The sequence below is a fragment of the Budorcas taxicolor genome, chromosome 18 (genome assembly GCF_023091745.1).
Source record: "Budorcas taxicolor isolate Tak-1 chromosome 18, Takin1.1, whole genome shotgun sequence".
Classification (NCBI taxonomy): domain Eukaryota; kingdom Metazoa; phylum Chordata; class Mammalia; order Artiodactyla; family Bovidae; genus Budorcas; species Budorcas taxicolor.
In genome coordinates, this window is record NC_068927.1 from 3,992,754 (window position 1) to 4,125,167 (window position 132,414).

The 132,414-nt window shown below is 44.2% G+C and overlaps 1 protein-coding gene across 3 annotated transcripts; it reads right to left on the reverse strand.

Annotated features, from left to right (window-relative positions):
- Window positions 1–39,451: 39,451 nt before the first annotated feature.
- WDR59 (WD repeat domain 59) lies at window positions 39,452–121,643 on the reverse strand. Of its 3 annotated transcripts, XM_052655806.1 has the most exons (27): window positions 121,512–121,643; window positions 106,993–107,042; window positions 101,483–101,618; window positions 98,353–98,438; window positions 97,098–97,178; window positions 94,874–94,911; window positions 90,349–90,437; window positions 85,527–85,643; window positions 82,328–82,405; window positions 79,772–79,928; window positions 76,164–76,243; window positions 75,113–75,245; window positions 74,855–74,979; window positions 72,807–72,971; window positions 69,970–70,065; window positions 69,658–69,814; window positions 68,928–68,997; window positions 63,563–63,716; window positions 59,980–60,036; window positions 54,584–54,717; window positions 53,256–53,337; window positions 50,004–50,116; window positions 48,332–48,482; window positions 48,164–48,236; window positions 46,840–46,966; window positions 46,314–46,456; window positions 39,452–40,210 (listed from the first exon to the last, which is right to left on the reverse strand). In XM_052655806.1, the coding sequence occupies exons 1-27, from the start codon at window positions 121,563–121,565 to the stop codon at window positions 39,975–39,977; spliced, it is 2,982 nt and encodes a 993-aa protein (XP_052511766.1). In that variant the 5' UTR covers window positions 121,566–121,643; the 3' UTR covers window positions 39,452–39,974. The 3 variants fall into 3 exon arrangements, with proteins under 3 accessions (XP_052511766.1, XP_052511768.1, XP_052511769.1); XM_052655808.1 differs by lacking the exons at window positions 98,353–98,438; window positions 101,483–101,618; window positions 106,993–107,042; window positions 121,512–121,643 and having other exon boundaries at window positions 85,527–85,699; window positions 97,098–97,165; XM_052655809.1 differs by lacking the exons at window positions 94,874–94,911; window positions 97,098–97,178; window positions 98,353–98,438; window positions 106,993–107,042; window positions 121,512–121,643 and having other exon boundaries at window positions 85,527–85,699; window positions 101,483–101,544.
- Window positions 121,644–132,414: the final 10,771 nt, after the last annotated feature.

The following is a 132,414-nucleotide window of genomic DNA, read 5'->3' on the forward strand; positions in this document are numbered from 1 at the left end:
ACACCCTCCTCCCGGCCTTGGCCGGCCACTATTGCTTTATCTGGAGGTGTCTGGAAAGGTCAGCACCAGCCCCAGAGGCCCTCCGTGGCCAATGGCTGCTCAGCTCTGTGGGAGTGTAGCCGCCTGGCTCCCTTGCCTCTGGGTGTGTGTGGGAGGGCACCTCTGTGACACATTGCACAGTCTAAAGTTCCCCTGGGCCCAGGCTGAGATGACACTCCATCAGAGCCTGTGTCTCTCCTTGGCTCACCCCCTGCCCAAGCCTCCATCCCTCATCACCTTATGAATTTCTTCTGAGACCTTTCTCTGCGTAAATCTCCTGCACAACAATCACCCTTTCAAATCCTGCTTCTGGAAAGCTCACCCAATAATACTGTCCTGCCCCATACCGGTCTTAGAGACAGATATGTAAGAAATAAGTTCCACGGTCAAATAAGTGGGAGTAAATGCAAATTCTATTCCCTTTCTAAAGGACTAAAATGCATATTAAAGGTTCAGAGAGATCTTGCAATAAAGAAACCTGCTTAATTCTGTTAGTACTTACTGTCGCACATCCAAGCCAGTCAGATTAAGACTAAGTAGATTGGGAGTGAGAAAGGGATATTAGGAAGAATCATTTGATCAAGAATATTCTAAGACTAAGTCTATTCTGAGGCTGGCTTTGGGGTTTGGGTTCAGTTCAGTTGGAGATTAGAGAGAGGATTTGTTCTGTGTAACCATGGGGAAGCTCCCAGAACAGTAGTCACCCAAGCCCAAGCTTAGACACAATGATAAGACTAGGGCCAGCTCGAAGCCCAGGGCCTGGGTGTAGAAGCGTCACCCCTCTTGCCCAGCTGGCCTGACTGCTGACTCCGAGCCATGACTCCTGTCCCTCGCTCTATACAAGGGCCGCATGGGATGACCACCTCCCCTCCTTTCACTGCCAACTGGGAAGAGTACTGTTTGACGAAGGAAAACGTCTGGCTTTTTATCTTAACTGAAGACGTTCCAAAGCCAAATTCTGTCTGGAGATTGGTTTGCCAAAGTTCTTCTTTTCTCTTCTCCAAGAGGGTGTGAGGGAAATTATTCTCTATCAACAACATGGGTTGGCAGGTCCACAGTGATGGGGAAAACACGAGATCAACATGAGCCCAGCAGAACTGGAAGATCAGATGATCACGAAAGGCGCAGGGGCGGCCAGACAGAACCGACTGTCCCTGTTCCTGCCTCAGGCAACACTGGGATGTGCTGGAGCCAGTGTGTGATCCTAAGCCATCACAGTCCTCTTTCAAGGCCCTTCGTGTCCTTTCCACTCTGGGCGCTTCCATCTGATTGGAGGAAGTGCGTTGCCTGGAGAATGTAGGGTCCAGCTGGAGGAGTGGTGATCCCAAGTGCCGAAGGCCCTCCTTCCAAGGGGCTCAAGGCTTCCCAGAGCGTCTGAGTGAGGTAGCTGGCTTTTCCGCCCAGCCTCGAAGGCTACCATGAAAACTTCTAACCACTGAACCTCCAAATTGCTAATAAAAAGTCAACACACATTGAAAAGAGGAATCTGAAATGCCTGATTATCTGAGTATATAATTCCACTTAAGATGATAAAATCACAGATGAAACCTGCTTGAACAAGCCAGTTTAAACTTAACCAATAGTTGAAATGTCTCCAGATATTAAAAAGCCACAGAAACCAGTGGCTTGGATATAGGTCTGGAAAGAAATAAAATAGGGATTTCCATGGTGGTTCATTGTCTAAGACTCCACTTTCCAATGCAGGGGACTTGGGTTTGATCCCTGGTTGGGGAACTAAGATCCCATATGCCTGCTGAGCCCACACACTCTGGAGCCTGCGTGTCACAACTAGAGAGCACATGCACTGCAACAAAGACCCAGCGTAGCCAAAATTTAAAAAAAAGAAATAGAAATAAACTCGATCAGAATACCAGCCTGTGGTGACGGGTGTACTAGCACAGTGAGCTTGAGTAGAACCAGAGCCTGAGTTTTGTAGACACTCAGTGATTAATTGCCTACAGTAGCCCTTGCAAAAGCCTAAGACCAGGAAGTTGGGCGTACGGGCGGAAATATCTGTGGTGTGCTCATGGAAGGCTGTGTGCTTCTGAGTGGACTTGTGGTACAGACACAAGGCTCCACACTTGAGGGGACTCAGGTGTGACCAGAGTGCCACAGGTAAGACCTGATGCAACCGAATAAATAAAGCCACGTGAGTGCAAAGGGACATCCAGTGTGGACCCCGAGTCTGTGCGGGTGTCTGACGAAAACGGTGATGTGGACAAGGAAGGCTCCAAGAGGACTTGTGCCGTGCCTACAGGGGTGTGTGTGCTCAGGACAGCAGGGGGCACGAAAGCAGAGAGCCGTCTGTCCCCAGGACCTCCCTGGGGGTCTAAGCGCTGACTCTGCACTTCCACTGCAGGGGCATGGGGGTTCGATCTTTGGCTGGAAAACCAAGATCCCACATGCCTAGAGGCACAAAGAAAGCCGTTTGTTCCCAAGACGATATGCGGTGTGGACAGAGATGTGCCAACACGCGTCCCTGTGTGATACGGGCATAAAAGATGGTGTGTCCCTGAGGAGACTTTCTGTGTGGACAGGAAGCCACGTGTACCTCGGAGACTTGTGATGCGGACACAGAGGCTGTGTGTGTCTGAGGAAACTTGCAGTGAGACAGAAGAAGGCTGTGTGTATGAGAGTACAGTGCCACAGACACAGCAGGACACAGAAGGTGGTGTGCACCCAGCTGGAGCTGTAGTGTATGCACAGGGCACTCTGAGTACCTGAGGAGACCTCTGGTGTGCTCACAGAAAGCTGTTCGCATCCATGAGACTTTAGTTTTGGGCAAAGGAGCCTGGCATACTGCATTCCATAGGGCTACAAAGAGTCAGACCCAACTGAGCAGCTGACTTGTGTACCTCAGAACAGCACGAACACAGCAAGCTGTCTGTACCCAAAACAACTTCTGTGTTGGACAAGAAGGCTGTGTGTGTACAGGAGGCAAGGAGGCAGAGTTTCTAAGCATCTGAGGTGACTTGTGGCGTCAACACAGAAGGTTCTGGATACCTGAGACTGTGATATCCATGCTGTGTAACACAGTAAGCTGTGTGAGCCCCAGGGGACTTGTATGCCATGCAAGGCTGTGTGTGCCCAAAGGAACAAGTGGTGAGGAGGCCAAAGCCGTGAGGGGGCTTATGGTGCTGACGGAGAAGGCTGTGTATGCCCAAGGAGTCTAGTGGTACGGATACAGGTCTAATAAAAATAATACAGATAATAACAAATGTTGGTGAGAAGGTGAAGAACCATTATCTGCTGGCAGGAAAGTAAACCAGTGTAGCCACTTTGGAAAACAGGCTGACAGTTCTTCACAATGTTAAACATGAAGTCACCAGATGACTCACATACTCAGGGAAAATGAAAACATATGTCCACAGAAAAACATCCACCTAAAGGAAATCAGTCCTGAATGCTCAGTGGAAGGACTGATGCTGAAGCTGAAGCTCCAATACTTTGGCCACCTGATGAGAAGAACTGACTCATTCGAAAAGACCCTGATGCTGGGAAAGATTAAAGGCAGGAGAAGGTGAAGACAGAGGATGAGATGGTTGGATGGCCTCACCAACGCAATGGACATGAGTTTGAGCAAGCTCCGGGAGTTGGTGATGGACAGGGAAGCCTGGCGTGGTGCAGTCCATGGGGTCGCAAAGAGTAGGACACGACTGAGTGACTAAACTGAACTGAAATATTCACAGAAGCATCACCCATAATAACCCAAAAGCAGAAACAACCCAAATGTCCATCAGCTAATGAATGGATGAATGAAATGTGGTGTATCCATATTTGAAACATTATTCAGCCATAAAAAGAAATGGGATTCTGATATGTCCTACAACACAGATAAACCTTGAAAATGTCATGTTAAGTGAAAGAGGCCAATCACAAAAGACTACATGGAGCCTATTATACCGAGTGAAGTAAGTCAGAAAGAGAAACACCAATACAGTATACCAATGCATATACATGGAATTTAGAAAGACAGCAACGACAACCCTATATGCAAGACAGCAGAAGAGACACAGATGTAAAGAACAGACTTTTGGACTCTGTGGGAGAAGGCGAGGGTGGGGCGATTTGAGATAATAGCACTGAAACATGCATATTACCATATGTAAAACAGATGACCGGGGCAAGTTAGATGCATGAAGCAGGGCACTCAAAGCCAGCGCTCTGGGACAACCCAGAGGGATGGGGTGGGGAGGGAGGCGGGAAGAGGGTTCAGGACGGGGGAAACACAGTTATACCCCTGGCTGATTCATGTCGATGTATGGCAAAACCCACAGCCGTGAAGTAATTAGCCTCCAAGTAAAATTAATTTAGGAAAAAAAAAAACCCCACGACTACATGAAATATATATGAAATGCTCATAATGGGTTAGTCTATAAAGACAGAAGGGCTTCCCTAATTCCTCAGCTGGTAAAGAGGCCGCTGCCACGGGGGAGACCTGGGTTTAATCCCTGGGTTGGGAAGATCCCCTGGAGAAGGGAAAGGCTACCCATCCCAGTATTCTAGCCTGGAGAATTCCATGGACTATACAGTCCATGGGGTCGCAAAGAGTTGGACATGACTGAGCGACTTTCACCTACCTACTTAACTTCTAAAGACAGAGAGTAAACTGGTTGTTACCAGAAGCGGGGGAAACTGGTGGGTATCTGGAGTCTATTTGTTTCCAAGGGCTGCCATGATAATTACTACAAACCTGAAGGCTCAAAACAACAGAAATGTACTCTCTTCTGGCTCAGGAGGCCAGAAGTCCAAAACCAAGTGTCGGCAAGTTCTGTCCCCTGTGGGGACTCTGCGGGAAAATCCTTCCACGCTGCCCTCCCGGCTTCTGGCCGCTGCTGGGGGTGCACGGGTGCTCCGGCTTGCGGGGCTCTGTGCCTCAGCTCTGCCCCCAGCTTCACACTGCTGCCTCTCTGCGTCTCTGCGTGATCCTTTTCTCTCTCTTATAAAGACTCATCACTGGCTTTAAAATCCCTAATCCAGAATGATCGTATCTCACAATCCTTACTTTAACGACATCCACAAAGACCCTCATTCCAAATAAAGTCACTTTTTGAGATTCTAAATGGACATATCTTTGTGGCCACAATTCAACCCACACCTGGGGTGCTGGCAATGGGGTACAGGGTTCCTTTGGGAAAAAAAAAACTAAATGTATGGATGTGACAGTTGGACCATAAAGAAAGTTGAGTGCTGAAGAATTCACCACAGATTTGAACTGTGGTGTTGGAGAAGACTCTTGAGAGTCCCTTGGACTGCAAGGAGATCCAACCAGTTAGTCCGAAAAGAAATCAGTTCGGAATAAGGACTGATGCTCAAACTGAAGCTCCAATACTTTGGCCCCTGATGTGAAGAACTGACTCATTGGAAAAGACCCTGATGCTGGGAAAGACTAAAGGCAGGAGAGAAGGGGACGACAGAGGATGAGATAGTTGGATGGCATCACTGACTCAATGGACAGGGACACCTGGCATGCTGCGGTCCATGAGGTCACAAAGAGACACAACTGAGCAACTGGACTAAAACACTGAATTCTAAAACTGATTGTGGCGATGGCTGCAAGACTTTAGGAATACATTGTAAGCCACTGTATACTTTAAATGGGTGAACTGTGTGGTGTGTCACTTCTATCTCAGTGAAGTGATTATTTTGAAACAAGAGTCACAGGAAATGCCCAGGTGGTTGGGCTCTGCGCTTTCACTGCCAAGGGCCCGGGTTCACACAGTCGTTGCAGAACAACCGAAAAAAGCGTCAGAGTATGTTAATGCGCCTGCTATTACTCAACTATAAGAAATAAATATGTTTCTTCATAGATCCATGAATGATTCAAACGAAGCACTGCCTTACTCCACACATCCCTAGCACAGTAAGGCTCCTGAAAAATAGAGCTGAAGATCCTACTCAAAAAGGGTTTTTGAAAGAGAAAATTGGTTGGTTAGCAATGTCATTTCAAAATCCCCTGGAACTCAAAGATTATCACAGTAGCAGCTGAGTATGATTTCCCAAACCAAACTGAGTATTAAATCAGTGTAAATTTGTACTGTACTTTTAGAAATCATTGTTTAGATGTCCTTGAAAGGAGAAAACTTTTCCAGCAATGTTTATCTGCGACTCACTACATGACATAAATACTACGCACATGAGGCCAGATACTGAGATTAAAGTTCAGATATCAGAATATCCCTTACCTTGACTCAGCCCTTTTCTGGAAAGCCAGGACTCGTCTGGCTGTTGGGTTTTCATAGAGCAGAGGTGTAGGATACTGTCTTCCATGCTTCAAGAATGGAAACAAAAGTTCTGAAGACAGGAGAGCCCACAAAGAGTCTGCACCCTTGAAACTCTTGTTGATGTCTGAAGAGACTGAGGACCACCTCGGACGCCACTCCTCCTTGAGAGCCTCCCTGACACCTTGGGCACAGCTCTCCTTCCTGTGTCCTCCAGTGATACTTGATACATTCCTCCCTGCATGGCCTGCTTCAGGATAAATCATCAATGAATTGGTTAAGTATAAACCTAATAAAGTATGTTTCACAGAAAATTATGTGCTGCTGCTGCTGCTGCTAAGTCGCTTCAGTTGTGTCTGACTCTGTGCGACCCCATAGACGGCAGCCCGCCAGGCTCCCCTGTCCCTGGGATTCTCCAGGCAAGAATACTGGAGCGGGTTGCCATTTCCTTCTCCAATGCATGAAAGTGAAAAGGAAAATTATGTGGAGGCCACCAAAGAAAACTTAAATTGTATAGCAGTCATACTGAAAAGATAAGGAGAAACAGGTGACATTAATTTCAATAATATATTTTATTTAACCTAATATGCTTATGAACTGTGGTGTTGGAGAAGACTCTTGAGAGTCCCTTGGACAACAAGGAGATCAAAGAGTCCATCCTAAAGGAAATCAGTTCTGAATGTTCATTGGAAGGACTGTTCCTGAAGCTCCAATACTTTGGCCACCTGATGCAAAGAGCTGACTCGTTAGAAAAGGCCCTGACGCTGGGAAAGATTGAGGGCAGGAGAAGGGGACGACAGAGGATGAGATGGCTGGATGGCATCACTGACACAATGGACGTGAGTATGAGCGAGCTCTGGGAGATGGTGAAGGACAGGGAAGCCTGGTGTGCTGCAGTCGGTCCATGGGGTCGCAAAGAGTCGGACACGACTGAGTGACTGTGTAACAACAACAATATATCCCAAATATTATCAAGACAATATGCCATCGCCATAGAAAACTTTAATGAGGTTTTCTGTTTGTTTTTTTGGCTTGGCCATTCGCTATGCAGGATCTTAGTTCCCTGACCAGCGGTTGAACCTGCACCTCCCGCAGGGAAACTGCTGAGTTTTTAACCACTTGACTGCCAGGGAATTCCCCCAAACAGCTATTTAACACAAACAAAGGCTGTAAGAAAGGTCTGTTTGAGGAAGAGCTCACCGGACGCAGGAGTTTGGGAAAGAGAACTGTGCAGTGTGAGAAGATAAAGCCAGAGATGTGGGTGGGATCCTAATAGTCACGCAAAGTCCAGGAAGTCATGGCAAGGAGTCTGGAGTATGCTCAAAGGGCAGAAGTACAGCGGATTCTGTGACTCTGTCTCTCCCTTTGACCTTCTTTGTCTCCCTCAAATAGATGAAGTGAGTAGCACGCAGAGTCCTGAGGGGGCCTCTTGTCTCTCGGGGACCCCTAACTGACACAGTATAAACAGAGTGTAGAACCAAACTAAGACAATCCAGCTAGGTTTGGGTCAACAAATAATTAATCAAGGAAAGAACAACTTCTTTGAATGCATAAGTTCAGTTCAGTCACTCAGTCGTGTCTGACTCTTTTTGACCCCATGAACCACAGCATACCAGGCTTCCCTGTCCATCACCAACTCCTGGAGCCCACCCAAACCCATGTCCATTGAGTCGGTGATGCCATCCAACCATCTCATCCTCTGTTGTCCCCTTCTCTTCCTGCCCTCAATCTTTCCCAGCATCAGAGTCCTTTCAAATGACTCAGCTCTTCACATCATGTGACCAAAGTATTGGAGTTTCATAAGAGTAATATACAATCAACTGTTTTGATGTGTTGCTATAAAGGTGAACGTTTATATAAAATTTCAACAATTTTCCTGCACTCTAGCTTACAGGGCTCATTTATCCAATTGCATTTCATGTGAAGCCTAATGTCTACTTGGATGCCTTCTGGAGTATTATGGTGCTGATTAATGAGACTTAATTTTATAAAATACCTCTTGATGACAGCTTGAACCAAATCCTTTCCAGTGCTTTCCTAATGTCTCTTGGTGACTTGTGAAAGGTGAAGAAGCCACACTAATCCTTGCTCTTAATCAAAGTTGCAGGAAACTGGGACAAGATAATTTCCTGTAACCAGGTCACCATGTGAGCTGAGTAACTAGTGGCCTGGAGGGGCTCAGGGCTGCTGTGTCTGAAAAGCTGCTGGGTCTGAAAAGCAGCTGTTGAGGAGACTTACAGTGGAATTCACAGGGACCTTCAGAGGAGACTGCAGATCTAAGCAGAGGGATTTTCTTTCCTAATGATACTTTTAAGAATTTTTAAAAGATTGTTTCAATTAAAATTTTTTTTAGTTTTCTTGAAAAAATTCAGAATGACAGTTAAAAAAATTTTTTTAAATTTAATTTTCAAGAATGACAGTTATCTCATGTCTTATCTTTGTCAGAGTTTCCACTTTACAGCATGTACATCTGGCAAGTTACAAAAAGAATTTAAATGGAAAACTATTCCTTCCCACCTCCCTTTCTGTGATTCTTATCCTCATTCTTATCCTACTTCCCACTTTTACTCCATCCTTCTTAAGATATGTTGACAGCTTATGGGATTTCATTTATTCACTCAACAAACAGTTAGTAAAGCACCATCCTTATTCTTTGGTTATACAAAGCTGTCTGTGTTAGTCGTGATTCTTGGTTACAGGCAGCAGAAACCAACTCAACACACAGGAAAAGAATATTCTGGAAGAAACAGATGGGAGGGAGGAAACCTAGGTATGGGAAATGGACAGGAAATAAGGCAGTGGTGGAGGGCCAGCAAGCAGGAAGACACAACCATTTTCACCAGAAACCACTGTTCAGGTGCCACCACCACTGAAGACCACTGTCACCGTGAACAAGGCCTAACCATCTCACCCTATTTGTGTTGTTAGTTCAAGATTCTGCGTTCCAGGTGGGAGAAGTGATTGGCCAAGCCAGGTCCCGTGTCCACGCTCTAGTGTCTGGAGAAAAGGAAAGAGTGTTTCTGGTCCTTTTACGCTTTCACAGGGGAGGTAAACTCCACAAAGGCAGCACGAGGGAGAGCTCAAAAATAAGAAGGAATACGGCAGCCGAAAGCAACTACACGCTTCAGCACAGAAGGCACTGACTTTGTCCTTAAGAAGCCCTTAGTCTTGAAGGAAAGACACACAACAAACAGATGAAACCCAACACAGAATAATACACACAGAGACATGATCAAGAAAAAGTACAGTGCCAAGGCTCGGAGCACAAACTGCAGACAGGTGGTTACATCTTGCTTCTGCGGGGTGTAAGCTGCATGACCTTGAAAAGGTGTTTAACCTCCTGTTGCCTCGTCACTTGCAAAGAAAAGTTAATATTAGTAATCGCTTCAGAGGACTGCTATTAAATAAAGCATGCAAAGCAATCAGCATAGTGCCTGGTACACAGCAACACTTCAGTACATGTTAGCAATGATTATTACTATAAAGGACAACTGGGACTCTATTAGACTTGGCAAAAAGTCCATTATTCACTCATATAAAATGCCAAACTATGGGCTCTATCCATTCCAGAAAATGGATTCATTTTAATTTTGTCGTTGGGAGCATACAGGTAACTCTGCCTAAAACAGGGACATAAATTGTAATCATATCTTTTCATCTTTTCCCCAGTTCCTCATTTAATATACAGAAAAATGGGTTGGGTAGGGTGAAGACAACTCATAATATTTGCATCAGATTCTTGAAAGGTTTAGTAACTTCAGAAACAAAGTTGGGGCCTCCACACTAGAAGGAAGGTATGCGAAAAGAGCTTTTAAGAATGATTATGTTGAGGGAGGAACTGGAACTGCATACATACACCTGAATATGGAACCAGAGGAACCAGAGATCAAACTGCCAACATCTGTTAGGTCATCGAAAAAGCAAGAAAATACCAGAAAAACGCCTACTTCTGCTATACCGATTATGCCAAAGCCTTTGACTATGTAGATCACAACAAACTGTGGAAAATTCTTTAAAAGACAGGAATACCAGAACACCTTACCTGCCTCCTGAGAAATCTGTATGCAGGTCAAGAAGCAAGAGTTAGAAAGACATGGAACAACAGACTGGTTCCAAATTGGGCAAGGAGTGCGTCAGGGCAAGGAGTACGTATTGTCACCCTGCTTAATTAACTTACATGCAGAGTACATCATGAGAACTGCAGGGCTGGATGAAGCACAAGCTGAAATTAAGATTGCCAGGAGAAATATCAATAACCTCAGATAAGCAGATGACACCACCCTTATGGCAGAAAGTGAAGAGGAACTGAAGAGCCTCTTGATGAAAGTGAAAGAGGAGAGTGAAAAAGCTGGCTTAAAATTCAACATTCAAAAAACTATGATCCTGGCATCCAATCCCATCATTTCATGGCAAACAGATGGGGAAACAATGGAAACAGTGACAGACTTTTATTTTCTTGGGCTCCAAAATCACTGTAGATGGTAACTGCAGCCATGAAATTAAAAGATACTTGCTCCTTGGAAGAAAAGCTATGACCAACTTAGACAGCATATTAAAAAGCACAGACATTCCTTTGCCAACAAAGGTCCATCCAGTCAAAGCTATGGTTTTTCCAGTAGTCATGTATGGATGTGAGAGTTGGACTATAAAGAAAGGTGAGCATCGAAGAATTGATGCCTTTAAACTGTGGTGTTGGAGAAAACTCTTGAGAGTCCCTTGGACTGCAAGGAGATCCAACCAGTCCATCCTAAAGGAAATCAGTCCTGAATATTCATTGGAAGGAATGATGCTGAAGCTGAAACTACAATTCTTTGGCCACCTGAGGCAAAGAACTGACTCACTGGAAAAAGACTCAGATGCTGGGAAAGATTGAAAGCAGGAGAAGGGGATGACAGAGGATGAGATGGTTGGATGGCATCATCGACTTGGTGGATACGAATCTGAGCAAGCTCCAGGAGTTGGTGATGGACACGGAAGCCTGGAGTGCTGCAGTCCATGGTGTCGCAAAGAGTTGGACACGACTGAGTGACTGAACTGAACTGACCTGAATATGGATGTCCAAAGAGGCTGGCTGAAGTTTCAAAAATATTACCACCTTTCCCCGGCTCTCCACCCATTGTCCTGCCATTAACTAATATTCTGGCATTGTTTAAGTAATGAGTGTTTCTCCTGATGGTTCTGCAGCCTTGTCATTTGATCTCTGCCAAGTCAGAGAAATTTTGCACCTCTTGGTTGCATTCTCCAAAGCAGTGCTGTCCACTAGAACTTTCTGTGAGGATGGAAATATTCTCTATCTAACATGTGGCCTCTAATCAGTGAGCATTTGAATGATGGCTAGTATGACTGAGATACCAAATTTTTAATTTTGATTATTTTTAAAGCGATATAGACGATGTGGCTAACAGCTACCACACGGCATGCGTCAACTTGACTGGGCTAAGAGACGCCTGGAGAACTGGTAGAGTATGATTTCTGGGTGTGTCTTTGTAAGAAGGTTTCTGGACGAGATCAGCAGTTGAATCAGCACACTGAGTATAAAAGATCATCCATACCAACATGCTGCTGCTGCTGCACCTAAGTCGCTTCAGTCGTGTCCGACTCTGTGCGACCCCATAGACGACAGGCTCCTCTGTCCCTGGGATTCTCCAGGCAAGAACACTGGAGTGAGTTGCCATTTCCTTCACCGACATGAGTGACTAGCAAACAGAACAAAACAAGCACAGCAAGGGTGAGTGAAAGCACTGCCTTTAGGGTTTTAGAGCAAGACCCTGACATCCTCCACTTCTAACTACCCTTCGTTAGAGAAAGAGCTCTTGGCTGCTACTGGGACTTCGGGCAGCCTGAACGCTTGACTGTGGGTCACCAAGTTACCACATGATTGAGTATGGAGGTTATTAATATCTGACCCCCCATGAAACAATGACGGGTGTGCATAGCAACACTCCCATCATCAAATGGAAGTGATACATAAATCACCTGGCCTAAACAGATCCTGAAGGCACAAGTACGTAGGTTACATGGCAAAGTGGCCCAAATGCCTGTGGTCCCCATCGCTGCTACACTGGCTTGTCTCTCCCAGCCTGCGCTGCATCGTTTCATGGGGAGTCCCCTATTATCAACTGGCAGAGAAAGTATAGACTCAGACCTGGCTTATAGATGGTCCTGTAGATATGTCCACCACCTACAAGTGGACAGTTGCAACACTATAGCCCCTCTCTGGGACACCCCTGAAAGATGATGGTGAAGGCCAATCCTCCCAGGGGTCAGAACTTCCTGCAATGTACCTGGCTGTACATTCAGCTTGGAAGGACAAATGGCCATATTGCAATCCGATACCAATTCATGGACTGTAGCCAGTGGCTGGGCTGGATGGTCAAGGACCTAGAAGGAACATGATTGGAAAACTGGGGACAAAGAAATTTAGGGAAAGAGGTATATAGATAGGCCTCTCTGAATGGGCAAAAAGTGTGAAAATATTTGCGTCTCACATGAATTCTCACCAAAGAATGAACTCAGCCGAGGGGAATTTTAATAATCAAGTGAACGGGTTGACTTTTCTGTGGATACCAGTCAGTCTCTTTACCCTGCTACTCCTGCCATCACTCAGTAGACTCACAAGCGAAGTGGCCACGGTGGTAGGGACAGAGGCTTGTGCACAGGCTTGGAAACATGGGCTTCCATTCACTGAGAGTGACCTGGCTACGGCCACTAACTGTCCAGTCTGCCGGAAGCAGAGACTATACTGAGCCCTTGAGATGGAACCATTCTCTGGGGTGCTCAGTCATCTGCTTGGTGGCAGGCTGACCACACTGGATTGTTTCCATCATGGAAGAGGCAGCATTGTGTATTTATCCCAATACAGGGAGACCTCAGAGATACTGTGGGTTTGGTTCCAAACCTCTGCAGCAAGGTGAATATCACAAAAAAGTGAGTCACATGAATTTTTTGGTTTTCCAGTGCAAATGAAAGTATGTCCACACTATATTACAGTCTTTTAAGTGTGTAACAGGGCCATGCTTTTTAAAAAATATGCATTAAATGCCTTAATTTTAAAATTAAATGCCTTAATTTTAAAATACTTTATTGCTAAAAAATGCTATGCATCATCTGACAACATAGGGTTGCTGCAATCTTCAATTTGTAAGACACCAGTATCTGCAAATCACAACCGAGTGAAGTGCAATAAGACGAGGTGTGCTTGTAGGTCCTCTAGATACGGATTTGCCTTTCCTGAAGCCACTGCTTCTGTCCATGGACTTACAGGATGTTTCCTCCATCACCACAGTACTCTACATGTGCTTCTGATCAAGAACCTCACTTTACAGTAAAAGAAGTCCAGCACTGGGCCCATGCTCATGGAATTTATTAGTCTTATCATGTCTCCACCATCTTGACGCAACTGACAGAACGGTGGCATGGCCTTTTGAAGAGTCAGTCACAACACATATCAGGTAGCAATACATTGCAGGACTGGGGCAAGGTTCTCCAGGAGGCTATGTGACCTTGCTAAAGCACTTACTACATGCCTGGGATTGTGCCAGACCTGAGATGTGGAGGCAGAAAAAAGCAGACCTTTTCCTGGGGGAGCTTATGGTCTAGGGAGAGAGGCAACTGCAAAATGGGTGGGGCTACAGTGGGAGGGAACGAAGCGCAGGGAGAGAGGGCTGGAAGGCAGCGATCCTGGGGAGCCCAGTACACACATCCATCAGGGTCTTTCTTCTTTTGACTTCAGAAAGCCAATTTCCCCCCCAGAAACTCTTCATTTAAGAACTAAGAAAACTGTCTCCAGGGTTCAGTTTCATTCCTTCATTCTTAGGGTCACCACACATAACCTTACATATTCTTTTAGAACAGAAACGGAAAAGTGCAAGTGTTAGTCGCTCAGTTGTGTCCAACTCTTTGTGACCCTGTGGACTATAGCCCGCCAGGCTTCTCTGTCCATGGAATTCTTTAGGCGAGAAAACTGGAGTTGGCTGCTATTTCCATCTCTAGGGGACCTTCACAACTCAGGGATCAAACCTGGGTCTCCCGCATTGCAGGCAAATTCTTTACTGTCTGAGCCACCAGGGAAGCCCAAAAAAATCTTTGTTAGGTTACTCTTGAAAAATACATTTGGCCACCTCTGCCCAATTCATCCATGCTTCCCACTGAAGGTGGTTAAATATACAAACTTCCGAAAGTTTATACTTTTTAAGGTGGTAAGAGGAGCAACCCCACGTCCAAGGAGCGGTGGCTGCACGGGCACAGGAGGGCCGAGAGGAGCTACTCTACGTTCAAGGTCAGGAGGGGTGGCTGTGAGGAGATACCCCTCATTCAAAGTAAGGAGCAGTGGCTGCGCTTTGCTGGAGCAGCCCTGAAGAGATGCCCGACGTCCAAGGTAAGAGAAACCCAAGTAAGATGGTAGGTGTTGCGAAAGGTATCAGAGGGCAGACACATAAACCATAATCACAGAAAACTAGTCAATCAGATCACACAGACCACAGCCTTGTCTAACTCAGTGAAACTAAGCCATGCCGTGTGGGGCAACCCAAGATGGATGGGTCATGGTGGAAAGCTCTGACAGAATGTGGTCCACTGGAGAAGGGAATGGCAAACCACTTCAGTATTCTTGCCTTGAGAACCCCATGATCACTATGAAAAGGCAAAATGATAGGATACCGAAAGAGGAACTCACCAGGTCGATAGATGCCCAATTTGCTACTGGAGATCACTGGAGAAATAACTCCAGAAAGAAGGAAGGGATGGAGCCAAAGCAAAAACAATATCCAGCTGTGGATGTGACTGGTGATAGGAGCAAGGTCCGATGCTGTAAAGAGCAATATCGCATAGGAACCTGGAATGTTAGGTCCATGAATCAAGGCAAATTGGAAGTAGTCAAACAGGAGATGGCAAGAATGAACGTTGACATTCAAGGAATCAGCGAACTAAGATGGACTGGAATGGGTGAATTTAACTCAGATGACCATATCTACTACTGTGGGCAGGAATCCCTTAGAAGAAATGGAGTAGCCATCATGGTCAACAAGAGTCCGAAATGCAGTACTTGGATGCAATCTCAAAAACGACAGAATGATCTCTGTTCACTTTCAAGGCAAACCATTCAGTATCATGGTGATCCAAGTCTATGCCCCAACCAGTAACACTGAAGAAGCTGAAGTTGAATGGTTCTATGAAGACCTACAAAACCTTTTAGAACTAACACCCAAATAAGATGTCCTTTTCATTACAGGGGACTGGAATGCAAGAGTAGGAAGTCAAGAAACACCTGGGGTAACAGGCAAATTTGGCCTTGGAATACGGAATGAAGCAGGGCAAAGACTCATAGAGTTTTGCCAAGAGAATGCACTGGTCATAGCAAACACCCTCTTCCAACAACGCAAGAGAAGACTCTACACATGGACATTACCAGATGGTCCACACCAAAATCAGACTGATTATATTCTTTGCAGCCAAAGATGAAGAAGCTCTGTACAGTCAGCAAAAATAAGACCAGGAGCTTGTTTTTGGCTCAGATCATGAACTCCTTATCATCAAATTCAGACTTAAATTGAAGAAAGTAGGGAAAACCGCTAGACCATTCAGGTATGACCTAAATCAAACTCCTTAATGGCACCCCACTCCAGTACTCTTGCCTGGAAAATCCCATGAACGGAGGAGCCTGGTAGGCTGCAGTCCATGGGGTCGCTAAAAGTCGGACACAACGGAGCGATTTCACTTTCACTTTTCACTTTCATGCATTGGAGAAGGAAATGGCAACCCACTGCAGTGTTCTTGCCTGGAGAATCCCAGGGACGGGGGAGCCTGGTGGGCTGCTGTCTATGGGGTCGCACAGAGTCGGACACGACTGAAGTGATTTAGCAGTAGCAGTATGATTATACAGTAGAAGTGAGAAACAGATTTAAGGGACTAGATCTGATAGACAGAGTGCCTGATGAACTATGGAATGAGGTTCGTGACATTGTACAGGAGACAGGGATCAAGACCATCCCCATGCAAAAGAAATGCAAAAAAGCAAAATGGCTCTCTGAGGAGGCCTTACAAATAGCTGTGAAAAGAAGAGAAGGGAAAAGCAAAGGAGAAAAGGAAAGATATAAGCATCTGAATGCAGAGTTCCAGAGAATAGCAGAGAGAGATGAGAAAGCCTTCCTCAGCGATCAATGCAAAGAAATAGAGGAAAACAACAGAATGGGAAAGACTAGAGATCTCTTCAAGAAAACTAGAGACACCAAGGGAACATTTCATGCGAAGATGGGCTCGATAAAGGACAGAAATGGTATGGACCTACCAGAAGCAGAAGATATTAAGAAGAGATGGCAAGAATACACAGAACTGTACAAAAAGATTGCATGACCCAGATAATCATGATAGTGTGATCACTCACCTAGAGCCAGACATCCTGGAGTGTGAAGTCAAGTGGGCCTTAGAAAGCATCACTACGAACAAAGCTAGTGGAGGTGATGGAATTCCAGTTGAGCTATTTCAAATCCTGAAAGATGATGCTGTGAAAGTGCTGCACTCAATATGCCAGCAAATTTGGAAAACTCAGCAGTGGCCACAGGACTGGAAAAGGTCAGTTTTCATTCCAATCCCAAAGAAATGCAACGCCAAAGAATGCTCAAACTACCGCACAATTGCACTCATCTCACACGCTAGTAAAGTAATGCTCAAAATTCTCCAGCCAGGTTTGAGCAATACGTGACCCGTGAACTCCCTGATGTTCAAGCTGGTTTTAGAAAAGGCAGAGGAAACAGAGATCAGATTGCCAACATCCGCTGGATCATCGAAAAAATAAGAGAGTTCCAGAAAAACATCTATTTCTGCTTTATTGACTATGCCAAAGCCTTTGACTGTGCGGATCACAAGAAACTGTGGAAAATTCTGAAAGAGATGGGAATACCAGACCAACTGACCTGCCTCTTGAGAAACCTATATGCAGGTCAGGAAGCAACAGTTAAAATTGGACATGGAACAACAGACTGGTTCCAAATAGGAAAAGGAGTATGTCAAGGCTGTATATTGTCACCCTGCTTATTTAACTTAAATGCAGAGTACATCATGAGAAACGCTGGGCTGGAAGAAGCACAAGCTGGAATCAAGATTGCTGGGAGAAATATCAATCGCCTCAGATATGCAGATGACACCACCCTTATGGCAGAAAGTGAAGAGGAACGAAAAAGCTTCTTGATGAAAGTGAAAGAGGAGAATGAAAAAGTTGGCAGCTCAACATTCAGAAAACGAAGATCATGGCATCTGGTCCCATCACTTCATGGGAAATAGATGGGGAAACAGTGGAAACAGTGTCAGACTTTATTTTTTGGGGCTCCAAAATCACTGCAGATGGTGATTGCAGCCATGAAATTAAAAGACGCTTACTCTTTGGAAGAAAAGTTATGACCAACCTAGATAGCATATTCGAAAGCTGAGACATTACTTTGCCAACAAAGGTCCATCTAGTCAAGGCTATGGTTTTTCCAGTGGTCACGTATGGATGTGAGAGTTGGACTGTGAAGAAGGCTGAGCACCGAAGAATTGATGCTTTTGAACTGTGGTGTTGGAGAAGACTCTTGAGAGTCCCTTGGACTGCAAGGAGATCCAACCAGTCCATTCTGAAGGAGATCAGCCCTGGGTATTCTTTGGAAGGACTGATGCTAAAGCTGAAACTCCAGTACTTTGGCCACCTCATGCGAAGAGTTGACTCATTGGAAAAGACTCTGATGCTGGGAGGGAATGGGGGCAGGAAGAGAAGGGGAGACAGAGGATGAGACGGCTGGATGGCATCACTGACTCGATGGACATGAGTTTGGGTGAACTCTGGGAGTTGGTGATGGACAAGGAGGCCTGGCGTGCTGCGATTCACGGGGTCGCAAAGAGTCGGACACAACTGAGCGACTGAACTGCACTGAAGGTGGTCAAAAGGTACAAACTTCTAGTTACAAGATAAATAGGTCCTGAGAATAAAAGGGACAGTACGGTGACTATAGTTAACAATACTGCATTGTGTATTGAAAGTTGCTAAAAAAGTAGATCTGAAAGTTCTCATCACAAGAAAAAAATGTAACTATGTGAGATGATGGATGTTCGTTAAACTTATTACAGTAATCATTTCACAGTTTAGACATATATCAAATCATTATGCTGTATACTCAAAACCAAAATAACATTATATATGCTAGTGGTAAAGAACTCAACTGTCAGTGCAGGAGACAAGAGATGTGGGTTTGATCCCTGGTTGGGGAAGGATTCCCTGGAGGAGGGTATGGCAACCCACTCTAAGATTCCTGCCTGGAGAGGCCCATGAACAGAAGAGCCTGGTAGGCAACAGTCCATAGGGTCACAAAAGTCAGACATGATTGAAGCGACTTAGAATGCCGGCATGTCAATTAGACCTCAATTTTAGAATTTGAAAAAAAAAAAGAAAAATAGATCATTAATATTTACCCTTCCTTCCATTGAGCAAGATTGTATGTCACTTACAAAATCTGGTGGCAAAGTCATGCAGTGAGTATAAAGCAACCAAATATTTACCCTTTAAAATAAATTAGAGAAAAGCAAAGATACAATTAAAGACAAATTTCCTACTAATGAAATGTTTACCTTATTAATAATAACCTTGTTAATTATCTATTTCATATTATAGGAATTACACTAATAATAATATTAACAATGTTGTTAATCATCAACAATAAACACTCAATAAATGCATCCACTTAGAACCTGGATACTGAACCCAAACATTGATCAGCCTTGTCTTGTTTTCTGAGATCTTGACAATTTGTGTAATTTAAAAGAAGGCAGCCTTTAGAAGAAGACAGCCTTTTCCTACAAAGACTCTTTTCTGAATTTATTTTTTTTGAAAAGCATTTCTAGTTAGAACTATCAGAATCCACCAGAACTGACCCATATTACGCCGCACAAGAGTGTTTTGCTTGCTCACGGAGAGGCGATAGTCCAGCATTTGTCCTTAATTGCATTCAAAGATTATAATTTCATTTACTTTATGGCTTCTCATAGCTGTTGTTGTCATTCAGTTGCTAAGTCATATCTGACACTTTACAGTTCTATGGACGGCAGCACACCAGGCTCCACTGTCCTTCACTCTCCCGGAGTTTGCCCAAATTCATGTCCATTGAGTCAGGGAAGCTACCTAACCATCTCATCCTCTGCCACTCCCTTCTCCTTCTGCCCTCAATCTTCCCCAGCACCAGGGTCTTTTCCAATGAGTTGCTCTTCACATCAGGTGGCCCAAAGTATTGGAGCTTCAGCATGAGTCCTTCCAATGAATATTCAGGGTTGATTTCCTTTAGGATTGACTGGTTTGATCACCTTGCTGTCCAGGGGACTGTCAAGAGTCTTCTTCAGCACCACAATTTGAAAGCATCAATTCTTCAGCACTTAGCCTTCTTTATGGTTCAACTCTCACATCCGACTCATACATGATTACAGGAAAAACCATAGCTTTGACAATATGGGCTGCTGTTAGCAAAGTGATACGTCTGCTTTTTAATATGCTGTCTGGGTTTGTCATAGCTTTCCTTCCAATGAACAAGCATCTTTTAATTCCATCGTAGCACTCACCATCTGCAGTGATTTTGGAGCCCAAGAAAATAAAATCTGTCACTGCTTCCAGTTTTTCCACTTCTGTTTGCCATGAAGTGATGGGACCAGATGCCATGATCTTCGTTTTCTGAATGTTGAGTTTTAAGCCAGCTTTTTCCCTCTCCTCTTTTACCCTTATCAAAAGTTCTCATAGTCGATTTATTTAAACCTTCTTACATTTAGATAAAGAAGTGACTTTAAAAGTACTGGAACATTTGAAAGAGTTATACAGACTTAGAGAAAGAATCATGAAGATTTATTCCACCCAAGAAAGTAAACCTTGAGTAACTACCATCATTTTTCTAAGACATCAAGAGTCACTTTCACCGTATCAGTACCAACTGCTTAGCTGCACAACCAGTGATCCTGGCTAAAGCTCTAACTTTTGAAAACTTTTCCTTGTTTCAGCGTCCTTGGTCATTAATTCCTCCTTTTAAGAGCTGGTCAGGCTATAGTCAAACAGGGTCATTCACCTTCTGTGGCGTTTGGGGCTCTTATGCCCTCTTGGCCTTGCTTCAGTGACCTTATCCTTTATTTTCTGGGTCAGGGGAAAAGCTTGCAACCGTGCTTTTAATTTTACTTATTTTTAAAAACATTTATCTTAACATAATACAAATTTATTATCATGTAAATCTGGAGGTCAGAAGTCCAAGAATGGGTCTTTGTGGCTAAAAATCAGTATTTTGGCAGAGCTCTATTTATTCTGCAGACTCTAGGGGGGCATCTGTTTCCTTGCCTTTTTCAGCTTCTAGCGGCTGCCTGCCTTTCTTGGCTTGTAGTCCCTTCCTCCATCTGGAAAGCATATCATTCCAACATCTGATTGCAGCTTCACACCTCTTCTCTGTGCTGACCCTATTGCCTCTCTAAGGATTCCTGTGTTTACCTTGGGCTCAACTGGTTAATCCAGAATAATCTATCCAAGATCCTTGATTTAATAACATCTGCAAAGTCTCTTTTATCATGTACCATAGACTGAATGTCTGTGTCCCTTCCCCAAATTCATAGGTTGAAATCCCCAATGGGATGGTATTAGGTGATGGGAGTTAAGAAGGTGATTAGGTGATAAGGAGGGAAGATTAGGATGTGTATATCTTGGGCGGAGGGTGGGGGCATAATTCAGCCTAACGGTAAGATATTATACTGTACGTTGCCTATAATAATGCTTTACAAATGAATGTGTTGTTTTTGAGTCACTAAGTTTGCAACTATAGGTTGTTAGGTTGGACTCGTTGCAACCCCATGGATGGTAGCCCTCTGTCCATGGGATTTCCCAACCAAGGATACTGGAGTGGGTTGCCATTTCCTTCTCCAGGGGATCTTTCCAACCCAGGAATTAAACCCATGTCTCCTGAATTGGCAGGCAGATTCTTTACCACTGAACTGCCAGGGAAGCCCTTAAAAATAAGTAGAAAATGGAATTTTAGTTCTGGTCTTGATTTTATTAGGTGAGAATTTGTTGCCCAATATGGCATTCAAGTAGCCAGAGCTAACCAACCATGGGAACCTCTGAAGGTTTTCAAAATCCCTCCAGGGTTGAGATGTGTAACCATCACTTGATAGAGCTGGAGACACTGGTTGCTTATGACCTCTCTGCCCTATGAACTAGCCAAGGTATGGCTGGTTTCATACTTTGGGATATTTCCGACTATACTCTCAAGATTACACAGCACCCCTCATGACAAAGTCTTGAAAAAAAGAACAGAGTCCAGAGGAAGAGGATGCTTTTACAGCCATAAAGATTTAAACACCCTTTTAAAGTCACCCTATGAAAATAATAAGTGCCCCAAGCTGAAATGCCTTAATGTAGACTCAGTCTCCCACTCTGCCCTTTATTTATTTATTTGTTTATTTTGGCTGTGCGGCTTGTGAGATCTTAGGTCCCTCACTGGAGATCAAACTGAGGCCCCGGCAGTCCTACCCCTGGACGGCCAGGGAATTCCCTTTCATTCTGCTTTCAAATAAGTATATTGAATTTTTAAAGCTAGTTAATATAGAATTAGGTAAGTATATAAAATTATTTTACACTTAGGATTCTCCAGAACAGACTACTGTTTCAAATGCAATAGAAACTGCAAATGTTTCTACAAAACAAGGACAAATCAGCAACAGAAATGAGGTAGGTGAGCTGAGAGACAGTAGTAATCTCCATCTTTAGATTGGAAATCTGTTGCTTAATAGTGAGGGGAATAATACAGGTTACTTTAAACAATATCTTTACCTGAATGTCTCAAAGCCACCCAATATCCAAGGTCAGTGGATGTCCGCATTTTATATATGTGAGTGAACAATGCCTAAAAAGAGATTTTCTGTGTTCCAGGTATGCAGATGTCACAATCAATTTGTTGTACCACCACTCTTTGTAAATGAGCTCATGTGTTTTCAGTGATCTTTTACCCACAGACATGAAGAAATGGAAGAATAAAAGGTGAGCTAGGGGGCTAGAGAGAGTCTGAGACAATTAAGATGAACAGCCAACAACGGCATCCAGGTCACAGAGTGCCTACGCCTGACCTAGTAATGGTGGAAAAGAAGTCCTGAATTACAGTCCTGTCCTCGCAGCTGAAAACTTGAAACAAGTTTCACAGGAAACAAGATGTTTCACAAGCAACATCTGCTTAATTCCTCAGTGGTGGGGACATTCCTGATGGTCCAGTGACTAACACTCCCGCTCCCAACGCAGGGGACCCAGGTTTGACCCCTTTCGGGAAACTAGATCCCATATGCGGCAAGTAAGAGTTCACGTGCTACAACTCAAGAACCCACCAGTTGCAATGAGGATCAAAGATCCCCAGTGCTCCAACTAAGACTCGGCACAGCCCAATAAATGAATTAATCAGTTAAAAAAAATTCCCAGCGGTTATTTCTTTACCTGAAAAATATCAGTAAGAATGAGATAGATACTTGACCTCGGGACACTTTTCACATTTCATCTGGAGTTATAAGGTTGACCCGTTAACAAACAAACCATGAAATGGGTGCTGATGAGTGGATATAGAAGCAAAGAAGTGCAGAATCCAATGAGTTCTTAATAGGCAGCAGGAAAGTTGGCTACAGCTCACATGGGGAGGATGAAAAGTGTTGCCAAATTCCATCTACCTACATCAGAAAGTAAAGATTCGTGAGGATGAAATTTGATAGATGACCAAGAATGTATGATGTTCTGGATTAACAAATTTATAATTAGCTGCAATTGGAAGATGTGGACTTGAGAGCCAGACACAGGCCTGGGCTTGGCCATTTAGGGTTTGGTGGATCCAAGTTCCCACCCTTGGAAGTTCTGGCTGCCTTTCCTGGCCGGTTGCTGTGGCAGGAAACTGGCAATGCTTACTCAGATCCCCTTAAGTGGTAAGTGAGTCTCCATGTCTAGAAAGCCATAAGTAATAAACATATAGATGGTGAGAAAGAGTTTTAATACAAAGTGTGTCAAATCAAGTGTGAAAAGCTGTATAACTTTGTGCTTCTTTTTAGAAGCTTTATTCAGTTTTCAGTGCTTTCAACCATTTCAGATAAACTGATATACTAGACAATTTAAAATCTAATTTTAATTGTGATCCTTAGGAAGATTTAACTAATTTAAGTGTGCTATCAACATTCAAATGCTGAAGAGTTCTGATTTTCTAAAGGTATATGTTTGATTTTTAACATCTAGAAATGCTTTAAAACTGTTAGCTTAGTGAATATTTTGATTTACTGGATTTGTAACTTATCTAAATCTTTAGCAAGATTTTATTGTTAGATTTGTAAGGGTCTCTCATAGATGCTTGCAAAATTCTGCCTGAAGGAAAAAGCTTAACTTTCCTACATAAACTGTACCGCAGAGTAAGTTCTTTACAGAATAATGCCAGCTTATCAATGCAGAAGGAATGATAGCCCTGGAATAAATATTCTGCAAGCCCTAATAAATTATTCTGGGCAATGATCATTAGTTGCCAAAAGTCATCAGGTGAAAAGCTGAGGGGCTATCTTAACAAGGGATGCATCCAACTGCCTATGGTGAGAAATAGTTTTAATATAAACGGTAACATAAATATGAACCCCTGTGTCATTTCTCATGCCACAAAAAAGAGAAACAACCAGATCTTCTGTGTCTCCTGATAGAAGTACCCAACACTAAATTGAATGTATTCTTGCCAAAAACCCAAGCACAAATGTGGTAACTCTAGATTATGATTGTCAAACTCAGCAAAAAAAAAACACAAGATGATAAAATATTGCACAAGTGAGCACTTTCACACTAAAAAATATTGTTTAGTTAAGGGTAAAGCGTCTACCTGAAATGCAGGAGACCGGGGATCAATCCCTGGGTCAGGAAGATCCCCTGGAGAAGGAAATGGCAACGCCCTCCAGTATTCTTGCCTGGAGAATCCCATGGATGGAAGAGCCTGGTAAGCTACAGTCCACAGGGTTGCAAAGAGTCGGACACGACTGAGCGACTTCACTTTCCTGTATTTTATCTGGAAACTCTACTCTAAATCTAACTACCAGAATGAATAGAATGAATACAATCAGCAAAATCTAGAATGTAGAAAACTCTCTAGGACATATTTCCTTCTACAGATAATTTGCAAAGAGACAATACTTCATTTGATGATTGGAAGAAAAAACAATTTGCTCTCCCACAGAAAAATCGCAAGGATGAAAAAGGGAGGAAACCTGCAGATACTATCAGATTAACAGAGGCTTAAGAGACAAGGCAATAAGTGTTTGCATCCTGATTTGAATAAACATATGTGACAAAATTTAGGAAATTTGAAAAGTAACTGAATATTTAGGAATCAGTGTTAAAAGTGTTAAGTACTATGGCTAGCTTACACATGAGAATTTTTATCTTTTAAAGATACATACTGAAGTGTTATTGATGAAACAATATGATGTCTGAAATTGGTATCAAAACAATCCTGTGGCAAGGTGGGAGGGGTAGGCTGTCAAGAATAGAGATAAAAACGGGACCGGTGGGCGTTGACAATTGTGAAAGCTGGTGAGGAGTATGTGAGAGTTCATTATGCTATCCTACCTTTGTGAATATTTGAAAAATTTTAGAATGTTTCAAAAGGGAGGGATTTAAGGAAAACTGAGGCATGAACATGTAACAACTAGAAGATTAATTATGATCCAATAAAATATAAATTTGCATGCCTTCACAATAACATGTTGCAGTGTAGGTTCATTTTTTTAAATAAATGCGTCACTCTGGCGGGGGACGCTGGTAATGAAGGAAACTATGTACGTGTGGTGAAGGAGGTATGTGAGAACTTTCTGTACGTCCCACTCAACTATGCTGTGAGCTGGAGACTAATAAGAGTCTCTTTTTAAAAAAGTGAGGCTCCCTTTGATTATCGCCGCCAGTCTTGGTCTCCCTGCTGTTTCAAGGTAACCATAGTTTTTGGCTTGACGTATGTCCTTCCAGAAAGTTCTCTATACATTTATAGATATATACATGTAACACAGAAAATGCATAGCATCATAATGTGTTTTTGTTTGTCTTGTGTTCCTTTCTTGCTGTCATCTGATTATTATATGACCCTTGATTAAAGGTTAAGGGATCATTACGGAAAACATTTTGCTCTGTGGCCCTTTTATATACCATTAGTTAAAAAAAAAAACAAAAAAACAACTCTTGAGAATAAGAAAAGCTACCAACTTTCTAAGGATTTGATTGAGTAGATAAAAACTTGGTTACTTTGAAAGTGGCATTAGGAACTTCCTTGCAAGTCCAGTGGTTAAGATTCCACACTCCCAATGCAGGGGACACAGGTTCAGCCTCTTGTCAGGGAACTAAGATTCCACATGCTGCATGGTGTACCCAAGAAAAGGATGCGGGCAGGGGGTGGGGGTGGCGGGGCAGGGGGCAGGCATCAGTCTGACAAAATTTATTATAATTGTGAATAAGACAGAGGAAAACAGTTCCTTACAGCCAAAGGTTGGTCTGACTCGACTGAGGTCTTGTTGTTCTCTTGGTGAACACAGACAACGTCACATTAACACTGGACAGGGCCACTCTGTGACCGCGTAGAGCAAGACGGAAACAAAATCACCCAGAAATCGTGTCTGAACACAGATAAAACCTGAACACCATTCAAGCCCCCAAATACCAATCATGACCCTCTCCCAGCCAATATGAGTGGCGGCTGCTTCTTTACCAAGTATCGCCTCACTCTGGCCTCTCCTCCCTCTCATTGAGTTTTATTAATGTATCAAATCATAGAATTACCCTTTTGCTTTTGACAGGAACAAAACATCCAACCAAGAGCTAACCTCCACTTCCATGAACTCACATCAAACTCACCTAACACAAGTGCAAATCCTGTAAGAGGGTCCTTGGAGCAGCCTCTCACCAAGACACCCCAGGACCCAGGGTGAGAAGTCTCCCTCTCTGCAACAGAAAATAATCCCAACGTGTTCACCTACAAGTGTGGTTTTGATGATCTTCAGCTGAACGGTACAGATAGGGGTTTTCTTTAAAACTTTAAAACCAGATATAAGACAAATAAGCTGTTGCTGTTTAGCACTAAGTCATGTCTGACTCTTTGGGACCCCAAGCGATCCCCATAGCCCGCCAGGCTCCTCTGTCCATGGGGTTTCCCAGGCAGAAATACTGAAGTAGGTCGCCATGCTCTTCTCTATAGGATCTTCCCAACCCAAGGACTGAACCTGAGTCCCCTGCACTGGCAGGTGGATTCTTTACCACTGAGCCATCAGAGAAGCCCCAAGACAAATAAATACCAGGAATGTAATGTACAACATGAAAAAGAGTAGGGCCCAGCTGAGCAACTGAACTAAACTGAAGGTTATATATGTAAGTTAGGAGAGTAAATCCTGAGTTCTCATTACAAGAAAAAATATTTTTTCCTATTATTTGATTTTGTATCTAAATGAGATGATACTCAACTTACTGTGATGATAATTTCATGATGTACGTAAGTCAAATCATAAGGCTGGTCACCTTAAACATAGAGTGCTGTAGGTCAATTATATCTTAATGTAAAACTAGAAAAAAAAAAAAAACAACAACCTTTAAAAACAATGGATCCTGGGACTTCCCTGGTGGTCCAGTGGCTAAGACTCCACACTTCCAATGCAGGGGCATGGGTTCAGTCCCTGGTCGGGGACCGAATCCTACATGCCACAACTAAAGAACCTGTATGCTGCAACTAAGGTCTGAAAGAAAGAGTCGCTCCATTGTGTCCCACTCTGCAATCCCATGGGTTGTAACCCACCAGGCTCCTCTGTCCGTGGGATTCTCCAGGCAAGAATAGTGGAGTAGGTTGCCATTCCCTACTCCAGAGAATCTTCCCAACCCACGGTTTGAACCCAAGTCTCCTGCATTGCAGGCAGATTCTTTACCGTCTGAGCCACCAAGGAAGTCCAACTAAGGTGGTGCAGCCAAATAAATAGAAATAAATATTTTTTAAAAAAGAATCACAACTTAAAGACATTCCGTTATTTTTTAAAAATAAAAGCAACAGATCCTGCCCCCAAATACATACTCGTAGGTCAACTCTCATTAATGACTGCTTCCCACAGTGAGTGGATTTAGTGGTTGCCCCTCCAATCTCCACTTCCCCTTGCTTTTGGTAACCACTACTAATCGCTCTTTTAGGTAAATGCCCCCACTCAGCTTAGGTGGTGCAGCAGTAAAGAATCTGCCTGCCGATGTAGGAGACTCAAGAATGTAGGTTTGATCCCTGGGTTGGGAAAATCCCCTGGAGGAGGAAATGGCAACCCACTGCAGTATTCTTGCCTAGAGGGTCCCATGGACAGAGGAGCCTGGCGGGCTACAGTCCACGGGGTCGCAAAGAGTCAGGCACGAGTGAGCAAGCACGCACGCCCCAGCTTACCTGCTCAACCCCTACCCCCATCTTCCCTCGGGGCCAGGGAGCCTGCGGGGCTGCTGCCGCCAAGCACCTCCCCAAGGCTGGAGGCCCGAGTCCTCACTGCACCCCACAGCCCGAAGGCAGAGGGTCTGGGGTGGGAAATGGAATTGTAGTCCACAATTTTAAATGTGTGTATGTGCTTTTTTTGGTTTGTTTTTACAAAATTAAAATACTGCCATAAATATAAGCTCTTGATCATGTCTTTTATACTTAATATATTATCATTATTGGCTCCAAATTGCTCCAAACTTCTTGAATTCAGATTTCAGCTAGCCTGCTTGAGATCAAATCTCTCTTTCCTCTTAATCTTTATGATTGTCTTTCAAGACTATTTGGGAAGAAGAGTGAAGTTTTCTTCAGCAGCATGATCATTTTAAGAACTGTAATGTACGTGATGCCAAAACTCTCTAGGGAAGGACTTTCAAAATCTGAATTTAGTTGTCACTACCTATTAACAGCACTTCCCTGGTGGCTCAGAGGTTAAAGCGTCTGCCTCCAATGCGGGAGACCTAGGTTCAATCCCTGGGTTGGGAAGATCCCCTGGAGAAGGAAATGGCAACCCACTCGAGTATTCTTGCCTGGAGAATCCCATGGACGGAGGAGCCTGGTGGGCTACAGTCCACGGGGTCACAGAGTCGGACACAACCTATTAACAAAGTTATTAACCTTTAAGTTAATTACTTCAGGCCAATTACTGAGAACAAACTTGATATTGCATCTGAAACATGAAACACACCCATAGAATTTACCTAGTAATAAATCTGTTCAATAGAACGCATGCAATGTACACACCTATTCTTTGGGTGTGTACCTTTCTGAGCCGTGTAAACATTTTCCCCCAGATATGGCGATTTTGTTTAAAACAAAATTGAGGAACTAGAATTGTTTGCTCCCGGCTGTCTCCAATACACAAAATTCTTCTCAGTCAAGCATGGAGATGCCAACAAAAACTTCTCTTTTTATATTTAAAAAAGTTGCTTGTTTTGTTTTTGACAGGGAAGCTTTATAATATTTAACTTGTTTTCTGGTACATTAAAAAGTCAAAGTAACATACAAAAATCAAATAGTCCAAAAAACTAAAAAGTAAAATATTTTCCATTCCAAGCCACTCCTGGCCTATTCTCCAGAGAACATTCTTTCTAATAGTGTATCCTTCCAGATGGGAGGAAAGGACAGTTAAGTGACTTTGGGATGGACATATACACACTGCTATATTTAAAATGGATAGCCAATAAGGACGTACTGCATAGAACATGGAACTCTGTCCAATTATGTGGCAGCTTGCATGGGAGGGGAGTTTGGGAGAGAGTCCTGCTGCTGCTGCTAAGTTGCTTCAGTTCAGTTCAGTTCAGTTCAGTCGCTCAGTCGTGTCTGACTCTTTGCGACCCCATGAATCACAGCATGCCTGGCCTCCTTGCCCATCACCAACTCCCAGAGTTCACTCAGATTCACGTCCATCGAGTCAGTGATGCCATCCAGCCATCTCATCCTCTGTCGTCCCCTTCTCCTCCTGCCCCCAATCCCTGCAGCATCAGAGTCTTTTCCAATGAGTCAACTCTTCGCATGAGGTGGCCAAAGTACTGGAGCTTCAGCTTTAGCATCATTCCTTCCAAAGAACACCCAGGGCTGATCTTTAGAATGGACTGGTTGGATCTCCTTGCAGTCCAAGGGAAGGGACTCTCAAGAGTCTTCTCCAACACCACAGTTCAAAAGCATCAATTCTGCGGCACTCAGTTTTCTTCACAGTCCAACTCTCACATCCATACATGACCACAGAAAAAACCATAGCCTTGACTAGACGGACCTTTGTTGGCAAGGGAATATCTCTGCTTTTCAATATGCTATCTAGGTTGGTCATAACTTTCCTCCCAAGGAGTAAGCATCTTTTAATTTCATGGCTGCAAACACCATCTGCAGTGATTTTGGAGCCCCAAAAAATAAAGTCTGACACTATTTCCCCATCTATCTCCCATGAAGTGATGGGACCAGATGCCATGATCTTCGTTTTCTGAATGTTGAGCTTTAAGCCAACTTTCTCACTCTCCTCTTTCACTTTCATCAGGAAGCTTTTTAGTTCCTCTTCACTTTCTGCCATAAGGGTGGTGTCATCTGCATATCTGAGGTGATTGATGTTTCTCCCGGCAATCTTGATTCCAGCCTGTGTTTCATCCAGCCCAGCGTTTCTCATGATGTACTCTGCATTTAAGTTAAATAAGCAGGGTGACAATATACAGCCTTGACATACTCCTTTTCCTATTTGGAACCAGTCTGTTGTTCCATGTCCAGTGCTAACTGTTGCTTCCTGACCTGCATACAGATTTCTCAAGAGGCAGGTCAGTTGGTCTGGTATTCCCATCTCTTTCAGAATTTTCCACAGTTTCTTATGATCCACACATTCAAAGGCTTTGGCATATTCAATAAAGCAGAAATAGATGTTTTTCTGGAATTCTCTTGTTTTTTCCATGATCCAGCAGATGTTGGCAATTTGATCTCTGGTTCCTCTGCCTTTTCTAAAACCAGCTTGAACATCAGGAAGTTCACGGTTCACGTATTGCTGAAACCTGGCTGGAGAATTTTGAGCATGACTTTACTAGCGTGTGAGATGAGTGCAATTGTGTGGTAGTTTGAGCATTCTTTGGCGTTGCATTTCTTTGGGATTGGAATGAAAACTGACCTTTTCCAGTCCTGTGGCCACTGCTGAGTTTTCCAAATTTGCTGGCATATTGAGTGCAGCACTTTCACAGCATCATCTTTCAGGATTTGAAACAGCTCAACTGGAATTCCATCACCTCCACTAGCTTTGTTCATAGTGATGCTTCCTAAGGCCCACTTGACTTCACACTCCAGGATGTCTGGCTCTAGGTGAGTGATAACCATCGTGATTATCTGGGTCGTGAAGATCTTTTTTGTACAGTTCTTCTGTGTATTCTTGCCACCTCTTCTTAATATCTTCTGTTTCTGTTAGGTCCATTGTTTTTGTCCTTTATTGAGCCCATCTTTGCATGAAATGTTCGCTTGGGAGCTCTAATTTTCTTGAAGAGATCTCTTTCCCATTCTATTGTTTTCTTCTATTTCTTTGCACTGATCACTGAGGAAGGTTTTCTTATCTCTCCCTGCTATTCTTTGGAACTCTGCATTTAGATGCTTATATCTTTCTGCAGGAGCGGAGGCTGCAGGAGTGGCTGAGAGGAGCTACCGCACATCCAAGGTCAGGAGCAGTGGCTGCGCTTTGCTGGAGCAGCCGTGAAGAGATACCCCACATCCTAGGTAAGAGAAACCCAAGTAAGACGGTAGGTCCTGAGAGAGGGCATCAGAGGGCAGACAGACTGAAACCACAATCACAGACAACTAGCCAATCTGATCACACGGACCACACCCTTGTCTAACTCAGTGAAACTAAGCCATGTTGTGTGGGGCCACCTAAGACAGGTGGGTCATGGTGGAGAGGTCTGACAGAATGTGGTCCACTGGAGAAGGGAATGGCAAACCAATTCAGTATTCTTGCCTTGAGAACCCCATGAACAGTATGAAAAGGCAAAAAGATAGGACACAGAAAGATGAACTCCCCAGGTCGGTAGGTGCCCAATATGCTACTAGAGATCAGTGGAGAAATAACTCCAGAAAGAAAGAAGGGATGGAGCCAAAGTGAAAACAACACCCAGCTGTGGATGTGACTGGTGATAGAAGCAAGGTCTGATGCTGTAAAAAGCAATATTGCATAGGAACCTGGAATGTTAGGCCCATGAATCAAGGCAAATTGGAAGTGGTCAAACAGGGGATGGCAAGAGTGAACGTCAACATTCTAGGAATCCCCGAACTAAGATGGACTGGAATGGGTGAATTTAACTCAGATGACCATTATATCTACTACTGTGGGCAGGAATCCCTCAGAAGAAATGGAGTAGCCATCATAGTCAACAAAAGAGTCTGAAATGCAGTACTTGGATGCAATCTCAAAAACAACAGAATGATCTCTGTTCATTTCCAAGGCAAACCATTCAATATCACAGTAATCCAAGTCTATGCCCCAACCAGTAACACTGAAGAAGCTGAAGTTGAACGGTTCTATGAAGACCTACAAGACCTTTTAGAACTGACACCCAAAAAAGATGTCCTTTTCATCATAGGGGACTGGAATGCAAAAGAAGGAAATCAAGAAACACCTGGAGTAACAGGCAAATTTGGCCTTGGAATGCAGAATGAAGCAGGGCAAAGGCTAATAGAGTTTTGCCAAGAAAATGCGCTGGTCACAGCAAACACCCTCTTGCAACAACACGAGAGAAGACTCTACACATGGACATCACCAGCTGGTCAACACCGAAATCAGATTGATTATATTCTTTGCTGCCAAAGATGGAGAAGCTCTATCCAGTCAGCAGAAACAAGACCGGGAGCTGACTGTGGCTCAGATCATGAACTCCTTATTGCCAAATTCAGACTTAAACTGAAGAAAGTAGGGAAAATCACTAGACCATTCAGCTATGACCTAAATCAATTTCCTTATGACTATACAGTGGAAGTAAGAAATAGATATAAGGGCCTAGTTCTAATAGACAGAGTGCCTGATGAACTATGGACAGAGGATCGTGACATTGTACAGGAGACAGGGATCAAGACCATCCCCAAGAAAAAGAGATGCAAAAAAGCAAAATGGCTGTCTGAGGAGGCTTTACAAGTAGCTGTGAAAAGAAGAGAACCAAAAGGCAAAGGAGAAAAGGCAAGATATACCCATTTTTCCAGTGGTGGCATAACATTACACCGTATGAACACATCACAATTTAATCAGTCCCCTACTGATGAGTATTTAGGTTGTCTAATTCCTTTCCACTATAATAAATAATGTGAAAATAAATATTCTCATACAAGCATTTTCGTGCATTTGTGTAACTCTATCTGTGGAATAAATTTCTAAAAATGACATTGAGTCTAAGGGTTGGAGAGTGAACAGTTTGAAAGCTACTGACAAGTTGTTTTCTAATAAGGTTGCACCAATTACCACTCCCATTCATGTTATATAATGCTGCATGCTCTCTCACATGCTAGCCAACATTGGTTTTTTTTCCAACTTTTTTATCTTTGCCAGTCTGATAGGTGGAAAAATATTGTGTGTGTGTGTGTGTGTATGCCAGTCCACCATGAGTGCGTGGTTCTGCCATTTCTGAACACAGTGACTCAATTAAATAAAATCAAGGTAGTAATAGGGATGGATGCTATTTCAAAAATTTATCCTTATTTCTAAGAGTGATTAACTGGCTTTGCAGCCTACCCTGGAAAGATTAATTATTAATATATACTGAGACAATATATTAAACAGTGCTTGGGAGTTCCTTCCGGACTACTCTTTTATTTTTCAATGTGTTTATTTTTTATTTTACTTTTTGGCCATGCCACATAGCTTGCAGGATATTAGTTCCCCAACCAGGGATTGAACCCGCCCCCTCAGCAAGCAGTCCTAACTACTGGGCCACTTATCTTCTGATGACTCTTTGATCTTAAAATGTCAAACTAAGAATTGAGGGAACTATCAAGGTTACTTAAGAAATTAATTCAGTTACTTAGCAATGGCAGCACATGTCATTTGAAATCACGATAATGATGACAATGTGGATTGTATGTGCACGTAAAACAGGCAGTCTTAAGAAGAGGCTGGTAGAAAACGGAGTACGGCCCATCTTCCAACTGTGTCTTACGTCTTATGAATAGTTTTGGAGGAAAGTTATTACTCCTGCTGAGAGAAATTTAAAGTTCCTTACTGAAATCATTTAAATAACTTTTATTTTAGATCATAATAATTTTTTTTTTCTTTTTTGTGGCTGCAAAGCACGTGGGATCTTACTTCCCTGACTAGGGATTGAACCCATATCTCCCGCACTGGAACTGTGGAGTCTTAACCAGTGGATGACCAGGCAAGTCCCTAAATAATCTCTCTATTGTAGAAGAGACTTAAGAGAAAAATTGCAGAGTCACCACGGGTGGCTCCCATACAGCCCAGGTTCCCTGCTTGTTAGCGCCACACAGTAACATGGTACTTTGTCACTTACGTATTGATTGACACATTAACTGAAACTCATACTTCACTCAGATCGTCATAGTTTTTCCCAAATGTCCTTTTTTCTGTTTCAGGCTCATACCCAGAATCCCAAGTTACAGTTATATTTAGTCATCATACCTCCCCGGGCTTCTCTGGGCTGTGACAGGTTTTCAGTTTCCCTGTTTTTGATGACCTTGACAATTTTGAGGAGTCCAGGCCAGGTATTTCATAGGATGTTCCTGAGCTGGCATCTGTCTGATGTTTTTCTCATAAATGAGACCGGGGTTGTGGATTAGGGAGAGGACGGCCATACAGGTAAAATTCCTCACATTATCATGTCACACTGTCAACATGACTCGGCACTGTCACTGCTGACCTTGATCATCTGAGTGAAAATACATTTATTAACTTTCTGTCTTGGCATAAACAAGGCTACAGAATATAACGAATTGAGTCCTGAGGGTTTCAAAGTGAAGTGTGGCGGGGAGGCTGATTATCAGGGAGCCAGGGGTTCCCTGGTGGCTCAGACAGTAATGAATCCGCCTGCAACGTGAGAGACCTGGGTTCGGTCCCTGGGTTGGAAGATCCCCTGGAGGAGGGAATGGCTACGCACCCCAGTATTCTAGCCTGTAGAATCCCCTGGGACAGAGAAGCCCGGTGGGCTACAGTCCACAGGGTTCCCAACAGTCGGACACAACCGAGTGACTAGGCACACAGCACAGGAGTCCCCTAATTCCTCAGGAGACCCTGCCAGGGGGGCAGAAAGAGCTCTGTGCCAGAGCGTGTGAACTCTGAAGCAATGCTGGGAATTTAGAGACACGCTGTTCCAAACAATCCCACTGGGGTAAGCACTGCTACTCATGCTTCACGAGGAAGAGGCCGAGGCACAGCGCCAAGGACACAGGCAAGCTGAGACGCAGTCCACGCAGTCTGGCCACGGCGCCCAGGCTCTTACCACTGTGTGTCGTCTCACCAAATCCATTTTGACTTGGATTTCCCAGATTACAAGTGAGACACTAAGGCATCTTTCCTTTGGTATATGGCTACTGGACCCCAGGATCTCACTGGGGACAGGTGATACAAAGAAGAAGCCATGAAGAACAGATTCCAGGTGAGACCTCAGAGTCGGAGCTGGTAGAGATCTGGAAGGATGGCATCCCAAGCCCAGAGCGGGGGGCCCGCTGGAGTCAGCACCTGGGATCATCTCAGGGTATAATTTAACCGTGACCCTAGGCAAGGATCACCAGATTCAGCAAACAAAAATATAAGATCCCCACTTAAATTTGAACCTCAGATGAACAACCTGTATGTTCCAAGTGAAGTTCAAATTCACCTGGGCATCTGTATTTTAACACTCCCCCTGGCTGCACGGCCCCCAAGCCCAATTTCCAGCCCTCTTAGATTCACTGATCACTTCCAGTTGTGGTAGAGTCAGCTGTGACTGAATCAAAACCCTTTACGCTGTGACTCTGACATAGGAAGATAAATGGAAGCTCTAGAAGGCAGAGGGGTTCAAGAAAACATAATTGAGAGAGGAGACAATTCTTTGTGTAAAGGAACAGTCCAATGTGCTTCATATGCAAAATGTCTTTCTAGAGAATTTCACTGAAATTGTCTTCATAAAGCAAATCATAACACTCATTTGCTTCACGTATTTTCGTTACGAGCCTCTTCTGTTAAGGAGAGGGTGAGATGAGTTGAGAGAGTAGCATTGAAACATGCGAAATTAGATAGCCAGTGGAAATTTGCTGTTTGACGCAGGGAGCTCAAATAAGGTGCTCTGTGACAATCTAGAGGGGTGGGATGAGGTGGGAAGGAGGGAAGGGAAGGGAAGGGACATGGGTATACTTATGGCTGATTCATGTTGATGTGTGGCAGAAACCAACATAATATTGTAAAGCAATTATTCTCCAATTAAAAATAAATATATATTTTTAAAAGCTGCAGTGGGAACACAGGTCTTGAAGGTCACAGCTGCCATTCCCACCACTCCAAATTTCCAACCCAGGAAACCCTCATTACAATAAGCATAGTGCACACTACATGTTAAGATCATGAAACAGAAGGAATCACGTCTCATGAACAAGTGTGCTTCTACAGAAAGTAGCACGGTGTCTGAAACCGAACAGATACTTGTGAAGTGGATGGATGGAAAAACAGAATCAGTCCTTCAAAAAAATTTGTTATTTAAATATTAACGTATTGAGACGTAGTAAACGTTTGCCAACCCAAAGTTGATCTCTGATTGAAAGGACATAATGAGGCAGGTAGAGAGCGAGCCATGATGTGTGAGAAACATTCATAGTCGAGGAGGTGATGGGCAGGACTTCAAATAGCTGTTCTTTTCCAATGGTGTAAGTCTGTTCAGTCCCTGGGTCGATGAATCTAGATGAATGGAGCAGATATTTCTTTCACAACTGGAGAAATGGCGGCTCAGAGGGTAAAGCGTCTGCCTGCAATGCAGGAGACCTGGGTTCGAGCCCTGGGCCAGGAAGATCCCCTGGAGAAGGAAATGGCAATCTACTCCAGTACTCTTGCCTGGAAAATCCCATGGACAGAGAAGCCTAGTAGACTACAGTCCATGGGATCGCAAAGAGTTGGACACGACTGAGCGACTTCACTTCACTTGGTTTAACCTTTATCCACAAACTCATAGGAAGACTTAGGAAGCTATCAGATTCACCAAATATGGGCCTCTGCTGCCACCTAGTGTTAATTTCTCAGCTTTAAAAAGGTAAAAACAGGAAGCTCTGTAACTCAAAAAATTTCAGGATTTCCAACGCTATCAAAGCCTTTTGTGGGTAAAAAAAGAGACAGTACATCCTCTATTTGTATTGCAAAAATATTTAAACTCTGTTGCAACTAATGTGTCCAAACTGTTTACAGAAGGAAAACCATTTGATAATGATACAGATGGGCCCAAGCCTCTTAAAGCCAGCAATCTTTTGCTGGGGACTGTTTTTTGGATACCGATGTTAGATATCTTTTCTCCCTTTCTTTCATTTCTGAACTCTATTAGGAAAAGAAGAAGGAAAAAAAAAAACTGAGACAGTTTTGGGGTGCTCCCATCAACGATTCTCTCTAAATTAAGATAGCGGCAGAAGACAGTGATATCTGGCCCCAGGCCTTTAAACTAGGGTTCGTCTCAGTTTGGACACAGAAGTATTTAGCAGGGAGGGTGAGTTGGTGGCAGCCAAACTTTCAATCTTCTGAAAGCACAGAGTGTGTGCGCTTTCCTGCGCGGGAATCCACAGCCAAGAGACCAAAGAGCTGCGCTCAGTGAGGGAAGAGACATCATTTCTGTCTAGTTGTCTTCTCATCCTTGATACTGTATCTGGGCAGCCAAATAAGGGGAGCACCGAGAGCCTGTCACGTAGGACTCCTCTGGTGGTCCAGTGGCTAAGACCTCACGCTCCCGTGTAAGGGACTGGGATTTCATCTCCGGTCAGGGAACTAGATCCCACATGTTGCAACTAAGCCCCAGTACAGCCAAACAAATGAATAAGTCTTTTTAAAAAATAATTAAAAAGGGAGAGATTGTTAAAAGTTACATTAAATTAGTGTTAGAAGCTCAGTCGTGTTTGACTCTCTGCAACCGCATGGACTATAGCCTGTCAGGTTCCTGGATCGACAAGAATACTGGAATGGGTTGCCATTTCCTTCTCCCTTTTCTTCTTCCTTTCTCTTCTCTTAGTTACTCTAAGAACACACCAGGCACACCAGCACACCAGGCTTCCCTGTCTATCACCAACTCCCGGAGCTTATTCAAACTCATGTTCAATGAGTCGGTGATGCCATCCGACCATCTCATCCTCTGTCGTCCCCTTCTCCTGCCTTCAATCCTTTAGGATGGGCTGGCTGGATCTCCTTGCAGTCCAAGGGACTCTCAAGAATCTTCTCCAACACCACAGTTCAAAAGCATGAATTCTTCAGCACTCAGCTTTCTTTATAGTCCAACTCTCACATCCATACATGACTACTGCAAAAACCATAGCCTTAACGAGACAGACCCTTGTTGGCAAAGTAATGTCTCTGCTTTTTAATATGCTGTCTAGGTTGGTTATAACTTTCCTTCCAAGGAGTAAGCATCTTTAGTTGTATTTCAAAGTGATGGTCGACTTCACATCCATCGTCTATTCTTCAAAGTGCTTTTCAATCACAAGTCTTATTGGAAAATACTGATAACCACCATAAGGGAAAGAGTCAAAGGACTAAAGCTGGAATGAGAAACTATATTCTGACCTTAGTTTGAGAAGAGGGGCGACAGGAAAAGATTGTTCTCTGCAAATGACATGATTCCATTGAGGAACATGATAGAACTTTTATCTTCATACACATTAGCCAAATTACTGCAACTCCCATGGTACCATTACAGCAGCATCAATACAAACAAGTATCAGTGAACAGGACAGTGAACAGGTTCGGATCTTCTCGGCCTCCTCCTTCATCAGCCTCCATGTACCTACTGCACCTAGTTATCCAGCCCACTCTGCAGAGTGGCTGACATCTTACCTCGACTCCGAGCCCAGGGTTAAACCTCTGCTTTCACTGCACAGGATCCAGGCTTTTCTTACGTCATGCTCTTTCATATCCAGTAACAGAGGGATGACCTTTACATAAGCCTCATCTAAAAGTGTTCTGAAAATGGTTTGAACAAAACCCTCAGTAAGAAATGAATTTATACTGTGATCCTTTATATACATGTGCAAATGTGTATGTATACACTTGTAACCAAGTTACACAAAACAAAGTTTACCCTAACTGGTACTTTCTGATGTCTCTTCTACTTTCATTTTTTTAAAACTGTGGTTTTCATCCTCTACATTGACTTCACAATCTATTAATGAGTCCTGACCTGTAGTTACAGTGATGTACAAGACTGTCATATTTTGAGACATGGAGTTATATTTCCTAAGGTAAGCATCTGGAATTGTAAAATGCTAAGAAATGAATATAAATTTCAGTAGCAGTATCGAAAAGCATTTCTCTTTCCTGAAGTGAAAGTCACTTAGTCGTGTCCGACTCTTTGCTACCCCATGGACTATACAGTTAATGGAATTCTCCAGGCCAGAAGGAGTGGGTAGCCTTTCCCTTCGCTAGGGGATCTTCCCAACCCAGGGATCGAACCCAGGTCTCCCACACTGCAGGAGGATTCTTTACCAGCTGAGACGCAAGGGAAGCCCAAGAATACTAGAGTGGGTAGCATATCCCTTCTCCAGTGGATCTTCCCCACCCGGGAATCGAACCGGGGTCTCTCCCACTGCAGGCAGTTTCTTTACCAACTGAGCTATCAGCACTGAGAACGTTCTGAAGAACAGGTGGATGCAGATAAACACGGGTGGAAGCCTGTGAAGCAGCCCAAAAGAAGAATGAAAGCACTTATGGAAACTCAGCCAACCTGCACAACGGCAACAGGAACCTCTTACAGCAATGCTGCCATGTAATCTGAGGTGGTTCCTCTTGCTAGAAGAAATGATTTTAAAAAACCAAACTCTTCAAGTTGGGAAGAACCTTAAATGTCAAGTTCTATTTTCTCCTCCTGGATGACAAAAGCAAGTCAGCGTTCCTTTGAAAATCTGAGCGTTGACTTTGGTCCTATCCCAAAGAGTTAATTTCAATTAGAAGTAGAATTAAAAAAGATTCACTAAAATATCACCTCTTTTTTTCCCCAGATGATTACTAGAATTTTATTAGCCAAGGGAAAGCAGCTGGAAGAGAAACAGCAAACAAAAAAAATACATCTTAAGGATCCTTAAGTACATATTTATAATTTAAGTATCATATTTTAAAAGGCCATAGTCCATCAGTTCATTAAATGCACCAACTTATGTCACAGGTCCATTTGTCAACTGAAGTAATGTCCACTGTCCTTTGGCTCAACAGACTGTCCTTTACATCCGACCTTGATCTCTGTGATAGGCATCAGAAAGGATGCTGTCGGTGGTTTGAGGTCAACATCTGAAAGGTAAACACAGCTCTGGAGGCAGGTGTTTCCACCTGCCCGAGTCCTCTTCCACCGACATCCATGCCAGCAACAAACAGCCAAGAGCTGAGAAGGCAAAAGCTCAGGAACAGCCCACACCATGTCAATCTTTGAGGGGAATGCACCCCAGTCCAGCTGGAGGTGGGCTCTGGAGCCTCGCTTCTGGCAGACAGCCTATCAGCCAGCACTGATGGGCCCTCTAGGACTTCCCACAATGCCCGAGGGCTGAGTCAGAAAGTGCTTTCAAGCAGGCAGTGGCACCCACAGCCGGTGGGACACACCTCCTGGGTCCGAAACCACTCCATCATGTGGCTGGTGTGCCCCCCGTGTCCACAGGCCAGGCAGAAGTTGGATGACCCTCGCACAGCCACGTGGCAGATGGCACACTGGAACGTGAAGCCTTTGCAGATGGCACACTGCGTGCCCCGGACCTCACTCCGGCAGTGGCTGCAGTACACGCCAAACTCTGGAGAAGGGTGGAGGTGGCCAAAAAAGAGACACGGTGAGTTTAGTTCTGCAAACGAGAACTGGGCATTGTGAGCAATAAAGATGTATTCATTTGGAGGGCTCTGTAGGATCTTATTAAGCCACTGCTGTTCAGTTTTTTTAAATGGCAGAACCCCTGATGGCCTCTCTTATTTCCCTTCCCTAAGGAAATAGAAGCCTTTCACTGGGGCTCCTTTCATCTCAACACCCACAGATATTCGTATCTCCCTCTTCTTTCACCCCTTACAGTAGAGGAAGGGTCCTGGGTTCTTCCTTCTATCAGAACCAGCTCTTCTGCTTCAAAACAACAGGCAGTCATAAAAATGGACCAATAGAGACATTACATACACAGTAATTAAGGGAAATATCTCATGGTAGTTCCCAGTTAAGGTAAATCCTGAGATAAACCGGTTTGAAAATCTTGATTAAAAATAGCTATGTTTTCTTAAGCATAACTTTAAAAAATTTTTATTGTAGTTGTTTTACATGTTGTTAGTTCCAGGTGTACAGCAAAGTGATTCAGTTACACATATATCCATACTTTTCCAGACTCTTTTCTCATATGGGTTATCAGAATATTGAGTAGAGTTCCCTGTGCCATACAGTAGGTCATATTTGTTATCTACCTTATATATAGTAGTGTATGCATGTTAATCTCAAGCTCCTGATTTACCCCTCATCCCCATGCTTCCCCTTTGATAACCATAAGTTTGTTTCAATAACTATAAGTTTGTTTCTGCTTGGTAAATAAGTTCATTTGCATCATTTTTTAAAAATTATGTTCTACATATGAGTGATATTATATGATATTTGTCTTTCTCTTGTCTGACTTACTTCATTTAGTATGATAATCTCTAGGTCCATCCATGATGATACAAAGGTATTATTTCATTCTTTTTATGGCTGAGTAATATTCCAGTGTACACACACACACACACACACACACACACACACACACACACACCCCATCTTCTTTATCCATTCATCTGTCGATGGACACTTAGGTTGCTTCCATGTCCTGGTTACTGTAAACAGCACTGCTAAGAACACTGGGGTGTTTGTATCTTTTCAAATTAGGATTTTCTCCAGATACATGCCCAGGAATGGGACCGTTGAATCATATACTAGTTTTATTTTTAGTCTTTTAAGAAACCTCCATATTGTTCCCCACAGCAGCCGCATCAATTTACTTTCTCACCAGCCGTGTAAGAGGGTTCCCTTTTCTCTACACCCTCTCCAACATTTATCATTTTCATGACGGCCGTTCTGACTGATGCGAGGTGATACCTCATTGTGGTTTTGATTTGCATTTCTCTAATAATCAGCAATGTTGAGCATCTTTTCATGTGCTTTCTGGCAATCTGTATGTCTCCTTTGGAGAAATATCTATTCAGATCCTCTGTCCATTATTTGATTGGGTTATTAGTTTTTTTAAATATTGAGCTACAGGAACTCTTTGTAGATTTTGGAGGTTAATCCTTTGTTGGTTGCTTTGTTTGCAAATATTTTCTCCCATTCTGTGGGCTACTTTTTCATTTTACTTACAGTTTCCTGTGCTGTACAAAAGCTTTTAAGTTTAATTAGGTCCTATTTGCTCATTTTTGTTTTCATTACTCTAGGATGTGGATCCAAAAAGATATTGCTACAATCTATGTCAAGAGTGTTATGCCTATTTTTCCTCTAAAGACTTTTATAGCATCCAGTCTCACATTTAGGTTAAAATCCACTTGAGTTTATTTTTGTGTATGCTGTTACAGAATGTTTTAACTAACTTCATTCTTTTACAGGTAGCTGTCCAGTTTGCCCAGCACTACTTATTGAAGAGGCTGTCTTTTCTCCACTGTATATTCTTGCCTTCTTTGCCATAGATTAATTGGCCATGGGCACATGGGTTTATTGCTGAGTTTTCTAATCTATTACATTGATCTATATTTCTATTTTTGCGCCAGAATAAAATACCTAGGAATAAATCTACCCAAGGAGACAAAAGACCTGTTCTCTGAAAACTATAAGACACTCATGAAAGAAATCAAAGATCACACAGATGGAAAGATACAGCATATTCTTGGATTGGAAGAATCAATATTGTCAAAATGACAATACTACCCAAGGCAATCTGCACTTTCAATGCAATCCCTATCAAATTATCAATGACATTTTTCACAGAACTAGAACAAAAAATTGTTTAATTTATATGCAAACACAAAAGACCCTGAATAGCCAAAGCAATTCTGAGAAAGAAAAAACAGAACTGGAGGGATCAGACACCCTGATTTGTAATCAAAGGAGTATGGATTAGAGACTTCCTGAACAACTTCAACCCCAAACCAGACTTTAAAGTCCTTCGTCCAGCCCAAGGAACCCAGCACAACCTTTCGAACAGCAGATGTCAAACGGTCTAGCTGATTGATGGGCTGGCACATCAGTCACGTATCCCTGTGATTTATTTATTTACCTGAAAACTAACTTAAAAGACAAATTGCAGGAGGCCATCACTGATCTTTCCCTGATATACCTGCATGCCTGTAGATGCTCTGAAAAATATTATAGATTACCCAAACAGCATTTTGTGTCTGTACTTCTTCATGTACATGTACCAAGATAATCCATATTAAAATAATCCTTTTATTCAACATTTAAATCTATGTATTATTTTGGTTTGTTTTTATTTAACTGAAACTATATTCACACAACTTAAAGAATCAAATTATTCTGGGGCTGGTGCATGGGGATGACCCACAGAGATGTTATGGGGAGGGCGGTGGGAGGGGGGTTCATGTTTGGGAACACATGTAAGAATTAAAGATTTTAAAATTAAAAAAAAAAAAAAAGAATCAAATTATTCTATACATTGTATTATCAAAACCAGCATTCCCTTCCACTCCCACACCCATCACTCCCTAGAGGAAATTCTTCCAACCCATTTAACTATTTCTTCGGTTTTTATCTCCCTATCTCTACACATGTTTATAAAATTATTTCTTTTTTAAAAAATTTATTTATTTTCAATTGAAGGATAACTGCTTTACAATATTGTGTTGGTTGCTGCCATACATCAACAGGAATCAGCCACAGGTATACATATGTCCCTTCCCCAGTTATTTCTTAATTGTCATATTTAAGCACTGTCTATTGACCTTCCCCCAGTGGAAGTTCTTTCACTTCCCAATTTCCCCAACCAGACTCACGGACACCTTGTTCCTCTTCTTCCCCACGCAGCTCTATTATGATTTGGTTGGATTAATATTGCTTTTACATTATTTCTCTAGGCAAGTATTCATCAAGCCAAACCACGTACCATGATGACTTCCTTTCTTTCTTGCACATTTTGGTTTTCCTAGAGTTAGTCTTGTTTTTTCATTTGCTTATTGACAATTTATCTCCAAACACCTGAGTCTTTTAGAAATACACTGACTACAGAAATACGCTAGGTGTTTTTTCTCAGGGACAGCACTCTGAAGCTCCAGCCTGGACTGGCGCGTCTCCAGGTCTGTCACGCACATCTCCCTTCATCATCGTCCTGACACCCTGGTTTCCTGGCTTTGCACCTATTCCTCCTCCTTAGATAGGCTGAAGGTTTGCTCTGACCCTTACAGGGCGAGCTGGGTACAGAACTCTAGGTTAGATGCTAAGGGATTCCACAAGGATCGTTTTTCGAGCCCAGGGAAGGCACTGCTGCACTGTTGTTGTGCAGCTCCAGGATCTTCAGCGGCTTCACTGCTCCCACGAAGTGTGATGCTATTCGTATCCCTATCCTTTGCAGGCGACTCATCTTCTCTCTCTGGAAACTTCTAGGATCTTCTCTAGATCCCCAGGTCCTTCTTCATTCATATACTAGCTACGTAGCAGCCCCTTTATCGGGAAATGTGTCCACCTTTTCTAGACAGTGAACTTCCAGTTTTCTGCTGAGGGAAAGGAAGGGTGAAAACTGCTTTGCAAAATAGGAGTGGGGATCTGGGGACCCTATAAAGGCCATCATACAAGGCTCCTATTTCTGACCTCACCTTCCTGCTACTTGCAGAAGTTCTGGGTACTTGAATTCCTGAAACATCCGGGGGTTCTGCCATGTGTGTTGGGCTTCCCTGGTGGCTCAGACGGTAGAGAACCTGCCGGCAATGCAGGAGACCTGAGTTTGATCCTTAGGTCAGGAAGATCCCCTGGAGAAGGAAATGGCAACCTATTCCAGTATTCTTGCCTGGAGAATTCCATGGACAGAGGAGCCTGACAAGCTACAGTCCATGGGATTAGTTACATGGGATTATCGATGTGTGTTACTGTTTTTCTGCCTGCCAGTTCAGCATTCAGCTCCCTCTCTGTAAAATCAGCTACCACTAACTATCTGTAACCCAGGTCCCAAATTTTATTGCCAATATTACTTTTCCTTGCACAGCTGTGTCTTTTCATAAAAGCTCTATGTAGACACTTCAGCAAGGTCTGGGGGCCAAAGGAAATCAAACTGTGTTCAGTCTATTCTTTATATCTCTCTTTTGTATCACTCTTTAGAAAATATCTCAACTTCTTTCATATCATAGTCTTGGTTTTCCTCAAAACACACTAGTATCTCATTCAAAGTCTGTTTCTGGTTCTTTCTCCAAGACTCAAGCTCCAACTAGTGGCTTCCCTCAAGGCCCAGAATCAGTGGGCTCTCTTATTTGAGAGCCCATTCCAGCCCACAGTTCCCAGGTAAATGCACTCAGTGCTCACAGCATGAATACCATCAACGTGCTAAATATTCCCACATTCCTAGTTTTAGCCCTAAACTCTCCTTTAAGTTCCAGACTCATATCCAACTGTCTACATGATTTCTACAGTTTGAACTTCAACATTTCCTACTATTCCAAACTGAGTTTTCAATTTTCTTCCAATCTTTTCTAATCTTAGAATATGGCATCGCCATTTCCAGTTCAAACTGGAAACTTGGGATCATTTAAGCTTTGTCTCTTCCTCAAGCCCACATCCAACTTGTTAGTAAGACATACTGATATTGAGTCTACCCCTGAAATGCATTTTTACTTCATCCATCTCTCTCCACCTCCACTGATAACACCTGAGACCAGGCCGTCCTTCTGGCTCTGACCACCTGAACAGTCTTCCAATGCCCTGTCGGCCTCTACTTCCGTCCTCCTTCCATCCTTTCTTCCTATAATAGCCAACGAAACCCTCTTGCAGTGGAAACTGGAGCTTACCACTTCTACCAGCTGTCCGCTGCTGGGTGGAGCTATGCTCCCTCCCTGTTAGTTTGGCCTCACTTCTCGTTTTTTTTGGCCGCACCACACAGCTTGCAAGATTTTAGTTCCCTGACCAGGGATTGAACCCAGACCCACAACAGTGAAAGCAGAGTCCTGACCACGGGAATGTTAGGAGAGTCGTATCACTTACTTCTTAATGTCCTTTGAAACGCATCACTGGGCTTAGAATACAGTCCAAGTTCTTTACCGTGACTTTCAAGCCCCTGACTCTCCTGTGGTCGTTTCACAGCACTCTCCTCACTCACTGTGCTCCAGCACACTGGTCTTCCTTCGCTTGTTCAAAATAACAGCTATTTCCCCTGTGGGGCTGCTCCTGGGTGGGATGCCCTTCGCGAGACTCTCCTGCTGCACAGGCGGCTCCATCCTGTCCTGCAGACCTCGGCTCCTCAGAGAGCCTTCCCAATGCAGCTCAAAATGTCTGCTAAAATTCTCCCTCCCTGCTCCCCTGACCCAACACCCTTTTTGCTTGCTCATAAATGCTGATCACAGCTTGTAATTATTTTTCTCCCTTACTGGCCTAGGAGTTGCCACAAAGGACGAGTGTGCTAGCACCGGGACTAAGAGGAGCCTGATAAATGTTAGCTGAATAACTGAATAAATGTCCCTACTGCCAATCTACATCTGAGGATTGGACAGACAACTTCTTCCTTTACAGTAAAAATGTAATTGTCTCATGAAATGCCAGGGTTTTCAATAACTTAAAATAAACTCAAAGTACTTCAGAAATTTCCACTTATAAATGAGACACTGGAACTTCCAAGGATTATGTTATGGACACGTTAAATGACAGAACCTTTCAGAGAGTGATGAGAACAGAAAGAAATTCATATCTACCAATGCCTTTGTGAGGATCAGGAGGACAGGAGACAAACTTCAGCACTTCAGCTCGTTTCTCCCTCAGACCCCAACGGTAGAGGATTTCTCCATAGCATTTCTTAAAGTCATCAAATTGCTGGGTATTCGCGGGGTCCAGAAGCCTGGATCAAATTCAGAACACCTCTGTCAGTTCCTTTACGAGAAACAAGTTCGATGCCAAATGGCACTTAATATTCCTCTCTTAGGGTTTCCCTGGTGGCTCAGCTGGTAAAGAATCCGCCTGCAGTGCGGGAGACCTGGGTTCGATCCCTGGGTTGGGATTATTCCCTGGAGAAGGGCATGGCAACCCACTCCAGTATTCTTGCCTGCCTGGACAATCCCCATGCACAGAGCAGTCTGGTGGGCTACAGTCCGTGCGGTCGCAGAGCGTCGGGCACGGCTGAGGGACTAAGCGCAGCATAGACCTTTCCTAAAAGCTAGAGTCCCGGTGTGGCAAGAATCGAAGCATCACAGAACTACAGCTCCTGGCTGGGAAGGTCATTACCTTTTATTTTTATCATGCTGATCACGCTCTCGCTCACGAGGATCACTGTAGGTCAGACTCCCAAAGCGGATTTCTTCTGGTGAGGACTCTCCCCAAGGTGAAGATATGTGTTCTGTTTCTCTTCCCACTGAAGAAAATCAAATGGGAAGGGAAGATGGAAATCAGAGAAGGCATGGGAAATAACCTGAAAACTCTCCTGATGCACATGTGTCCCATTTACTTCCTGGAAGGAAAATAAGCTAAGCTGAAGATTCTGAGAAGTCCTAGAACTAAACAGAATGCTTTCCTATCCTTACCTTTCTGTCCAGGTATTTACTATTAATGTTAACTTGATAATTAGGCACACACACAATGATTAAGCAAATTATAAGAGTGATATAGATTATTAGGCAGGCATTACTTATTTTAAAAAACTCTTTAAATGGCATGAGAAAACGCTCATGAGAAAATAAAAAATAGAATATAAAATCACAAATATAGAAAGATCTGCCCCCCTCCCCCGCCCCCAACACACACACACACACACACACACACACACACACACACACACACACACACGCACACAGAGACTGGAAGGAAATGTCCTGGAATGTTAACAGATCTTATTTATTTCTAGGTGGGGAAATCAACCATTAGTATTTTCTCCACCAACATCTGTTTTCTTCACTGGGCAAATAGTACTTCTGTAATCAACAAAATTAAAATCATTTTTAAAAAGAAATTTTAAAAATCCAGAAAACACATATACATCTACTGGTTAAATAGACCTTTACGTCCAGGTGGGACTGGGCTCAGCGTCACTTCTCCATCCTGAAGGAGGTTCGTGGATAGGGTGGTAACAGGAAGTGGCAGGCAAAGGGGAAGGGGCTTATGCAGCACAAAGGATAAGGGTTGGGGCTGGCGATGGACGATGGGAAGGCCCACTGCCAGTTTCTCAAGGTCATAGGATGGGAAGTAACCAAGCAAGGCAGAGAGACAGCAGAAACCAGCATGCTCAGACACAAAAGCCCATGTCTCAGCCCTTGCTGACTGTGGTATCTCCACCTTACTCAATTTAAAGGTCAATGAGGGGACTTCCCTGGCAGTCCAGGGGTTAGACTTGGCACTTTCACTGCTAGGGCCTGGGTTCAATCCCTGGTTGGGAGACTGAGACCCTGTAAGGTGCACAGTACAGCCAAAAATTAAAAAGTAAATAAATACATAAAGGCAATGAGAAACAAGGGAAAACATGAAGAATATTCATCAGCTAAAGATCACACATTAAATCACACACCACATTGAAAGTATAAAACCTCAGCATGGGCTAAGGCAGTTCCGTACTGACCTATGTTCCAGCCACCAGTGTTGAACCCCGGGTCGGACAAGCTCGAGCAGGATCCTGAGGATGTAAAGCTGGGCTGCAATGAAAGCGGGAGCAGCGTGAGAGCGCCGCTTCCCGTGACGGCTCACCTTGGCAAAAAGCCAGATTCAGACCAGGAAACCCCCAGCTTACGTAGCGACTGTGGGACACCACAAGGTTAGCTGAGCGGCTGGGAAAAGGTCCGAAAGGGTTTGGTATCCCCTGCGGTCGAGACTGGGCTTCGAACACGCTGCAGAGCATGGCCAACGTCTGCACGTCCCGGAGCCGGCAGTAATGAGCCAGTCTGGAGAGAAAGGGGCACGACAGAAGTCGTAAGGCACGGGGGAATGATGACTGTCGCAACTGCGGCAGGTTGTTCCCATCGGGGAAGGAAGGGACAGCTGTTTCAAAAACTAACTTTATTGAAGTATAGTTGATTTACGACATTGTGTTAATTTCTACTATACTGAAAAGCGCTTCAGTTATACATATATATACATTCTTTTTCATATGCTTTTCCACTATAGTTTATATAAATGGATAAACAACAAGGTCCTTACTGTATAGCACAGGGAACTATATTCAGTATCCTATGATAAACCATAAAAGAAGAGAGAATTCTTGATTCTGCCTCAAAAGCCCCCATCAGGAACAAGAGCTTTCTACAGATCCAGCAGCTTGATCGACTTGTTCTGGAATAACACATATCAGAGTATCACACATGACCTAGATAACCCATCTGAAAGCTCCTGGTAGGCATCCAGGCCTGGGCTCAGACATGAATGAAGTTTCTCCAAGAATCAGGGAGACTCAACGCACATCTGAGTGAGGCCTCCCCAACTCCAAGGAGGCATCACACTGCTCTCTGGGGGTTTCCTAGTCTTCCATTCATATAACCTAAGGCTACATGAAAGTGCTCAGAGAAACGGGGAGCAGGTCAGACTCCAGAGGTGGCATTATGAGTCTGAGCTATTAAATAAGAACAACAGGGAACAATTTTATTACCTCTTAGGTCCTCACTTCCCCTTTGCTCCTTTAAGGACAACTGACCCAGAAGGTAAGGTAGAGATCCCAGGAACTTGGCCTTTGCAATGGAATAGTACTGATACTTTCCTAACAAGCAAAGTCTAATAGTTTTAAGGTGTTTTCACACTTTCTCATGAGCCTCCTAGGAAGTGGGTAGAACAAACATCATTATCCTGTGTTACCACGAGGCACTTGAAGAGTAAGCAAGCATCCCAGATCTCGCCTCAAGTAGGTAGAGCGAACCTCCACCTGAAGAAGGAGCGCGTCTCCATCTCTCTTCAAGACCTGGGCCTCCCTGTCGTGGAGGCTCCAGTGATTTTTCCTGGCTGTAAATAATTTTGCACGTTGTATTTCCTGTTAGTCATACGTTAGTGCAATAAATCAAACTCAGTATTTTCATAAACTGTCTAGTAGGGTGAACACATCGTGGCCTTTGGAAAACACAAAGCCAACAAGCAGTTCTCTAACCTGCTCTCAGGGGCGAGGTTCTACAGCACCTCGACAAACTTTCTACCTCAGGAGCTCTGTGTTCAGACAGATATAACTTCTGGGACAAAGCATAACTCTCTCAAGGATATCTGAGTCTAAAATCCTCGTTATAAATGACAAATATTGTATAGTTCCTCCTGTTCTAAGAAATCAGTTCTGCACAGAAGTTACTGCAACTTTAAAAGGAAAAAGGTCTCGCTTCCTCTTCTCATGCCTCAGGGCTTTGTACTTTAGACAGTAACACTGAGAACGTTTACAGACCTAAAAGGGACACCATTCATTTTCCTCACTTTTAGCTCTCAAAACCTACAGGGACTCCAGCAGTTGTCGCCCAAATGGATGTCGAGCCCAGGGTGTTTCCAAATCTGGGTCAGACTTCGGACCAAGGCAAAGATCCGTAGCTACTGCGGCCAGCGACCAAACCTGGACAGATGAAAGAGAAACAGCCACGCTCAGACTGGGGCGCAGAGGGCCAGGAACCAGGAAAGAACCGCCCCCCTACCACCGCCTCCATACACAGCCTAAAGCCTCGCTACTCTGGGGGCGGCCAAAGCTGGGAGCTTACTGAAGTGCAGAGTTTGAGGCTATGCTCCAGATCCACTGAATCAGAATTTGCGTTTCTGCAAGATTCTCAGCGGACTTGTGTCCCCACCTGAAAAAGCTAGCCTTAAAAACTTTAATGAAGCAGACTTCAGAGAAAGACACTATACAGTAACTTCCACGGGTTGCCTGTTTAACCAGTGACTCATGTGTCTTTTTCTGCTGCTTCATTAGTGAATTGGCAGGGAAAAAAAATGCATTCAATATCACACTGAAGATCTGTCCTTTCTCCAAATAATGAAAACCTTTTCATTATGAAAGTTTCAGTATACTCTCTGAAGCTACAGAAAAATAGGCCAAGACCCAGCTTTCTTTTTGTTGACATCAAATGGGAGGAATATCTCCAAATTTGAAATCTCACAGGGCTTGGACTCATCAAGCAGAAACTAAAATCCATAAGGTGTCTATTAAACCTAAGATTTAGCACACCCTAAATACAAATACATCACACCATCAACAGAGCCCCCATCGCCTCCATACCTATAAAAATGGAATATATTTTTGGAAAAATTTTATTAGTATTATATGCCCACTAACTGGAAAACACTATTAGACTCTGATAGAAACTTGAAAGGAAAAAGATACAGACTTTCAATCAGGAGTTTAAAACAGAAGAAAAAAAAAGTAAGCAAATAAAAACACTGAAAAACAGGAACAGAAACACATCAGATATGTAAAAAAAAAAAATCAACTAAATTGTGTGGCTCCAATAACACCCATGAGTATTGGTTCAAATGAAAAACATTCATTTTTATGATCAGTGGCCCAGCTGGATGGTTGCTGGAAGAAGTTCAGAGGTTTCTGGAATAAGAAAGGACTTTTACTATTCTGGCTGACAACTTGGGCCCATTATTCCCTCATTTATAATACATGTTTCCTAAGTGCCTTCAACGGATATAGTTGATACTTAGGTTTATTTCTGCAAATCTTTCTTGCAAAGCAGGTGACACATCATCTTCAACACGTGAATAAAGAATAAAAAAACTCTCCAAGCATCAGCACTGATGTCGTTCCCAGCCCATTAAGCAAGACCACACCACAGTGATGACTGGAACTGCAAGAATAGCAGCAGTCATTTGCCACTTATTGGATGTTTACATCTATGAGACGCAGGTATGGAAATTGTACATAAATTACCTTATTGAGTTCTCATAAGGACCTCAGAAGCAGAAGTATTGTTCCTATTTTAGAGTTGAGGAAATGAAGTTCAAAATGATTAGGCAGCTGCCTAGGATCACACAACATGAAAGGGAAAGAGCCCAGATGTAAATCCAGGTGTGTCTGAGCCCCGGGAAAGAGTCTTTCTACTTCACTTCACTTGGACTAGCCTGACCTTCCAAATCAACTCTGCCATAAAAGTACTGAAAATTTAAAAGAAAAAGAGAAAAAAAACCAAAACACTGTAGGAAGTAATTTTTCCTCAGAGAATGTCTTTCTAGAATGTAAACCAATCTTCTCATCAACCCTATGAGGTAATTATTCTTGCGGGGCTCATTTTACAAATACACACAGTGGCTTAGAGCATCTGAAATACTTTGCCCAGGGTTACACCACGAGGGAGCAGAGCTGGGCTGACACTTCCTGTTAGAAATTCCCCACTAGTTCGAGTACTTTGTTTTGCCTTCTCAATGTTTGTAGAATTTTAGGTGGCTCAGTTCTTAAAGAAAAACATTAAATTCATGACTGTAAGTTTTACTTAAAAGGGTCTGAAGCAGTGACTTGATGGTGTTTAGTAGGAGATAAAGGAAATCTTAAGAGATTTTTCAATCAGATAAAAATCAAGGGAAAGGGTCTTCCATGGCAGTTTGGTGGTTAAGACTCTGCCTTTCAATGCAGGGGGTGCTGATTCCATCCTGGTTGTGGAGCTAAGACCCCACATGCCTTGGGGCCAAAAAGCAAAACATAAAACAGAAACAATATTGTAACAAATCCAATGAAGATTTAAAAAATGGTCCACATCAAAAAAAAAAAAAAAGTACTGAAAGGAAAAAAAAAAAAACTTAAAAAAAAAAAATCAAGGGAAGGCCTTAGTCCCGGGTCATTTGGAAGGTTGCAAGGGGAAAACTAAGCAGACAGGACAACAGCTAGCAGCGTCCACTGCTCAATCTAGTCTGCACACTGGAGAATAAAGGGTGGAACAGAACGCGAACTAGTGGCTGGAAAGGGCTGGATGGAGGAGTGAGCCTTCACAGGGTAATGGAAACGTTCCGAAACTGCTCGTGGCGATGACTGCGAAAAGCTGTGAACAGACTGAGGCCACTGAATGGTGCATCTTAAATGAGGGAGCTGCAGGGTCTCTAGACTACAGTCTCAATAAAACTATTTAAAAAAATAATGACACTGAGAATTCCCTTGCGGTCCAGCGGTTAGGACTCTGTACTTTCTGTGCTGAGGGCCTGGGTTCGATCCCTGGCGGGAAACTAAGATCACAAGTTGTGCAATGTGGCCAAAAAAAGAAAGGAAAACCAACAACAACAAAAAAGCCCACCAACATAGGTGCAACATGCTTAATGCACTAACGTGTTCCTGCAGAAATGAAGCAAATTTAAATTTTATAATATAACCTCATATTTTGGGACTGAACATATCTCCATCTTAAGGACTGCCTTTGTAAACCTTGTATGAAATGATGCACTTTTAAAAGTAAAAACGAAACAGAACTGAGGGTGCAAATGGCAAAGATTAAGATATCCAAATTTATTAACTATCACTATGCACTAAAAAAGAGTTGTTATAAAAATACTTAGTAAATGCTTTAAAACTTCCTCAACTAAGCACGAGTAAGAGAAATATCCAAGGGATTTAGAAAGTTGCAATAGCCCTAGAGTTTGGCAAAGAAAATGGGAAAAAATTTACAAAATAAGAGGCACATCTTAAAATGTCACTAAACCACAACCATAAAGTGAATAGAAATTGCTCCAAAAGAAAAATCCAGAATTCCAACAAAAGGGATGGGAAATACCTGGACAAGATCCTTCCTTCCAACAAGCAAGGAAGAAGCAGCATTCTTCTGACACGTTTCTTGAATATCATTCACATTCAGTCTGAAATTTAAAAGGAATTAAAAAGCCGCTTTCTAACTGACTTCTAAATCAACTATTTCCGGCTTGACAAATAAACTAAAAACTGTCTCTTTCGGTTGTCACTCAAAATGTTTTCTTTGTATTGGCCTTAAGCTCCTTTTCTACATAATCTGCAGTAAAAGCTTACCTTACCCAACATCACAGCTGATTTTACACTGAGAGTTCAGGCCTCGGGAAGGTGAAATCGCTCACCTCTTTGAAGTCAGGAAAAGAGGCCAGACTCAAAGACCAATTTGCCAGCCAGCTTTCCTGGGGAGTTCCCTAGGCTTAAGGGTTGAATAAAACTTGATTTAAATGTATGTAATAACAACTGTAGTTTATAACACAAGGGGTAATGTGCTCTGTACAAACAACAAAAGAAATATTTTTTGTTATGCATTCAAGTTCTGGAAGAAGGGGAACCACAGGCCAGCAGCCTCTGTGTGCTTGTCACTCACCTCCCACCTCCCTTCAACCAAAGTGGCTCTGCTATTAAATGTTTTACATACTGAGTGCAGGAGGCAGAATTCTAAGACTGTACCCAAGATTGCTGTCTGTGCCTTGTATAAAGCAGATCTCTCATCTCTTTAAATAGGGGTGAGACCAGTAAATACTGATGGGACATCACTCCCATAACTGTTAAAAGGGAGATTCTCCTGGATGGGCCTGACCTAAACAAACGAGACCTTAGAAAGAAGCTGAAGCATCAGTGAGACACTCTTGCTGGTCTCTGAGAAGATGAAATTCCCTGAATTCTTTGGCTGCAAGGAACTGAATTCTGCTAACAACCTCCATGGGTTTGGAAGAGGACCCTGAGCACTGGCTAAAACTGCCACCCGGCAACTTTGTGACTTTAGTCTGGGGAGATCAGAGAAAGGGCCGAGGTAAGCCAAGCCCAGACTCCTGGCCGAGGGGAACTGTGAGATAATGCATGTTACTTAAATACTAGGTCTGTGGTAATTTTGCTATCCAGCAGAAGAAAGCTAACGCACTGGACTTCTCCTAAAACTGCTCTTGAAGAAAAGATTCCAATACCTCAAAAAATAAATAGGGAGCTCCCTGGCAGCCTAAGGTTAGGATTCTGGGCTTTCACTGCAGTGGCCTGGGTTCAATCCCTGGTCAGAGAACCGAGATCCCACAAGCCACAGAGCAGCCAAAAACTAAAACGAACAACTCTGATACTCATGTCTAAGTGAGCAGCACTGCACAGTTGAAATTCTGAACTTACATGTACAGTTCTCCCAATGACTTGTGAACTGGAAGAAGGCAAGCAATATCCTGAATGATCACTTTCCCAGCAGCCTTGATTGGTCGATTGCCAGAGTCCGATCCTTCACGCTTACTTTTCCATCTCCTTGATTTCTGGGGGAGATGACAAGACATAACTAATGGGGACTTTGATGAATGGAAATCTATACTTGCAGAGCACATCATTGCTGGGTCATTGGCAATTTGCAGAGACTTTGCATTACATCATGCCCACAATTAAATGAATCAGCATCTGTAGGAAATAAAAAGGATGACAAAGGGCATTGAGCTCATGGTCCAAAATCCTAACAGTAAAATAAGCACCTACTGCAATGCTATATACATTCCGCAGGTGCTCAAAAATAAATACCTTGAAGCCGAAATTTAAAAAAGAAAGAAAGAACAGCAGGTAAATACGTTAGTATAAGACCACAAAAATGTGGGAGAAGAGCAACTTTTAAGGTTGGGTGCAGTCCTAGGTTCAAAATTCTTGCTTTAAATTAATCAAAGTGTATTTTTTTTTCCCCTTTTCAGATAGCTTTAATCAAGCTTGTTGAAATTTAATTCAGACACAGTAGTGTAGGATTTGCAAACCTTCATCTATGGGAGGTAGACACAGAAACTTAGCGGTTCAAGGAGAACTGCCCTGTTTTTCCTAGCAGATCTGAGTTATTTCTAAAAGCGATCATTTAGAATGTCAAAAATACCTGAGCAGAGGGACCTGGGTAATGAACATGGAAGATCAGGAGCAATTATCCTATTTCCCCAGAGCCTTCCCTACAAAGGCCTGCAGAGAAGTCTGTGTGTGGGAAACGAGAGATGTCTTAGAGAATGAGAATTATGAGAGTGTAGCCCCATCTGGTACCTTCAAAATGACGACCAGCCAAGGGAACAATATTCTATTTTCTTTTATTTCCAGAAGTTAGAAAGGGGGTCAACTAAGTGATTCAACTCAGGAGGGAAGGGACATATTTATTAACGAAGGAGGCAAAAGGAGCTCATGAGAGGGCCTGGTTATATTACCAGGGCAAGGCTTACTGGTCTTATCGCCACACGCCCCCAGCGCGTTTCTGTTTTGCGGTAAATGCAGGCTCTGGTCACTCTCTCTTCTCTCACTTGGTAACTTTGGCCTCAGGACAAACTCTGGGGTTCCAATCTCACAAGTTTAATCAACAGACAATGAAAAGGTGAGAGTGCAAAGTGTCACCTGGAAAGGTGCAATTTAAAAATCTCTAATTTTTCTAAATGTCCATGAACTCTCGGGCATGTAGGTTAGATGATTACTTAGATGACTCACAGATAAACTCCTTTCCCACCAGTGACTTTGATACAATCACTCTCCCATAAATCAGTCGTGGTCTATACTCAGGCATTTCTAACCACTGATGTCCCATCTAACCCCTAAAGTTGTCCAATGCATGTAATTTTCTACAGGATCAGTAAGTGGCATGGAACCGGCTAAATCTAGGAAACCTGGAGTCAGTGCATGACAGGTAAAAGCAGACATTTGGCTGAAGTATCTGAACTCTTCATAGTACTTTGTAAACATATATGCTATCAGTTTGGATACATATATATAAACATATATGCTATCAGCCTCAACCCATTTGGTTTTGGAAGCAGTTCAGTTATTAATGCTATGTATCCATACACAAGTCACTATTCTGCAATACAAGAAGCTACAACTATTATTAGCAGGTAGCCCTTCAATTCTTTGTTGGCCCAGCTTGTTTTCTAAAGAATCCTGATGTGGGTGCAAATAAGGGGCGACTATGCTAATGACCAAAGAGCTTGTCAGGATGGGCTGGAGCCAGGGAGCATTCACTGACTCGAGAGCATGCAGTCGCGAGTGCCCTGAGCACTAGGGCTGGTTTTCGGGAGGGATGCTCGATGTCCACCAACCCAGCAGTGACAGGACAAAACAACACGGTTAACTAGAACGGGTAGGGCATAAGTCCACAAACTCACTTCACTGTGACTTTTATCCAGGTTTCTGGGAGTTTAAAAATCCCAAGAAATGACACACCTGCAAGATCCCACATAATCAGTTATCTCCAGTGAGATTTAGGGTACTGGATTTTAAGGAAGAAAAAATACAAAAAAAATTTACACTCAACAGTTTCATCTGGAGCCAAATAGGATCCATCTAATTGGGTCTTCTGGGTTGGTCGAAAGGCTTCTAACACTGCTTTCCAAGCACTGACTCTGGCTCCTTATTACAAAGAGCAAAGAAGAAGCCCTTCAACAACTGAGAATTCCATGCCAGCTCCATTTAACTGAATAGTGGAAGTCAATGGAGGATTCATGAGGGATGGGGTCTGCAGCGTTCAGACCACACTGAAACAGCCACAGTTTCTTGACTTTTTAAGCAAACCTAATGAAAGCATAAAAATAATTAAGGTCCATGTGCCCAGAGTGATTCATTTGCAAATAGACTAGTTCATGTAAGAATGTTTTCTTAGCAAAGAATCAATTTCAGAATGCCAAAATATTTGAGCAGAGGGACCTGAGTGATGGACATGGAAGACCACAAGCAACTGTGCTGTTTCCCCAGAGCCTTCCCTACAACGGACACACAGGACCCGGTACCTGGGAAATGAGACAGTCCCGGGCTTGACCAATGAGGACCTGAGCTTACTCAAGGCTGCACTCCTAGAGATGAGATTTGAACACAGGTGTCAGGCTGCTAAGCCCATACTTGTTAACTATTTTTAAAACTATGATTTTAAAACAGGGGGAATTAAGTCCTAAGCTACCTGTTAATACATAAACAGTTTTGGTCCATATAAAAATAGACCCATTTCTGCATATAAGGAGATCAATAACTGATTCTAGTGAGGCCTGTTCAACATACCGTCTTCTAATTATGCACGAGTAAAGACACTTCTCTGCCACGCACTGGGTTGAGCTCTGCAGAGTCAGAGCAGTGTGCTAGAGACGGGCAGAGGCAAACTGCTCCTGAGGCTATCAGGCTTCACACACCGGGCTCAGACAAAGTTGCTGTGTTCCAGGCTGGGCTCACAAGCCTGTACCTCAAACTGTTTAATTTCCTTTGGGGATTTGTTAGGATTGGACACATCCAGAGAGAAGAAAACTCAGGGTCCAAAGAGATGCTTCAGGGCTCTTCTCCCATTTGCAGTCTTGGATAAAATAGGTAGAAACAGGTCCATGTGAGTCATCAATTAGTCTTTGATGAAAATGCAGAGACAGTGGTCTGGGCAACTTTCTGCAGCTACCCATAACTGAATTACAGAAATCACAGTCTGTATTTCCTGGGACTTCCTTATCAATTTCTTGAGAGGCTTCCAGGTGCTTCTCTGTTTGATCTATACTAATGCACAGGGAATGCTTTACATAAGGTGCCTTTGAACCTATAATAGAAGGAGAGTCCCCAACACAGGATCACCCTAATGACAGCTGCCACCGAGAATCAAACTGCAGAGACAATAAAGGGACAGCTCTATTTGTTCATTTAATCCAGCAAAAATAACCAGAAAACATTATTGAAAAATCTTTAAAGGGGAGGTGTCACAAACTTTTTTTGTTTTAATTTTGGGTGGGGTTGATGGTTTTTAGATATGAGCTATCTCCCATCAAGGCTACGAGGCCACTCAGTAATCCTGTCTTGGGCCAGTTATTCTAGGGATTCAAATCCAACAAGGCTGCTTAAATGAAGATGCAGCAGATCTCAACTCAGGCGTCAGGGCCTAGGTCCCTGCTGCTCCCTACCAAGCATGGACAATGTTTCGGGTGTGCCCTCCAGCGCTTTGGCAACAAAAGTGGTTCATATCTTATCCACGCCTCCCCATGACTTCTTTGCCCTAGTATCTTGCTGGTGATTTTAGGATAATCTATCTGGTCTGAGACCCCATCAGGTGATGGCAACCACGATACACTGGGATGAGGTGTGGCTGACCTTTCCAGGTGAGATAAGGGTACTGGGCCCCAAAGCCCCCTAAACCTCCTGCATTGCTCCAGTCCCACTCTGATGGGCTTAAATGTAGATACTTTTCTGTGCAGTAAAATCGGTCCCTCTGGGAGGCAAAGGACTCTGCACTTCTCTTCGGTCATCTCAATGCCCCATCAATAGAAAACACCCCTTCCCCACAGATTTCATGAGCAGGAATCAAGGGAGGAGAGACAAAGCAAGACAGACAAGTTATCACACAATGAGACCGGGACGCTCCTCTGAACAGACCAAGAAGGTGTTCATGGAATTAGAGGAAAGAGGACAGCGAGGACTAGGGTGGGGAGAGAGGGGCGAGGAGGGAGGCACTGGTGCAGGGAGCACTGAATGACAACCAATAGCCAGCTTGCGACTGAACCACCAGTGTTACTGCTACAATCGGAGGCAACATTGATGCCAATAAATGGGTTAAATGTAAAACAGCCCAAGAATAAGCCACCAACTGCTTCGCAGCAACCCCATCAACAGTGCATAATAATCAGCAGAGTGGGAAGTGAGTCAAAACGAGTTCCTATTTAAATAGCGGGAGCAGGGACTCCTGGAAAATCAGTGGAAACACAGCAGTTGGGATGGTAGGACAGGCTCTCTGAGGAAAGGTGGCCAGAGAGGCGGCTCCACCTCCAAGGTACTGGGCAGGGTACTGGGCACTTGCTAATCAGGGTTCCTGATTTCAACTGGCTTTTATATGAAAAGGCTACAATCCCCCTATAAGGAAATTTACACAAAAGCCTCAAGACTGCTGCCCTGCACAGCCTGAGGTCACTATGGCACGACTGAAACATGAAGCGGGTGGGAGAGGAAGACAGAAGAGGAGAGAGTCAGCGAAAGAAAAGGAAAAGAAGATGTCCATTGCAGAAGTGCTACTGTCAATGCAAAATGCTGATGGCAAAGAAAAAAATTTGTTCCAGGAAATTCCCGAAGGATTAAAATCTAGCTTCAGCGTCACGCCAAGGAAGCAGGTGGGCACTTCCCTCTTTGAACTCGATAAGCAAGACGATAAAAACAGAGACAGAATGGCAGAAGCCTCTCACATCTTCCTCTGCTGCCCCGCCATGCCAAACGTGGGCTTTTGAAAGCTCTATGAAATTATACAAATACTCCAAGTGAAATCAGGTGAACTAAAGGCTTATCATCAGGGTTCTTTCCAAGAAATCTAGCATTTAGCTTTATTTTCAAAGAAGTCTATTCACAATCTTTAGTGATATCAGTATTCAACTATTTGAAACTGATAGAACCAGGAGCAGTCCCTGGGGCCTGACTCCTAAGAGTGAGTAATTGATTATGCTGGTCCTAAAGACCAGCCAGCCTGTCATTTCAGGTTCCTCAAAGCCAGGCAGGTGGCATTTTATTCTTGGGCCTTTGGGCAGAGACAAGATTAGTTAAGAAGAGCATTTGACAGCGCACAGTACCGGGAAGTCGTTAATTGCTTGTATGGACCAACGTCGCCGGGCAGAGCGAGGAGACATCTGTGCGTGAAAACGTTACACCCAGGAGGAGGGAAGAAAAACACCGAGAAAATTAAAAGGGAAAAAATATAGAATAAAATGAAAGCTTCCCACACATCTGATGGATTCAAAGGTACCATAATATACTGCAAATTCCGGCTGGGAACAACTGAAAAACCTGAACCTTAGCACAGCAGTACTTGAAGCCCTCAACCACCCCCCAACCCATCACACTCCACACACAGCTTCAATGTCATTGTCCTTTAGTCCGAAACATGTTTCAAGATATCAGGAGGCTGATGTCCACACAGCTCTGACAGAGAAACTACAATGGAGACCTGTGGTTCTCCTAAAAGAATTAAGATCGTAAGAAACAGGTGGAGAACTCTGCTTCCCCTTCAAGAGCACATGTATGCGCGAGAAGATTCTCGTTCCTAAACAGGAAGAAGTTCCTCAACAGACTCAACACTGAACTGTTTCTGGTGTGGCTGGGGCCCGCCGGGGAGACTGGAGTTTCAGTCTTGGGACTCCAGGACCATCCTCAGAGGGGTGCCACGAGGAAGCGAGAGCCTGTGGGAAAGGAAGGCTCCTGCTAACAACTCAAGCATCAGGGAGAAACTGGGAGCACACAACACTGCTTCAGGAAATCAGAAATTATCCTATCAACCGGGACCTCCTCAGCTGTTTACCTTAAAGCTATTTTAGTGACATCAACTGAAGCAAATGTAGGAGGCTGCAAATTTTTTTGAATGTTTACAGGGCAATGCCTAATGTTTATCTTAGGTTCTGGACCTTCTGATTTACTCTAAGAATAAACAGTAATTCATCAGCTATTAATAGATGGTCCAGTTACCAAATGAAAGGTAGTATCTCTGTGTTTTCTAACTTCTTATGAAATTTAATGGGTCCTTTTTTTTAAACTTCTCTCACATTTAAAAAAATTTTAAGAGTGAACACTGGAATTCCATCTGGAGAGCCTTTGGGTGATAAAACAAGATGACCTAAGTAGGGAAGGTTAAAAACACACAAAAATAAGTGAAATGAATACTAGTCCCCAACAGCTTTAAGAGATTTTTTTTTCCTTCAGTCTCCAAAATACTCTATAATTCCTTCAATGCTTTACTTTAATGCATTATATTCCTTTCCTTTATTCTTCCTCATTTAAAGCTCTTGGGTGTACAGATCTAAACAAGAAAAAAAGTATGTATGAGATAAAATTTGGGCTAAAAATGAAGACAAGCACAGAAAAATTTAGTAAACTGGGATAATTTCCGGGACAAAAGTAATAAAAGTGATATGATTTGACATTTGAAACTAGACACTGAGAATCATAAAATACTCCTTGAGGGATACAACCATTATTGTTCTCTGTGAGGACGATAAGATGGTCTACGCATGATACTGTGGCATATTTAAAACCTTTAATTCCTCCCCTATGCCCCATGTAAATAGGATGGATGTGAACAAGCTTCAGAGGAGAATTTATGAATTTATTTCAGATTCATCACAAAACAACTGCCTGACCAGTTATTACTAACTGATTTTAACTTACTAAGTGGAACCGCATGAAACCTTTTCTTAAGGTCAAAAATGTTTAAATATCAGCAATCTCCTAATAATTACTATATGTCATCCACTAAAATGTGCCTTCCTCCCCCAGGGCTTCTAGAGTTCCTAGAATAGTCTATTTCTTGGCCTGTGTGATTGTTAATTCACTGAAATATATACCAATGATTTGCAAACTTTTCTGTACATGTTATACATCAATACAATAGTTTCATATGAAATTATAATAAAACTATTTCTCCCTATTTTATTTGGCCACTGTCTGAAATATAATTCAGAGACCACTCACTATGTCATCCTAGAGGACTACAATGGCCCATTTTCTAGGGAAAAGTAGCACACTGGGAATCACCCCAATCTGAAATGTCCCAATCCAGATCCTGTCTGATAAGAGGTGATTAGTTATCTACGGGCCTTTATTCCCTCTTCATGATTACAGCTTTTGTCGTAAAAGAGGCCAGACCATCAAAAACATATGTAGGCTTTACAAATGCTTCTGCATTAGGGGAGGCCCCTTCTTGGAACTGGAGTTATCTTGATGAAACACAACCTTTACATACTATCTCAGGTCGAAAGTGCTGGCCCATCTGTGCTGCCCAGTTTGAACCCAAGCATGAGTAGTGCATGGTGTGATTTGAAAGGGAATTCAGAACTGCCTTTTTGACCAAAAGATCTCCTCAACCTGGCTCTGACGCTAAAGAAAATTCCCACACTTATCCAATTGTGAGTTTGGCTATTACATCAATGATAAAATGCCTTAGTTCCAATCTATTTATTAAAGCATCTCACCAGTTACCTGCTAGCTTGCAGAAAAAGAAAAAAAATTTCTTTGAATAAAGCACCTGGGAAGATAAACGTGTTCTAAGAAGGTCCGTGAACAGTTGTGGGGGTTGGGTTGTGGGGGGAGAGTGGAGAACTCCATCAGTGGTGCAAAGAAAGGGGACTATGGAGTTGGCCAGAGAGGCAACAAAAAATCATTTTCCCTATTCGACTGAAGGTTTTGCCCAATTCTAGTAATGTCTCAAGGCATCAGTTCCTGCCACTCATTTGTCACATACAACCCTAAGACCTGACCAAGTCAGAGACAGTCAACTATCTTGCAAACCAAGAAGGTGAGACACTACATTGCAATTGAAGTGAAGACACCTCTAACACTTGCTGGAAATTGGGGTTTTATTTTAAATAATTCAAAAAACATAAATTTTAATTATAGTCAATCTATCATTTCTCAATTAGCAGAAGAGAACAACAAAGTATTACTAAGGACTGAGTTTGTGGGTAACTCAGTGGTAACCAATTAATACATCATGTCACCTAAAAGCTGGTTTAAGCCAGACTCAACCTGACAACACAAAAGTCCTCAGAATCATTCCCACGCTCTGCTGACATTCTCTACACTCTCGTCACCAAAGGTTTCTGACAGCTTAATAGCTACTTTAGGGACAATGAGTTCCTTAAGAAGTCAGGAAAGAGACAGTTTCAGGTGATTTTTGTATAAAGTGGTCCATTCAAATGGGTACTTCAGCACAGACTTACTAGAAGTATAAAATCTCTTGGAGGTCAACTTTAAAACTTCCCACAACTACGAAGTTCCAAATATATTAGGATACCAAGCCTACTGAAGCATCCCAAAATTTGCTAACAAACATCAGAATACCCAGAAAGACCTGAAGCTACATCATTCTGAGAGGATGGGAATCAACTTCATGAACGGGGATCACAAAGGCAAGGTTAAAGGGAGGGAAGAATATGGATTATAACAACCAGTCACCCAATTTCCCACACCCATACAATTTACAGTAGCTAAAACCAACTGAAAGGAAGAAAGCAATGGTCTTTCTCTAACACACTAAGTATGAAAGGGAAAGACTATAGGGGGATCACTAATTTATTAATAGGTGGTGCGCGTGGTAGGAAGGGAGACCAAGAACAAGAGTCTAGGGAAGGGATAAGTCTCAAAGGCCATGGCTCAGCCACTTACCCGCTCCTTGTAGTAGAAGGAGCTGATGGAGACCTGCTCCTTCTCACTGCGCGTGGGGCTCCCACTGTACAGACGGAGGTTCCCAGGGGCCTCTGTGCGGATCTTCATGGGTGCAATCAAGCCAGTGTGATAGGCAGACAAGGCCGAGAGAGATCTGTGGTTGAAAAGGCAAGGTTATCCGTACTGGCGTCTTCAATCTTGTCATGGCTCTAAGTGATACCACTCTTAGCACTTGATGAAATCGGAAGGAAAAGATGGATATAACAGGGTGGGGATGATAGAAACTCCAAAAAGGAGCCAAATAGCAATTTTAGAACTGAAAAATGCTTTATCTGCAGAAGCAGAGAATGTTTCTATGACTATATACACAGAAAAGTCACAGAAATCTGTAAATTACTTAAACTAGTAAGTGTATTTAAATACAAGGTCAATCTACAATAATCTATAGTATTTCTTTATATCAAATCTTTGGAAAATATCAGAACACACTAAATGCCTCGGGACACACTTAAAGATGTAGATTGAAAATACAAATATTGCTGAGAGAAATTAAACAAGACTGAAAACAACAGGGAAATACATTGTGTTAACAGACCACAAAATTTCATGTTGTTAAAATGTTGATTTTCTCCAAATTAATCTACAGAATTAATGCAATTTCAAGCAGAACATGAGCAGACTTTTTTTTGTAGAAACCAGTAACCTGATTCCTATTTTTATAGAAATTATACAATCCTATACAAGAATAATAAAGTTAGGGGACCTAACTACCAGATTTGAAGACTTACTATACAAACCTACATTGACAGGGTAGTGTTGGCATAAGGAGAAACCAACGAATCAAAGAGAAAACACAGTCCAGAAATAGATTCAAAACATACGGTCAATTGATTTTCAACAAACGTATCAATGTAAATTTGACAAGAGCAAAATGTCTTCCATAAATGGTGCTATATATAGGTATAAAACAACTATCTACCTCTACTGAAGACAAAAAAGAAAACCCTCTGACTCCCTCCCACCTCACATCATACACAAAAATTAATTCGAGATTAACTACAGACCTTAAATAAGGAATTTAAATCTATAAATTTTTAAGAGGGAACACACAATATTTCTATGACCTTGGGGTAGGCAGACATTTTTTTTTAGACAAGACATAGAAGCACCAACCCTAACACTTAAACAGTGATAAACAACTGCAGTAAAATTAAATGCTGCTAATACATGAAAATCATTAAAGAGGGAGAAAGATAAGTCACAGATTAGGAGAAAAATCAATATATATATATATATATATATATATATACACCCAGCAAAGGATTTGCAATCAGAATGGATAAAGAACTACCACAAACAGATGATAAGAAACATAATCTAAAATAACTAGACAAAATACTAGAACAGGCACATCACAGAAGAAGATAACCAAGTGGTCAACTCGCACACGCAAGTTGTCCACTATCACTATCTTGGCTTCCCAGGTGGTTCGGTGGTGAAGAATCTGCCTCCAATGCAGGAGATATGGGTTTGATTCCTGGGTTGGGAAGATCCCCTGGAGAAGGAAATGGCAACCCACTCTAGTATTCTTGCCTAGAAAATCCCATGGACAGAGGAGCCTGGTGGGCTACAGTCCATAGCGTCGTAAAGCATCAGACACAACTTGGCAACTAAACAACAACAACGAACCATTATGTTAGTGAAATGCAAGTCCATGTGCCCGATGCACAGGGAGGTCAAGCAATATCAAAATGTCGGAGTCTGGAACAGACAAAGATTTGCTGAGGGTCCTGCAAGGAGATGGATGGCTGGTCCCTTAAAAGCCCCAAACTCCCCGAGAGTTCTCAGCAAAACCCTTTTACAGGAAAAGTGAGGGAGGGGAGGGGTCAGTTGGGGCAAACTTCTTGGTGTTAGATCCTGTGTTCTTGAGGTCAGGTAACAACATTCCTGTAAATCTCAACTGCTGCTGCTGCTGCTAAGTCGCTTTAGTCGTGTCCGATTCTGTGCAACCCCATAGACGGCAGCCCACCAGGCTCCCCCGTCCCTGGGATTCTCCAGGCAAGAACACTGGAGTGGGTTGCCATTTCCTTCTCCAATGCATGAAAGTGAAAAGTGGAAGTGAAGTTGCTCAGTGGTGTCTGACTCTTAGGGACCTCATGGACTGCAGCCCACCAGGCTCCTCGGTCTACGGGATTTTCCAGGCAAGAGTACTGGAGTGGGGTGCCATGCCTTCTCCTAGACAAACATTATTCTCTGCTCTGACAAGAAAGATCACAGTCTCTCGGCAAAACTTTCACTCTCTGAGGTCCAGGTCCTGGCTAAGAGGAGGTATATTCAGTTGGTGGCTCCCTCAGGGCCAGGTTCCCAGCTGTCATTGCTGAGGGAGTCTGGTGCCCAGGACCCAACGGGCCCTCAGGCTCCTCAGGCCGCCCAAATGGTGGGGACCAGGTTACGCGGACTGTGGCTGACATTAGGTCCCAGAGGCAGGAATGGCGGAGAGGTTCACTGCCACCTCAAGGCCTGGGCCGGAGGCCAGTGGGTGAGCTGAAGGGCTCTGGGGAGAAGACTGGGATCTGCCTCTTACGTCACTCAGCCTGATGACCACCACTCCGCTGACTGTAGGCTGAATGAACCAACTGATAGTCGCTCACTAACAGTTGGTCACTTGGGGGAGGGGCCCACTGCAATGCCAACCAATGGCTGAGCAGGACCACCAACGGTCACTCACTGACAGTTGGTCGCTTGGGGGAGGGGCCCACTGCAATGCCAACCAATGGCTGAGCAGGACCACCAATGGTCACTCACTGACAATTGGTCACTTGGGGGAGGGGCCCACTGCACACCAACCAATGGCTGAGCAGGACCACCAACAGTCACTCACTGACAGTTGGTCACCTGGGGGAGGGGCCCACTGCGCACCAACCAATGGCTGAGCAGGACCACCAACGGTCACTCACGGACAGTTGGTCGCTTGGGGGAGAGGCCCAATAAGGTACCAACTGACGACTGAGCAGGACGACTGCTCAGGGCCCACAGGAACCTTCACAAGGTAACCTAGGAGGGGGTTACAGCTTGCACCAAGGCAGCATATTAAGGCTGCCACTCTACTGCAATTAGTCATTATCATGGAAACACAAGTTAAAGGTACAATGAGATACTACTGCACACCACCACAATGGCTAAAGTTGAAAAGGCTGAAAACACCAAGTTTGGGAGAGGATGTGAACAGCCAGAATCCTGAAACACTGCTTGAAGAGTATAAAATGGCACAACACTGGGAACAGACTTTTCGGCAATTAAACAGGCACGTATCCTACGACCTAGAGATCTACTTCTTGGATAGAGAAATTATTACACATGGACATTACAAGACCTGTATGTGTAGGTCTACATACAATAAAAATAAAAACTGGAAATAACCCAAATGTCCATCAACAGAAGTATAAATAAATTACATTACTGTCATACAATGGGACTACTGATACACACAATAATGTGGAAATCAATTTTAAAAACATTAAATTGAGCAAAAGAAGCCAGACATAAAATATTATATGCTGCATGATTCTATATAGATGAAGTTCACGCACAGGCAAAACTAAACTTCACTGATGGAAGCAGAAGAGTCGCTTCCTCCAGGTAAACGGACTAGGGAACTTTTGGGGAGAGGTGAGCGCAATGCTGTATATTGACCTAGATGCTGGTCATCAAGGCACAGACTTCACATTTGTGTACCCTAAATTATACCTCAGCAAAAAACTGTCAGTAGGAAAAAACATTCTAATCGGAACATTTTCCTGCTGACCCAAAGTTCAGATACAGATATTTGTGGTTTCCCTTTAAGAGTAGGTGATTGTTTTCTAGTCCAACCTTTGGCATAACGAACCTGGTGTCATGAAGGGGCTTCTCTGGCATTTAACTCCCAGTTCTTGTGGGGCCAGTTTCTCATCTGCCCGTTACTGCAGAGACAGGCAAACTCCCAAGACAGCAGTAGCATCTGCTCATGAACTTTCTTTCTTGTTAGCTTAGCTATTCATTATTAAGTTTGCTAATTATATCATATACAATATAACCAGGTGTTTGTAGCAAGAGTGTTTCCAAGTTATTCTGGCCATCAGACTGCAGAACCAAAAGACTTAGGCATAATATTTAAGTTAAAAAACCACTAGTATGGGGGTGGTTGTAAATATGTGGGGTCAGGGGTATGTGTTCTCTACATTCAACTTTGCTATGAACCTAAAACTGCTCTAAAAGATAAAGTGTATTAATTAAGAAAAAAATTTACAATATGATACAGTCATTCAGCTCTGAAGTATATATGTAAGAAAAATGAAAAAATACATATCCACACAAATATCTGTACAGAATGTTCATAGCAGCATTATTTGTAATGGTCAAACAGTGGAAACAATGCCAATGTCTGCTGACTGGTCTGAATGAATAAAAAAATATGGTATATACACATGGGATGGAATATTATTCGGCAATAAAAAGAAATAACTGATACAGGCTATAACATGTATGATCCTTAAAAATATACTAAGTGAAAAGAGTCAGTAAAAAAGGAACACACATATAATGCCATATACATGAACTGTCCAGAATTAGGCAAATTTATAGAGAGAAAGTAGATAAGTGTTTGCCCAGGGCTAAAGGAATGGGGGACTTGGGAACTAGGGTGACCCCCTAAGGAATTCAAAGTTTCTTTCTGGTATAATTACAAGGTTACAGATTGATTTTAGGGATGGCTGGCTGCACATCCACTACACATGTGTGGTAATGTTAAGAATGATCAATTGGTGTTAAAAGAAAAATGTGAGTGTTAGTTGCTCAGTCATGTACAATTCTTTGCGACCCAATGGACTATATCCACCAGGCTTCTCTGTCCACAGAATTCTCCAGGCAAGAATACTGGAGTGAGTAACCATTCACTCCCTTCTTCAGGGGATCTTCCCAACCCAGGGACTGACCCGGATCTCCTGCACTGCAGGCAGATTCTTTACCATCTGAGCCACCAGACGGTACACTTTACCCTATTAGTGTTATGGGACTATAAATAATCTCTTTTGCTATTTTTCTAGTTTTATTTAACGTTCAGATAATACGTTAGCAATACGGGGACAGCACATTAAAACGGCACTTGCCTTGTTTTGACAAACACACTTTTATCAAGCAATTCCTCCCAGTAGTAACTTAATAGTAGAAATCTCAGCTTAGGTGCAGTTTAATGAACCTTAATCTTTTGGGAATAAATTTTATAATGAACACTTGCTCATAACTAACACAAACTGTCCAAAAGCAAATTCCCACATGTCTGCTCACTTCTGGCCCATGAATGTAGCTTATGCCTGCATCTCCCACTCACCTCGGAGTAGGCTCAGTAGGAGAGACTGCTCGGTGCATCGTCATGGGCCTTGTGAAATACACCAGATACCCTGTCAAAGGAGACATCACACATGCACATCAAGGTCACTGAGCTGATAGTGGGAAATCTTAAGACGGTACTGGTTAATCTTTTTTCTACTTCAACATACTTGAAGGATAAGACATAGTATTTTAAGTTGCAGGGGCTCATGACTGCAGCCATACTTAAGACAAAGATCAGAATCTCCAGGATCGGGACTTTCCTAGTGGTCCAGGGGTTAGAATCTGCCTTCCAATGCAGGGGATGTGGGTGGTTGGGGAACTAAGATCCCACAGGCCTTGGGGCAACTAAGCCCAAGCACCACAGCCAGAGCACCAGTGTGCTGCAACGAAACCCCAGTGCAGTGCCCCCTAAAAGAATCTCTAGGATCCAGGAGAGACAAGGATGTATGTGGTTTGGGAAAGTTTTCACAGGTGTTTTATATTTCCTACGTACATTCTCAATATTCTGAGTCAAGACTCAAATTCACACTCATCAGAATGAAAAAAGTTAAGACCATAATTCTGCTAAACATTCTTAGAATATGTCTGTAAATGCCAATCCAGCTCAGATAACACTATGATGGAAATCTTTTGAGTTCTCAGGAAATTAAGAAAAATTTTCTGATGGAAATTTTTATAGAGACATTCTTTGTCTCAAATCTAGAATCAGAGAACCAAAAAAGACCTACCTGCCCCACAGAACCTGGCCCCCGATGTTCTGGGAAAGGGAATATTGGCATCCTGGTAGGACCCGTAGGCGGTGGTCACCCGGGCGAATGTTGGTAGGGGCGGCGTGACGGAGTTCGGGAGTGCGAAGGGGTTGCTGGAAGCACTGTCTTCTTGGTTCTGAAATTTTAAAGTCAAAGAGACTGAAACCCATAATCGGTCTTCAAGATGAATTACAAAATAGGATGCATTATTACATGATCAGGGAGCCCAGGACTTTAGGAAGGAGAAAGGAAACAAAAGCCCCAGGCAGAGATAGGTAACAAGGATCCCACCACAAAAGACTCCAGGCAGGAGACGAGCTGGCGCAGGCAGGGCTCCAAACAGCTCTGGTTGCGTTTCACTTTTTGCAGGGAAGTGTCTTTCAGGATCTAGAAAAGGCACAAAACACAGTCAAGAAGAGCAACAAACTTCCTCCTGATTTGCTTTTATTGTGAGAAGCGCTGGAAGCAGTGACGATGCTCGGTGACCAGAGTGTGGCTGTGTCTGAGGCTGCCAACACAACATGCTGCTTTCCACCTGTCCAAGAGGCTCAGAGGCTCAGAGAAGACTCCTTTGTGAATGCTCTTCCAGAAGCCCTTTCCTTTGCCAGGGCACGCACACACGCTGGCTTTGAGATGGCACATTTCTTGTATTAGAATGACCATTCTTCCTTAACAGTGAATTCTACTCCTTGGTTCTCCCCCAGCCCCACCCTCCTCCATGAGAAATCTCAGTACCACTTGGAAGCAACATCCTCCAGTCTGAACTGAAAATGGCTCAAAGTGATACATACACGACAGAGGGAATAGAGTCCATCTTCTTTGTTTCATTTCGGCTGCACTTGCAGCTGTGGGATTCAGTTCCCCAACCAGTGACTGAACCCAGGCCCTTGGCAGTGAGAGCATGGAGTCCTAACCATTTGATTGCCAGCGAATTCCCAGATGTCACTTTAGTGAAAACTGGAAAGTACCTTTTTTTTGATCCTTTAAAAATATAAAATCTGACATTTTAAAGTACATGCTATAGGTATCAGAGAAGGCAATGGCGACCCACTCCAATACTCTTGCCTGGAAAATCCCATGGACAGAGGAGCCTGGTAGGCTGCAGTCCATGGGGTCTCGAAGAGTCAGACACGACTGAGTGACTTTGCTTTCACTTTTCACTTTCATGCACTGGAGAAGGCAATGGCAACCCACTCCAGTGTTCTTGCCTGGAGAATCCCAGGGACGGGGGAGCCTGGTGGGCTGCCGTCTATGGGGTCGCACCGAATTGGACACGACTAAAGCGACTTAGCAGCAGCAGCTATGGGTATAAACTGACATACACATACTGAAGACAGGCATGCAAATTGGACCTGGGCTGTCTAACACAGAAGTCATTACCCACATGGGGCTACTAAGCACAGCTCGGCCAGTCTGGACCAAGATGTATCGTGAACACAAAACTTACACCAAAAGCTGCAGGCTTAGGATAAGAAAGGGAAAAAAAGAGAAAGCTATCTCAATAATGTTTATATTGCTTACATGTTGATATGATAACACTTTGGATATACTAGATTAAATAAAAATATTACTGAAATTAATCTACCTATTACTTTTTTTTAGGATGGCTACTAGAAAATTGAAAATTCCATGCAGTCTACATTTCATTTCTATTGGATACCACTGAACTAGACCTTTAAAGCACTTCCTTATCCTATCGTTTTTATACCAATAGAAAAATCTCTTATTTTATGTGTTCAAATGAGGCAACAAAATGTTCAGATTACCAGGACAAGATGTCAAATACCACAAAACCTGAGTAATTAGCATTTCAGAGACTCTTACGAAGCTTAAAGTTTCCTGGTTACCTATCATACCCCAAGAAGATGGAACAATCAAGTGAGTATAATACAAACTAGGCAAAAATGAACAGCAATCAGGTCAAGCTGGTGCCCTTAGGACATTCTCACTGATTTCACATATGATGCCGCTCAGATGGAAGAAGGCATATCATCCTAGCTTGAGGGCCATTTTTACGAGGATTCCACCTGATCAGCTCTGTGTGAACTGACAGATCAAGTTTCCGAACCTATCCAGGTCAAGATGAAACGCCAGGCTGTTAGGGGAAGCCCACCCTGGCCAGGCACCGTAGTAACCACTTGCATGAGTTGTTTTATGACAGGAGGCCCTGATAAGGAACACAGAACTAATAAGCCACCGGCAACCGGAAGAGTGCAGGAAAGGTCAAAAGGAGACACCAGGTGTCCGACCACCTCCCAGAATCCTTCTCGCTGCATCCATCTTGGCTGAACAAGGCAGGCACCACCAGGAAGGACTCTGAGCCAGAATGGCTGGCTAAAGACAATCCAGAAACCCATCACCGTAAAACCAAGACTGCAAGTCATGTAGCAGAGCAGTTCTCCTGGGTTCCCTTACCCTCCTGCTCTCCTCCCAGGCGCCCTTCCCAATAAAATCTCTTGCTTTTGTCAGCACGTGTCTCCTCAGACAATTCATTTCCAAGTGTTAGACAAGAGCCCAGTTTCAGGCCCTGGAAGGGGTGCCCCTACTGCAACAAAGCTATTCCCCTTCATTCAGGCACCACAGTCATATCATACACCCCACCTAACTTGTCCCAACTTGTCCAGCAAGCCAGCCTCACTCTAAGTGACAACATCTCTTCTTATGGAACAGATATTTTTAATGACCTTAAATACTTTTTTTTTTCTGATTAGAAATTATCTTGTAGCTTCAGAATATATTTTGCCTATAGTTTCCAAATAAATGAAGTTGTACTGTATTAAGCTGGGATCTCATAGCTTTAATGAGATCTGTGAGCAGGTTATATGCAATTACAGAACTGCCTGTTATTTACATGCACTATTTCTGAAGTTACATGCAACATCTGTGCCAGTTTTTCTGCAAAAGGGTCTATGATTTCCATTAGACTTTCAAAGGGGGGCAGGTCCCTGACCCAAAGAGATTAAGAAACAACACTCGGGATTCTCTACACAAAAAGAATACAACTGTTAAAACTCAAGTGAGGAAGGACAGATGACGTCCAAATCTTAACAAAGGTGTTTTCATTCAACTTTACTACTCAACTCAGACCCTGAGGACGTCAGAGAGGACTTGCACGCACAGAGGCCCACCTTGAGCAGCTTCGCTTTCATGGTGGACGTGATGGTGGTGGGGTTGATGAACTGGAAGGAGGGGGCGGCGTGGTTTGGGTACTGCGCAGGGAACTTCACCAGCATCTTGACGCGGTGACTGCTGCAGTGCACCGACACTGTGCAGCTCCTGTCTGCTGCGTCCATCTGCGGGGGACCAATCAAGAGCTGCTTTAGGAACGAACTGCAAAGGGTCTTCAGAGGCAAACAGGTTTAAATAAGGTAACAGAATGCTCTAGGTTGCTGGTAACAGAGTCAAGGGAGAGAGTCTCCCAAGACAAATAATAGCGAAGGTGTGGACAACTCTTTTTTCAAAATGGGTTTTTAATTATAGCACTGGTTTAATAAGCTCAAAGTGTTCTGACTTAGAAAAGCTTCATCTCGAAGCTGTGAGATAGGCTGAAACTTGTTATATTTATTTGGAGATGGGAAAACAAGCAGGAAGATGTTAAAAACCTCACTCAAGTTAAAAGCACTCCTGGGAAAATCCATAGAGACTGAAAAAAGTTAAGTGTCTATCAGCCAGGCGCTGGGGAGAAAGGAAACAGGAAGATGCTGCGAAGGGATGTAGGATTTCTTTGGCGATGATGAAAAACACTCTGAAAGTAGCAGTGGTGATGATTTGTAAATCATGGGTTTGTAAATGTACTAAAAACCATTAAATTATACACTTTAAAAGGGTGAGTTGTGTGGTATGTGATTTTATTCTGTTTTATTTTATATTCTTTTATGGCTGTGCCTCGCAGCATGTGGGATCTTAGTCCCCCAATCAGGGATTGAACCTCTGCCCACCACGGCAGATGCACGGAGTCTTAACCACTGGACCACCAGAGAAGTCCCTTCCGGTAATTTTTAAAAAGCAGTCCTGGGAAAGGAACCAAACTCTCCTTCTTGGGCTAGATCACTGGGCAGCCCAGCTGTTCTCAGCTGGGACAGAGGGAACACAACTGAGTTGACAGAGATAACCAGTCCACCAGAGAGGCCATTATCCCTTTCAATTTCTTGTAGTGCCAACTAGAGACGGCAGCTGGGGGGACAGTGAAAAGAGCCACACGTGCGGGGAGCCTGGAGACTGGGATTCAAACACCTGCTCAGCTCGGACAAGTTACTCCATTTCTTAGTGTCTCTATTTCCTCGTCTGTAAAGTGGGGATAAGACCACTTAATTCAGAGCTGCTTTAAAGGCCAAAGGAGACAACTAAGTGCGCAGACCCAGCCCTACTGTTAATGGAATCTGGGCAAAAGCAAAACTCATCAAGTTTAAAACTCCTTCGACTCAGTTCTCTGAAGCCAAGTGTTTCAATACCCACCCTAAAGGAAAAATGTAAATAAGCGTCTCCAAATTAAATGAACAAAGAGGCTGGGTCACCTTCTTACTTTGAATCTAAACCACCAAGGAAATAACCAACTGCTAAGGCAAGCACAAAGAACCTTGGAGAATAAGGAGGTTGGCTTTCAAACTCAGCCCTGCCATTAACTTCACCAGCAGCCTCCGCCAAAACACTAAACCTTCCCAGATCTGAGCACCTTCACATAGGGTCAAATAAGTGTTGGAGCATCTAAGGAGATTTTAAGACATACGAGCATCCGTTTATCCCTTAGTTCATCTTATGAGAGCACAATAGCATAAAGGGGAAAAAAACTTGTATTTGTTAAAACATTTCTTTCTTTAAAATAGATGGGAATGGCTTCCCTGGTGGCGCAAGTGGTAAAGACTCCACCTGCCAATGAAGCAGACGCAAGAAACGAGGGTTCGATCTCTGGGTTGGGAAGATCCCCTGGACTAGGAAATGGCAACCCACTCCAGTATTCTTGCCTGGAAAATTCCATGGGGTTGCTAAGAGTCGGACACAACTGAACAACTAACAGTTGTTAGTTAACAGTTAATTATTTCTTTACAAAACCGAAACAAGAAAGCAAGGACACAGACTTCCCTGTTAAAGCAGAAAAGCCATTTGCTAGCCCAAATCATGGCTGAAACAGTCCCCTCGGCCACCAACCGCAAGCACGAGAGACAGAAAACCTGAGCACCTCCACGTTCACATTGCGAATCTGCACGTTGATCAGAGAGAACTCCTGCTGCAGAGTCTGAGGCAGGCCCGGCTGCTCTGATTTCTTCTCCTCCAAGAGACTGCTTGGGGGGTCTTCCTTTAAGACTAGCGGGAGAGACAGGGTCACTTATTGGAAAACATTTCTGAAATGCATTCAGAGAGCAGTTCTGGGGTATCTACCACAACTCAGAGATGCAGAGAGGGGCACCATAACTAGAACATCGGGGTGACCAATTACCTTCTTCCTCCCCATGGCTGGAGTTGTGCTGGTGATCTGTGTCCTGGGTGTGAAGGATCTTCTCAGGTTCCGGGAGAAGGGCAATGCTCTCAATAAACTCATCAACACCATCTAAGATGTCATTTGCACAAAGCTGCAAAGGAGAGAAATGTTAGCCCCAAACCAATACAATCAAAATGGGTTTTGCCCATACCCTACTCTCCCTGGTTAAACACACAGGAAAACAGACTATTATTCTACCCCAGAAAATGTTTTATCAGGTTCATAGTTTTTGAAAATCTCAGAAAACCTTTTAAACTTCAAGCTTTGATGGAGTTATTAAGCCAGCCAAGAGCAAAAATATAACTTAAAAGCATTTGGAGCATATGGTACTTTCTGGAGGAAAAAAATTTAAACAGCAGTAAGATGATGATATTTCACCAAAATGCTCAAGAGTGACTTGGTCCTAAGCAGTTTAGCAAATCTGTCTCGGCATTTTCTATCCACTGTGCACAGAGCGCTGTGTGGGATGGAATATAAGTGAGACATCATTCCCACCTTCAAGGAACTTTGCCACTGGAGGAGAAGACAGAACCCCGTAACGGGGCAGGGCAAAGTGAGGGCCAGGAAAGCAATTTGCACCTGGGACCACGGTGCTTCACGTAGGCACAGATACAGTTTATGGGGCACAGACTGGAAAGGGCTTCACACAACAGGTGTTGCTGACGAACGTGCAGGACTCTGCCCTGTGCCAGGGTAGATTCCCTAGCCCATTGGTGAAAGAAAGAAAGGAAACCCCCAGGCCACCTTCTCAGTACTCTAACCCACACTATCTTAGGCCAGGGCAAGAGGGAAAAAAGACATTCACAGGTTTTGCATCCTTGAAGTTCTGACACTGACACTGGCTCCTGAAGACCTCAAAGCCTCAGTATAGTAAACCCAAGCCACTTGGCCAACCAGCCAGTACGTATTAAACATCTATCACATATCCTCTAACTTCTGCAACTACCAAATCTTTTAAGTTTCTGGCATATCCCGTTAACATTCTTCCACAACAACACTGAATACATACCCTTTGCATCTGGGAATCCACCCGCCACATTCTCAAGGTCTGATCCCGTGACCACGTAACCAGTTGGTAGTCCTTGGACCCTGGAAATCACCAGATAAGAATCCTGATGTTTTCCTGGATTCAACATCAAATTTGTTCCAGGTTGAGATAGAGGGAGATTCATTCATTCATTCATTCGTCCATTTAACAAATATTTATGGAACACCTCCTATATGCCAGGCACTGTTCTAAGTACTAGGACTACAATATGAATCAAGAATCTGTCTTTACAGATCTCACATTCAAATGGTGGAAACAGACAAACACACAACAGCATGCCCGGTGGTGAGAGAGTTGTTAAAAAACACTGTGGGATAACTGGATAGAGACTGACAGGGGAACCATTTTTAGACAGGACTTCTCATAGGAAGTCACATTTGAGCAGAACCTTAAACAAAGTGAAATAAAAGCCGGCAAATTAGCAGGCGAAGAGTGATGCTAGAATTTAAGGTCTCACTGAACTTTCACCTCCACAAATGTTCTATCTTTTCTGTTCCAGAGGAGCTGGGAACGAATAGGCTGTCTGTAAAACATACTGCTTTAAATGCATCATGACATCTTACTGTTTAAAAGAATTTTTTGGTAAATTGTTATTTACCAAATCTCTTGTATTTGTTAAAACATTTCTTTCTTTAGACTAGATGGGAATGGCTTCCCTGGTGGCGCAAGTGGTAAAGAATCCCCCTGCCAATCCAGCAGATACAAGGGACGGGGGTTCGATCCCTGGGTTGGGAAGATTTTACACATCTCGTAATAGAAGGAATAATCGATCTTTATTAGTCTTAACTGAATTTGTATTTCCACACAACAGGGCTAGTCAAAGGGAAATTACTCTAACAAGGTTCAAGGTGGTTTCTAAAAGAGCTTTATGGAAGATCAGGACATTTCAGGGTGATTCTGTAGTATCCAGAATCTTCTTTATGGTTATCTTCAGAGAGTAAACAACCTGGAAATAATTTCATCTGACTCCCTCATTTTATGCATGGGGAAACAGGCAACAGAGAACAGTAAGGGCCAAAAGTTCCTTCTCTGGGATCAGGGGAAGGGATGGTTAGGGAGTTTGGGATGGACATGTACACACTGCTATATTTAAGACGAATGACCAACAAGGACCTGCTGTATACCACAGGGAATTCTGCTCAAGTCCAGCCTGGATGGGAGAGGGGTTTAATGGAGAATAGATACTTGTATATGTATGGTTGGGTCCCTTTGCTGTCCACCTGAAACTGTCACACTTAGTCAGGTATACTTCAATACAAAAATAAAAGTTTACCAAAAAACGTTCCTTCTCTTTGTCACTGCCTTCAGCCAAGCCTTCACTCAATGTTTTAATACATTCCTGTGCACAACAAGCAAGACAGCAAGTATTCTGAGCTACTGCCTGTCATAAGTCCCACCATCCAGCCCATGTCCATAGCAACAATTTTCTGACTCTACAGCCAGCCTCTTTTCTCTTTTGGGGGGCAAGCCACAGGGCACCTGGGATCTTAGTTCCCTGACCAGGGATTGAACTCGCACCGCCTGCTTTGGAAGCACAGTCTTCTATGTTCTGGAGCACCAGGGACGTCCCCTCCAGCCTCTTTTCATGTCTCTGATATTGAAGAAAAGTTATGCCTAATTCCGTTCTAAACCCAATTCCTCTACTTGGGCCTTTGGCCCTATTCCCTCCCATTTTCAAAAGACCTTTGCTTTCCTATATACTCCCTTTTTTCATCTTCTCCTTGCCTTCAAATCAAGAGGGATGCAGCCTCTGCCCTTGCCTCTGAAGGCAACCTCATTCACAAAACCAGTTCCTGCTGCCTCTGTTTCTGCTGTCTTATAATCAGGCTTCCCTCCTCAATGTGCTTTTGGAACTGTTCTCTTAATGATTATATGGCTTCCTATCTATACCTACTTACACAATTAAGTGCTTCTCTTATTCTGCATGGAGATCCTTCAGCAAAACCTGAAACCAATGACCTCCGCTTCCTTCACGAAGCATCCTTTTCCGTGGACCACAACATCCTGATTCTCTTCCTACCTCTGAGAGGTCCTTCACCACAGTGAAAACCAACATCAAAGTCTGAGGTGGGCCAATAAAAAATGACTAAGAGGACATGGCAGCAAAAACAAAATGGAACATCATTAGGTTGAGAAAGAAAGAAAATATAAGAATGCATGAAGGATGATTATATTTATAAAAGGTTCAAAAGCAAATAAACCTAAACTATTTTTAGGGATGCAGGAATGGGTAGTAAAACTATAAACAAGATAACAGAAGTCATATCGTAAATGTTAGGACAGTGTTTACCTCTAGGGAAGGGAAAGAATTGTGATCAGGAAGCTTCTGATTTCTAGCAATGTTCTCTTTCTTGACCTTGGTGGTACTCAGATTTTCACTTTATAAACTGTACATATTTTATGTAATTTTGTACATGATGTATCTCACAATATAGGGAGTTTAGAAAAAAAAAAACACCTATAACTTGTACTCAAAATTTCACTACTGGCTAGAACAGCCCTAATTTATACAATTCACCCTGCCAGCTCACAGATGACATAGACAACTGAAAATGGGCTGTTAAAATACTTTTGACTGCAATCCAAAACTATAGGCCAACCTCTCCCTGTCAAATCATGGGGAAACTCTGTCGTCTCTTTTCTATGGCAAAGTGCAAGAGAATGTGTTGAAAGCTGAAGTCAAGCATGGAAATGGATGGGAGAGAGACCAAGCAGCCTCACGTTTCTAGAAGCAGGAGAGATTATAGAAATGAAGATGGGAAAATCAAGAGGATCATCAAAAGCGTCCTTTCAAAAACAATCCTGGAAGAGGCTTGTGAGGGTCACAAACTTGGGATAAGATGTCTGGTCTAATCCCAGGCCCACTAAAGACCTCTCCTGGACTCTGGACAAGTCACACCACTCCACTGCCTGGGGCTTTCCTTCTGTGATACAGAAAGGCCACGAAATTTACTTGTGGTCTGGAGAACATTTAGAGAGCGTGGCAGTAAGATCTCAAGGCAAGGGAGGCTGCAGCTAAACTCACCAAGTGCCTCGGCAGAGGCAGACGAGAGTAACTGCTCACTGGCCGTTACTGCTTCTGCCCAGAAGAGATTGCATCACTTCTGTCCATGTCTCAGGAGCCAAGTGGGTTACATGGCCAAACCTGTCTTCAAGGGGATGGGAGGTGAAACAGCCCTCTGTGTTTGTGAAGAGAACTGGGAATATGTGGTGGGTGGTACTGATGATGACTTTGCATCACCCTCATCAACACAGCGGGAAGGTGCAAGAGCCAGGGTTTTCAGAGTGTCGTGACCCTGGAGTTTTTCAGCTCTGGAAGTGACCCAACAGCAAAGCTACCAACCTCTTAGAAGCCCCTTCCAGGCAGGAGAGAGACTGCACAGAACGCAAGAGAAAAAGATGGGCCTGGGGTGGAACCACAGCCACACACCCTATCACCCATCTACAATTAGGGGCAGGGGAACCCTGACTCCTGCTCGAAGCCAGCCCTGTTTCCACATCCTCCCCTTCGATCATGCAGCCCACCCTGACGGGAGCTGGAGGAAACTGGCCAGCGGTCTCCCACCCACCTTCCTTCTGTTTCCTCCACTGGAACTCCAGCACCACGTCATCGTGGCCCACGAAGGTATGGACTGGGGTGTTCAAGTCAAAGACATTCCACAAGAGCAGGCTGTTCTCCCTGCGCAGCTGGGGAACCATCACCGTCACCAACCCGTTGCTGAAAGGCTGCGGCGAGAAAGGGAAGAGCAGGCATCATTCCAGGGGGCATCCGCTGAGCCCTGAGTTACCCAGCTTGGAGTTCTCGCCTAACTTTAACAAATTAGACCTGGGGAACATTTTTCCAAATACCGTAAGCTAATGTCTACTTTTCGCTGGCTTTTCTTTCTTTACTGAAGGAAAGGACCACAGCAAGTAAAAGGTAAAGTTAGGCCAAATAACTGGAGAAGAATGTTTTTTAATGTAAAATAAGCAAATGGCTCTGGAGGCTGCACCCTGGAACATACTGTTTCATACCCTAGCTCCTCTCACAAGACCCCGAGAGTTACTGAGTGCTTTCCTGGAATGAGGGTACAAGGCACACGGCAGGTGACTTGGGACAGCAAACAGCCCTGCCCTGTGGAAATGTACCAGAAGCACTCCGTCCATGTGAAGCAGCACCTTCCCATGGCCCCCGAGACCACAGCCTTTCAAAAGAATTGAGTGTCCATGGCGCAGTTGTGTCCAGCTCTTTGCAACCCCATGGACTGTAGCCCACCAGGCTCCTCTGTCCATGGAATTCTCCAGGCAAGAATACTGGAGTGGGTTGCCATTCCCTTCTCCAGGGCATCTTCCTGACCCAGGAATCGAACCCTGGTCTCTTGCCCTGCAGATGGATTCTTTGCCATCAGAGCCACCAGGGAAACCCATTTCAAAGGAAAACCTTTCCATTTCAGGACTAACACATCCCACTTATCAACACCAATCTGTGCAGTAGCTAAGAAGCCCATTTGGTTGATATGCAGACTCTGTTCTCTAAGGAATAAACCACAGCCACCTAAAAGAGCATATTTACCTTCGCCTGCTCTCCTGGCAGCACTCTGAACTTTTCTGTTTATTTTTTAAAGCAAACGTATTAATCCAGAGAAGTATTTCAATTCACAAGAACAACGTCTGACTTCTTCCCAAGTGCTCCCAGATGTGAAGGCCAGTTAATACCCCAATTACCTTCTGCACTCCACGACGCCCCAGGGAACAGCCTGATGTATAAAGGAACCTTTACTCACCCTTGGGCTCCCTTTCAAGTTGACACTAAAGGAAATATATCATCTCTGATCAGCAGCAGTCAATGTGGCAAAACAGACGGAAGTTTGATAAGAGCCTACCCACTATATCTGCACCATTTTATGGTTGACACTTTTTCATACGGGGCTGTTTTTCAAAGAGAGAGCACACTGTACTGGTAGTAATACCACCGGACTGGACACTAAAGAATAGTGGAATTTACCACGATTTCAAAAAAGAGCAAGGAATATTAAAAACTATTCATATTTGACACAGGAGGAAGTTACTACTCAAAAAACATCAAGCGGCTTGTCCAAGGCCACACAAATATCAAACGGCTCATTGCAGCACTATTCACAAAAGCCAAGATAGAGAAACAACCTACTGTCCGTCAACGGATAAAAACACGGAACCTACACAATGGAATATTACCCAGCCATGAAAAAGAAGGAGATCCTGCCGTCTGTCACGGCACAGGTAGACCCTGAGGGCATAGATGAGTCAGAAAGAGGACAGATACTCCATGGTGTTATTTATGTGCAGAATCTAAAAAGCAGAACTCAGAGAGACGGAGAGTAGAATGGTGGCTACCAGGGGCTGGGAAGTGGAAGAAATGGGGAGATGCTGGTCAAAAGGTACAAGCTTTTGGTTGTAAGATGAATGAGCTCTGGGGATCTAATGTACAGTGTGATGATTATGGTCAGTAATACCACATGGTATACTTGAGAGGTGCAAGAGAATATGACCTTAAATGTTCTTATCACAAAAAAGAAGGGGTAATTATGCTAAGTGATGGAAGTGTTAATAAATGCTATAATGGTACGGCATTTATAGGAGTATAAATGCTATACTGCAGTAGATTATATATAGTGGCATTATAGTGATAACTGTCTGGCAATACACAAATGTAACATGTCAACATGTTGCATAACTTGAACTTTCATCATGTGATATGTCAATTATATCTCAATAAAGCTGGAAAAAAATTAAATGGGATTGCTGGGCCCTAAACCCAGATCTTCTGGATCTAAAGCCAGAGTCCCTTCCAGCACAATTCACTGACCTCCAGCCTCTCAGCCCTCCAGCTCACCCTCCTCTTCACCCTTACTGACCACCTTTACTCTGCCCAGCACCCAGCCCAGCTAGTCCATCGACGCTAGTACAGAGTCTCACCCAACGTTCCAAGGCAAAGTTTTAAACAGATAACAGCTTTTATGCTGTCATTACCACCTTTGTCCCACCCCTAAACCAAGTCAGAAGGAGAAAACCACCTCACAAAGAAAATAAGAGAAAATGTGGCTGGCCCCTCACGTGCAGAACACCGAGATAATATTTCCAAGTGAGAGGAAGGGCAGCTCACTCACAGTGTATCTGGCCTTCCAGACAGGCACCTGGCAAGGAAGAATGTTGAGGTATTTCCGAGGCTGGCGGTAATCCCAGAACTGGAAGAAAGAAGCAGGATAATTTGTGAAATAAATGCCATTAAAAAAACAAAAACAAACCTCAACTATTGAAAAAGCAGAGCCTTTGAATTCCTTGCTTTCTGTCCTCTTAGACAGACTCAGCAGTGCCTCTGAGTCAGCCCCCAGGACCATGCTCCTATGACAGAGATGCAAAGAAAACGCCCCTTTCACACTTAGAAACATTACCGGTGAAACACAGACTTCATGAGGATCAGTCCTCCAGGCAGATCACTGCCAGTGTGCCTATTAAACCCCCTTCCCAGTTGGAAGGTAAAAGCAACTTTTTCATCCTGCATCACTATATACCACTTAGAGGAATTTAACTAACTATTGGGTTGGCAAAAAAAAAAAGTTTATTTTAAAGTTTTTCTATGACATCTTATGGAAAAACCTGAACAAACTTTTAGGCCAACCCAATACTAATCCGCTTCCCTGGTGGCTCAGACGGTAAAGATTCTGCCTGCCATGCAGGAGACCCAGATTCAATCCCTGGGTTGGGAAGATTCCCTGGAGAAGGGAATGGCAACCCACTCCAGTCTCCTTGCCTGGAGAATCCCATGGACAGAGGAGCCTGGCAGGCTGCAGTCTACGGGGTCGCAAAGAGGTGGACACGGCTGAGTGACTGGCACCACACTAACAGGAGCTGAAATGTAGTGGCCGCTGACTGCTTATCAGTTGAGGGAGCAAGAATAGCTGCCCCGTGGCCATGTGAGAATGACTTCTGAACAATATTATTTTGAATATGGGACTTAATTTTGGCAAAAAGTGTTGTCAGAGGAAACAAGAATTACCTCCTACCATCCCGTTCTAATCCCATCCTCTCCAACCCCCTTTTTTAACAGTTTTACTGTTTACAATCTACAAAGTGAAGTGAAATTCATTCAATGGTATCTTGTTCCAGTAGACTCCTTAGAATGTACAACAAAAAAAAACAATAAAAATTCATATAAATTAGAAACTAATAAACTATCAGATAAACTAAGTAAATGATTATGTAGGAAAAAAATGGCATGCATTGTGATTATTATTACAAGCACTTCTAAATTGCTTCACTTTTTTATAATTATGTTATTTATACACATTCAGTAAAAACTGTCTTTCTACCAGGATATATGGAAAAAATTAAATAACTATGCCAAAAATCTCATTTAATTCCTAAGCTAAAGGCAAATAGAAGGGGGAAGCATTGAAACAGTGACAGATTATTTCCCTGAGAAATCACTGCAGACAGTGACTGCAGTCATGAAATTAAAATATGCTTGCTCCTTGGAAGGAAAGCTACGATAAACCTAAGACAGTGTATTAAAAAGCAGAAACATCACAGAAGTCTCTATAATCAAAGCTATGGTTTTTCTAGTAGTTATGTGTTGATGTGAGAGTAGGACTATAAAGAAAGCTGAGCACCAAAGAATTGATGCTTTCGAACTGTGGTGTTGGAGAAGACTCTTGAGAGTCCCTTGTACTGCACAGAGATCCAACCAGTCCATCCTAAAGGAAATCAACCCTGAATATTCACTGGAAGGACTGATGCTGAAGCTGAAGCTCCAATACTTTGGCCATCTGATGCAAAGAGTCGACTCATTGGTAAAGACCCTGATGCTGGGATGAGATTGAGGGCAGGAGCAGAAGGGGGTGACAGAGGATGAGATGGCTGGATACCATCGCTGACTCAACGGACTTGAGTTTGAGCAAACTCCAGGAGATAGTGAAGGACAGGGAAGCCTGGTGTCCTGTAGTCCATGGGTCCCAAAGAGTCAGTCGGACACAACTGAGTGACTGAACAACAAGCCAACTAGTAAGGAACAAGGACTGTGTCTCACATGTGGAAAGTGGCCTGTTATCTACTTTATTACCCATGGCATCCCAGCCTCAGGGGTAATAAAGCTGTCAGTGAATACTGACAAATTTGGAGATCTCAAAGAAAGAGGAGGATGGTTTCTGGCTCCTGAACTTGGGAAACAAGCCGATCAGGTTATGGGGACAAAAACTTAAGGCCAGAACAAACAAAGAGAAAAACTACTCTGGGCACATAAATGTAAATTACAAGTCTAGGGGATTTAGAAACCTCCAGACGGAAGTTAACTTTTAAGGCTGAGTGTATGATTCTAGCTTTGCTAACCATACCAAAAAGCTGTACATGCCTGCGTAAAGTGAAGAATTACATTGGTGAAGCCAATCACAAAATTGCTAAGCAAACATCTGCGGTCACATCTTTGTCCGTCCAGGCAGAGACCTGACCACAAGGAGAAACTCCATGCCCTGCAAACTTTCAAACAAGGGTGCAGATCACATTCCAAAGCCAGAGAACAAACAAGAAACACTGCACCCTGAGAGAAACTGAGAATAATAGGCTTATTGACATACATAAATCCTCGAGCATTTCCTGCAAGTTAGAGTAGCGTCCCCAACCTTTTTGGCAACAGGGACCAGTTTCGTAGAAGACAACTTTTCCATGGACCTGGGGGTGGTGGTTTTGGAATGATTCGAGTGCATCACATTTGTTGTGCACTTTATTATTATTACATCGGCTCCACCTCAAATCATCAGGCATTAGATCCCAGAGGCTGGGGACCCCTGAGTTAGAGAATCTCTAATAAAATAACTCCGTCCCTGACGTGTGCAATGTGGATGACCAAAAACATCCTAACTTTTGCAGATATGATAATCATGTGTGAAAACTGCTGTTTTTCCACCCAGACTAATGGTCAACTTGGTAACTTTAAGGACTGTGTGGGTTTTTCTCCTTTGCTTGGGTATCTGTTGTGTTATTTTGATGAGCCAGTCCTTCAGAAATGGGACTTCCTGGCCGCATCTTGCAGAGTAAACTTCTAGTCCTTTATAAATGTTTTTGTCTCTGACTTCCTTTCACAAACAGAAAGCAGACCCACCAAACAAACACAGGCGCCAAGTCAGACACGTGCTACTTCACCACTCCCCTGGTCCACATCCCCAGTGAACCTGCCCGGCTCCCCAGGAAGCACACGACCCCCTGAAACACACGCCAGGCTAACCAGCGGCAGCTTTCCTTCCGAAGGAAATGCTCGCGGTCCCCTGATGCCCCCAGACACGCTCCCCACCCTGCCCCAGCGGCGCCGCTCACCTTGACGGAGTTGTCTTGACTGGAGGTAGCAAGGATGTGCTCGCTGTCCGGGTGCCAGTCCAGGCCGTGGATCTTAGAGAGGTGGGCCGCGAGATACTCCACAGCTGTGCTGGGTTTCTGCAACAGGACCATCAGCCAGAGGCGGCACTCTACAAAGAGCTCAGCGCGTCCACCTGAGCTGGACACAGCCTATCCCAGTCTGCTGGGTGGGGATACAAATACACCCCCAGAGGAACTCCCTGCTGGCCCAGGGTTAGGGCTCCATGCCTCCATGGAAGGGAGGAGGGGTTCAAACCCTGGTCAGGGAACTAAGATCCCACATGCAGCGCAGCACAGTCAAAAGAAACAATTCTCAGAGGCCGTCTCTGCTCTTAAGAAACTCCATTTTGTTTTGTCTAAAACAAACAAAACAAGACTTCGCCAGCTCTCCCTCACGCATGCTCAGAACACCAGCCTGTGAGTCTAATCATCTTCTGCTCCCGGCACAGGCACACCTTAAAGAAGGCAGTGGGTGCGTCTCCTCTTTGGGACCATGGTCTGTGATGCCGGATCCCCTTCTCACAATCACCCACAGAGTGGGACTGTGACATCCAAACAGATCCACCCCAGTCCTGCAGTAAAACCATCAACCTTTTTTGTTTAACTGAAGTATAGTTGATGTACAATATTATACAATAACCTCAGATATGCAGATGACACCACCCTTATGGCAGAAAGTGAAGAGGAGCTAAAAAGCCTCCTGATGAAAGTGAAAGAGGAGAGCGAAAAAGTTGGCTTAAAGCTCAACATTCAGAAAACGAAGATCATGGCATCTGGTCCCATAGATGGGGAAACAGTGGAAACAGTGTCAGACTTTATTTTTGGGGGCTCCAAAATCACTGCAGATGGTGACTGCAGCCATGAAATTAAAAGACGCTTACTCCCTGGAAGGAAAGTTAGGACCAACCTAGATAGCATATTGAAAAGCAGAGACATTACTTTGCCAACAAAGGTCCGTCTAGTCAAGGCTATGGTTTTTCCAGTGGTCATGTATGGATGTGAGAGTTGGACTGTGAAGAAGGCTGAGCAACGAAGAATTGATGGTTTTGAACTGTGGTGTTGGAGAAGACTCCTGAGAGTCCCTTGGACTGCAAGGAGATCCAACCAGTCCATTCTGAAGGAGATCAGCCTTGGGTTTTCTTTGGAGGGAATGATGCTAAAGCTGAAGCTCAATACTTTGGCCACCTCATGCAAAGAGTTGACTCATTGGAAAAGACTCTGATGCTGGGAGGGATTGGGGGCAGAAGGGGACGACAGAGGATGAGATGGCTGGATGGCATCACCGACTCGATGGACGTGAGTCTGAGTGAACTCCGGGAGTTGGTGATGCACAGGGAGGCCTGGTGTGCTGCGATTCATGGGGTCACAAAGAGTCGGACATGACTGAGCGACTGAACTGACTGACTTATACAAGTTACAGGTATACAATATAGTGATGCACAATCTTTAAAGATTATAGTCCATTTTCAGCTATTATAAAATATTGACTATATTTCCCATGTTGTAATAACACAGTATTATAGCTTATTTTATATGTAACAGTTTGCATCTCTTAATTCCTGCCCCTAAATTGCCCCTCCCCTCCTTCCCTCTCTCAGTGGTAACCATGAGCTTGTCATAGAGAATAAACTCTATCTGAAAACCACCAAGCTTCAAGTGGTCAAGCCCTAAGACTCCCAAAGAGAATACGTGCACATCACAAAAGAAAACAATACATGCTTGCCAAGTACATACAAAACAGATTCAGAAGCAAACTTCAGAAATATACATTAAAACATTAAAATTTTTTTAAGCAATCAAATTAGGAGACACTTGGAAATAATATTCAACATAGTGAGGCAGCATTTGTCACTGCTGGTATACATATGAAACAGTATAATCTTTTCTAGGGAAAAGAAATTTGACCATTTTCATCAAAATGCTTAAAATTTTTCCTTTCTTAAGGGACTATTCTAAATTCACAAGAAGTTTTAGGTACAAAAGATGTTCATCTTGTGCTATGTGGAACACCTAGGAAACCAGGAACATAAGGAATGATAAGGGGGAATTAATTAAATGTTAGAATCAATTATTGTACAGCTATCTGATACAATATCATGCAGCCACTAAAGTTATACTTAGAAAAAGCTTATTATAACAGAGAAAATGAATTTATTTTAATGTTAAATGAAAAAAGTATGCATAACTATGTGTAAGATATGATAAACCATGTTTTTAAAAGAGCACAAGAAAGGAAAATACGAAAACGTTAGCATGTGACTCTAGGCAATAGGACACAGATGATTTTTATGTGCCCTTTTGTATTATTTCCTGTCATCAGCTATAGTCTATAAGGTTAAGAGTACAATCTCCAGAACCAGCCTCCCTGAGTTTAAATCTTGGCAACAAACTGTGCCTTAATTTACTCAGCTGCAGAATGGGGGTAATAATTATAACCATTTTAAAGGCTATTTATAAAGAAAAATGAATCAATACACATAAAGTTCTTAGAACAATGCCTGCGCATAATGAACACTAAGAAATAGCAGTGTTACTAAGCATTCATGAGTCTGAGTGAAAACCCAACATCACCACTGATACTGCACTTTTTAAAGCCTGTGATGCTTGCTGCCAACAGTCCTGCTTTGATACTAGAAAAGTGCCAGAGAAGTGAAATTACAACGAACAAGTTTTACAATCCATATGAACAGAAATCCTGAGTATTAATAGACCAAAAAAAAAAGCTAAATCTCTTAAAACAAAATAGGTAACAGACTCGCTGAGGGAAGTCAGGCTTATGAGTGGACCAGAGAGAAGCCTATAAAGGAACAGCTCTGCAGTGCATGTTTACGAGCTAAGGAACATAGCCACCGTTTTGGAAAACCAGTCCTGGATTCATGGCTAAATACCACACTGTTTATTTTGCCTATGGTTCTGAAAACAGTCTAAGGCAAATAAATATGCATGCACTACAAACTGATCGAACATTTTATTTAAACTAGTTTTTATATTCAAATATTAGTTTCGTTGCTGTTCAGTCGCTGAGTCGTATCTGACTCTTTGCGACCCCACGGACTGTAGCCAGGCTCCTCTGTCCAGGGGATTTCCCAGGCAAAAATCCTGGAGCGGGCTGCCATTTCCTCCTCCAGGGGATCTTCCTGACCCAGGGATCGAACCTGCATCTCCAGCATTACAGGCAGATTCTTTACCACTGAGCCACCAGGGAACCCCTTAAATGTTATACCAGCAACAGACATGAATAAAGCTAATTGCCAATTGAAGAAATGAAGAGGGGTGAAGCATGGCTGTTAGCAGACTGAAGTAGAGAGACAGATATAAAAGCGACATAAGGAAGACGCACCATCCTTCTCCTTCTAACATCACCTCGTCACTGAAGAGCCGTCCAAGGCGAGGGCTTTGACTAGCACACCACCTCCCCAGCAAGTCCTAGCACCCAACCCCGCAGCCTCCCCGTCTCTGCTTCACTCCCCTCTCCTCTCCCACGATCTGACTTTATTCCCTGCTGGCAGGGGAAGGGAGCAGGGCAACAAAAAGCAACGCTGAGACAGGACGCCCAGCATCCCAGCTGGGACAGCTGCAGAACCAGTTTCGGGAAAACTGACAGTCGCTCCTCCCCACAAAGGCAGGAGCTCTAGCCTCCCGTTTCACAGAGCAGGAAGCTGAACCTCCATCCCCGATCGTGTGCAAGTCGACTGCCTTCTGCATCCTTACCCCACCATCTGGGAGTTACACAGGCAAGAGGCCCTCTCCCTGACGCCAGCATGACAGGCTTGCCAGGACAGCAGATGCCCAGGGCGCTTCACCCCTTTCCTGCCTCTCAGGGCTGTGGGCTGCTGCAGGGAGATTACACGACCTGCAGGCCCTCTTTTGAGGCTGACAGGACTGGGAGACTTCTTTTTTAATTTTTGGCCACACCACTGTAGCCTGTGGGATCTTAGTTCCCTGACCAGGGACTGAACCCGTGTCCCCTGCAGTGGAAGCGCAGAGTCTTAACCACTGGACTGCCAGGGAAGTCCCAACAGCTAAAAAAAAAAAGCTAAATCTCTTAAAACAAAATAGATAACAAGGGAAGTCAGGGTTATGAGTGGACCAGAGAGAAGCCTATAAAGGAACAGCTCCGCAGTGCATGTTTACGAGATAAGGGACATAGCCACTGTTTTGGAAAACTGGTCCTGGATTCATGGCTAAATACCACATTGTTTATTTTGCCTATGGTTCTGAAAACAGTCTAAGGCAAATAAATATCCATGTACTACAAATTATTCAAAAATTCTATTTAAACCATTTTTTATATTCAAATATTACTTTGGGAATATTTGGGCATACTGAGTACCCGGCCTAGTGATTCAGATTCTGGATGGTGTATGTTCTAAAACAATGGATTTTCCCTCTGCAATCTGGGGCAGGGATAAGAAGCCCGATGACCATTCTAGAATGGTGTCTGGTTCCCCAGGCTTGACCTCCTCAGTGATACAACCACTATTACCACCTTTATTCCAAAGACAAGGAAACTGAGGCTTGGAAAAGTTTGTGGTTCACCTGATATAACCAGGAAGTAGCAAAATGGGACTGTAGCTTAGGTCAGGCCAAGCTCATTTTCTTAACCTGTGGTCATAATGCCTCACTCCCCTATGTTCTTCAACACCAGTTTGGTCGGGAAGCAAATGTCATTTGGTACTAGGTTCTTAACACGGCAATTAACTATGCTGCCCAAGCTACCCTGGACAAGTCCTGCTGCTCACATCCTCTGGATACCCTCCTGGGGGAAAAAGAGATCACTTACCCGCTTGTCCCATATCCGTACATCCCCGTCATGACTGGTGGCAAGGCAATTAGCGTTTTTCTTATTCCATTTGACCTGTGAGGCACCCGCTGCAAAGCAAAATCAGGGGAAGAAAGCTGTTGCCCTCAACGCCTTCGGAACAGAGTGGAGCTTATCCAGGGGAGCTGGATAATGAGTTCCGGATGAATAAGAACAGAACTCTTCAAGCTTCTATGACTGCATCAGCTCCACAGTGAGAGAGAAAATGAAGCCAAAAAAATAAATGAATTGACACATGGGAACAGGATCAGAGTCACCTAATTGAGGAAATAATCTCATGAGGGAAAAAAAAAAAAAAACTTCAGGCTACCTCTGAGTAGAATCAATAGGGAAATGTAGTTCCTTTTTTTCCACTTACTTTTATATATTCACTTTAAATTTTTATTTTTATTTTTTTGGCTATGCTGGGGGCTTCCCAGGTGTCGCTAGTGGTAAAGAACCCACCTCCCAATGCAGGAGACCTCAGAGACGTGGATTCAATCCCTGGGTCAGGAAGATCCCCTGGAAGAGGAAATGGCAAGCCACTCCGATTTTCTTGCCTGGAGAATCCCACGGACAGAAGAGCCTGGAGGGTTATGGTCCATAGGGTCGAAGAGAGTCAGACATAATTGAAGCGACTTAGCACAAGCTTCGGACAAGGCAATAGTGACCCACTCCAGTACTCTTGCCTGGAAAATCCCATGGACGGAGGAGCCTGGTGGGCTGCAGTCCATGGGGTTGCTGAGTCGGACACGACTGAGCGACTTCACTTTCACTTTTGACTTTCATGCACTGGAGAAGGAAATGGCAACCCACTCCAGTGTTCTTGCCTAGAGGATCCCAGGGAGCCTGGTGGGCTGCCGTCTATGGGGTCACGCAGAGTCGGACACAACTGAAGCGACACAGCAGCAGCAGCAGCAGCACAAGCTTGGGTCTCCGTTGCCACGTGGGCGTCTCCCGGCAGTGGCTTCCCTTACTGCGGAGTACAGGCGCTGGGACGCCCAGGCTCCAGGAGTTGTGGTACAGCGGCTACAGGGGCCCGGAAGTTGTGGCTCCTGGGCCCGAGCGCACAGGCTCAATAGTTGCAGTGCAAAGGCTTACTTGCTCCATGACATACAGGATCTTCCCAGACCAGGGATCAAACCTGTGTCTCCTGGGTTGGCAGGCAGATTCCTTACCACTGAGCCACCAGGGAAGCCCAGGAAATGTAGCTGCTTAAGCGGTTCAGCCCAGCTCTGCTGGACGGTAACTGACTCATCACACAACCCACCCTTCATCCTCTCCAACGCCAAGCTTGCGATCACAAGAGCCTTAGATCAAAGCCTGCACCTTCCCACTCTGCTTTTGTTTGGGGAGGAGGGGCAGTCTTGGAAAAATACAGCCTCTAGCTGAAGCTCAGCTGAAGAATGAGCCCCAGTTTACCCAATTCTGCCCTCAGGAAAGTTACGTGCTCCCCACCAGTTCTCCTGTCTCCCCATCAGCAAGTACACGTGGCCTTGCGTGGGGACAGGAACTCAGTCCTCTGCCAATACACACAGGGAGCAATAATGGCAAAAGAGCTCCTTAAGTGAGGGGCTGGTACTGGAAGATGCCAGAAGGGGCTGAGACAGGTGGAAAACGGGCACGGCAGCACTGCTGGCTGGCTCTTCAAGAGTCACGGTAATTATGCTAGACCAGAACGTGACGGCTCTCCACCTCTTCTTGCTGTTGCTCAGGCAACACATGACATTTCTGCTTTGACACCCTCTCTCCTCGGGTGGGTGTTTATTACTTGATACCACAGTGGATCCAGGGCTTTAGAGGGCAACCTGACCCAAGAATCTGGAAAGGATGAGAGAGAAAGCAAGGGCTTGGTACCCAACAGGAAACAGAGCAAAGCCCAGACTTTAGCCTTGCTAGGCTTTGGTGAGAGTATTTGCTGGTTTGCTTCTCTGTTTGTTGTGTTTTTCTCCCGAGACACAGGGCACTTTATGTCACCTAAGAATGAATGGTGGACACCCCTGAAGTTGGAGGAAGGTAGTATATTACTCAGGAGACCCAGTTTCTTTGCAAGAAAGCTAGAGGAGGAAGTGTAAGAAAAGACGGCTCCATTTCTATGTGACAGAGTTACTGAAGAGTTCGAAGACACGAGGAAAAAAATTTTTTTCTATTCTTTTAATGTTGTGCCTATATGAGACAATGAATGTTCATTACATTTATTGTGATCATTATTTGGTAAGTCAAATCATTATGCTGGACATCTTAAATTTATACACTTCTGTGTGTCAACTATATCTCAATAAAACTGGAAGAAAAGAAAGTAAGAAAAATTTTTAAAAAGAAGAAAAATAATAAAAACAAGTTTCAAGAAAATATACCTTTCCCAGTAGGTGGTCTATCAGAACATGAAGCCTCCCAAAGGATTCTGGGAACCTCCTAATTCAACCTGTAGGATCATGACATCAAGATCAAATGAAAGCCCCAGAGTTCTCAGAATCAGAGACGGCTCCGGAGGACACACAGACGTGCTCTTACTGACTTCCTGCCCCGTGGTAGAAACAATTCACTCACAGAGAGATCAGGACCACAGACTCTGGGGAACAGCAGCCTCCGGCTGCACCTCTCAGGGAATGTTAGCCAGAGCGCCTTTAGGTAAAGGTCCACAAGCTTCGCGTTCACTTCTTTCCCCCTCAGGGCAGCTCTGCCACCACCGAGAAGCCTCACTGAGGTACAAAAAGGAAAGACATCTCCTACCTCTGCTTCTTAAGAAGCACTTAGAAAAGAAAGCAATTGGAATAACCTTCCTTTTTAGAGATCCTCTACAATCCAATTAAGTTAGAAACCCATCAGGAGAACTAGCGAATTCAGGGATGAGTGACTGAACATTCACAGACCCCTGGTACTCTCTTTCAGCTGGATGCCCTCTGCGACCACATCTGTGGGTCATTTATATGCCACAGATCAGAAGTATGTGCATGGGGGCAGGGGCCAGATCAATTAAACTGTTAAGCACAGAGGCACAGGCGCTTGAGTCCTACATCTATGGAACAAACCCTCACAGAGCATCTCCTCAGAGCAGGCACTTAGACTGACCCTGGTCTGCAGCCCTGAACAACACGGTCCCTAACCTCACAGGGCAAACCAACCAACTGCTTAATCCATTTGTGATGTTTAATGCCTTCAAATGATGAGGAGGGGGGATGCAGGGGAGAAAAAGAATCATGCAACCATTCTGGAGTAAACATCAAATGTAAATTGAAATGACCCAAGAAGATTCAAAATAAGGAGGATTTAAGAGACAGATAACATGATCTGTTTTGATCAAGGACATCAAATTAGAATCCTGATAACTGGGCTTCATCATGGGGGGAAAGATAAAACATTTCTATGCCCAAGTTCAGCCCTCAGGAAGTGGTGAGAATCTTCTGTAACACGCCCAGTGCAGAAATGCAAGAGCAGTCAACTCCAAAAAGGTGATGGAAACAGGCAGATGAGAAGGCAACTTCCAAGTGTCAGTGTGTCTATATTAAATGATCCTGTCGGGACACAATCAGCACTGTGCGGAAACCGCAGGACAAACTGCCTGTTTTCCTCAATAAAGAAACTGCAGGAAAGGAAAACCAACCAAAGGGAAGGGAGAAGAAACCTACCAACTGAAAGAGATGAGAAATATATCAACCACTTTACCAACACCAGCTTTATTTGGATTCTGATTCAAAAATTCTGTAAAAGGAGAACAAAAACACCAAATAACATCTACTGAAACTACTGAGAAAATTTGCATATGCTTAAATATTTGAGGATATTAAAGAACTACTGTTAATATTTTTAGGTGTGCTAATGGTATTGTGGTTATGTGTTTTTTAAAGGGGCCCCCTGTTGTTGGCTTCCCTGGTGGGTCAGAGGGTAAAGCGTCTGCCTGCAATGTAGGAGACCTGGGTTCGATCCCTGGGTCAGGAAGATTCCCTGGAGAAAGAAATGGCAACCCACTCCAGGATTCTTGCCTGGAGAATCCCATGGACAGAGGAGCCTGGTGGGCTACAGTCCACGGGGTTGCAAAGAGTCGGATACGACTGAGCGACTTCACTTTCACTTTCCTGTTGTAAAAAACACTTACTGAAATATTTGTTGATGACATGATATGACACCTGGGATTTGCTTCAAAAATAATCCCAAAGGGGAGGGGGTGGAGGTGAAAGACAACAGAAGACTGTCTGTGCATTGACAGTTGTTCCAGCTGGATGACAAACACAAGCAATTCATTCTCCTCTTGCTTCACACAGTTTGGAAAGTTCCCACAATAAAAAGTTTGAAAAGCAATGTGGCGCCTGCCCTTGAACTCTGACGTAAGTTCCCGACCACATTCTACAGTTCCAACTCTAGTAGAGAGCAGCAGGGTCAAGGTCCACGCAGCTTGGACAGAGCATGGGATGCGGGGCACGGGGAGGAGGGAGACGGGTCGGTGCAAGGGGGGCGGTGGGAGGAGGGGAATGAAGGCCACCGGGGAGGGAGGTGGGCAGTCACTCACCTACAGCGGACAGCGCGACAGCGGGCTTCCGTGTGTCTCTGAAAGGCGAGAGCCAGAAGTCAAACGCCCGTCCACCCGCCACCACCCACCTGGGGCCTCTCTCCCTCTGCTTGCGTTTCTTCAGTTTCCTTTCAGGGGGTGCTGGGGCTTCACTGGGAACCTTAATAAGTGGTGTAAAGAAAATCCTGTCCCCCTTCTCAACCTCTTCAACTGAGGCAGAATCTGAACTTCAAATCATATAGCTGTCGCCACAGAGCACAAATTATAGTATTCAATAGCGCGGCCTAAGTGACTGAAGTGAACATGCAGGGAGCCAAAAGGCCCCTTCCTGGGTCATTCCTCCTAAGGAACAAGGGGACAGTTGTAGAGACGCAAGAACCTTCCAACAGCACAGCCAGGATGGCGTGAAAAACTACTCTGGATGTCCCCAACAGCCCAGAGGTGGAAGCCACTCAAGTGTCCACTGCTGAACACATGAGCCAACGACGGTCTATAGAGACAGTGGACTGTCACCAGGCCTTAAAAAGGAAGGAAAGGGGGGCTTCTCCAACGGTCCGGTGGTTGAGACTCTTGCCTTCCGATGCAGGGGGCGTGGGCTTGATCCCTGGTCAGGGAACTAAGATCCCATGTGCTACATCAAAGGGATGAAGGAAAACCAAGAAAGAAGATCCTGCCACATGCTACCACACGCTGCACCTTGAGAACATCATATTAAGTGAAATAAGTCAGTCACTAAAGGATGGACACTGTGTGATTCCACTTACACATGGTACCTGGAATAGGCAAATTCACAGCAAGTACAGCTGCCAGGGGCTGAAAGGAGCAGGAACTGGGGGGGCGGGGGGCGTGTTTAATGGGTACAGAGTTTCACCTTTGCAGGATGAAAAACTTCTGGAGCTTCACTGCACAACAATGTGAATATACTTGACACAACCAATCTGCACAGTTAAAAACGATTAAGGTAATAAATTTCGTTTTGTGGTTTTTTACTACAGTTAAAAAAAAGCAACAAACTATTCCTGGATACAGCGGGAGACTCAAATGGTCAATGGTTCACTGCAAATGGTCAGTGGGCAGCCGCGTAGGGCTGGGAGGACCAGACGAGGCACAGCTGCAGCCCTGGCTTATTGAGAAGGCAAATCAGTTCAGTGTCTTTCCATTTTTACATTACGAAAACAACCGTTTCATATAAACGAGGGATCCTTGCCCCAGAGCTCCCGGGGGACTGCTTGTTGGCTAAGAGCCCCTCTTGGTCCACCTCCCCTGGATTTTCTGCTCCCTCTCCCTCCTCTGGCGCTGCCCTCAGACCCATCACCTCGGAGGTGCGGACCTGCACGGGTCACTGGTGAGGTCACCTGTGCACACCTTTACTCCCTGAGAATCCCTTCCGCTGGACTGTCTGCTCCAGCAAACCTCAACACCTGGCCTGTCCTCTGCCTACAGTTCACCTCTCAGTGTAAAGTGTCACAAAATCACTGTCATTTGGAACAGTGGTGGGGGAGAGGGTGTCTTGTCCCGGGAACCCCCCAGGCCACGTAGCCCCTAGCTAGGGGTTACAGGGAAGGGAACCTACTCTGCAAAGAGAAAGGGGAACAGCCGTGTACTAAGAACTCAGGATGCGCAGACTCCGAGACTGGGCGCTCCCCCACGCTTAGCTCCATGGGGAGCTGGCCTACACGCTGGCTCTCGGCCCCCTTTCCGGGGGCGGTGGAGCGGCACCAAGAGCTGAGCAGCTGTCTGAGGGCACTGCCCACTGCAGACCCATGTGTGTGCCCAGCGAAATGCCCCCACCGTCACCTGCGTTCCCGTTGCCAGAACCTGGGTTTCTTTGCCAACCGGACTTTCCCGGGCTGCTGGAGCCCGTTTTGCAAACCTCTGTGATGGGCCTGAACTGCCAGGGAACCAGGCCCCCGTGGACAGCCTTCATCCAGGGACCGAGAGCAGACGGCAGCCCGCTTCCTCGGCCCCAGGTGGGTCACCTCCGGGGAGAGAGTGGCGCACTGGAACCCAGTGTCCCCCGGAGGCTCCACCGGTTCACTGCCGTGCCCAGGAGGATGACGCGCCCTCTCGCTCACCTTCCTGAGCCAGTCTCCCCCCGCCCCCCACTAGCAGTTCTGTCCCCTCCTAAATAAGACTCCTGCAGGACCTCCCTGTCTCAGGGTCTGCAGCGAGGCGGCCAAGGTCCTGTAGCAGCTGAGCGCTTATGCCCTTTCACTGTTCTTACTTGATATCCCAAATGTAGATGTAGGTGTCCACCGAGCTGGTGACCAGGAGATCAGGCTCAAACACTGCCCAGTCCAAGTCACTGGAAACACAAGGAGGAAAGAAGACAGCAATGACGAGAAAGCACTAAGTGACATTCCAGAGCACGACCAGATTTCACTTCTGGTGGCTTCGAAAAGTCACCCTGAAGGGGCCCCTGAACATGGTTTAGGCTGGGTATCTGGGTATTTAGGCTGGGTATCTCCCAAGTCCCTTGGGAAAGAAGACTTCACTGAGCTCTGAAGGGAACTTTCAGGTCCTTCCCTGGTTCCCCCCTGCTCCCCCAAGAGAAACGGAGCACTTCAACTTAAAACACGCACACACACAAATGCACACAGACACAGGTGTGTGCCCGTAAGACAAAACAAAGGGAGGGAAAAAGCATAGAATTTCTGACTTACTGCCTTTTAAGTCAGACTTAACCACAGAGACCCTGAGTAAACCCCACATCTTCAAAGCAGCGGCAAAGTACCATGTCGCCACGCAGCTTCCACGGAGGGCAAGAAGCCTCTGGCGCTCCCTACCAACGTCGTCCCTCCTCAAAAGGCACTTACTACACACAGAGTTAACAGCCTGGTGTCCGGCCTTCCCCACCACCTCCCTTGCCACCTTCACCGCTTCCTGCTGCTGCTTCCCACAACAAAATGTCCCCACCCAAAGACAGTGACCCAAGGGACATCCCAGGAGCCAGCTGGAAGGCCCTCAGGGAGAAGAAACCGCACATCCGGGTAACAGACTGTGAGGCAGGAGCCCCACGAGGTGCCCACGCGGCTGGACACAGAGCTAAGAGCTGGGCCCCGAGGTCTCACGCGCCAGGGCACCGCTGACCGTGAGCCCCGGGGAGTTCCTCAGGCATCGCTGCATCCCCTCCTGCAGCAAAGGAGCACTGCCCTTCACTCTGGAGCAGGCTGTGCCCATCTAGGTATCTCCTGGGATCGGGGTTAATAGCTACAGGGATGCGGGTTCCCAAATTCCAGCTGTTCCTCGCCATGAAAGCCAGGACTTTCAGGACTGCTAAGGACCCAGCAGACACCCAGGGTCAATGCAAACCCAGAGGGTCAAGCCCGGAGGGGGATGAAAGCCATCACTTCAGGACTGCTAAGGACCCAGCAGACACCCAGGAGGGTCAAGCCCGGAGGGGGATGGTGTCTTTGCTTCATTTCCCCCAAGATGGGACCAAACGACAGAGGCCCGGAGCGGCGGAGGGCAGTGCCTACCTGATGACGCGCGTGTGGCCTTGTAAGGTCGTGCCAACCTCCCCACTGCCATCTTTCCACTTATAAAGGTCGACCCTTTGGTTGCTCTGGAAAGAAACAAGGGGAACGCCATCTTAAACGTCACTGCTGAACTGAAGCTACAGATACACTCCTGAGCGCGAGAGCTATGGGTCATGGAGCCCTCCTCCACTGTCAGAGGAACCACCCCTTGCTCTGAAGATCACACACCCATCTCCCCAGTCGCTGTCACACTCCGGGTTCTCAGCTCATCCTTCCCATTGTCAAACGCCAGGAGGCCACCTATCACACACTGAAAAAACGCCTGCATAAGAAAGAAAACAGAACCACCACCGAAAAGGGTGTCCCGGAAGGCAAAACTATACAAGACTCCTTGACACGTGAACTTCTTTAAGGTTAAGCAGAAAGACACAGGGCAAATGGGCCAGAAGGAACCTCAACTATAATAAGAAAAAGGAAGAAAAGAAAAAGCTTCCATCAAACTACATTTCACTTAAAAAACAACAGGCCAGCAAATGCTCCCCAAATATCATGAGTTCATGAAACATACTGAGAGTGGATCAAGATTACTAATACACTAACTACTATTGGTAATCTAATAATTTCTGAAGACTGGTTTTCATTTTAGCTCAGAGACACGTATACAGAGCTCTGAGGTTTTTACCCAGAAATGCCAGTTTCCAATTCTAAACAGATAACGTTCTTGTCAAAAGGTTAGAATTCAGAATGCTTCCAGTAGGAACAGGAGTGAGAAGAAAGGTCTTCCTGATCTTATAACAACATTCCCTGCCATCTCCAGGGTCTACTAGGGTCAGCTTATGGACCAGGAACTTTAGGAAACCCACCCTCTGCTTTCCTTATCACACTGCACACTAGATGCCATCACCCACATCACAGATGAGGCGACTAAGACTCCACAAGTTGGGTGGGTGCTCAAGAGAAAACAGTGAGCATTAAAACTGGGACCTGGCCTCAGATTTCCTAACTCCAAAGTGCTTTCTCCTGTAACTGCCTTCCAACCAAGACCAATGAAGGAAAGAAAAAAAAAAAAATGAATGAAACAGAACTTCATCAAAATGAAATGTCACAAACAACATTCTCAAGGAATTAAAAAGATAGTCTACAGAACTGGAAAATATACCTGCAGATCTGATCACTGATAAAGGTCTACAGTCTTACAACTAAATAGCAAAGAAAGACAAATAACCCAATTCAAAAACAGGCAAAGGACTTGAACAGACAAATCTCCAAAACATGATATGAAAATGGCCAACCAACACACAAAAACATGTTCAACGTCATTAGTCATGAGGGAAATGCAAATTAAAACCACGACACCTACTCAGAGGACTAGAATTTTTAAATTACAAAAACAAAAACAGGAAATAACAAATTTTGGTGAGGCTCTGGAGAAACTGAAATCCTTGTGCAGTGCTGACGGGACTGCCAAACGACCCAGCCACTGTAACAGATGGATGGTTCCACAAAAAGTAAACACAGACTTACCAAGTGGCCCTCCCACCACCCCTAGGAATATACCCAAGAGAAGAGAAAATGGGTACTCAAAAGAGTACACGCACACACACGTGCTTATCAGCACTACTCCTTATAGCCAGACCAAATGTCCACTGGTGGACAAAGAGACAACACGTGATGTATCCATACGAAGGAATACTATTCAGCCATAAAGAAGGCAAAGAAGTATTGATACATGCTACAACATGGACAAAGAAGCCAGACACATAAGGTCATGGATCGTTTGACTGCATTTATATAAAATGTCTAGAAGAGCTCAATCCAGAGACAGAACACAGAGAGGTCACCAGGGGCTGTGGGTGGAGGGAGGAACTGCTTAATCATAGTGGGGCTTCCTGTGGAGCAATGGAAATGTTTGGGAATGAGACAGAGGTGGTGATTACATAACACAGTGAATGTGGTAAAGGACACTGAACTGTTCACTTTAAATGCCTGAAAAAAATCAACAAGGCTCTGTCTTGCCCCGAAACACAAGCAGTGTTAGTCCACTTGGGTCGAGCACTAAGGGCTCAGCCTAAACCTGTGGTTCCCAATCAGGAGAGATTTTGCTTCCCAGGGGACACCTAACAATGTCCAGAGACATTTGTGGTTGTCACGATGGGGGTGGGGGGATGCTGCTGAGATCTAGTGGGGGAGGGGCCGGGGTGCTGCTGGTTTCCTGCAAAGCCCAGGACAGACCCCGCCACGAAGAAGGACCCAGCTTGACCCTTCAACAGTCCCGGGAACCACTGCCAATCTAGTCGCCGTCCCTTGTTAAAGGCAGACAGTCAGATTCTATTTTGGAAGCGACAGGGAAGAGCCGCTTTTTGTTCCTTCTAAAGCTGACAACACTGCTCTTCTTTCTTTTGTAAGATGCTTTCCTCTCACAGACTGTCATTCCTGATAAGAACAGACCCAGGCGGCACAGCGAATGGTCACATTCCCTGGAGGATGAGGACTCCTTCAAACACTGCCCTCCCTGCCCAGCGCAAAAGGAGCCAGAGGTTTAGATCTCTAATCGTCCTAGGAGAACAAATCCTGATAAAAATTCTGGCCAGGGATACTAGAAATGATCTAAGCCCAGGTCTTTTTTGAGTCTGGAATCCCTTGGAAAATCTAATAATTTGTATGCATCTTTTCCCTGGAAGAATTCATATATAAATAGGTACATAAAATTTCAGGGGGTTAAACAAATCTAACGAATCCTAGTCAAGAAAAGGATCCCTTCCTTTGAGTGGAAAGGTGCCTGGAATCTTCTGATCACTCTGAAAGCAACAACAATCCCCCCGAGACCAGCTCACCAGGTCCCTCCTTAGAAGGTCTTTCTGAGTCCCTGGCTAGTTATACTCCTGAAATGAAAACGGGTTCTTATCATAAACAGACTGGATTCAATCCTTAGAAATACTGATGGGCCCCCGGATTCTTTTCATATATAACTTAAGTCTGTAATTTGCTTCCATCTTCCTTTAAGAAGCATGCACACCTCTTTCCCATTTGAGAAAGGTGAATTACATTCTCTTCTCTACATAGAACACAGACCTACCAGCCCAGATCTCACATTTAAAAGACTTTTCCAGTACTCGTCACATGAGCTCACCGAGGCTGCAAAATAGTGCGCGAAGCTGTCATGAGGATTCCACTGCACAGCTCCAATGTCCCACTTGCTCTGGCGTGAGATCTTCCGGTGACCTTCAAAGGGGGCATCTAGACTGACGATGTATAGGAATCGGCGGCTAGGAAAACAACATCAACACTTTGACAACAGAACAGCATTGGCATGAAGATAGAAAAGCACATTTGGAATGACATACAGTACGCAAAAAAAAAATCCCCAGATGCACATGATGTTTACTGACTCTGAAAGGCATACAAGTGACCAGAGCAACTCGTGGCTGCTGAACCCCTGCGAGGTCTGCCTCTAGAGATGGCCCTCCCTCCTGTATCCCCCGAATCCTGACCCCTCCACCAGATTCAGCGTCTCAGGCTTTCCTCTTCCCCCAGCTAGGATCACAGCTGATTCCACAAGACCCCCACTACACAGTCTGCATTTCGACTACAGCACCTATCTCCATAGCAGAACTGCTCTTGTACAGGCTCCTGTCCCAGAGCAGCTGAACGTTTCGGGGTATGGACCACGTCTTGAGTATTTCTGTATTCCCTCGTCAGTAGGCAGTGCTTTGCATTCAGTAAGTGTGGGTAAACCAAACACATCACTTATCACTTAGCCAAACATTCTGTAGAATACCTCAGATTCCCATGCAAGTTGATGACCTGGTGACAGGAACCAAATCCACACTATTGGAAGGGGGAGGAGGAACCAAAACATAATAATGATGGAAACAATAATCATATTAAGTGCCAATAATGTTCACAGTGCCAATCAAAAAGAAGGATCTGAAAATGGGGAGCTCCTTTGTCCACCTATTTTTCTTCTAAGGGAAAAAATCCTTGGTGGGTGGATCAACCTCTCAGCAGCCATCAGCAGCTCTTTGCTGGGGAGTGCTCTGAGTGCCCAGGGTATCAGCGACGACAGGTGAGCGAGACAACGAAGATAAAGATGAATTGTCCCTGCTCAGAAGAGACAGGAATTGAAAACTAAAAGTGGCAGACTGAACTCTAGCAGAAGCCCTAGGAGGGATAGGTTAAGAGACAAGGAAAGCAGAGGTTACAACACAAATTCAGAGAGTCTGTGGGGCTTCTGAGAAAGCTGGTGCAGAACAAAGGCCTAGAACCTCTGACCTCTTCCTAAGGAATCAGTTGATCGTACAGCCAGCATCTTCTCATTAGAATGAAAACAGGGCAAAGGCCCGATACTATACACATGACGCGGGTATCAACAGGGGAACCCAGAGACAGCACGGGGAAAATGCAGACTAGCAGAAGGTGGGTACCTCCGGATAAACATGCCTGACTGAACATACTGGTTGCCTTCATCCCCCACTGAAGATCCACTAGAATAAAGGTGAAAATATAAAAGAGAGAAATCCACAAAGACACGGAAAACGAGAGAGGAAAAGATGGAAAGCAGGCCGAAAAATGGTAACTGATCTAGAGGAAAGGCAGCGAGCACCCAAGGGCCTGCAGGGTGAGGTGATTCACACTGCGGAATCCAGGCTGGCAGGGGCTGGAGGGGGAGCGAAACTACTTCAGAGGAGCCAGGGCTGGGGTGGGAGGGGTGGGCGGGAGTTGCTGCGCCCAGAACAGGGCAGGAAGCGGGGGGTGGGACCCTCGGGCCTCCTCCCCAGTACAGCACTCACCACGTGTGGCTTTCAGTCTCCAGTGATGGTGTCAGCAGGATTCTTCTCAGGGGAAATGACCAGCCCAGGAAAGAACAAAAGCAAACAAACAAAAAACAAAACCAAAGCCCTGAAGATGATGTCCAGCTGAGCTATTTAAGATCCTGAAAGATGATGCTGTTAAAGTGCTGCACTCAATATGCCAGCAAATTTAGAAAACTCAGCAGTGGCCAAAGGACTGGAAAAGGTCAGTTTTCATTCCAATCCCAAAGAAGGGCAATGCCAAAGAATGCCCAAACTATCGCACAACTGTGCTCTTCTTACATGCTAGCAAGGTAATGCTCAAAGCCCTTCAAGCTAGGCTTCAACAGTATGTGAACCGAGAACTTCCAGACACCTCAGAACACTCCAACAAAAGGGCCAGGTTTCCAACTGCTTTCTCACTACAGTGAGCTCCACCATCACACACGTAACCAGAGACTGCACTTACTCTCGAGTATTAACACAGAGCCCATGAGCATCAGTCACTGCAGGAAACTGGAAAGACAGAGACCAAAACAACCAAAAGGGTAAAGAAAGGAAGCGGGCAGCACAGAGGAAAGAAGGAAGCCGACACTCCTCAGCCTCAGAGACATAGAAGAAGACAAGCCAAAGAAAGAACAGAGAACAGGAGCTCTGAGAAATTAAAATAACCATTGAAATTTTTAAATCTGATAGAAGGGTTGGAAGTTAAAGTTGACAAAAACTCCAAGAATGCAGGACTTTGCTTGTGATCCAGTGGTTAAGACTCTGCACTTCCCATGCAAGGGACAGGGGTTCAAACCCCTGGTTGGGGAACTAAGATCTCACATGCTGTACGGTGTGGCCAAAAAAATAAACAAATACACTCTCAAAATGCAAAATAAAAAGACCAAAAGACCAGAACAGAATCCATTCAGGATATCCAACAAGCCCTAAGAGGAGCTCCAGAAAGAATGGGGAAAATTATCAAAGACAGAATGCAGGAAATTTTCCCCAAACTAAAAGACACAGATTTCCAGACTGAAAGGGCCCTCCACGTTACTAAAAATTATTCTGTATTTTACTCTGGTGATCACATGAGTGCATATATTTGTAAATTTATTCGAGCTGTACACTTAAGGCTATACCTTACTACACATATTTTAAAGCTCAATATAAGAAAATGAAATGGTGAACTTTAAGATCATGTTGAAAACCAGTATGGACGTATACATGTCTAAGAACACACCAAAACAGAAACATCTGCATGATGTCCTGTTACGTGATCCCGTTTTCTCCTAGAATGCTACGAAGGACGAGACCCACAGCAGTCAATACTGAGAAGCCTAACGTTTAAGATACAGTTATTCCAGGGCACCTGCAAGTATCTTATGGGCTGTTAATATCGCTGCTGTGCTGTGCTCAGTTGTCAGTCATGTCCAGCTCCTTGCTACCCTTTGAACTGTAACCCACAAGCCTCCTCTGTCCATGGGGTTTTCCAGGGAAGAACACTGGAGTGGGTTTCCATTTCCTTCTCCAGTTAAAATGGCTACATAATGCCAAGTATGTATTATTTTTCGTTTTGTTTAGATAGAGCAGGTAACAATGTCAGAAAGGGGAGGTGGCTCCCTCTAAGTGCCCAGCAAAATGAATGGAAAAAGACATACGCAATCAGTCATGGTGAAAACTTCACACACATAAGAGGTAGAGGTAACACTGGGGATAAAGGTAAGATTTCTCCAAAGGTAAAAAGTAGGGCACACACAGAGTCCAGGAGCAGAATAACATAGGGCCTCTTGCCAATAGCACTGAGGAAAAGAACCCCGCATATGATCAGCACAATGGTTATATGACTATATTGGCAGGAGGGGGAAAGCCAGGTGTTTCGATAAGGGACTCACAGACCAAATAAAGATGCTCAACACTCATCTTCCATTGTAAGAAGCCAGCTTGAATATTTACGATAGCTAAATCAAGATGCAGCAGCACACGAAGAGTGTGCGTATTAGTCACTCAGTTATGCCCAACTCTTTGCGATCCCACGGGCTGTAACTCGCCAGGCTCCTCTGTCCATGGAATTCTCCAGGCAAGAGTACTGGAGTGGGTTGCCATCTCCTTCTCCAATACGTAGTATACCACTCGGAAAACTGGAGGCAATCCAAAGAAAACAACAGCTAAAAAGTCTCAAGTGGACAGAGAAGGACATTATACAGTGGTAAAGGACCAACCCAACAAGAAGGTGTAACAATTGTTAAGTATATATGCACTGAATACAGGAGCGCCTAAATACATAAAGGAAATATTAACAGACATAAAAAGAGAGATGCACAGTAACACAATAATAGCACTCCACCTTCATCAATGGGCTTGCCAGCATTTAACATTTGCAGACTTTCAAATCTCAGACATTCCAGTGGATGTACAGTGGTATCTCATTACTCCCAGTGACCAGAGACATTCATCATCTTTTATGTTGGCCACTGATACTTTTTCTTTCATGAAATGTCTATTCGAATCTTTGGCTATTTTAAAAATTAGGTTGAAACAGACATTCATATATTATCAATGCAGTGTCAAATAAATTATTTTTCAAATAAAAAAAGTCTCAAGTGGTTGCCTCTGAGAGAGAGATTAGGGTGGGGAAAGGGTGAGGCGGAATTCTGCTGACAATACAAGCTTTATAATGCTACTTGACCTTTTAAACATGTATAGGCATTTCCTTCATTTAAAAAAAAAAAAGGGAGGTTTAAAAACTGATTAGGAGCAACTTCTCTGCTCCAGTGGTTAAGACTCTGTGCTTCCAAAGCTGGGGGTGCAGGTTCAATCCCTGGTCAGGAAACTAAGATCCCACATGCTCCATGGCACAGCCAAAAAATAAAAAATAAATTTTTAATAAAAAATTTAAAATAACTGATTCAGAAATTAATAATATACACCAAAACCACTAAATTGTACATTGAAATGGGTGAACTGTATGGGTATGTGAATTATAGCTCAATAAAGTTCTTTTTTTTTTAAAGTGATTGAGGGAGGGGAGAAAGGGACATAGCAAATTTTATACATCTATGCATCCAGTGTGGTACAAGAAAGCGGTATCTGGAGAGAGGGGTCAGAAGGAAAAGGGAAACTTACTTTCCATGATACGTCCTTTTGAGTTACTTAATGTTTGCAATGGTCTTATTTAAAAGTAAATTAAAACATGACTTCAAAATTAATGAATAGAAAACAACTTCATTTTATAAATGGGTCCACAAACCACAAAGTTAATGAAAATACAGCTGAATCTGAGAGGCAGCAATCTAGAGCAACATGAAAGGGAGAGGGGGACTCTGACCATTAAATGCTATCATACCGGTACAATGTTAGGGTGATCAGCAAACGCAGGGATGGACTTCACTTGCCAAAATCTTAATTTTGAGCCAGAAGAGACTACAGAGATTACGTAATTCAATTTCTTCATGAGGAAATCCAGTTTCTTTATGAGCAAACTGAAGTCCAAGGAGGCCAACTGAATAAACATCTGGGGCTCATAATCAATGGAACCCAGATCCTCTCAAACCTAGGAACCAACTACCTGTTAGAGTGTACCAGACAGCATCCTTCCAGAGTCCGCGCATTAAACAGAAAATGGCGATTTCAAGACCACACTGCCAGTAACGAACTAACATCTCAAAGCAATTTTATCGCTCACCTGTTAGGGCAGAGATGCAAATAATCCCAGTGAGGACCGCTGAGGTCACTAGGAGAGTGGAACTAAACCCAGTGACTGTAATCCTTACATTAAAGAAGCGCTGTCCAATTTCCCAGAAGCCTCTGGATTTGCAACTCACTCCCGGAAACCACGGCAGGCGAACTCCGCCAGCTCACTTACCCGGAAAGCACTGCATGCTGCCCCACGCAGTCCACGGACATGGCGGTCGCCTGGGAGAGAGAAGAGGCGTTCAGTCCTGCCAGCGAGACCAGCCCAGGTCGGCACCTGCAGGGCTTCCTCTTCCCATGGCCCAGGCAGTTCCCTACAGTGGCCTCTTTAACCCCCTTCTAGTTCTCATCCGAATCTCACGTTCATCTTCCACAACAGGGCAGCTGCGATCTATTCCGCCAGGGGTACACACAACCAAGCGGGTAGAGTCTACATTGAGGAATCAAGTCCTGGAATCGTCGGAAAATCCAACTAGTTCACAGCAAACTCAGCTACTAAGAGCTCCTTCCGAACACACACACACACACACACTCCATGCCTTTCCAAAGCCACACACACTCACACACACACACACACTCCACCCCTTTCCAAAGGACATGGACTTCTCCAAGCTAAATGGCAGTTGAATATTTTCAAACACCACTTCTGCTGACTCTACAGTCATATCCTTGAGATGCTCAGTTCCTATTTAATCTGAGATTTCCAGCATATTTTACTGGTTTCCATTTCCCAGGTCTCCCAACTTCTAGGGAGCACCAGCTTTTCAGGAGCCGATGTCCAATTTCCAAAAGACCACACTGAATCAAGGAGATTTGCATACAGGCCGGAACATGAGAGAAATTTTAATCATGGCAGCTACAGCCCTAAATTCTCTTACTTGGACAAATTCAAGTCCTGTTGCATTCCCAGGGCATTATCTGAAACAGTCTGTGCTGCTGTTTGCTTATTAAGTGCTCTAAGCTCTTTCCAAGAGACAGTCCAGAGAGAATGCATTTTGTACATCCTGCTACACTCACAAATCACAAATGGTAAACAGAAATTCTCTTCCTCACTTTCATTGGTCTTCTTAATGGGTTTCTCACTCATATACCCCCAAGAAACTTGTAATATTAGGGACAAGATGTCAGAGTGTTTTCATGGGGGCTGAGAAGGGGATTATTACGCATTCTTCATTTCACTGGCGTCGTGAGCAGAGAAATGCCAAGCTGCAAAGACAGGCTCTGAAATGAAATGCCATTTCCAGAACTCTTCTGGACAATTTATACACTAAGGACATGAAAAGAGGGCAAGATGGTACCTGCAACCAGGAGCAGTGCCATCTTTCTAGAGGGTGTGTGGTAGCAAGAATCCTAGGGTGGCTCCAAGATTCTGGGCCCTTGCTATTCACACACATTCTCCCTGTTAGTCTAGGTACTAATCTAGTAAAAGCACTTTGAGGTGTATTAAGGACCCACATCAGTTCACCCTAAGATAAAAGAGACCTGAAACAACCCCAATAACCCAAATGCCCATCAGCTGATGAATGGACAAACAGAGCATGGTATACACACACAGTGGCATACATGCTACAGTGTGAATGAACCTTGAAAACATTACACTAAGTGAAATAAATCAGAAAACAAAGGGTAAATACTGCATAATTCCACTTATATGAGGTGTCCAGAGAGTACAACAGAGGCAGCCAGGGACTAGGGGGCTGGGAGTGAGGTGATTCGGCTTAGTGAGTACATAGTTTCCATCTGGGATGATGAAACAGTTATTGGAGGAGCAGACAGAGCTAGAGAGACCTCCACATCAGCCCTTTAAAGGCAGGTCCAGAGGTCAGAGCCAGAGGAAGTCAGAGATTTGGAGGATGAGGGATTTAACACGGAGAAGACTCTGCTGCCGGCTATGAAGATGGGCAGACCACATGGCAGAAGCCGAGAGTGATCCCTAAATAACAATTGGCAAAAAACAGGGACCTCAGCCCCATAACCCCCAGGAACTGAATTCTTCCAACCACCTGAATGAGCTTGTTAGCAGATTCTTCCAAGTCATCTGGGGAGCTCCCAGATGAGGACACAGTAAAGTGATGGCTGGCTTTCAGCCTATGAGACACCAAACAGAGAAAGCAGCCTGGACTTCTGACCTACAGAGTATGTGTGTGTGCACGCCTGCACACACAAGTGAGCTCAGTCATGTCCAACTCTTTGTGACTTACAGTACTGTAAGCTAACAAATGGATGCCACTTCAAACTGCTAAATTTGTGGTACAGAGACAATAAATGATAATTTGGTAATAATACCAAAAAAAAAAGTCATGTCCTCTGACTCAGTAATTTCACCTCCGGAATTTATTCAAAATACAGCAAAACGTTTATACCCAAAGTTGTTGGATTCATGTTATCTATAAGTAAATTACAGATATCTATACAATGGAATATTCCAGAAGCATTAAGGGCTGCCACAGAAAAATGCAGGCACCTAGCCTACAATTAGAATATCATAACTCACCATATCTCCTCGTCAGAGTAAGTTATTTTTTAAGAAGTAAAACAAAAAAAAAACCCACACCTAACTTACACTTCCCTACCCCTACCCACCCCCACAAAAAAGAGGCCAACGTTATGTTTGCAGGAGCACATGAAGGAGGGTTATGCTAGGCTGCTCCAAAGGGGGAAATGGAGGCAGAGAAGTGCTTTAAGACAGGATGTGAAATAAACTGATCAGTAAAAGGTGGTGTTTATCCAGGACAGGAGCCCCCGGGAAGGCCTCAGCACCCTCAGTTTTCTCGATGGGGAACGGCTAAGAGATGCTAAGTCTGGATGTCAGAGGGTGAGGAGCCTGGGGCTCTTACGCGATACCACTGCAAGAGAGGAAGGGAGCCCCACAACGAGGAGAGAGGACTCCCACCAGCCTGTGAACAGGGCTTGCTGTAAAGTAAACCGCGCGAGTAAAGGCTTGCACTTTACTTACAGAGGGAAAGTGATATTTCATTCCCTACTATGAACTAAAATTTAAATCGGCTATTTAGCCTGAATAACACTGAAAAAAAGTATATGAAAATGTTTCGATGGTAGAGATTTTTATGAGATTTTTATTCCTCTAAATGAGCCTACATTCTTACATTATTTATGTGCAGTATTTTACAATAAAAAGCCCTACTATCTTTTCAAGGCCTCCTTCCAAGCCTCTTCTCTTTCCACTCTGCTCACAGCCTGGGCATGACATTAAAGGTCACTTGAGACCGCTATTCTGCTCCTCCTTCCGCCCATCTCACGCCTCTCCCTCCCAACTCCATCCCAACACTCCAGCCATTTGCTCCAGGAATTCTTCAGAATTCCTTCCAGGTCCTCAAACTCAGGCAAGCACTCTCTCCTCTTCTGGCCTCACACCAGCTGCTTCCTCTGCCTTGAAGACCCTTCTCTCCAGTCTTCACCTGGCCCATTCCTTCCTGTTCTGACTCTTTTAATTTATTCCAATCCGCTTGCACACAGTCAGTGCCCCACCTATGCTATCACAGTACCCAAGGCTCACCTTTATAAGGCTTTGTTTTTGCTTTGGGCTGTGTCACCTATCACGCGGGATCTTAACTCCCTGACCAGGGATCGAACCCGCGCCACCTGCAGTGGAAGCAATGGAGTCCTAACCACTGGACTGCCGGGAAGTCCCTACACAGCACTTACCATACTTTACAGTAAGGATCTACTTGCTGATAGGTCTCCACCATCACACTGCAATTTCTTGAAGGTAAAAATCAATTTGCTAGCACAATGCCTGGTCCATGGTATATACTCCATAAATGCTAGCTACTATAGACAACACAGGTCTTATAAAAGCTTATGCTATACAAAAACTTGTACATAAGTGTTCATGGCAGCATTATTCATAATAGCCAAAAAGTGGAAACAACCCCAACGTCCAACAACTGATGAACGGATAAATAAAATCTGGTACATCTATACAATGGCATGTCACATATTGTATAATTCCATTTGTATGAAATCCTCAGAATAGGCAAATCTATACAAACAGAAATTAGATTAGTCGCTGCTGCCTAGAGCTGGGGTATCAGGGTACTGGGGGGCTGATGGCTAAAGGGTACAGGGTTTCTTCTTGGGGTGACAAAGATGTTCTAAAAATTACTGTGGTTAAAAAAATAAAAAAAAAATTGCTGTGGTCAGAGTTACACACTTTGTGAATATACTAGAACCGACTGAATTGTATATATTTTAAACAGGTAAATCGTATGAGATGTGAAAAATATTTCAATAAAACTGTTACCCAAAAAATGCTATGGTAAAACACTTTCATCTTTTAAAAAATAACAGGTGTGAGACTATAATAGTCAAATGACACTGAATTTGGAAATGAATTGCATTACACATCCACTTTGGGTTTACAGTTAAATTTAGGTACAAACACAAGGTTGTGTTAGAAAGTTGATCTCTGGGAAGAATCTGTAATACAGATTCATAGGATTATCTGTCTTGATTGGATACAAAGGAAAGCCTCCCTAGAGGCCTCTGCTACCTGCAGAACAAAAGCTAGGGTTGGTTTCTTTAAAGGGACTAGGAAAGAAAGCAGCTCTTCCTCTTTAGATCCCAGCTGAATTACAAAGAGCTGTCCAAAAAACAGAAATGTTTTGCTTGCCATCCTTCTAAATGATGCAAAGTGGAAGCATTCAGTCAATGCAAATCAGAGCTAGGTCAGTTCCCCTAAGATCAGGATGTCAGGTGCCTGAGCACAGACTGTGATGTATGCATTACCAGACTCCATAGAATAATCCCACAAACTGAAACCCACTGATAGAAAAGGATCAGAGCATTTAACATGACAGATCCCATGCTTTAAGTTAGAGCTGTTACACTGTTGCCAAGCCTCCTTTCAAACCACCCTGCCCAAGGCTCAGGAGAGGTTATCTATCAAAGGTCTGCTTACACACTGAGCACAATGAGCCTTTCTTGGAAGTCTCCCTCTTTATCTATTATTTCTTACTGGTGTATAATCGCTTCACAATGTTGTGTTGTGATAGCCACCACTGGACAACAAAGTGAATCAGCTATTATGTATGTGCCTGTGGGCTAGGTCGCTTCAGTCTTGTCCGACTCTGCAACTTTATGGACGGTAGCCCGCCAGGCTCCTCTGTCCATGGGATTCTCCAGGCAAGAATACTGGAGTGGGCTGCCATGCCCTCCTGCAGGGGATCTTCTCAACCCACGAATGGAACAGGAGTCTCCTGCACTGCAGGCAGATTCTTTACCCAATGAGACACCTGGGAAGCCCCGGCTATATGTACACATATAGACATATATATGGGAGAAGGAAATGGCAACCCATTCCAGTATTCTTGCCTGAAGAATTCTGTGGACAGAGGAGCCTGGTGGGCTGCTGTCCATGGGGTCGCACAGAGTTGGACACGACTGAAGCGATTTAGCAGCAGCAGCATACATATATATCTTCTCCCTCTTGGACTTCCTCCCACCACCACCCCCATCGCACCCATCTAAGTCATCACAAAGCCCTAAGCTGAGCTCCTTGTGCCTTACAGCAGTTCCCACTAGCTATCTATTTTACCCATTAGTGTACACAAGTTAATTTCTAATCTCCCAATTCATCCCACCCTCCCCTTCCCCTGTGTCCCCATGTCCACTTGACATCTGTGTCTCTATTCCTGCCCTCAACGTAGACGTATCTGTACCACTTTTCAAGATTCCACATATATGCATTAATGTACAATGTTTGTTTTTCTCTGCCTTACTTCACCCTGTATGAGACTCTAGATCCATCCAAGTCTCTACACATGACCCAATTGCATTCCATTTTATGGCTGAGTAATATTCTGTGGTATAGATGTACCATGAATTCTCAACCCCTTCATCTGTTGCTGGACACTTAGGTTGTTGAAGTGAAGTCTCTCCCTTTAAAATGAGAACATCCTCACTTCCCCAAAAACTCAAATGGTACAAACTGGTTTCACAAGGAAAGTCACCTAAACTTTCTGAGTCTCAGGTTCCTTACTTGTAAAATAAGAGGAGAGATGCGATGACTCCCAAAGGTCCTCTTAGTTCCATGAGTCTGGCCAAGACTGCTGCTTCCTCAGGCAACTTTTCTAATATCAACATTGTAATGAACATGCATCAAGCATTTAATGGACACTGACCCCTGCTAAGGGATCTGCGCAATTATCTCATTTTCAGTTCAGTTCAGTTCAGTTCAGTCGCTCAGTCGTGTCCAACTCTTTGCGACCCTATGAATTGCAGCACGCCAGGCCTCCCTGTCCATCACCACCTCCCGGAGTTCATTCAGACTCACGTCCATCGAGTCCGCGATGCCATCCAGCCATCTCATCCTCGGTCGTCCCCTTCTCCTCTTGCCCCCAATCCCTCCCAGCATCTGAGTCTTACCAATGAGTCAACTCTTCGCATGAGGTGGTCAAAGTACTGGAGCTTCAGCTTTAGCATCATTCCTTCCAAAGAAACCCCAGGGTTGATCTCCTTCAGAATGGACTGGTTGGATCTCCTTGCAGTCCAAGGCACTCTCAAGAGTCTTCTCCAACACCACAGTTCAAAAGCATCAATTCTTTGGCACTCAGCTTTCTTCACAGTCTAACTTTCACATCCATACATGACCACTGGAAAAACCATAGCCTTGACTAGACGGACCTTAGTCGGTAAAGTAATGTCTCTGCTTTTGAATATACTATCTAGGTTGGTCGTAACTTTTCTTCCAAGGAGTAAGCGTCTTTTAATTTCATGGCTGCAGTCACCATCTGCAGTGATTTTGGAGCCCCCCAAAATAAAGTCTGACAGTGTTTCCACTGTTTCCCCATCTATTTCCCATGAAGTGATGGCACCGGATGCCATGATCTTCGTTTTCTGAATGTTGAGCTTTAAGCCAATTTTTTCACTCTCCACTTTCATTTTAATCGAGGCTTTTTAGCTCCTCTTCACTTTCTGCCATAAGGGTGGTGTCATCTGCATATCTGAGGTTATTGATATTTTTCCCGGCAATCTTGATTCCAGCTTGTGTTTCTTCCAGCCCAGCGTTTCTCATGATGTACTCTGCATTTAAGTTAAATAAGCAGGGTGACAATATACAGCCTTGACGTACTCCTTTTCCTATTTGGAACCAGTCTGTTGTTCCATGTCCAGTGCTAACCATTGCTTCTTGACCTGCATACAGGTTTCTCAAAAGGGAGGTCAGGTGATCTGGTATTCCCATCTCTTTCAGAATTTTCCACAGTTGATTGTGATCCACACAGTCAAAGGCTTTGGCATAGTCAATAAAGCAGAAATAGATGTTTTTCTGGAAATCTCTTGCTTCTTCCATGATCCAGCGGATGTTGGCAATTTGATCTCTGGTTCCTCTGCCTTTTCTAAAACCAGCTTGAACATTAGGAAGTTCATAGTTCACATATTGCTGAAGCCTGGCTTGGAGAATTTTGAGCATGACTTTGCTAGCGTGAGATGAGTGCAATTGTGCAGTAGTTTGAGCATTCTTTGGCATTGCCTTTCTTAGGGATTGGAATGAAAACTGACCTTTTCCAGTCCTGTGGCCACTGCTGAGTTTTCCAAATTTGCTGGCATATTGAGAGCAGCACTTTCACAGCATCATCTTTCAGGATTTGAAACAGCTCAACTGGAAGTCCATCACCTCCACTAGCTTTGTTCGTAGTGATGCTTTCTAAGGTCCACTTGACTTCATATTCCAAGATGTCTGACTCTAGATTAGTGATCACATCATCATGATTATCTGGGTCGTGAAGATCTTTTTTGTACAGTTCTTCTGTGTATTCTTGCCACCTCTTCTTAATATCTTCTGCTTCTGTTAGGTCTATACCATTTCTGTCCTTTATCAAGCCCATCTTTGCATGAAATGTTCCCTTGGTATCTCTAATTTTCTTGAAGAGATCTCTAGTCTTTCCCATTCTGTTGTTTCCTCTATTTCTTTGCATTGATCACTGAAGAAGGCTTTCTTATCTCTTCTTAACAGAATGTGGTCCACTGGAGAAGGGAATGGCAAGCCACTTCAGTATTCTTGCCTTGAGAACCCCATGAACACTATGAAAAGGCAAAATGATAGGATACTGAAAGAGGAACTCCCCAGGTCAGTAGGTGCCCAATACGCTACTGGAGATCAGTGGAGAAATAACTCCAGAAAGAATGAAGGGATGGAGCCAAAGCAAAAACAATACCCAGCTGTGGATGTGACTGGTGACAGAAGTAAGATCCGATGCTGTAAAGAGCAATATTGCATAGGAACCTGGAATGTCAGGTCCATGAATCAAGGCAAACTGGAAGTGGTCAAACAAGAGATGGCAAGGGTGAACGTCGACATTCTAGGAATCAGCGAACTAAACTGGACTGGCGTGGGTGAATTTAACTCAGATGACCATTATATCTACTACTGCGGGCAGGAATCCCTCAGAAGAAATGGAGTAGCCATCATGGTCAACAAAAGAGTCCGAAATGCAGTACTTGGATGCAATCTCAAAAACGACAGAATGATCTCTGTTCGTCTCCAAGGCAAACCATTCAATATCACAGTTATCCAAGTCTATGCCCAACCAGTAATGCTGAAGAAGCTGAAGTTGAATGGTTCTATGAAGACCTACAAGACCTTTTAGAACTAACACCCAAATAAGATGTCCTTTTCATTATAGGGGACTGGAATGCAAAAGTAGGAAATCAAGAAACACCCGGAGTAACAGGCAAATTTGGCCTTGGAATGTGGAATGAAGCAGGGCAAAGACTAACAGAGTTTTGCCAAGAAAATGCACTGGTCATAGCAAACACCCTCTTCCAACAACACAAGAGAAGACTCTGCACATGGACATCACCAGATGGTCAACACCGAAATCAGATTGATTATATTCTTTGCAGCCAAAGATGGAGAAGCTCTATACAGTCAACAAAAACAAGACCAGGAGCTGACTGTGGCTCAGATCATGAACTCCTTATTACCAAATTCAGACTGAAATTGAAGAAAGTAGGGAGAACCGCTAGACTATTCAGGTATGACCTAAATCAAATCCCTTATGATTATACAGTGGAAGTGAGAAATAGATTCAAGGGCCTAGATCTGATAGATAGAGTGCCTGATGAACTATGGAATGAGGTTCGTGACATTGTACAGGAGACAGGGATCAAGACCATCCCCATGGAAAAGAAATGCAAAAAAGCAAAATGGCTATCTGGGGAGGCCTTAAAAATAGCTGTGAAAAGAAGAGAGGCGAAAAGCAAAGGAGAAAAGGAAAGATATAAGCATCTGAATTATCTCATTTAATCCACAGGGAACTCGGTAGTTGGAGAAAAGAGTTACCAGCAGGCATGAGAGTGCTAACCTTACAAAGGCTGGCTTACAAGGCTGACTCCTGACTGATATCTCGGACCTGAGGTGGTGGTGTTGGGGTGGGGCGTTCTCATATTCCCTAATTGATAAGAAGAGCTTGCTGTGTCTAAACTATATGTACAAACAACATGGTGTAGGCAGAGCCATTGTTGTGCTTCAGAGAATGCAGAATTTTGGTCTGTGCTAGCCAGAAGGTTCCTATATGACCAGCTCCAAAGAAAAACCTTGGCCACTGTGTCCCAAGGGAGCTTCCCTGGTAGACATCATTACATGGGTGTCAAAATTCGATGCTGGAGGAATTATGCATGTCCTGAGCAACCCCATGGGGAGATGACTCAAAAGCTCATGCCCTGTTTCCTCCAGGCTTCACGCTTCTTCCCTGAGATGTTGCTGTGTGTCTTTTGCTCCGATAAATCATAACTGCAAATACAAGTGTGAATCCTCCCAGTAAAACTTGGGACTGGTCTGGGGAATCCTGGACACAGGTAGGTACTGTTAACTGCAGTTTAGTGAATGAAGAAAGTGAAGCCTAGAAAGGGAGTAAGTTGCCTAAGATCACACAGCAAATAAGTGGCCTAACCTGGATCCTAACACCGAGCCTCTAGCTCCAAACCCTCTCTGCTCTACTATGCTCTTCCCTCTTTCCTCACAGCATTTTAAATTATTTATTTATTTATTTTTGGCCGGGCTAGGCCTTCACTGCTGCCGGCGGGCTTTCTCTAGTTGTGGTGGGCGGGGACTCCTCTCAGCCGCGGCGCTCAGTCTTCTCATCTTGGTAGCTCCTCTGGCTGCGGAGCACAGCCTCTAGGGCGGGCTTCAGTAGTCACAGCGCACAGGCTCAGCAGTTGTGACTTGCAGGCTCTGGAGCACAGGCTCAATAGCTGTTGCACACAGGCTTAGCTGCTCCACAGCATGTGGAATCTTCCCAGACCATGGATAGAACCCATGTCCCCTGCACTGGCCGGCAGACTCCTATCCACTGCATTTTTATATCAAGTTTTCTAGAAAACAACCTGCAGCATTCACATCATAATAGTCACTTCCACCAAAACTAGTCCTACCATTTCCCTCCATCCCTGTAGTTCTCAAAAAGGAAATCTAAAAAGGTAAAGTGAAGTCGCTCAGTCATGTCCGACTCTTCGCGACCCCACAGACTGAGACTGTAGTCTACCAAGCTCCTCCGCCCATGGGATTTTCCAGGCAAGAATACTGGAGTGGGTTGCCATTTCCTTCTCCAGGGGATCTTCCCGACCCGGGGATTTAACCTGGGTCTCCCACACTATAGGCAGACGCTTTACCGTCTGGAGCCACGAGGGAAGTCCCCTAGAATCTCGAAAAGCAGGGATCAAAGCTGGATTGCTCGACATAAATGTATTGACTATAAATTATTCATAATTTTCTCCTTAGCTAAAGAATTTGCTGAATTCTTTTTTGTTTTTTGTTTATTTTAGAGCGAAAACCAGTCGTCAAGTCTTCATCTGTCTAGAACAGTTTTAGTAATGCTGAGACTAATAAGTCATCAACCACCAGGGGCAGCAGAGAGCATGCTTTCTCCTGAGATGCCTCCTCAATTTTAAAGTAGCAAGAAAAGAAAAAAAATGAAAAATTATGAAGAAAATCTGTATGAACCTAGGATATGGATTTTTCTTAAGAAGACTGAAAATGTACAATCCATAAATTCAATTGCACTAAGCTTAAACTTCTGTCCATCTAAAAATATCATTGGAACAATGAAAAGGCAAGCCACAACCTGGAAGAACATATTTGCAACTTACCTAACTAAATACAGGATTAAAATTCAGAAAAATGTTTACAATCTATGGAACGAGACAACTCAGTTTTAAAAAAGGGGTATAAGACATAAACAAGCATTTGACAGGGGAAAAAAAATGTGAAAAGATATTCATCTTCACTGTAATCAGGGAAACATAAACTCCCAAATAATGGGCCATTTCATATGCACTAGATAAGTGAAAATCAGATGTAGAGATGAAAGCATGATGTGGGTGGGGACTGTTTTGCTTGTTTTGTTCTCTGATTATCAGTCCATTCAAGCTGCTATAACAAAACCGGAGAAGGCAATGGCACCCCACTCCAGTACTCTTGCCTGGAAAATCCCATGGACGGAGGAGCCTGGTGGGCTGCCGTCTCTGGGGTCGCACAGAGTCGGACACGACTGAAGCGTCTTAGCACAGCATAGCATAGCATAACAAAACACCACAGACAGCAAATTTTTTTTTTTTAAGATGCTGCTGGGTCTTCGTTGTTTTGCACGGGCTTCTCACTGCAGTGGCTTCTCCTGTAGCCAATCGCAGGCCCTAGGACACGCTGGCTTCAGCGGTTGTGGTGCACAGGCTTAGTTGCTCCAAGGCACCTGGAATCTTCAGGGACCAGCAATTGAATCACATCCCCTGCATCGGCAGGCAGATTCTCATCCACTGCACCACCCGGAAAGTTCAAAAGGGTGAATTTTTATTGAACATTAAGTGTACCTGAATAAATCTGTACTTCTTTTAAATCACTTTGTGTGGAGAGTGGACTGGAAGGGGGCAAGAAGCTGGGGTGCAGGGAAAGTTTGAGCATTTTGCAAATGCCCAAGTGGAGACATTAAGGAGACAGCTGCTATGAGTCTGCCCTTCTTACCTTCGTCACAAAAGTCATGCTCTTTGGTATTTTTGTACTTAATTGTTGAATTAAGAGATCCTTACCTTCACAGTCCACCAACTCCCCCTCGTTGAGAGTAGAAACTAATCTCCATCTTCCTAGTTCCCTGAATTGCACCTTCCCATACCAGAGCCACTAGCCACAAGTGGCTATTTAATGGCAATTAATTAAAATCTAATTAAATTTTAAAATACAACATCTCCGTCACACTAGACCCATTTAAATTGTTGAAGAGCCATATGTCCGTCATCTCAGAAAGTTCTAGCAGATAGCGTTCCTCCAGAAAACTAAGTTTTCTTAGTGTTTACACTCATTGATCTCATTGATTCTAGCGACTACTTCAGAGTGGATGCCAAGCAGCACAGGTTCCTCACTAGTAATCAGTGAAAGTAACATCTGTTTTATAAACAACACATATAAAATGTAAAAAGAGTCTCACCTTTCAGACTAGGGTTTTTCTCTGAAAAATCTACAAACTTGGCTGCATCCAGTCTCAGCTGCTGCATGCTGGCTCTCCACTGGCTTTGGGTTGTGGCACGCAGCTTTAGTCACCCCATGACATGTGGGATCCCAGTTCCCAGACCAGGGACTGAACCCATGTCCCCCGAATTATAAGGCAGATTCTTAACCAGTGGACCACCAGTAAAGTCCTTAAGAGCTTTAGATCTTTTTTATGATTTTTTAAAGTGGTGGAATGTTTGGAAAGGTTTATTGTTCTGCTCTTCAGAAAAGCAATATTAAGAGTTTTAACTTTTTCTTTTCTACATTAATGAAACAGTTAATCAAATGGGTCCCAGTAGGTCCCTATCCCTCCCAAAGACCACCAAATCAATCACAAAACCATGCTAACTCACAATAAGACACACCCTTCCAGATGAACAGAAAAATCAAATAGAAAAACAGAAACTCCCGCAAGGCAGTTAGATTACTCCATTGACTTTGTTCTCTGACTATGACAACTGCTGTTTAGGTTTAATTATTCAATACAACTTCATAGCATCCTAATATCTGTGTCAGCACCCTCTCTGCAGGTCTTTCCAATTACATCTCTACAGAGAAGTAGGGGTGAGACTACCTGGGTTTCTGTGAAAATTAAAGGGTTTGCAGATTAGTAGCTTCCAAATTAGCAGGCTCAGAGGTAGGACACATGACTTTGTTCTTAGTTCCCAGAGAAAGCAATTAACAAGAAGGGTAACAGGAATACGGTTCTTTTTCCCTGGGAGTCTGGCACCTTCCTTCCTTCCAGAGACATCATGCTGACAGTGCAAAGTGCTTTTAGGATACTTTAATCCAAATTGGTTGCTCAAATTCCCCATGGTTGCTGTGTATCAAGGGCACCACAGAGCAAACTGGTGGGAGGTTCTCCACTCCTTCATCTTCAGGGCAAAAGAAGGAGGGGGTTTTAGAAAGAAGGAACCACATCATCCCCTTATCATAAATCCAGATTCGCCTTCAGTAAAGATCACCTTGGCACCAAGACAGTGCCTGGCACAGCATGCACCTAGCAAAAGTTCAGTGAACCTTTACTGAACAAGTGAGTGCATGAAAGCCAGGCACAGAGAAGGTATTCAATAAATATGTGTGCGATGAAAGAAGAGAAACACCAAGACAGTGTCCTAGGTGCTGGGTCGGGGGGCATGATATTTCTCATGGAATGACTGTATAATAAACTCATACAGTATGAAGCAGGGTGGTGTAATGAGCCCAACAAGGCCCTGGGGCCAGATGCCTGCACTCAAATCCCAGTGGGATCACATAATGAGAAGCCGTAGCCAAGTCATTTGGAATCAGCCAAATGGGGAACAGCTTTCCCAGTGGGAAAAAAAAGGAGTAATATCTACTTACCTTGATTTTTCACACATTATTAAAACCAAATGTAGATAAATCACTTAGCACAAGGCCCGGCATATGGAAGAAATGAAATAGAAAGCTGGTAAAAATTTCTAGTAAGTTGGAGCTTTCCTTTAGGTTCACCATGTGTCCAGCACTGTGCCACACATTTTAAATGTATGACCTCATAAAATTCTCAAACCAACCCTACAAGGTAGGCACGATTCATACCTCTTACAGGTAAGAAAACATGAGCAGAGGGTGAGGACAGGCTAAGAGCTGAGGCGGGATTCGAACCCGTGTTAATACATGCAGTGCATACTCCTATTCGCTGTAGGATGTTTTTCACTATTCTAGAATCAGGGAACACTTAGAAGCTTAGACGCTGAAACAGACACTTTGCATGCAGTTTTGCTGTTGTTGTTTTTAATCGAATCCACTCCAAAGTCCCGTGAGGCTGGGAAATCCATGCATCTGAGGCTCAGACAAGTTCTGTGACAAGCCCAAAATCACCAGGGGCAGGGACTGCAAACACCCCCTCGCTCACCACCCTGGTCCTGGGAAGCCTCCGCTCAGCGCTCACAAACTCTCAATCTCTGCACTTAGATATCCCCAGGCAGACCCCACTCCCTGTATCCATGAGGGGAACCCCGAAACTTCGCCAATGGCAGCCCCAACCACCCCCAACGGTCATCCAAGCTCCCCTCGCCCGCTGGGGTCTGACAGCACCTGGCCACCCTCTTGCCCACCACCGCAGCCGGGCCGGGGGTCGCCCCGACGCCCCCGAGACAGACTCGGCCGCGTGGGGGAGGGGAACCAGGAAGGGCGCATGCTCGGAAGGCCCCACTCGCCCCCCAGCTCACCTGGGAATCGCGGAATTCCACCACCACGTTCTCGCTGCTCCATCGCGCCGCCATCGCCCGCGCCCAGCCGCGGGGGCCGCAGGACTACCCGCTCCCACCCCACTGTACTCGCGTTCCCGGGCTCAGTAAGCCACACGCAGCCCACAGGTCCGCCCTGCCACGCCACGCCCGCCTGGCCACACGCCATTGGCTCACACACCACTGGGTACGCCCCCTCTCCTCGGTTCCTCCAATTGCGGTACCGTGTAGTCACCGAGACGGGCACGCCCCCTCTTCCGTCACTCGGCTCCAGCCACCCTCGCTTCTCGGGCGGTGAAGACATGCCCCCTGCCGCAACCTCTGCCGGGAGTTGTAGTCCAAGGTTGAGCCGCAACCGGAGCAGAGCTTGCAGGTTAGGGCTCGGCGCAGGGGAGGGATATATTCTCCTCTGGCCGGGGTCCTTGGCAAGGCCCAGGCCGTGGATAACCAAAGCTGGACATTCACTTCAGTTCAGTTCAGTCGCTCAGTCGTGTCCGACTCTTTGCAACCCCATGAATCGCAGCACGCCAGGCCTCCCTGTCCATCACCATCTCCCGGAGTTTACCCAATCTCATGTCCCTCCAGTCGGTGATGCCATCCAGCCATTTCATCCTCTGTCGTTCGTCCCCTTCTGCTCCTGCCCCCAATCCTTCCCAGCATCAGAGTCTTTTCAAATGAGACAACTCTTCTCATGAGGTGACCAAAGTATTGGAGTTTCAGCTTCAGCATCAGTCCTTCCAATGAACACCCAGGACTGATCTCCCTTAGGCTTGACTGGTTGGATCTCCTTGCAGTCCAAGGGACTCTCAAGAGTCTTCTCCAACGCCACAGTTCAAAACGATCAATTCTTCAGCTCTCAGCCTTCTTCACAGTTCAACTCTCACATCCATACATGACCACAGGACAAACCATAGCCTTGACTAGACGGACCTTTCTTGGCAAAGTAACGTCTCTGCTTTTGAATATGCTATCTAGGTTAGCCATAACTTTCCTTCCAAGGAGTAAGCGTCTTTTAATTTCATGGCTGCAATCACCATCTGCAGTGATTTTGGAGCCAAAAAAATAAAGTCTGACACTGTTACCACTGTTTCCCTATCTATTTCCCATGAAGTGATGGGGCCAGATCCCATGATCTTCATTTTCTGAATGTTGAGCTTTAAGTCAACTTTTTCACTCACCCCTTTCACTTTCATCAAGAGGCTTTTTAGTTCCTCTTCACTTTCTGCCATAAGGGTGGTGACATCTGCATATCTGAGGTTATTGATATTTCTCCCTGCAATCATTAGTGCAGACCAGTGGTTACCAGACCCAGCTGCAGAGAAAGACTGAGGGAGCAGGGGAAGGGGGCGACGAAGGATGAGATGGTTGGGAGGCATCATCAACACAAAGGACATGAGTTTGAGGAAACTGAGAGATAATGAAATACAGGGGAGCCTGGCGTGCTGCCATCCATGGGGTCGCAAAGAATCCAAAGAGAGACATACAATTTAGCCACTGAATAGTGACAATGGTTACTTCTTCCTCAGAGGCCTGCCACAAAGGCAATGAAAAGTGCCAACGCACAAGTCGTTTCTGGAGTGGGTAGCTGTTGCCTTCTCCAGGGAATCTTCCCAACCCAGGGATTGAACCCAGGTCTCCCGCACTGCAGGCAGATTCTTTACCCTTTGAACCACCAGGGAAGCCCATACTGTACAGCAGTGCCTACCGAAGTATCCAAGGACGGAGGGGGAGTCTGCTTCCGAAGGCAAACCAGTTTTCATAGTGATCCTAAGAGGTTATTTGTCTTTTCTACTGTGTTTCACCAGTGTTCGGTGGAGTTTTCCAGAGGGTACATGACACATATTTGTAACACACTGAACGAAGCAGATGTGAAAATACAGAGGTTTTCTATTAAGCCAGCTATTAAGAAGATCTGCCACTCTTCTCACTAAAGCTTTTTTTAGAAAATAAAGTTATTTTTCACTTACAAAATGTGTTAGTAATGTTAATATTTTATATTAACTGAGCGACTGAACAACATGCATTGATGTTTAAATGAAATAATTTTTTTAAGTCTTCAGTTTTAATTTCTGATGTACTAAATATAGCCCACATAAAAGTTTTGGGGGATCATTAGTAATTTTTAGGAGTCTAAAGGGGTCTTGAGATCCAAAAGTTGGACAACTGCTGTGCTAGCATGGGGAATGGTTATTAAGTTCTCTTTTTCAGCCTCAGTCTTTCAAATCCTGGTCTTAACTGGCTTAGCCTCAATTTCTCCATCAGTTCAATTCAGTTTAGTTTAGTCGCTCAGTCGTGTCCGAGTCTTTGTGACCCCCATGGACTGCAGCACGCCAGGCCTCCGTGTCCATCACCAACTCCCAGAGTTGACTCAAACTCATGTCCATTGAGTCGGTGATGCCATCCAACCATCTCACCTCTGTTGCCCTCTTCACCTCCTGCCTTCAATCATTCCCAGCATCAGAGTCTTTCCAATGAGTCAGCTCTTTGAATCAGGTGGCCAAAGTATTGGAGTTTTAGCTTCAACATCAGTCCTTCCAATGAACATTCAGGACTGATTTCCTTTAGGATGGACTGGTTGGATCTTCTTGCAGTTCAAGGGACTCTCAAGAGTCTTCTCCAACACCACAGTTCAAAAGCATCAGTTCTTCGGCACTCAGCTTTCTTTATAGTCCAACTCTCACATCCATACATGACCACTGGAAAAACCATAGCCTTGACTAGACGGACCTTTGTTGACAAATAATGTCTCTGCTTTTTAATATGCTGTCTAGGTTGGTCATAACTTTCTTTCCAAGGAGTAAGCGTCTTTTAATTTCATGGCTGCAGTCACCATCTGCAGTGATTTTGGAGCCAAAAAAATAAAGTCTGTCACTGTTTCCATTGTTTCCCCATCTATTTGCCATGAAGTGATGGCACCGGATGCCATGATCTTAGCTTTCTGAATGTTGAGCTTTAAGCCAACTTTTTCACCCTCCTCTTTCACTTTCATCAAGAGGCTCTTTAGTTCTTCTTCACTTTCTGCCATAAGGGTGGTGTCATCTGCATATATGAGGTTATTGATATTTCTCCCAGCAATCTTGATTCCAGCTTGTGCTTCCTCCAGCCCAGCATTTCTCATGATGTGTTTTAAATATAAGTTAAATAAGCACAGTGACAATATATAGCCCTGATGTATTCCTTTTCCTATTTGGAACCAGTCTGTTGTTCCATGTCTAGTTCTAACTGTTGCTTCCTGACCTGCATACAGATTTCTCAAGAGGCAGGTCAGATAGTCTGGTATTCCCACCTCTTTCAGAATCTTCCACAGTTTATTGTGATCCACACAGACAAAGGCTTTGGCATGGTCAATAAAGCAGAAATAGATGATTTTCTGGAACTCTCTTGCTTTTTTGATGATCCAGCAGATGTTGGCAATTTGATCTCTGGTTCCTCTGCCTTTTCTAAAACCAGCTTGAACATCAGGAAGTTCGTGGTTCACATATTGTTGAAGCCTGGCTTGGAGAATTTTGAGCATGACTTTGCTAGCGTGAGATGAGTGCAATTGTGTGGTAGTTTGAGCATTATTTGTCATTGCCTTTCTCTGGGACAATTTCTCTATAGAAGGAAGAAATTCATTTGGTTGTGGTAAGGAGTTAAGCAAGCACAGGGCCTGGAATAAAGTGAATACTCAAGGGTAAGCTATCCTTATTGTTGTTGAAATTATAGCTATTTCTACATGCAAGTTGTGACATGAATAGAGATGAGAAGGCTTCCTTTCCCTCTTGGAGTGTGGATTTAATGGGAAGATGGACTTGTCAGTGGGTAGGAAGACCAACTCATGCCTGGAAACTGCTCAATGTGGGCAAACAGGATAACATCCTGAAGACAGTAACATTTGAGCTTTACAGTATAATTTTAGGATTTTTGATAGAGTCCTCTATTTTAAAAGGTATTTCAGCATCATAAAGTGTGAAAGCAGGATGTGTTCCAAAGACATAAAACAGTTCCGCAATTAACACACACGACACTGTGCCTTCTTCCTTTCCTTTAATATAGACATCAATTTGGAACTCAATATTTATTTGTTTATTGAATATTTTTAAGCTTTCAAAGGACAGGGACCAGGTCTGTTTTGTTCAGCCTTGCATGGTGACAGCAAGTACCTGGCACTCCATGAAAACTGGTCCAATGAATAAAGGCAAAAAGTGTATGTCATTCCCCCCAGTGCTGCCTACATCAAAAGGATGTCTTCTATGAAAGCAAAAACAGTTCCTAAAACAATTCAAGGTCCTTGCTTGTAATTCATTACACCCAGAACGTAACACAGAATCACCAATAGTGGTCCCTAAAATCCCTTGCTTTCTTTCTCGTTCACCTATCAGACATACTCACCCAGCCTTAAACATCTCCTCCAGCCCTGGCCTCCAAACTCCTGCACTGGACTTTCTTCCTACTCTCACGTGAGTGTATGTTCCCCGGTTCTTTGTCTCGTCACAACAAAGATTTGGAGCGAAGGACATTAAAGCCCTTGGCGCGTCACAGCTCTCGGGTCTTGGACAAACCGTTATAGCTCTTAGGCAAATCAGTGTTACAGCTCTATTTTATTTAGAAGATAGCAGGAGAATCCATCCTCGAAGCGTGAAGGCATGCCACCCCAAAGACTCGAAGAGAAGAGAGTGGAGGAGCACGCGGGGAAGGGGGAGAGAGAGAGGGAGAGAGGGAGAGAGAGAGAGCACGCATGCACGCGGGAGAGAAAGAGAGGGAGAAAGCACTTCCTCTCCTCCTTTTATATGTGTTTTCCTCCCCCTGGGCCTGCCCTATGCAAATTGGGCTTAGCAGGAGCGCTGTTTGTTCTACCTGAAGTCTTCACTCTGGTCCTCGGACCTTCATTTGACCTTCCTTGTCTTTTAGCCACCACCATTTTGGGCTCCTTTTCCCTATTCTACCTACCTAACTTCACTTTCACTTTTCACTTTCATGCATTGGAGATGAAATGGCAACCCACTCCAGTGTTCTTGCCTGGAGAATCCCAGGGCCGGGGGAGCCTGGTAGGCTGCCGTCTATGGGGTCGCACAGAGTCGGACACGACTGAAGCGACTTAGCAGCAACAGCAGCAACACTACCTTACAGTTTGTTCCCAATTTTCCATCCAAAAAGCTAAAGACTGCTTTGGAGAGAAGGGTATCAGCTCAAAGAGCCAGGAAGGGGAAAAACTACAAGCCAGAGTCAGGAGCAGGAGATTGAAAGATAACCCAGGAATGGGTTCCCATTCTCCAGGGAATCTTCCCAACCAGGGATCAAACCTGTATCTCCTGCTTGGCAGGTGGGTTCCTTACCACTGAGCCGCCATCCGAGAAGCCCTAGGATGTGGCTGTTCAGTCACTCAGTCATGTCCCACTCTTTGTGACCCCACGGACTGCAGCATGCCAGGCCTCCCTGTCTTTCACCATCTCCTGGAAGCTGCTCAAACTAATGTCCATTGAATCAGTGATGCCATCCAGCTGAAACCATTTACCAGGGTTTGGGACTCAAACCCACGTGGCCAGGGCTCAAAGCCAGCCGAAACCCAGTTTGGGACTTAAACCCACATGGCTGGGACTCAAATCCAGCCAAAACTGAAAGTACCTGGTTTTAGGACCTAATGAAGCTCAGGCTCTTGATGTCTCATCACAGAAAGAATTCAGTGGAAGATTTACAAAGTAATAGGTAAAAAGTGGGTTTATTCAGATACAGAGAGAAGCACACTCCACAGGGTGTGGGCCATCACAGACAGAGGGTGAGTGCCGTGAAATGTGACATGGTTAGTTTTTATAGGCTGGGTACTTTCATATGCTAATGAGTGGGAGGATTATTCCAACTACTTTGGGGAAGGGGTGGGGATTTCCAGGATTGGGGCCACAGCCCACTCTGGTCTTTTAACAGTGCACGGAACTGTCCTGGCACCTCTGGGTGTGTCATTTCACTTGCTGATTCAGGATTAAGTTCTAGTCTTGTTGTCATCTTGGTCCCATTTGATTCTAATCGGCTTATGTTGTGTCCTCGGGCTATGTCATTCTTTCAAAAGTTGTGCCCTGCCCCTTTCCCTCCTGTTACATTCACCCCTCAGAGATTTTACACCCATAATCTTGTGGGAAAAAGAAGGGCAAAGGTCCATCTTCTGTAATTGCCCAGAGGCTGAGTAGGGGCTTTGACCCTGCCTATCACGGAGTGTAATTCTCTGGATACCTGATCTAGGGGCCCCAGGGGCAGGGCAGCTCCTTGTTTTAGTCCACTTGGGCTGAAATCCCTACATAGCCAGCATCTGGATGTAGAACTGTTCTAACTGGTTCCTTAGTCTTCCTGTGTATCTTTTTGATGATGAACCATTTTTGTATCAGCACCAGTGTAAAGAAATATCTATAAATGAAAAAAACTCAAAAGACATGGTCAAACATCTGATTACAGTGTACAATGAACTTTGGTTACAATAACCAGAATTAGAAATGATCACATTTAACATAACACCAAATAACCCTAGTTAAATACTTCTCTTTGAGATACCTCAGGAGCCCAAAGTTAGTTTTTAGTCAGATAAGATCATAAGTCACTGGAAGACAATACTTATCCCCTAACCTAAAGATTTTTTCCCTAAAGATCTCAAAAGCAAATATAAATCACTTACAGGCTAAGAAACTCATCTCAATTTGTTTGTCAAAAGTAGCATTTGAAGAATACTTCAGAGAAACAAACCAAATTCAGTCTTGTCTTAGCCTATTCCTAACAAAATCCATTTACCCAATTAAATTTAATCCAATCTTAGAAAATCATGATCATGTGTAACTCTTTGCCTATATTAATCACACTGAAATGCTTAAACCATTTTCAATACCAGATATCAGTTTTGTCTTGAACATTTTTCCGATAACATGAGCCTGAAACTCATTCTGGCCAGATTATTTTGTATTTTTGAGTATTTATATGAGTATTTAATTTTCTTTAAGTCAATTAAATAGAGCTCTTTACAAATTTTTGGAAATATCACACATCTATAACACATACAGGCACATATGAGCACGCAAACACAGAGACCTCATAGTACCTGTTCCAGAATTCCAGCCGAGATCTTGAGAACCCAAACAATTTTTCCAGAATAACTCCCAAATCCAGGAGAGGTTCAGTATCATTTTGTATATATTGATGTAATTTTAAAGATGGGATTATCTTCTTAATCAAGTTCTTTGTTACTCCGTTTCTATCCATGTGGGAAAAGTCTCTACCCATCCAATGAATGTGTCTACCTTTAGCAATAAATATTTGTATCCTCTGGACTTGGGCATCTGAGTAAAATCAGTTTGCCAGTTTTCCATGTTTTCTTGGTGTTGAATGGGTCTAAATAATGGAGGAAGGTGTGGCATTGTTCTAGGATGATTTTGGAAACAAGTGTCACATGATTTGGTAATCTAGGCCACCACCATTTTCATTCCTTTTCGCACAAACTGGCTCAGAGGTTAAAGCGTCTGCCTCCAATGTGGGAGACCCGGGTTTGATCCCTGGGTCGGGAAGATCCCCTGGAGAAGGAAATGGCAAGCCACTCCAGTATTCTTGCCTGGAGAATCCCATGGACGGAGAAGCCTAGTAGGTTACAGTCCATGGGGTCGCAGAGTCAGACACGACTGAGCGACTTCACCTTAATCTTTATAGTAAATTCTAAAGAGCTTTCCAAAGAGCTTCACATCTATACCAGGTAGTTTCATATAAAGCCTTGATTACTTTCCATTGCTGAGCTTGTGAAATCATCATCTTTTGATCTAACTTATACCATCCCTCTAGACTTATTAACCCCCTATTTTTAGCCCAGTTTTCTTCCTTGGTGCTCAGACAGTTAAGTGTCTACCTGCAATGCAGGAGACCCAGGTTCTATCCCTGGGTTGGGAAGATCCCCTAGAGAAGGAAATGGCAACCCATTCTAGTACTCTTGCCTGGATGGAGGAGCCTGGTGGGCTACAGTCCATGGGGTCGAAAAGAGTCAGACATGACCGAGCAACTTCACTTTCACTTTTCTCCCTTGGTTTAGCAAGGCTGTGGCATTTCCTCTATCAAGCCCAGGACTTTTAAAACTGCCTGTGTTTTTATCTGTTGGTATATAAGCTGCTTTGCTTCTTGGTCAGCTCGGTGATTTCCTTTTCCAATTTCAGACCTGGGAATCTGAGACTCATGTCCTCTCCAGTGAACAGACATTTCTTGAGGATCCTGTGTAGTAACCACTGGCTGGACGTCTTTGGCCAGATCTGGAACCTCGATATTCTGCATTCCAGGGCCTATTAAGGCTTCTATCTCAACTTCAGATTCAATCTGTCCCTTTCTGTTTTTTGTTAAAATCATTTGGCAATGAGGGTGGTCCCTTTGCCCCTCCAGAAACAGAGTGGCCCCTAACTTAGTTAATAAATCTCTTCCCATTAAAGGGATGGGACAATCTGGCACAAACAGAAACAAAGGTAAGAACAACTGACCATTAGCATTTCCCAGAATGAGTTCTAGGAAATTGTGCCCCTGTTTCTTCCCTAACAATTACATATTCCTTATGATTGCTAAGGTTTCCAATCCTTTGGGTTAAGACTGAGAAGGCTGCACAAGTGTCTATAAGAAATTCTACCAAGCGGCCAGCCACATCAATGATCACCCGAGGCTGGACACTGGTTATGTCGACAGCGTCTCTAGGCAGAGCCACTTCTGGCCTTGGGCCCCATTGGGTCTTCTGATTGCAAAACCATCCATGGCTGAGGGGCCCTGTCACTCTCTGGCATCTGTGAAATTCCCTCCGCCAACGCTCTGGCTGTTTACAAAGGACACCTTGACCACAGGCCTTCCTCCAGTGCCTTTTGTCCACACAGGGTACACTGGCCTTGTAGGGGTACCCATGGGGCTTGTGGTTTGCCAGAACCAGATTGGCCCAGAAAGGGCAGCCTCCCAGTTGGTCGTCTCTGAGCAGACAAAGCCATTGCAATCATCTGGGTCTCTTGCATATTTCTCTGGGTGTGTTCAGCATTTTGGACCATATCGCTATTGTTGAAAACTAAATAAGCCAATTGGAGCGAATCGTTCACTGGAGTCTGAGGGCCAACAGTTGCTGTCTGCATTTTGTGCCTATGTCTGGGGCAGACTGGACTATGAAATATGTAGCCAAGAGGGCCTGTCCCTCAGAGGAGGAGGAATCTACATTTGTATACTTCCTAAAAGCCTCCACTAATCTCCTTTGGAAGACTGCAGGATTTCATCCTGTCCCTGTTGGAGCTCTTTCACCTTGTCATAATTAACAGGTTTTACTGTAACTTCCTTCATACCCTCTATTAAACAGTTAATCATATGACCCTGTCTATTTCTATCAATAGAGTTCAGCTGGTGATTCCATTGCGGGTTTGCCTCAGGGACAGCTTCATTCCCCCCGAGGTGCACTGCATGCCTCGGGCTGCCAGTATTACACACTGCTTTTCCTTGATGCAGCAGTGGGATAGTAAAATCTGTAAGTCCTCCCGGATGAGATCAAAAGATCTCACTAGTCAGGTAAAGTGTTTTGTAAAACCTTCAGGATTCTCAGGAAAAACTTCTGGACTTGTTTTCTGCCAAACTTAGATCAGACTTTGAGAAAGGTACAGAGACTCTTATTGTTCCTCAGTTTCCATCAGGAACTTCTCTCAGAGGCAAAACTGTAGGGGCAGTTGGTTGGTAACCTGTACCATTGACTGTGCTAGCTGAGCTAAGGATGGGCCCCTTGGGTGACTCAAGGTACAAAGAAGGGGTTCCTGAATATGAGTGAGGCCTCTTTTCATCCCTAGATGTGTCTTCCCCTGAGTCAACGGTTCCTCCCAGTAGGCCAAGAGGAGCTCTGGCTACTCCTTGCAGAAGATTTAACCTTTGGATGGCCCCATAAGGTAGATCAGTGAAAATGTCTTTTGTGTCCTTATTGGAATTATCCCTCTGAGCTACTCACACCTTAGGTCCTTTGTGGGGTCTCATTGTCTAAACACAAGACCGTGAAGATTTGAACATATGGAAGCTCACTCCACTTAAACTTCCTTCTACAATATAAATCTAGCTGCAATATAGTATCATAACACTGGGACTCACTTAGTGGCCAATTTTCTTGGCTTCCTAGCTCATACTGCGGCCAATCGTGATTACAAAGCCTAATATGTTTCTTTGGTTTTGATCCCAGTGTCCAAATCTTTCCCAATCCTGGAGGATAAGACCCAGGGGGAGTATTGGTTGGGACTGATGCCTCGGGACCCATTTCAGACTCAAACCAGGATGATGTCTCTAACTCCTGTTCTATTCAAAATTTTACCCTTAAGTCAGAATCCACCACACAATTTGGTCAAGATTTGCACTTAGGATTTTAGATGCTATCCCTTCCAAGGGAGTCTCCCAACCAGTTGTTAATGCCGAAAAGTTGTCACAAAGAAATGGCACCAAGACTTCCCCAAAGGTGTTGACGATGAGCTGGAGGTTGTTTATAAGTTGGGGATAAAGGGTCAACACTTGTAAGGGTTAGAGGGAGGGAATAAAAGCAATCTTCTGGGGTTAACAGAAGAAGCACAACAGAAATCAGCAAGAAGAAAAAAATGTAGGAGAAAAACCTCAAAGAAAGCAATTCTGTCTTGGACCTGCTGTTGGACATGCATAAGCACACAGGATTGACCTGCCAGTCACAAATAAGCAGACAGCATAGCACATTCCTCAGTATACCTGGCTCAGTGTCCCAGGGACCTCTTCGGACCAAGACCTGACTCTAAATCTTTTCTTACCTTATCACTGGCCCATCTGGGTCACCAGCAGAAACCCTTTACCTCAGATTGGTACTCAGATCCACATGGCTGGGACTTGAACCCAGCCCAAACCCAGTTTGAGACTTCAACCCATGTGGCTTCTT

Excerpts from the sequence above, each read along its gene's own strand:
- WDR59 (XM_052655806.1), bottom strand. The coding sequence starts at position 121,565 with ATGGCGGCGCGATGGAGCAGCGAGAACGTGGTGGTGGAATTCCGCGAT. Across the intron at positions 97,179-98,352 it reads GGCCACACGCGCGTCATCAG|TGACTTGGACTGGGCAGTGT; the intron begins GTAGGCACTGCC and ends TTGTGTTTCCAG. Across the intron at positions 76,244-79,771 it reads GTGGAGGAAACAGAAGGAAG|GGTCCAAGGACTACCAACTG; the intron begins GTGGGTGGGAGA and ends GGTGATTTCCAG.